The 144,179-nt window shown below is 45.3% G+C and overlaps 1 protein-coding gene across 3 annotated transcripts; it reads right to left on the bottom strand.

Moving 5' to 3' along the window:
• Positions 1-24,242: 24,242 nt before the first annotated feature.
• IGSF11 (immunoglobulin superfamily member 11) lies at positions 24,243-132,261 on the bottom strand (the record flags this gene model as incomplete). Of its 3 annotated transcripts, none has more annotated exons than XM_080349323.1 (7): positions 24,243-24,693; positions 25,394-25,544; positions 25,776-25,898; positions 26,906-27,061; positions 27,879-28,086; positions 29,270-29,433; positions 132,189-132,261. In XM_080349323.1, the coding sequence occupies 7 exons, from the start codon at positions 132,259-132,261 to the stop codon at positions 24,243-24,245; spliced, it is 1,326 nt and encodes a 441-aa protein (XP_080205449.1). The 3 variants fall into 3 exon arrangements, with proteins under 3 accessions (XP_080205449.1, XP_080205451.1, XP_080205450.1); XM_080349325.1 differs by lacking the exon at positions 132,189-132,261 and adding an exon at positions 67,710-67,824; XM_080349324.1 differs by lacking the exon at positions 132,189-132,261 and having other exon boundaries at positions 25,848-25,898; positions 29,270-29,308.
• Positions 132,262-144,179: the final 11,918 nt, after the last annotated feature.

The raw sequence follows: 144,179 nt of genomic DNA, 5'->3' as shown, positions 1-144,179 counted from the left end.
TCTGGGAGACAATCATTCTCTGGTACAGCAGTGGACTCTGGAGGTTTTTCCAGCCCTATTTACTTGGTTTCTGTGGACTAACAGAGGTTTCCTGTCTCAGTAGCCTGTCACTAGGGGTCAGGTGGGGTTTTGTTTTATAAATTCTGATGACAGCTAATGGATGCCTGGAAAACCTGTATCGCTGGAGATTCTAACCAAACATCCTCATCCAGAAACACAGAGCTATGGTAATAATATACAATGCCTCCAGCCCTTCGCTCTGGAGGAAAAGGCATTGTTATTCTTGTCAGAAAACTGAGGGAGTGAAATCTAGCATTTCTTATCATTAAGGAAATATTGCAGACGGGTATTTGCTGTAAAATATCACGATGGCAGAGCTCAGAATAATGCTATCTGAACGCAGGAAAAGGTACAGCAGTTGAGAATAGAGAGCATTGCAGTGTATAATGGAGATTTTGCTACACAGAGCTTGTGAGCTCAGGTTTAGCCCACTCCAATACATTGGAAACCACCATCTACTGCTGAATGCAGTGAAACCAAATGATCTGGGCTTGGTACGTAAGGGAGTCAAGTCCACTGCATTCATCTGCCTCAGGCAGTGGAAGGCACATTCTTAGCACATTCATTGATTTACTCAGTAAGGATGCAGAGTACTGGACAAAAACTGCTTATCTAAAATGTGAAAATAATTATCTGTAGAGAAGAGGTAGAGAGCAGAGGTCAAAGGCATTGCTGAAACCAACTTTGTGCTGTGCCTTCTTCATAGTTCTCCAGGCCTCAGAGTATCTTATACCCCACACTTACAAAGATCTGTATCTTTGTCCATTTCCCCATACTCAGGGTACTATCTGCAAACACTGACAAAGGTTATCATTATGACCTGCTGTCTCCTCTGAACTGCTCACTGTCTCCTACCAGGAGAAGTTGTTTTTCCACCTATTTCTAACCTTCAGTTTCCTCTGCCTAGCACCAAGTCAAAGGAATGCAATGGTTTTGGGAGAGAGTTGTCCATTTTCTACACCTAGTTCCCTCTCCTTTTGGGCTTGTTCTAATGCTCAGAGGAAGTCTACTCTAAGGCCATATCTACTATTTGTTGCTTTAACTAAAATATCCTGACCTGAAGTGCATGCACAATGCTTGTTGAAGCTGACTTCACTGTATATGTGGGGCTCCATGTTCACTCCCATTAACCTTCAAGCATTTTAAGGGAATACGCCACAGTACAAGATTCTACTTTGTTTTGCTTTACATTCCTTGGTCTGATATATACTGAGTTTCACACCATATAAGACAAGAAATGTGGAGCCAGAGCAGGGATTGAACTAACAAACTTCCAGTTGTCATCTCCAATGACATCATCAGTGTTTCCAGCACCATTGTCAAAATATTGTCTGATAAAATACAGGCCACACATATAGATGCTGTGATCAGAAAAGGCAAAATATGGCTGTGATGGTACACAAGTATGAGAAACCACAAAGTGAGAAGATTTGGATTTAGGTTTTCATTAGGCTTTCAATAACACAGCAGCGTGCATGAGAAGCAGGACTTACCACTTCCTTCTGCTAGACACTGACTGAGATTGGCTTTTCTTGGCAGAACACTGCTTCCCACCTGAAATAATTGTGACTGCAACAATAAGACAGCTCTACAGGTCAGGGATGTCCAGCCTTGTCTCTTCAGGGCACCAGTGGAAATTTTCCTCCAGAGCTCCCTATGGGAAGAACTGCAACATATCTCACCTAGGCTGTTGATTCTTTGCACAGAAGATGTTCCCAGACTGTGTAGAGACAGCCTAACAGTTATCTATCCTTATTTCCTGTCCCTCATACATCAGGCAAATACTTATTTTACTTATATACAGTAATATAAGGCCTTACAGCTCTCTTTGCATGGGTTTGGTGACGCATTTATAGTCACAAATATCAGAGCAAGTTGCCACATCCTCGTCCAGCTGCACCCAAGAAGACATTATTGCATGGTCAGATTTACTGACTGACATACTTCTGCAACCATTCTCTTCCTCATTTCAGGCAGAAGGGGCTGGCTTAGCTTTAACAACACATCATTGCTAACCTAGTTTGGATGGCTAAAACAAGTTGTGGAGTCCTGACAAACAAACAAATCCACAAAACAACAACAGAACACCACAGGAGGCAGGTATTAAAATAAACTTAGCCCAGGCAGGGGGCCATGCCAGAAAGCTGGGATCACTGGGCCCTTCACCTGGCACAGCAGCAGCCTGGAAAGACTGTGTGATCAGCGTGATAAGGTCTGGAAATCAAGGCTTTTGATTTCAGGAACACTGGGAACAGGGGCTGGTCTGCTGTAACAAGCTTCAGCAAACTACTTGCTTTCTTCCCCCCTTTGCAATTCTTCCTTCAAGCACAGGAAAGCCAGCCCACCTGGTTTGCAGAGCCTGTCACCGTGCCTTTAGACTGGAGGAACAAGCATTTCCTTGTAGAATGTCAGCAGCACATGTTTCTGGGAGACTGAAGGGCAGGTGGTACTGCCTTATAAATCATCTAAACATGCCTGGCGTGATAAATGTCTACTGTATTTTGCATAACATCTGGGACAGCACGGCAGAGACCTTGGGGATTGGGAAGGAGCAGAAAGTGAACATTTCTGAATGCGATGAAATGACAAAGACAGAGATGGTGTCACCATATGCTCAAAGAAACAGTCAGAGATGCCCAGTCCGCCTCCTCTGAGGGGAAAGGCAATGACTGGGGCACGAATGCACAGCAACCAAAGAGTATTTATTCTCTTTGGTTTTGTCAGGATTTGACAGCGTTAAGCATAGTCTGCTCTCTGTGTGTGGCAGGCTGAAAGGACAGAAGTGGGTGAAAGTGGAGGAGGAATGATGTGTCTTTCAGATGAACTGGTTGGTTAATTCCCCTGGGGTAAAAAGGAAGAGGAACAGCAGAAATCAGCATGGGGAAAAGGACCTCCAGGAATTGCTACCACAGTAACAGAGATCAGGACAAAAAAGCTTTTAAAGAAGAAATCTAAAAAACACTTTGAAACCTGAGCATGATTATAACACTTTAGTTTGACCAAACTATCTTCATCCATCTCTATCTATTCCTGAAAAATAAATGTGATAGGGAATCTCTTGTCACAGAGAACATCTCTTGCTTCAACTTTCCTTGCTTCCAGCCCTCTCCCTAACACCTAGCTCCCACCATAATTGGAAAAGAACCCACTCGAGCGTATTTTCAAGAGACATCTGAGAGCATTACCTGGCATAGCCCAAGGGAGAATCAATCTTCTTACCACACTTTGTATGACTGGATCATGCTTCTTGCCTTTGACACCACTGCTCCAACCCATGTATGGACCTGACTGAATCCCAGGCACATTTGGAACCACAAAGAAGAAAGGCATGGAGAAACTTCGGGAAAACATATTGCTCATCCCTTGCTACGAGGTAAGATGAACTAGAACTAAACCACACCTGGCAAATAGCCACCTAATCTGCTCTTAAAAAGCTTCCCAGTGATGGAGTCTCCACACTCTCCTCAGGCAATACATTTTGGTCCTTCTCTATCATGGCCATTTTATTTCTAGCCTGAATCTTTCTTGCTGCAATTTAGGCCCATTATTTCTTGTCCTCTCCACCATGGATGAGAAGAACAGTTTATTGTCTTCTTCCTTGCAGCAGTCTTTTATATACTGGAAGACTCTTACCACCTTCCCCCTTCAGCCTTCTTTTCTGTAGGCTAATTAACCCAAATTCACTTAATCTTTTTTCATAGGTCATATTTGTCAGAACACTGATTACTCTCATTACTGTCCTCTGGACTCTGTGTTCAGGCTCTTGCTTTCTTTAAGAGTAGTGCTGGGAAAAAAAAATAAAGGTAATAAAAAAGGCATGCTATGTACTTCTATGAATGGGTGTTTGGGTTCACTGCATTTCTACTGATCCTAAATCAGAGCCATGTTTTCACTTGATTTTCTCTTAATTTCTCTTCTATTACTCTTTTTATTTTCTTAGCAAAGACATTCATGATAATTCTTGCCCTGTCACAACACAGGAGACTGTACTGCCTTCCTAAGTCCTGCCCCTTGTAGCACAAAGGTGGGCTTCCCTGAGACTTTACAGTACCACATACTGGACAGTAGATGAAATTAGGATTTGCCAGCCCAAGCTTAAATAATGGTAAACAGCCTTAAATGATTGCAGTGTCTGAATTTGTGTCCTGTTATTCAAAAATCTTCTTTATCACCTGCTAAGATTTAAGGACAAAATAATATGTCCACTTAATAGATTTGCAATAATGAAAGTGAGTCATAAAAAGATAGAAAAATTTTATTAAGATCATGCTTAACCTAGAAGAATTGTCCAGAAGAGGGCCACAAAGTTGCTGAAGGGTTTTGGAGGGGAAGCCATATGAGGAACACCTAAAGTCACTTGGTTTGTTCAGCCTGGAGGAGACTGAGTAGAGACCTCATGGTGGCTACAGCTTCCTCACAAGGGGAGGAGGAGGGGCAGGTGCTGGTCTCTTCTCTCTGGTGACCAGTGACAGAACCCGAGGGAATGGCAGGAAGATGTGCCAGGGGAGGTTCAGGTTGGACATTAGGAAAAGGTTCTTCACCCAGAGGGTGGTGCAGCACTGGAACGGGCTGCCCAGGGAGGCAGTCGTGGCCCCAAGCCTGACAGTGTTCAAGAAGCAATGGTACGAGGCCCTTCAACACATGGTGTGAATTTTGGGATTGTCATATGCAAGGACAGAAGTTGAACTCGATGAGAGGAGACTGAGGGGTGACCTCATTAAAGTTTACAGATATATAAAGGTTGAGTGTCATGAGGATGGAGCCAGGCTCTTCTCGGTGACAACCAATGGTAGGACAAGGGGTAATGGGTACAAACTGGAACACAAGAGGTTCCACTTAAATTTGAGAAGAAACTTCTTCTCAGTGAGGGTGCCAGAGCACTGGAACAGGCTGCGCAGGGGGATTGTGGAGTCTCCTACTCTGGAGGCATTCAAGACCTGCCTGGACACATTCCTGTGCAACCTCATCTGGGCGTTCCTGCTCCAGCAGGGGGATTGGATTAGATGATCTTTCGAGGTGCCTTCCAATCCCTGACATTCTGTGATTCTGTGATCTTTGTGAGTCACTTCAAACTCAGGACACTGTATGATTCTACGAACCTAATAACTCTCCATGGTGGTTTCACAATAGTTTTCTACAGTCCCTATCCCTCTAGATGAGTCAGAATGGGAGGCAGTATGTTTGCAAGATGGGCATTTCCAGGAAAGTTGCTTTGCTATGCATTGTTTGTACCAAAATAGAGTACTATCATTGCTTTAAGCTTTTTTCTTTTTTTTTTTTTTTTTTTTAACCTCTGAAGCATGCCTCAAAATTAATAGAATTCAAGAGTAATTGTTCTAAAGTCAAGTGCCTTGTAATACTTTAAAATATTTATGCGTTTAGAAATGTCTTCATAGTCCAATCTGGGCCATTTATTTCCTGAAATATCAACATTACTAAAAGCAAAGATGAACAACAGTATGAGTCAATGTACCTTTGCTCTTCCTGTCTCTGTTTCTATTTCTGCTGCTCACAGAAACCATTCTGGTATGCAACACACTGGGTTAGTTAACCCCCCATGAGGGCAACATCTGGCACAGGCCAGGGAGGAGATGTAGCAAGTGAACCACAATGGCTGGATGAAAGGATGGAAGAGTGAGCAGGGAGAAGTACCTGAACAGGGACATGGAGACAACTGTGGCCAGTGATAATAAGGCAAGAAAAGCTGAGATCCATCTTTGATAATATTGCGAAAATCATAGAAGCAGCACAAACTAGTATCCATACAGTGTAGTTTACTCCCTGTAGACATAACTAAATGCCATGCTGTATTTATTCTTAATCCCCACCACACACACAGGCAAGCTGTTCCTATGGCTTTCCTTCACATTATGGCTGTGTGCAGCATGTGTCTCCTCCCAGCTTACATGCATTTGGGCAAAAGAGCAAATGCAGAATGGGCTTTGCAAAAACTCTTCATTGCACCACTTGAAAGCACTTCCAGAAGTGCTGTCTAAGGCTTCCAACACCGATTAGGAACATTTTCAGTTTCATTCTGGGTCATCGCTTTCTGAGTCACCTTGGATTCGATGTTGCTTCCTCTCCTTGGATTCAGAAGTCAGCTTCACTCCCAGCTTTGCCAAAGTGAAGCCAGTTCCTGCTGCTTCAAAGGACCAGTATGGAGAAGTTTCCTTTGTCTTTGTCATGTAGAAGTATTTAGCCAGTCCCGTGCCATACTCCTTGTGAGGGACAACAGGCATTCAAGGCTGCTCATAAGCATTTGGATATGTGGATAGGGACCAGAAAAAGTCACCCTGCAGTGGGAAGGGGGCAGGCACAGAAGGGGCAAGCTGGTCTTAATATGGGGCAATGCAGTGTGGAACAGCATCTAGAGGACCACCAAAGAGAGGATAGTTTGGAACACCTCCACGAGATCCTGAAAGCAATTTTCACTCAAAATGTAGTTACTGTTTTCCCAGGAGGACTTGTTAGTATAAGCACCATGTAAAGTGCTATGGAACAGAGGCACAAAGGTGTGCTGCACCTAGCTGCGAGGCACTTCCAGGCAGAAGAACATTTAGTGCCTCGAATATATAAATACCCTTGTTATATAACAAGGTTTGAGTTATGTTTCTTACAGCCTTGGTGAAAATCGATCACAGCTCAGTCTCTCAGTGAATATCACTGCAGAAGCAAAATGACTCTTTCAAATGGCTGCCAAATCTTCCCATGCATAAGCCCTTGTATTCACCTTTTTTGTCCTCAGTCAGCAAGGAGGGCTGATTTCAAGCCTCAACTTCTACTATGAAGAACCCAAGAGCACTGCTGGAATCCAACTGTCCTTTCCAAAGCACAAGCCCTTTACCAGGCTCCCTCTGCAGCAGGTGACATTAACACTTCTTCTTTTAATTGTTCAGAAAGGAGTGTTTTTTCACAGACTATTCATTGACATATAGCTCCCACAGCTAATCCTAAAGTGCTTTCTAACACCATAAACTATACACGTTATAGAAATTAGAGCTGAACAAATATTTCACTGTAAATCATTTCTTCAATAAGTTTCATATTTTTTTATCTATTTTTGAACTGTCTGTAAACTGAAAGCCAAATTCCCAAATTCATTCATTAGTCAAAATTGCCCATGAATTTCTCCTGCAGATAGTTTTTGCCCTTCAGGCCATTTATGGACAGTTTGTTATGAATAGCCTCAATTCAATGCCTGGTTGGTTTAGCTTCAGCAGTCATGTGGACGTGTCTCTGTTCTAAATGAAAATTCACTTTCAAGTACAAACCAATATTCACAGGGAATTTCTCCCTCTGTTCACTCGGCCCTGGTAAGAATCAGCATATTCAATATAACTGGGGGGGTTAGGCTATCTGCATCAGCACAATGGGCTGAAAAAGGAAGAGAGTGACGTCCAGTTGGAATTGTTCTTATAAAGGCAGGATAGGAATACTCTGCTGGATGGTTGTGAAGTGTCAGAGATGATGTCATCACTCTTTTCTGAAGAGACACCACCAGATATAACTGGGAATTTGGCTACACCTACAGTGCAGCACCTCATTATGTAGCAAGAGGATATATGTTCTACTGTAACCCAAGAAAGATGGATGCTTTGTCCTCACTCAATATTCTCGTAAAGAAGTAACGTAGGTGAGCTTCAAGTCACAGCCAGACCTAGTTCTCTCTTGCTAACCCGCTTTCCAATGAGTTAATCCATTCAGCAATTTTCCAGGGTGTTCGTAAGCATCCTTCGCCTTTCGAGAGAATAAAGTAGATGAATTAGAATATTATGTGTTGTAAACACTAGTCCGAAGTTTGAGTTACTGTTCAACAAGCCTGTGGGCTGCTCTCATCCTGTTATCTGTCTCCAGCAGATGTTCTTCACATTAGATCACTGCATTGCAGACTGCTGCTGCCACTAGTGCCAAATCCAGCTGCTACTCAAATGAGGGCTCTGAGCAGCCACCCAGCTGCAGCTGCTGGTCCTGCTTCTCTGTCATCAGCATATCAGGGCAGCAACACCCCAAAAATCTCATGGAGGTGACAACAACTGTTTGTGTCTTTCAGCACCACTGGTGTGCCCTTAGGAAGAGATTCCACAGGTTGATGCAACATTGTTAATTTTAAGGCTTCTTGTCTCATTTCTGAGGCTTGGATTGCTCTGTATAGATATTTCGTGACAGAGAAGCAATACTAAAGGCCTTCTCGGTTGAGATTTCTGGTAAATACATCAGCAGCTAAGAGAGAATAATAAATGTCCCCACCTGTGGAAAATGATAACTTTGAGTAACTCAAAGCCAGAAGAAACTAAACAGGGTGGTAAGGAGAGGGAGGAAAAAGAAAAAAGATACTCAAACCCAGTAAACAATGGCCAAACTTGAAAGCTTTTCATTTTGTCATAAAAAGTATTTCTGTTCCTTCCCATGAAAAGCAAACATTGGCTGTGAAAATGTTTCATGGAAATTTCATATGAACTTTTTACCATCTTTTTTTTTTGCTGGACAGTTTTGAAGGAGATCTAGTTACAGGGTGAATTACAGTTATATATGTCTCCAAGCCACTATTTGAGAGGTACCTTTATTATTTGGGAAAGAAAACCCCCATTACAGAACCTTTAGAACGTATAAAGGTAACAAAACCTTCTCTAGACCTGTATTACTTTGAGCTGTTACCATGAAACACATTGAGTCTCAGTCTATTCAAGACACTGCTGTCATTACTCTCTCTAACAGCTTTTGCTCAAAACACCTCCAAGATCTTTCTTCACCAGTTCTCTTTCCCCTTTGCAGCCCATTTCAAGCATTTTGCCTTCACCTTGACAACTCATCCTCCAGCTCACTTCTCTTCACCTGTTTTTTCACTCAGCTTTCTAGTACCACCTTTGCTGAAGCCTCTTGAGTAGTCACTTCCTCACCTCTTCTGAAAGGGTCCTGTGACCAAAGATACATCCCTGTTCACATCTGTGAAGTGGGTTTTTTTGCCGTTCTCCAAATCTCTCCCTCCATGAGATCTGGCTTTTCAAGATCTTCTCTCCAATGCCTTTGAGCAAATCCAGCGTACCTCTGCTCCTCCAAACACGCAGACATGACTGAATAGGAAACTACAAAGGCAAACATAACGTGTGCCTGCTCATTCATCTTACTGTCAGTCTTGCATCCTTCAGGGGAGCAGACTCTAAACTCCTTGGAACAACTGCCATGGCCTTTTTCTATCTCTAAAAATTCCTACCACTTTCATCATGATAAGAAACAAACAAACAACAAAGAAAAAAAAAATAAGGAGCACTTCACCTAGGATGGAGATGAAACCCCTTTTGGTTTGCAGCAGCAGCTGTTAGACAGTGAACAGCAAAGCTGTATCGCAGCAGGGAAGAATGAGAAAGAAAAGCCCATAGCTGATTAAAACTACTTTGGTAAGAATTTATGGAGGTGAAATGATTTACCTTTCTAACTGTAAAATTTAATCAAATTTCATGGTTTTTTACTTGCTGGGACACCTTGATGGGGGGTCATAGCTGTGAGTCTTGTCAAAAACAAACAAACCAAACTAATCTGCAAACAAACCGCATGTCATTTTTTAGTAACTTGGAAGAAATTAAATTGTGCATTCACTCAAAATCACACTACTTCCCTCTGTGTGTTGCCTGCTGTCACTCCAGCCTTGTGTCGGCTCAGAACAGCCCCTTATCCAGGCAGGCTCTTCTCCCTGTGAAAGAAGGAGGGTGATGGATCCCAGCTAGAAGCCACTCAGTCTCCTTTGCCCCTTCCCAGGAAACTCAGAGTATTTTTCCTGTCTCACATTGACCTTGGAAGACACGAAGGTTGCACCCAAGGTTATGTGAATGAAGGGTGCCAAGTCTTTCCTAGGCAGCAAACCTATTGTAGTAGAAGGGGAGGGAAAAAGGTGCGTTGGTGGCAATTCTCTTACTTGATCTTTTTTTTCCCCTCCGACCCTTTCCTTTGGAGCTGTGTAAAACGGTAAGGGTAGGGAGAAATTTAGCTTAAATTAGGTTTACAAATAGCCCAGTGAATAGGGAAATGAGATGCATATGCTGCATGTTAAAGTGTCACCGCCACGCAGCCCGATGCGACTGGGATTTGGAAAGAAGCCGGGTCCTGAAGATGAGGTGCAGAACAGTGTCAGTCAGGAGGATGCTGGAAGGTTTCTCGGAGCGCAGCTGGCGAAGCGCTTGGTGCTGCTGCCCCCCGACGGTCCCTCCCCGCCAGCCGCCTGCCTGCCCGCGGCCTCGGCGCTGGGGAGCCAGTGTCACAGCAGCCAGGCCAGGGGAGCAGGGGCTGTGCACAGGTGACCCTGAAAGAAATCGTCATTTTCAAAGGTTGTAAGTGCAATCACAGTCTGGAGGAAAAACAGTCTATTAACAAATGACGACTCTGTGCTCTCTATTTGTTTCCTGTCACTGAGATTTATTTTCTGTCCAAAGTTGCTCACCTTTTTTTCCACACACCACCCCTCCCCTCCCCCAAACTGCAGGCTCCATCTGGCAGCTGAACATCAAACTCCAATTTTGATACCTTGCAATAAGGGCCCATGTTGATAGCTGAAGCTGCTATCCAAAGCCCTCTGTCCACATGGTATCATGGTCAGCTTCTCCCAGACACTGACTCCAGCCAGCTCTTGGTCTAAGAACAACACTCGGTAGCAGCTCACAAGCACAACTAGTCTGCATGGCCAGCCTGCCTGACCTCCTTGCTAAGTCCACTGTCAGAGGAGGCCAGGAACAGGGGCTGGCTGTTTTCATTACTCCTTTTATTTACTTTCCTTAATGAATGACAGGTGGTATGAGGGGTGTTTACGTCTCGTCTGTTTACCTTTCTTTAGAGGAAAGATGAGGAAACTTGAATGCAGGTTCTCTCATCATTTGGAACATCATGGGTTGTTCTGAGCATTCATACAGAAGCTCTGCGCCTTGAAGGCAGGGCAAATACCAAGAGATAAGCAGCAGGTAAGAGATAAATAGCAGCATTTTCACTATTACATGTGCCGTCATCACCACTTATTTACAGAGGGCTGGACAAGAATAAGTTGTTCTCTGAAGAGATAGTAGAACAGAGTCATGGGGTGCTTGTTAAATCATTGAATTCACCATCTTTATAATCTGCCAGCCAGCCTCCCAAGTTCCTTCAGAGACTCACAGTGGGGCTAACTGGGACTCACCACAAAACTGAGAAAACTGGGAGAGATAGAGGTAATTGGGAGGAGGCAGAAGATGGATGAACAGAGAAGGGAAGGGTGAGGGAAAGTCAACAGAGGAGACAGCCAGCGTGAGGAAAAGGAAACTGGACAAGAGGCTTCAGCCTTATGGATTAGGGGGACAGGACTGAAGAGTGTAGGGGACAGGGAAAAGAAAGGACAAGGAAGTGGAAGAAAAGGAATGACAGAATCCACAGAGAGGTAGGAGACCTGTCAGCAGTAGGAGAAGTAAAGCAGAGCTGAGAGACAAGAGAAAAATCCTCTCTGAGAGAAACACCAAGGGAGGGAAAAGCTTGGAGAAGTTATATGGATGGATGAAGAGAAGACAAGAGAAGAAATGGAAAAATCCAGAGGGGCCTAGGTCTGAAAGCAGAGAGAATAAGGGAGTAGCATACTGTGCCTTTGGGACTTGGCTTGAAAAGATAGCTGCCTTGGGGATGAGGCATATGAGGAGGGACAGCGCAGAGTAAGAGACAGCTACCCCTGTCTGTGCTGTGGCTGTCACTGTGCAAAGGAACTGTGTTCAATGTGAAGGCTCCCAAAGACTTCTCAACAAACAGCTGTTTTCACCAGCTCACCTCTGAGCAGAGTTCCTGATCACAAGTAACCAACTTGTTGGAAAGCCACTAATGTTGCAGCCATGCCTTCTTTGTCTACACTGCCAGAGGCTGTCCTGAGGAGCCCTGTACCACTGAGGCCCCAGAGGAAGGCAGGACATCGGAGGAGTTTGCCTCAGTTGATGAGAACTGGGTTAGGGAGCAGTTAGGCAATCTGGACATCCATAAATCCATGGGTCCAGATGGGATACACTCGTGGGTGCTGAGGGAGCTGGCTGAGGTCATTACTGGATCACTCTCCATCATCTTTGCCAAGTCTTGGGAAACGGGAGAGGTGCCTGAGGACTGGAGGAAAGCAAATGTCACTCCAGGCTTCAAAAAGGGTGAGGGAGGACCTGGGTAACTATAGACCGGTCAGCTTCATCTCCATCCCTGGGAAACTGATGGAACGACTTATCCTTGGTGCCATCTCAAGGCATATCTGGGATAAGAGGGTCATTAGGGGCAGTCAACATGGCTTCACCAAGGGGAAGTCATGCTTGACCAACCTCATTGACTTTTATGAGGACATAACAAGATGGATGGATGATGGCAGAGCGGTGGACGTGATCTACCTTGACTGGAGTAAGGCATTTGACACAGACTCCCACAGCATCCTTATAGCTAAACTGAGGAAGTGTGGTCTGGATGAACGGGTAGTGAGGTGGACTGTGAACTGGCTGAAGGGAAGAAGCCAGAGAGTTGTGGTCAATGGGGCAGCATCTAGTTGGAGGCCTGTATCTAGCGGAGTGCCTCAAAAGTCAATACCGGGGCCTATATTATTCAATATATTCATCAATTATTTGGATGAGGGAATAGAGTGTACTATCAGCAAGTTTTCTGATGACATGTAGCTGGGAGGAGTGGCTGACACGCCAGAAGGCTGTGCTGCCATCCAGCGAGACCTGGACAGCCTGGAGAGTTGGGTGAGGAAAAATTTAATGAAATATAACAAGGGAAAGTGTAGGGTCTTGCATCGGGGCAGGAACAACCCCAGGTTCCAGTATAAGTTGGGAAATGACCTATTAGAGAGCAGTGTAGGGGAGAGGGGCCTGGAGGTCCTGGTGGACAGCAGGATGACCATGAGCCAGCACTGTGCCCTTGTGGCCAGGAAGGCCAATGGCATCCTGGGGTGTATTACAAGGGGGGTGGTTAGTAGATTGAGAGAGGTCCTCCTTCCCCTCTACTCTGCCCTGGTGAGAACACATCTGGAATATTGTGTCCAGTTCTGGGCCCCTCAGTTCAAGAAGGACAGGGAACTGCTGGGAAGAGTCCAGTGCACAGCAACAAAGATGATTAAGGGAGTGGAGCACCTCCCTTATGAGGAAAGGCTGAGGGAGCTGGGTCTCTTTAGCTTGGAGGAGACTGAGGGGTGACCTCATTAAAGTTTACATATATATAAAGAGTGAGTGTCACAAGGATGGAGCCAGGCTCTTCTCAGTGACAATCAGTGATAGGACAAGGGGTAATGGGTTCAAACTGGAACACAAAAGGTTCCACTTAAATTTGAGAAGAAACTTCTTCTCAGTGAGGGTGCCAGAGCACTGGAACAGGCTGCCCAGGGGGGTTGTGGAGTCTCCTACTCTGGAGACATTCAAGACCTGCCTGGACGCCTTCCTGTGTAACCTCATCTGGGTGTTCCTGCTCCGGCGGGGAGATTGGACTGGATGATCTTTCAAAGTCCTTTCCAATCCCTAACATTCTGTGATTCTGTGATTATGTGATCCTGTCAGGAGCAGCCCAGGCAACAAAGCTGAAGCTTCTACCTGGTATCCTGAAAAAAAGCTGAGCCGCCACACAGTGGGGGCCTTGAATTGACAAGGTCCTGGCACCAGTTTACAGCGAAGTCAACTGGAAGTGGCCTTTGCACCACTCTACAGAGCAGCAATGCTCCTTCAATCAGTGGGGCAAGTCTTAAAATCCCACCTGCTGCTCCCCAGTAGATGGGCTCTATTTCAAGGTCATGTGACATGACAATCATGACAATCTCCCTGTGGAGGTAATAACACAGCTCTCTTGTGCCTAGGGAACAACCCTGGGGATTGAGTTTGCTTGATGTTAGATAAAACTTGCTCCTGATGGCTTTCATGTCCACTGAAGGAAGCCACCAGGTTTGCTGAACATGACTGGAACTGAATTAAATCCCTTCTTGCATCTCTTAAGAGCTAGTTTGACTGTGGCTGTTCACCTGCTTTGAAGAATTGCAACCCCAAAAGAGAGGGGGGAAGGAACTAGGAAGTTTTGAAAACACAGGTTAGCACTAAGAAAAATCCTAGTCTCTGGTTACAAGTAAACTAATGAGAAGTAAATAGATCTGTATAGTCCTAGCATAACCTCTCTGCAGTCTAGCAAAGCTAATAGCCAGAGCTGGCAATGTGTGTATCAAAAAATATGTGGATTGTCCTTAAAAATAAAACTCTTAGAAGGCAGTCAGTCAAAGCCAATATTGGAAGCATTCCCTTTTATCCCCATGCCTAGTAATATGGGGGATTCTCTGAGCAGACATCTTTAAGAGCAGGTTAACAATCTTTCAGCAAGGGATTAAATACAGTTGAACAGGTCAGACCCTGTGTGGGAGTGTGTGCACGTGTGTGCATGTGCATGTGTGTCCAGATTAGATGATTTTTTGAAGCCATTCTCAAGCCTATTTTTTATTATTATACCAATTTTCCAAGTGGGGGACAAAAATTTTAGAGACACTAAGGGTAGCACTTAGTAGACACTTAGTGTCTCAAACTTTCACTCTTGGGCTCCTATGTTGATATTAAGCAATAGGTCCAGCTGTGGCCCCCAAGGATGGATGTCTGCATCCCTACTTTGCTCAGGTCACGCAGCAAGTCAGTGACAAGCTGAGGGTGGAACCCAGGTCTCACTAGTAGCCCAACAGCACGTCTGCTAGCACCTAATGTATTTATCTTCATTTAAAGTGCTTTTTTTCTATCCTCTTGAGTAATTTCCCTCCCTTAAAGGACATAAATCACACACCTACAAAATAGAAAATTATTTGAAGAGCACTTAAATATAAGTTCAAAAAGGAGCTTGAATTTAACTCCCTAGGGTCTGAGATGTGACTGGCTGCTGAATATAACTTGGCTAACAACTCCACTATATGAAGATGTTTTATGGCTTCAATACCAGCTGGCCTGAAAAACACTGTTCAGTACACTGGGGTGCTACTGTGGGTGAATACCCCTGCTGCAAGTTAATCGAATAGTGCCGTCATCCATTTCCCCTAAATCAAACTACACTGCTCTCAGCCTGAAATGCATGCACACACACATCAGGCTTTGCACCAAGGTAACTCAATCAGTTTAAGAACTCCATTTCATTGTATGCTACTCTCAGATGGGGACAAGGTAACAGAGGTTTCTCTTTACTTCTCTAAGCCACACCACAATTCCATTTTATGCCTGATCCTATTGCTGCTAAAGACCGGGAGAAAATTGCAGGTGGGGAGCCATTACCAGTGATTTCAATGGCCTTGACAGTACAAGTGTTAAAGGCAATCTGCTAGTATGAAAAGGGATACTCTTCCTGTTTCTTAAGCATAACTTAGCAGCAAAAACACCACCAGAAGCTTTAAATGAACAACAAAAAGCATCTTAAAAAATCATAATGACTATGTTCCAAATGACTTAGCACCTAGTAAGTGTTCTCTTCCACTACTACCTTGTGTAGCAGTTGCATTTATGTGAGGGTTGTTCCCTTCCCTCTGTGCTTCATGCTAACAAGCAACAGATTTGCAAGAGCTCTGGATGACACAAGTCTAATACTGAGATTTAAGTTTTTGAGAACTAAAATATGATGCAAAGCTGCGTGGCCATTACACCTACAAGACAGACAGTAAAAATTAACTTCCAAAAACCTTTGCTAAAAAAATAAAAAAATCTGTAGCCCAAGAATCTTTCGTGGTCAACAAAAATCATTTAAAACTAGCAGAGACTGATTTCATCAATTTTAATGCAGACCTTGCACTCCATGCTCAGAAATATGACACAGCCAGCAAGCTGCAGCTCTCTTCCAGCCAGAGAACAAGGAGCTTTGTTTCAGTTGAAAGAAAGGCTGGACCTACTGTGTACCTAGTGTGTTCTGCAGAGAGATGGAGGGCACAACATTTATACTAAAGTCCAGCTGAAAGGCTACCAGAAAAGACCCATGGGCTCTATGTTCTTGACTTGACTGGCAAGAATAGAAATGAGGGCATGGCACAGAAATCTGGATTATAAGCTGCATTTCAAAGGTAAACTGTATTTGTTGAGTAGCTGGTCTTAGAACTGTGGTTTGGACCATTTCATAGACCAGCTTTTGGTAAACACAGATCCAGAACCAAGCTCTGATTTCTAATATTCTGGGAACCCCACTGCCTGGGGCTGGAAATGGTTCTATATAGCCTGAAAAGCTTTGGAGACTTGGTCACATCCCAAATCTATTAGGGTCATGTTTTCTATTTCTTGCCCATGCATAGATGAAAAGAAAGTTACATTTGAAAAGTTTGCATATAATCACCTTACCTTTTGAACAGAAACCTCACCAGACTTGCTTGAACAAGTACTTTGCTCTCACATCTGAATTCAAACTCTAGATGTCCTTGATGTTGTAACTAATCTGGGCTCATTACTGAGCATGGACATGGGTCCTGGTTTCACAAAGTCACTGAAGCTTTGGATCCCCCAGAGCTGGCTGGCAGGTACATAAAGCAGTGACTCCTCTGCTGGGCGCTCTCCTAAGCTCTGAATCTTTGCTCCAGTGTGGAGGAGCTACAAAATTCAGCCAGACAGGCCCTCTCAACCTCAATAGCAGAGCAGAAGGACAAATTTAAGCCAGTTGTGAGCCCATAAGAAGTAAATTGCACTGATGGATACAGTTAAATAAGGAAACAGCAGCTTTTTACACTATTGTGGCCCATCGGTTCCCCAGCCGCACACACACACCAGCCCGTTTCCCATGCCTTTGAATCACAGGCCATCAGAACAAGAGGAGGAGCTGGGAAGCTGAAGGCAGGCGGTGGTGAAAAGCACTCAAGTCTCCTCACCACAGCACTGAAGGCAGCTCCTGAGTGACAATCATAGGAGAAAAGGAAAAGGTGTTCATACTCAAGGAACAGAGCACTTTATTATTTGCAGAACCACAAAGGAAAGAAACCAATCTTCGAGTCAGTGAGGAAGTGGAGCTTGGTGCAAACAGGCTGAACAAGTGGACGAGCGCAACCGATGCAGTTCTTCTTCCCTCCAGAGGATGTCATCGTAGAGCCACCAAAAAGCGAGCTTTGTGACCCAAATCTGGACAGCGAGTGAATAAATGACTGGTGTTCAGCCGCTCTTCGGACAACAGCCCCAAACCTCCCTGTTTACTCTTCTAGAAATAACCAACTTACCCAAGACCAGCGTGCAGCTTGTGGAAGGGCAAGAGGAGTGGCAAAACCCATTGTGAATTGAAAGATGTGCAACAGGTTAGCCTGGAACAAAAATGGGATGCCTGTTCCAGGTGACTAGGCTGAGCAAAGGAACGGGGGATTTACAGTCATGCCTGCTTTCAGTATTTTTTCACGTACATGCGCATGGATGGGTGTGTGGAGGATGCATTCAAACACAAGGAAGATGAGTAAAGAAAACTGAGAACATGGAGATTGCATTTACAGGCAGCAGGAACAGACTGCGTACTGCAAACATTGAGTAAGCACATCCAGGGAAGAGCTTCTGGCAGGGGGAGGTCTATGTGCTTGTTAACCCACTTCCGTTGTTTGTGTCATAAAAAGGCAGTTTTGGGGTTTGTGCATATTTGTCACAGCAGCAAAGCAGAGCCAAAAGGAAGAAGCACCAGTGATGATCATGACACATTTCTGTAATAGTTTCTAGCCCTAATTATGCATCTTAATTTTGAGAATCTAATGCCACACTGCCTTCTCTGCTGAGCTAATTCCAGCCTCTGCTGCCTTTAGTTCTTCACGTGGGACACAGGGACATATATGCCTTCACCACAAGACTCAGTTTAAGGAGATAGGAGAAGATCATGAGTGTAAAGGTTCTACAGTGATGCAGAGCACTAAAAAAGAGTAGCAACTCGCTAGGCTAGTTTGCATTCTTAGAAACTGCCACAGCTAAAAGTACTGCTGCTGCAACCCAAATCACACAGCTTTTCCCCCTCATACGTGTCCACATGGACAATGACCTGGTGACTGCTATAGTCGGCTTGCCAGAGTGCTTTGAGATCCTTCTAGAAAAAGAACTACTTCAGAGAAATTCTGTGGATATTGATAGTACCCAGGAAGCTAGAAGGGAGGCTGTGTAGCTCAGGCTCCATACCAAACATAGTGGGTTTAAACACAAGAGAGCTAAACAACAGAGCATCTGGGCTTTACTGTATCAAGCCCCTTAGCCAATGTTTCTCTGCGTGCCTGCATCACATCCATTTTCCCATTAAAGCATATCAACTAGAAGCAAGTCATCATCCCTTCCCAAATATGATTTAATAAGACCAAATCCATGACCTGACCCAGACTACATCCAATGCTAAAGAATCACTTGCCAGCCAGCTATGCAAGCTGTGTCTTAATCCCCTCTCTTCTTTGCTGCTATTTGTTTCAGGGGGTTGGTTTTGTCTGCTTGTGTTTTTTTTTTCTACACGGATAGATTAAATTTCCTGTCAACCCACTTTCTCATTCAAACATGTTACTGAGGAAGTGGGGGGAAGGAGGAAATCAGGAACAAACTACTAGCAGAAAATGGCATTAGAAGGCTTAGTGAAGGGCCTGATCCTTAGCTATGTGCACTGTCCCATTCCTGCACATCAGCACTGCTCTCTAAAGCAAAGGAGCCTCTACCACAGGGAAAGTAAAGTGCTTTTTAACTGTTGTTATCTATGGAAACTCATCAAATAAAATATTCCAGAGCTCTAGAGCTGGAAAGTCCCAATGCCACCAAATTCCTCCTCCCATCCCAAAAAAACGCATTCAGCGATCTGTGTTTGAAACTTTTGCCCTATATTATCTGCTGTTCCCCACGCCATGGCCATGTAGATGACCTAATGAAACCTTTCTCTGCACTACCCGCAGCTGGCAACAAGAGCTCTGAGCTAGTTCCCAGCTCACAACATGTCTTGTGTGTGCCTCTCCTTGCTTAGGAGGTCACAGACCTGCAATCTTTGGTAATATCCTCCCAGCATTTGCAGGATGCAGAGACAAACATGGAAAAGAGCAGTCTGAAAAAAAAGGCAAAGCCTTTCACTCTCCCTGCTTTCAAGTCTTGCTTTGTCTCTAATGTTCACCTACTCCTCACGTGAGGAGAGACATAGCTCAGGTCACACTGAATTCCCTTTCTGAGCACCCATAATCCTGATCCTTACAAGCATGTGTTGCCTTACTCACAAGAGCAGAGCTGTAACCAAGACATGGTGGGGGGAGTCCTGCTTTCCTGGCGTCAGGAGAACAAGCTGCAGGCAGGATGACCAGCAGCACTTGGAAACAACGCAGGGAAAAGGGCAGCTCAGTCATCAAGACAGCTCACAATAGCTCTGCTCCATACCTCCCTTCAATAGAGGCCATATGAGTTAATAGGAGGACATGTTATGTTTGCTCTGAAGTGAATGTGTGAGAGGGATCTGCTTCCTCAGTTTTCCCTGCCTTCTGTCTTAGAAATGTTCAAGACCCTCTTAACAGAATCTGCTGAACCATTTTGGGTGCACTTGGTGTTGGTACACACAGGCACAGACTCATCCACTTGCTCACAAAACAGCAGCACCGTGGCTGGGAAGATCATGGTTAGAGTGCAGACACAGAAAGGTTCTTGTGTGCCTAAAGCAGATGAACCTGGAATGCAAAATGTTGCTTCCAGGAGAAATCCAGTAACCTGTAAAAGCTCATCAATGTGTTTGATGAAACCAGGAATTTATCACAAAAATTCCTCCAATATCTTCCCTTTTGTTGGGGGAAAGGGGGAGTAAAAACATTTCAGCTTGATTTCCTCTGTCCAGTACCAAATCAATCACCCAGTTACCTTGGTCCTGGGTGTAATCTGAGGCTACTCTGATTTGAGATACTCTTTATGAGGACCTAAACTATGACATAAGGAGAACTGATCTCCTGAGCACCCCAGGTCTTTTTGGGAAAGCCAAGCAGTTTTGGACAGGATACCATCTGATAGAATGGCTTCTGCTGGAAACTCATCTGTGTTCTGGCAAGAAGAGTTTGTTGAAGTACATGCATCTTGGTTTTGGTGGGGTTTCTTTCATGTGTTTGGTTTGGTTTTGTTTGTTGTTTTTTCTTGGGTTTTTTTGCTGTTGTTTTTTTGTTTTGTTTTGTTTCAGATGAATCAGCAGATCCAAGTCCAAAAGCTATGTAAGTTAAAAAAAAACCAAACAACTTCTTACAGTCTACAAACCAGATTTCCCAAATGTTTTTAACTGAGCTCTCATCCATATCAACCTCTAAAATGATACCCACTTCTAAAGTGTGAAGCATCCTCTCATTGTTATTTTTCTGTCTCAGCACTCATATGTAGAGTTAATGCTTGTGCCAAAACAAGCGTCCTTCTGATATTGTTGTGTGGAAGGTGATATAGCTGATATATATTGAAATTTAAAGTAACATCTGTGGCACCCACTGTTGGACAATCCCACTACACCACTGGGGTTGAAGGCTGTCAGCAAACTCAAGAATTTCAGTAGTAACTTCCACTTAGAACCATAATAGCTTGAACCTTTGTTTGCTTTTTGATAATTGTCACTCCAGAGCACTATCAAGTCATCCAACTGGCATCATTTTTGGCTAGATATTTGTATTGAAGCAATGCCTCACCAGGTACAATTTAAATGCTAAAGCTCCAGCATTCTAGGTGCTGCACAAACCTAGTAAACTATCCTTAATCTTAGGAAATTCTGCTGTAGATCAATAGACAGAGACGTGCAAGAGAATGAGGTAAGCGGCAAGCCAGTGAGAAGGAATGGATAGTGTAACATAATACTGACAGGGCTATCATGGGAATAAAATGCAAAGGTGCTATTAATGTCACATCAAGGTTGCACAATCAAAAGATGTAAAATGCAAACTCTAAGTTTCCTATGGCAACTCTCTGAAAATGGCAATGCAGTCATCTCATTTAGTCTAAGGCCTATAGCTGAAAAAACTTTTACAGGAGTATTTTAAGCTAGGTGTTGAAAAATACCAAGGAATGAGAACACAATGCATGTGCAGCAGGGCTGAATTACCACTGCTATTGGATCTGTAGGTTTTTTGTTTTAATAATAATCTCAGAATATCTTGGGGATTTTAGAGAAGTAGGGAAAATGAAACATGGAGAGAAAAAGTGCAAAACATTGGATTGCCCGAACTAATAATAACCTTCTGCCAGAAGCTGTTGATATGGACTAAGAAGTATCTGCTTCCCAGTCCCCTTATACCCTGGAAGTGTAAATGTTCAGAAACTGAAATTTTCCATGCTCTGTCTATGCAGATCAGCACTTTCGTTAACTTCCTGGCAGTGTCCCTCACCAAGCTTATTCAAAAGCCCAATAAAGTCAGTGAGAACCATCCTTCTGACTGCCTTAGATTTTGAATCTAGGATGAACATGCTATGTTTCAGACTGGAAAACCAATACATGAGCAAAGTTAGGCAATTTTAAAAAACATTTTCCCACATCACTCAAAGCTGTAAAAGATATCCCCCGCCAAATGACAGAAAATAAAACTCACCTTTGTCTAGAGAAGTAGAGACCTTGCAAGCCTGGGAAATTGTACCTTCAAGGGCAGCATGTCAGATTATTATGAATGAGAAAAACAAAGCTATAGTACCAGGGTTCACCACGAAACTGGCTGGCCTAATAACATGCAGGTCTTGGTTGCACGGTTGCTGTTTACTGACAGTCATATCGAGGATGAGCATTAACAGCCAAATTCATTGTAGTTACAGAGTTAGGTAGGGGGCCGGAGTAAAGGAAAGCAGCAGCAGGTAGTAAGAAGTCCTGTTTTTTATATGAATAAAGTTTTATTGAATTTTAGACAATTAGAAAGAACAAAGAAAGAGGAGCAAACAGTCTTATGGAGGGTAGGAACCAGAAGAGCTTTCCCAATAGAGGAGGGGACCTGCTGAGGGCAGTGTTCCTGTAAATGTCACACAGGGGTTGTTACAAAAGCAGAGTGAGTGTGTCTGGGCTTTTCTTTGATTGTTTTCATTTTTCCTTCCACATTAGGGTTTCCAAACCACTCTTCTTCCCCATCAATCCTACCACCCAGGGGCAAAGTGAGTAGACAGGCAGGAAAGAGGACTGCTCTGGTGAAACATGTATACACACACACACAGAGCAGCTGCCTGCCTGCACCACGGCAGGGGTTTGTACCCATTCTGGATGGAGTGATGTAGAGGGGGAAGGAAGAGAGGTTAGACTTCTTTTTTCTCTTTTTCTTTTTTTTTTCTGTTTTCTTTTTCTTTTTCTTTCTTTTTCTTTTTTTCTTTCTCTTCTTCTTTCTCTTTTTTTTTTTTCTCTTTCTCTTTTTCCTTTTTTTTCAAAAAAGGCACAAAATCTGAGCCAAGCTTCAAACTTAGTGCTGCCTGAAAGCCCCCAACCTCCCAAAACATCAGTGTGCCCATGTGGGAACTCAGCCCTCACCTCTCCCTCCTCTTCCTCAGTGTCTGTGCTTACATCTGAAAGGTACTGCTCAGGCAGAAGTCCCTGCCCAAGGTTTGTACACTGCTAAGGACAGTAAAGCCGTGCCGGGACAAGGGAAGTGGGGATGAGGAAGAGTCTGTTGGATTAAACAGACTCTTTTTCCAATGTAAGAGCTGCGGAAAGTCACCTGTGACTCCCCACATTGCTTTTCCAAGAGCAGACCTGAGAGGGCTCTGGTTCTTTTGGAGGTGACCTCTGCCTTTACATGTGCCAGGGCTGGCGTTATGCAGGAGGGCCGAGGCACCCATCTAACCATGGACCCCTTGAGCCTGTGCTCTCTAGGAGGGTCCCAGACCTCATTCCAGCCCTCCAAATGGCACCAGGTTCCTTCAGCAGTTTCAGCTCTTGGCTTTGATTAAGGCTATTTAGTTGCAATAGAAAAATAAGAGGTGCCAGCCATAACCAACTCCTTGGGTGTGTGGAGATGGCAGACCCACTGGCAGATGCCACCAGTGCCCAGCCCTGGAACATTAAGGGAAGTAGAGGAGGCAGAGACATAGCACACGGGCTTTCACGGGGTCACCCCCTCTATTAAGCCCCTGATTTTACTCTAAGGAAAGCGGTTTGGAAACAAATCCTGTCAACCTCAGTGTCCGGGAAATCTGTGCGTGTGGGAAAGCAGGGATGAAAAATGTGATGCTTCCATGGATGGACCCCAAGCACAACATGTGCCATGTCAGCCAGACCTGGATAGCCTGATAAGGCAACCAACCATGCAAACACTAGTGTTGTGGGGTTTGAAGCCACCTGCCCCAAAACAGAGTAGCCTAGGGGCAGCAGACACCTCTGGACCTGCATGCTGCTGTGCCACACCACCCTGCTCTTCTCTGCCTCCTGAATAACCCCAGAAACACCCCCCCAAAAAAAAAGAGTGAGCCCTACAGCAGCAGCAGCGAGGCACCCTCACCCTGCATGGAGTCCCTCAGGAAAAGACATTCCACGCACCCTGAGCTAGCGCAGGAAAATCACCCGGTCTGACGAGGACCTGTGTGTATCTGTGTGTGCGTGTTGGGGTAGGGGAAGAATTGCAAAAAAAAAAAAAGACCAATTCACCCTGGTCCATGTCCTCACCCAGCTGCTCACTTGGGCTGGTTGGCTGCTGTGCCTCCATCTCACCCCTCCAGCCTGGCCTGGGTCTCCTCACACCCAACCTCAGCCCACCACCCTCCTCACCTGGCAGTGGGGGCAAGGCCTTGGGGAGGAGACTGGGACAACCATGTTGAGGCATATCCTGCCTCAGCACCTCTCCCCGCTCAGCCCTCCCTGCCCCAATGGAGGCTGTTGTCCTCTTGGAAATAAAACAGCAACAACAACAGAAAAAAAAAAAAAAAAAATTATATATATATATCTCCCAAAACCTCCCTGAAAGACCCAAATGGATGGAATCGACCCTCAACAAAACCAAAGGGAAACAAAAGCAAAAGTCCCCGCCAAGGTCAGGGCCAGGCGCATGTTCCAGCTGGGGACCAGCAGCCAGGGGTGCGTCCCGACCTCCCTGCTCCCATGGCCTTGGCACATCTGTGGCGTCCACCAGCACGAGGAGCCCCGACAGCTGAGGGGGGATGTGGCATAGCTGGGGCTGTCCCACCGTCCAGCAGCGGCCTCGGGAGGGGAGGGCAGGGGGGACAGGCGTGTGTGTGTCCCTCCACCACCTCACAGCCTTTCAGGAAGGAGTATGGTCTCTTCTCCCCAGCAAGAGGCCCCTTGCTCAGCTCTTGGCTGCCAGCTTGGCCTTACACAAGTGAGCCAGCCCGGCTCTGTGCGGGCACCATGACGGGGACAGCCCCGATCCGCTCCAGCGTGGCCTGGCTGACGGCATAGGAGCGCGTGTGCGGTGGCCGCTGCTTCCTGCTGACTGAGCCGTTGCTCCGGATCACCTCCTGAGGGGACGGCGCCGTGCTGGCCGTCACCACCAGCGTCTTAGGGGGAGCCGGGGACGGGTGGCCGCCGTTGGCATAGATGGGGCGGGTGCTCGTGCTCCCCGAGCGGGAGAAAGGGGGCTGCTGGGCATCATTGCTGTTGCTGAAGCGAGTGAAGGAGTCTGTGGCATGGTTGGCTTTGGGGTCGTTCCAGTAGCGGCTGTTGTAGGTGTTGGATGAGGTGAGGGTGTCATTCTCTGACGAGGATGCGTCGGCATGGAATGTCTTTGCAGCAGAGGAGCATTTGGGTGGCAGGTCATCCTCCCTAGGAAAGAGAGGGTGTGTGGGTACATGGAGGATGATGCTCCACTTGCCAGGACCCTCCCCACCACCACACCCTGCTGGGGTCAACGCCATCAATTCAAGGTGAAGAACAGCAGCAACATGAACCAGCATTCCTCCTTGGCCTATTTGCTCATGCCTCTTTGCAAGATCCAGCTCTGTGCACATTAATTGCTCTGTGTGCACATCACTGATGCTAAGAACCTGTGCTCATGTGTCTAGGGGGGCAAAACCAGGGGTTGTCACAGCCACTGGTGCTCTGGCAGTCAATACAACTGTAACCGTACAACCAAAGAAGCTGATCCTAAGGGGGGTTGCAGAAAGCTACCAGAAGGAAACACTGTGGCTTTAAAACCAGAGATTACAGTTGTATCTCCAGGGCTTTTCAGCTATCACTGTCTGGTATTGTGGGTCAGGATCCCCACCATGTGCAGAGACACTCTCCCATGGAGCTAACAACGTCAAACCAAACTTCTCAATAAAGGCAATGTTCAAAACAAAATGTGTCATTACTATTCTTCATCTGCTCTCTCCTTTTTCTGGACAGATACGGACATCTTCCCCTGGCCCAGGGCAACACACTCAGTATTAGCAAGAGTGAATTTTCTGATTGCCTTCTTACCAGCTGCTGCTTTTGCTGGGTGATCAGAGGTCCCCTGACACCAGCTTTCCCTGGCTCTTACCTTATCTCATTGGGAATCTCCTCCTCTTCCTCTTCTTTGTGTTTATTTTTCCAGTAAAACAGTGCCACGGCCACCAACACAATGCAAACAACAAGCACGACCGCACCTGTGGCCACCGCTCCTGCAATCAGGCCAATGCTCCGAGGGTGGGCTGTGGGGACGATTGAACAGAGAATGGAGAAGAAATCAGAGCTGGGCTGTGGCTGTCCATGAGCATTTGAAGCTACTGTGGCTTGGGAGCAGGGAAAGGCAACGTCCCCATTCCAGGGCACAATGATCTTCTGATAGAGAGGCACATGGTGGCTCACCGCAAACACGGTTACACAGTTTACTGTCACAAGACAGAAGCAGGTGGCCAAGCCTCCCTTGGAAAAATACTTACATGCAACGACTTGCAGGTCCAGAAGGCAAGTGCTGGTTCCAATGGCATTTGAAGCCACACATTGGTAAAGACCTGAGGACACAGTGCTGATATTTCGGAGAGTGACAGTGCCCTGGACTTGGTCTAGTCAGAGAGAAAAGAAGGATTTAAATCCCTCCCCCCCTTCACAAAAACCATGAAAAGGCAAAGCCAGCAAACAGAGAATTTTGGTGTGAGACTCTTAAGAAGAAATAAATCAAGAAATAACCTTGAGATGGAAGCATTGTGCGCACGCACACACACACACACAAGATTAGGTCTTAAGGAGCTTATACTAGATGTTTCTCTTTCTTCTTATAGGTGAATTTCTGCAAATGAAAGCTTGGGACTCTCAGCACTGTGTGAGAAAAGGCAGGAAAGAAGAGATGTGCAATTACCTATACCCAGATCCATACATTAAATTCAGTCCTGCCCTGAAAAACCCTTCATCTCCCATCCCTGGGCTCCCTGTCCCTGCTCTACCAATTTTCCTCATTCCTGAATTTTGTAAAACTTAAATGCTTGACTATTCTTAAAATACAGCAAGATAAAAGGCAAAAGTACAGCTATCACTACTTTGTCAGGACACCTATGTTAAGAAATCTTCTGGACGGTACTTGCGGCTGGGAAATACCCAGTCTGATCTGAGCCTTGCTTTTACACATATCTGAAAGGCAGTTCTGGCAGTAATTTATTGGAAAAGAGTGGCCTCAGCGTGAGAAGCTGGCAGTATTTTCCTGAGATGATTCTGTCTCCGTTCTCCCAGTTTTCAATCTATGAGTCTTTCATTTAGTTTAAAATACAGGTGAGTCGGCAGCTGAAATCTCCAGCCATATGCCAACATCTGGCAACCATGTTCTCTCTCTCCCATTCAACCAAACACTTGCTCTTCGATGGGGAACATGCTTCTGTACAAAAAAAAAGCCCTGAAAATTTAAATGACCACTGGAGGGTACCTAGTCCACCATGGGCTCTAGGAATCTTCGTTCCAATAAAGCGAACATGCAAGAGATGGCAGACACTCAATGAGCCATGCCACCTCTGGCAGCTCAGACAAAGGAAAGCCCAGGCTATCACCTGGGAAACAATAGGATAATCAACAGAATGAGCACCTTGTGTGGCAGTTGGGGGCAACTTGGGAACATTGTCCAGTTTCTCCCAGAGGTATGTTGGCCGGGGAATGCCTTCTTCTGAGCTGCAGGTCAGTGTGATATCGCTGCCCACATCCAGGGACCCCTGGATTCTGCAAAGTGGAGCAGAAGGAGGAACTGCGAGAGAAGAGGGGAAAGTGACAGCAGATCAGGAAACATGAACAAACAGTGAGGGACAGGCTCTTTCTGGACACATGCGGCTAGGGAAAGCAAGGTCACAGGTATGAGCTGGACCTTGCTAGGGAAAGCAAGGTCACTGGCATGAGTTGACAAGGGGACAAGAGGGAGGCAGCAGACAAAAACCCATTGAGGTTTGGGGGATGATAATTCACAAAGATTCCTGACCCGCTAGCCCATCAAGGTTACAGACTACTGCTGATTTTCACAGGACCCAGTACTCCTAGGTCCCCTCCTAGAGAAAAAGAGGGTGAACATTTCTGTGTTTGAGACAGCAGTTGTGGTGGGAGCTAACAGAGCTTCAGAAAGAATTTGCTGTGGTTGAGTTTTGTTTCATATCCCTTTAATGGCACGTACTCTGGAGTATTTAACATCCTAGGGAGTATCCAGTATTAATTAATTTAATGAAAATGAAGCAAAGATATAAAGTCCTTCTCTTCTCCTGTTGCTATGTACAAAATTCTCATGGTCCCTTCAGCTCTCCAGGATGCCCTTGTACTTTGTTCATGTTTCTTTGCAACTTCACATCACAATGCTGCCACAAAAGCTTTCTCTCCACTGTATTTTAAAACTGCATTATATATTACCTGCATATGAAGACTATGGGCCCAACAAACTCCCACAATACCCACAAGGCAGCCCATCCCTCACCATAGGATCTCCTTGAGCTCCAATGCCTACCCTACCATATTACTCTGCTATGATGCACTGTCATGCACAGAGGATCCCCTCTCCCTCATAATCCAAATAAACACACCCAAGACAGTAAGTCCAATGACTCCAATATTCCTGACGCCTCGATCGGGAAGATTGTTGACCAAACATTGGTATGTGCCAGTATCAGATAGCTGAGTGTTGTTGATGAAGATGGAGGCACTGGTGGTTGGCATTGTCACAGCAAACCCCACTCGCCCATAGAACTGGGGTGCACCACCAAAGATCTGACCCCCTTGGTAGAGAATAACCTGGAAAAGAAAGGAAAGCTCAAACAACAGTCTGCAGGAGCTGTGCAAGGAGGAAGAACAGCAAGCAAAACATGGGCTTCCAAAGATGAAAGAAGCAATTCCTAAAGAATTTCTAAATAACCACACCTCAATATACAGTTGCCCCAGGCAGAACCATTATGTCAATAAAAATGTTTGCAGAGGTAATAGATCAGATATATACCCAAATCTTCTGGCACAGCTGAATTGGCAATAACAGCCTACTTCATACAATAGTCACTACCCATCTGGACAGGTTTGATGTAGAGAAGCAGAGACTCTCTGCAGGTCAGTGAGTACTTTGCTGGAAAGCATCCACCCAGTGGACAGTATCATTTCGAGTCTCAGTCAGTAAGATCCTGTCACAATTTGACAATGCTTACTGGAGATCATTGGGATGAACTGAATGACAGGCAATGCAACCCTTGAATCTGCTCAGCCTCCACAATCAGAAAGCTTACGTAGCAGTGTGAACTCAGACCAAGTCCTTGAGGAGCAAGTACTCTTCTGCACAGGTTCTCACAACTGAATACTGAATGTGATAGGGGCAGTGTGACCAAAGACATATGCATTTCAGAGCAATGGCATTCTTCTGTTGTCAGAGTGTGTAGGCAAAAACAAAGCCAGCAGATCTTAGTTTTATGATTCTTGTGTCCACCATGATAGACTCTTTTTTGATAATGTTCGTAAGAATGGACTTGCATAAGGAACAATGAAAAGGTAAGGAGAGAAGTAAAAAGGGAGATGAGTCTATGAGAGGCCGTGTGTTACAGCACATTTTACATAGATTTCACAGGTTTAAGCCCGTAGCTGTCTCCAGGTCCTCCAAAGCCCATATCCAGCATACCACAGCCTGGATTACAGCTCCTGTGCTCTTTTGAACACACAAACCACCATAGATCCAAGGCAGCTCTATAATACCACATACATGTGCCTCAGTTGCACATCCTGCCAAGGCAGCCAAGGACACAATGTGCATCAACAAAGCATTGAAGAAATCAGATTCATGTAAGATCATAGGTCATCTTCAGCAATGAAGGGGCAATGGAGTTCTGGAACAACCGAAGACTAAGGATTGTAAAGGGTCTACATCCAAATCAGCATGAAAAGAGTGGGGAAAAGGGAAGCCCTGAAGAAATACACACTCCAGTAAGAAAATACCTACCTGTTGAGGCTGGTTGGCATTAGAAAGAGGAATGACCATCCAGATGACATTAAGGTTAGTGAGAGCAGCGTTAGTGGTGAAGGTGCAGGGCAATACCGCTGTCTGGCCTCGGGCAACCTGGATACTCCCTGAACTGACTGACACCTCCAGAGGACACACCAGACCTGAAAAGAAAAGGACACCCAGTTCAAGCATTGCAGGAGAAGGATAGCCAGTTCAAGCATTGCAGGTGGCCCCATACACATGCAGGTCCTGACAGCTGCATCCTGTTACAGAACTGTCCCTTACAAATTATTTCAGGCTAAAAAGAATTTTATTCCTCCCTTAACAGATAAGGCTGCTCTCATGCAGACATTTCTCACAGGCAAATGCAGATAGGAAGCCCTTTTAAGTGCGAGCACTCTAGTTTCAGAGCCTCTGAAAACAACAGGTTTTGTTTTGGTGATGAGAAAAAAGCCGGAAGAGCAGCCAAGCTGTGTCTAGGAGATAATGAAATATGTTTTCAAACCCATCAATCTTAATGATACCCAACATCACTGAAACAGAAAAGACAACTGCATTCCAAAAGTCTTCACCAAGGGGTAAGCAGAGAGCACGCATATTGCTAAGGAAGAAACACAGCTCTCCCCCTACTTCTGCCCCTCATAAAGACCTGCATGAGCAGAAATGTTTTAGTGCTATTTTTAATTTAAAGGGTTAAAAATCTAAATATTTTCCAGTCCAGGTATTTCTATCTAGCCGGTGAAAAATGACTACTGATAATGGAGGGTGTCATAAAATCTCATTTATTTTCCAACATTTCCACAATTCACTTCTTTGCATTCCACATAGGCTGGACAGGGCTCAAAGCCTGATAAGCCCCAGCTTCCCAGTGCTGAAGCTCAAGGCTGCAGCTTTTAGATTGCAAGTCACACCGGGAAATATCTCTGTTCCTGCTGCCAAAATCTTGTCAAATGAAACTAACCAAGGAGTCACCACCACCATTTTGAGTAGCACGAAAATTCTTTAAACCATTTTCCCCCACAAAATCAGAATATTGACTACAAAAACATTTCTGTATATGATAACTCACTATCTTCTTGTTTAGGACATGTGGGAGGCTGCTGGAGGAGAAGGGAGAGAGTTTTCAAGCTCCAGTGCAATATCAGAATATTGCTAGCACCCAGGTGTATTCTGTGGACTGCCCTATTCTCTTCTTGACTCCAGAAAGGGTTGCCAGCAAAGTTTCTATTTTCTGCCTAGAGACATCAGTTTGCTGAAGGTGAAATGCTCCATGTCAGTAGGTTTCTGTCTGAAATACAAATAAATTGAACAGGCTAATTTCTGAGAAAAAATGCTGAGTGGTCTCCCACACGCTTGTCTTCTGGGATCTTTCCCAGCCTACCTAATGGAGAGATGGGATGCTCAGAGCCTGGAACCACTGAGCTTCACATGCTACAGATTCAAAGTTTCTATCACCTGAACAGCCTATGATGAGTTCCTGGGTTTGAACTGATTGCTCTGGAGCTGTGATACCCCAGGATCTTGCAAATCCTGAGCAACCTCCTCCAGACTTCTGTTCCCTCCTCCATATCTCCCACCTCCAGTGCCCCAGGTAGTTTGGGGAGACTCAGAAACACTTCAGAACAGAGCCAGACAAAATGTCATTTTAATCTCTCTAAGAGAAACTAATGAGTTTCTTACTTTGCAGAGAAAACAAAACAAAACAAAACAAAACAAAAAACACAACAACAAAAAGCCTGACTTTCTGACTTCCCTCACAGGCTTGGAATATATTTTAAAATATGAAACATTTTGGAAATTCCTAGGGAAACAGTTAATCTCTGGTGCTAACACCTCAGGGAATTAGGTGCCCGGATGAGGAACAGCTGGTGAAAACTTAATCCATCAATCTCCTATGCAGGGCTGTCAGCAGCAAGCAGAAGTAAATAATTTGAAGAGCTAGTAATAAGCATCACCTTTATTACAAGACATCTGCTTCCAGTTGCATGTGTGGTGAAGAGACCGTGAGTAGTTTTGGATTCTTCAGTTGTTTATGGCTAGCCAGGCAGTGGCATTAGCCCAAAAACCAGAAGTGATCCATGTCCACTTCAGAGATGTTTCTTACTGAATATGATCCTGGCGAGGGATTGTCTTTTCTATAGGCCTAAATTTGAAGCCTATCCTGCCATGACTACTCATCCAATCTAGCATCATGCTAAAAAGTGTGAAGGGAGTCACAATAATTTGGACATTTGTTGAATTAACCTCTCACTCTAACATGGTACAGAAAGCTCCTCTGCCATGTTCAATGTAGATCTAATGAGAGACTTTCCATGAGAAGAAAACAAACTACTCTTCTGGTTTGGAATAGCAACAAGTGTTCTTCAGCTCTATCCATTATCCCCTCCACTTTCCCCTCCAAGAAAAACCCACACAGCCAAATTTTTGTTATTCAGGAAAAGTAATACTTACGTGTGAGTTTTCACTAATAGCAAATTTACTGGAAAAGTTTACAGTTTGCATTGCAGGATTAGTTACATCAATCACTCAGTAATTAAGATGATGTGATTTTCATACCTAACCACCCTCTTGCTAATCCTAATATTTACTATTAATTGATTGTAAACATCCTGCAGAATAATAAAAACATTAAAACAGAACATGCATAATTTATTCACTGTAAAAATATTTTTCAGTACATTTGCAGATTTCCCAATCTACTTATGAACAATTCAAAAAAGGAAAGAAAACACGTAATATTCTCTTTGCTATGCCACTACCCCACTCTCACTCTGCAGCACCCCACAGCCCCCATAACCTCCTCCCCCTTTCAAGGCACCATAGCACCCCTTTTAATTTGGATGCCGTGGAGTGGTTTCTGTGAGGGGGGTGGGTGGGCACTAAGGAAGACCTGATTTCCCCGTCCATTTCTCTTGTCAAGGGAAGCTGCTTTGAACCTGGGCATGGAAGACGAGCACCCCTCCACCACCACACTGTCCTATCATCTCTGTCTTGTTAAACCACCAGGCAAGTCAGCTCCTCAGACTTGCTTTTGCCTCATGCATTCCAGGGCCTGTCAGCTGCTCTTTGGCCCAGGATGCATACAAGGCAGGCGGCACTTAAGGACTAATTTGTTAAGCTAAGTGGCACCTGCAGGGCTACATCTGGGGAAAACACAGACAACCGCTTCTGACAAGTAAGCTGAAACAAGGCGACAGGAGAGTCAGGAGACCAAATGTAGGCAAAGTCCTCTTCTACCAGCACAAGCAAGGAGGGAGGCTGGTGTGTTAACACAGCACTGGGAGGGCACTACTACAGTGTGACCGCTCTCCCAGGGAGACAGCTGAAAGAGCAAAGATAAAATCCTCTGCAGAAGCTACAGTGTCTTTCATTATATCTCAGACTACTAGAAAATGTAACACGCTTACACATGCCCTTGTCCATCTATGCAAGGATCTATGTGACTGCATCCTTCCACACCAATACTCATGCCCAAAACACAGGTGGATGCACATTTATAAACATGTGTCCAGGAAGACATCTAGTAGGAAAACTCAACCAAATGTTACATGTTTAAACCTCTCAAAATTAGCAGTTGTAAAAATGTGGCTTTTCATTAATGCAAAAGGAGGGAGACAGGGGAGAGAGGGAGGAAGAAATTTCAAATTTAGCATATCCATTGGGATAAGGCTTTTTCAATGCAGCCTAAGGAACAAGGACTTGAATTCCCTTTGGTAGATATAAATGCAAATATAGATATACGCATACACATACAGCCCAATCTACTAAGTCAAATTACACATAAAAGGTCAGAAAAATCAAGCAAAGGATTTTGAAAAGGGTCTTCTTTTTGCAAAGGTACACAATCTAGACCTTTTGTAAGTATTCAGAGAAGTTTAATGACTTCTGAAAGACATCAAGAATTGATCACTACCAAATCATCTCTTAGAATTGGATTACAATGGCCCACTCTTGTATGTGCAGTCTCCTCCTTACTTAGTAACGAAGCATTCCTGTAAGCAGCATGCCTGAAGGAAGAGCAGGGTACACCACTGTCAGCAGAAAGAGGAATGGGCCCTTCCTTTATGTAGGACACTTTGATCTTAGGTTGATTCTGCAAACGGCTTTCTCCTTTGATCCCAATGCATCGAGCTTTCGTCACTAATTAGAGCAGATGCTCCATTTTTTTTTGTCCCCTACCACAGAACTAGCCAGCAGAACTATGTTTCAGCTACAGAGGCTCTTCTAGAATTTCTTCATATTTCCAGGACCAAGTAATTATTCTGGCAACAGATCACAGTGAGTTCATTTTTGATGGGTCATTACTGATTTTCCAAGTAGCACACTCAGGTCCCTCCCCTGCATCCATGAAGGAGTCCATGTAGATAGTTCATAGGTCATGATACAAGCATGTAGAGCCCAGTCTGGCAATCAGCATTTGCCTCCCTGCTGGGTATGAGGAAGAGATGGATGTTGCCACATGTTTGCTAGCTGTCCTACAAGGGCTGCAAGCCTAAGAAGCTTCAGAATACATCAGATGCAGTAAAGTTGAAAGACGTGGGCACATCTTAGAATTTTGATTCATACTATGTTGTCGGAAAATGTTTCCAGCTCCTGCCTACTGCCACACCTGTGTGCCAGACATCACCAGCAAGACTAACAAATCACCTTGGCTGACAGCCGCATGAGTGAAATGAGGACTTCCACCAGCATCACATCAAATCAATAGACCAGATTACAACATGAACAGCTAATGCACAATCACCAGTCCATATTACCATGATGACAGATGGTCACATACCACGGGGGCCTCAGAGACTGCAGAGACTGTCCCTTTCAGGAAGCACTGTGGTCATCCTAAGGGCACATCCTCCTCTGCTTCTGGATCATCCCCAGCACCTGGTTTTTAGAGGTGATCATGCTCAGCAACATATCTGGGTGTCATTGGCTGGCTTGCAGTACAGGGCACAGAGAGAGTCTTTCCCTTGCCCCGTATTTAGCTTAGGAGTGTTGATCTCCCAGGGTCAAAGAAAAATAGGAGTTTCTTTGGAAGGTCAGTCATACCATAAAAGCTCCTGCCATGCCTCACCTTCTCGAGGGCACTCTCTACTTTGCAAGTACCGCCAAGAACTGTGGGCAAATCAGCAGAACTTGGCATCTGCTAGCAGCAGCCTCCTGATGCTCAATGGTGTGGGAGGCTGAGTCAAACCATCACACTGGGCTAGCATGACTTTGCATCCATGGAGACCAGGGTGCAGGTTCACTCTGCAGTGCTGGCAAGCCAGGGAAGCAAATGGTCAGGGGAGAAAGGAGAGAGGGAAGTGTGAAAGGGAAAAAGAAAAACTCAGCTGCTTGAATTCTGCATCTCCAGACCTCCAGGGACAACATGCAGAAATGTGTGTGGCTGGGGAAAAATGAGAATAAACCTTCCAGCTGTATCATCTTGCATTCAAGACCCAGGGAATGGCTCCCCCCTATCCCAGTGCAATTAGCAATCCTATTGCCATGTGCTGGGGAAGATGCCTTTGGCAGCATGACATTTTGGGTCCCTCATTAGAGAGGCGAAGATGAGTTCATTCAAAAGTTTCAAGAACAGAGTAGGAACACAACGTTCAATCTGGCAACCGCAGGCAACAGAGGGGGAAACTGCAGAGTAGTCATTTTCCTGAGATGAAAGGAAAACACAAGTCACTGTGCCTTTGGCCTGCCTCGCATCTCTGAGTCTGGGACCAAAGCTGCCTTCTGTGCTAAAGAAGAGAAATGTCTCCCACCCCAAATGAGCTGAGGTGCATTGCCAACTCAACACGCTGAGCAGCAGCAAAACCTACGGCCCAGGAAGGCGTGACTCACAGCTGGAGGAGAAAGTAACAGATGCAGGGAGTACTTCTCCTCCAGGACCTGCTAACACAGCAACCATCCAAAAGCCCCTGAAGGAGCCTGACTTGCAGTTGCAAGCACTGATAACATTGAAGTTGTCCAGCATCCAGACAGACTGCTCAACAAGCTGTCTGAATATTTGTCTTGCCCATTCTCACCAGAGACCATCATTCTAGATGTGATATACTTGCTAGTTCAGAATCTATCTAACTAAAAGCAGTATTCACCCAGTCAGGAGGCAGCTTGTGGTAGACTTCACTCTGCTTCTGGAACCAGCATCACCAAGAACTCCAAAGGAACACAGACACGAGTTACTGCCCAGCTAGGCTGAATTATGCTTGGTAGAGACCCCCTTGAAACAGTTATACTGGGAGCTAGGAGAAATGGTAAGAAGAAGGGAGGGATCCACCACACTATAGCCTTTCTGCCAGCTCACAGCAAGGAGAAGGCAAACTTTTGTCTAGAGACATCCTCAGGGTGATTGCCTCTGTGCCCCAGTTTGTAGGCACATAGAATCACAGAATCAAAGAACGATTAGGGTTGGAAGGGACATCTGGAGCCTCTGGAGATCATCTAGTTCAACCCACCTGCTAAAGCACGTTCATCCAGAGCAGACTGCATAGGAATGTGTCCAGGTGGGTTTTTAATGTCTCCAGAGAAGAAGACCCCACAATCTCTCTGGGCAGCCTGTTCCAGTGTTCTGGCAACCTCAAAGTGAGGAAGTTTCTCCTCATGTTTAGGTGGAACCTCCTGTGCTTCAGTCTGTGAAGAGACAGATGCTCTGTACAGGTGCTGCAGGGAGCCTTCCCAGAGGGCCTACAAGGCATATTGAGGACAGCCAAGAAAATTTCATGCTTCTGTCAGAAAAGAAGGATAGAAACTTTCTCAGATAGCTCCTCCTCAAGACACAATCAGCACTGCCTAGGCCACTTTCAACAGAAGTTTGTCTAATTTAGTCTTTAAAGGCCAAGAAAATGTCTGTATGGTGCAGCACAGCTTAGCAGTCTTGTTAAGTACTCAGTACCCCTTCTTTCTTGTAATTCCCAGAGGTCTCATCAGTGGTGCTTCTGGGCCCCTGCCCTTCCCTCTCTGCAACCCAGCCATGCAAGTCACACTTGCCAATCTTAACTCTTCTCCTCACCTTGTCCAGCTCTTTCTACACTACACTCATCAAAATGATTGGCAAATACATAGCTCAGATCTAAAAAGAGAAACTGCAACTGGACGGAGTTTGACCATTTCATTCTCTGAAGCAGCTGCATTGAACTTTGAATATCTCAGACACCAGACTGAGAATTTATTGTGAGTAAGTTCTTTGCTTTTTTTTTTGAACACAGACAATATCCCAAAACAAGGCTCATGCTGGCTCTTTCTGGCTCACAGGTCCAGCAATGAGATAGTACCCTGACAGTGCATAAGGCAAAATAACTTCCAACTCTTTCCTTCCTATCTTCACTGTCTCTGCAGGACAGACTGGAACAAAGAGCAGGAAAACTACCACATCTGGCATGGTTTTAGGGCAAGATCTTTGTTACAGACATGTTAAACCTACAATAATGCTAACTTTTCCTCTGAGGTCTATACAATGTTACTCTCTCTGTTAAATGCAGGTCAAAACCCAAGCTATTCTCTGAGCACCTTTGCCCCTGCAGAAATCATCAGACACAACTGGTGGTATCTAGTCATCCCTGCAGCATGGAGCATCCCAAGTAAATAGCTCCATTTTACCACAGTAAGAGCAATCCCAGGATTGCTGCCCAGCCTGTAGGATATGCAGGCTAGCAGACACTAATCCACAGAGAAAACACAATGTCAGGGTCTTGGAATTGAGCCCTGTAGCATTTCTTGCTGAGCACTCCACCAGCTGATCATGGACACTGGCTACCCGTAAATCTGTGCTGGTCATTCTGACTCTTCTCCCTTACCATTTATAATCTCATCTGAACTAGACAGAAAGATAACAGTGAAACTTCCTGCTTACCCACTCTGCTCTGGCCTCAGCTGTTGGCCTGGTGAAGAGCAGCCACTACCACCCCTGCCACTCTCCCTTTTAGAAATAGGTCTTTCTCTGCAGGCCAGCTCAGAGGGGGATTACAAACAACTGTCTTATGGAGATGACATGGAGCACATCTCCCTGCCCCTGACCTCCCCAATGCGCAGCTGTAGGGAGGATGAAAACTGGGCTTTAAGACCAAAATAAGGCAGGAAAGCTTTCAGCTATATGTATTTCAAGAATGGTGTCAGTTCCCTCCCATGTCCTGGTCAGAGGAGCTGGACTATCTCTTGCAGGGGTAGAAAATGCACTCCCATAACACCCTGAGGAATTTTATTCCTTCCCCATTTCTGCCACAGATTCCCTGTGTCCTGCTGAGCAAGATACTCAGCTCCAGGTATCATCAGAAGGTCCCTATTAGTGTGAGATCCTAATTTGCTCAAGTTTAGACCTCAAGAGTTTGATCTACTGAACTGCTGAGCATTCAAACCTGCTAGGGAAACTGAGAGGGGCTGTTTTCTCCATGTAGCAGGGATCACATAACATCAAGCTCTCTGTGTAACCTGAACAGTGCTCTTCTAACAGATCTTAATGATTGTGTTTAATTAGACACAGTCTTGAAATGTAAAAGACATCTTTGAACTGTGAGAAGAGTATAGTGCTAGAGCAGCTTGCTAACATGTACAAAGTGGGAACAAGCACCCAAATCTGTTTTACAGATGCCCTAGTGATAGCAGAGTTGGAGGCCAAATGATCCAATGACTCCTGCTATGCCTCCAGTGCTGGCTTCTCTTTTGTGCCTCTATCCAGCCTGGCTGGAGCTGCCAGGAGAGCCACCTTCACAGCTCCTGCTAGCTGGGATGGTTGCCTTGCATCTCTGCTGCCTCGAGTGCAGTATGCATGCAAGTTAGAGATTAAAAACAACAACAACAACACAACTGCATTGTATTAGAGCAAGATCATAAAATCAGGAAGGGACATCGACAGGAACAAAAAATAGCATCTGCAATGACATTAGCTAGGATAAAACTAATCAATCGCTGTGCTCTGGATCATGCATCAATCCGCTCTCCACGGTATAGTGTTGCACAATTAGGTACATTATGGAAAGTTTAACACTTCCCTCCGATGCATGCGGTATTGGCTGGAAACAGGCTGCTGTGATCTGAACTGGCAAGTCCTTGAATTCACAGCATTTGCAGAAGACTCAAGTAGCAGCTGTACTACTGAGGTTGGGAATTTTTTGCTTTAACAGATAAGCAAGACCAGGGGGGATCCAGGGGGGATCAGGAGCTCACTCAAGTGCTTATTCATTGCTCCATTGAACTGAAAGAGTGGAGGGGTGGGAAAGCCTATTTTAGAACACTCTGTAGGACCATTTGGTGCCAACTTTGCCCATCCCTGGCTGTGCCCAGCATCAGAATCATCAATGATTCATCCCTCCAGGACTCAAGTGGGCAGATCAGAAGCATGCATGAGGCAGCGTAACCAAGGTACAAAGAAGATGGTGGGTCCTTGCAACACGGTGCTACTCATTTCTTTCCCTCCTAAGGTCCTCCAGAGGTGCCTGGAGCACCATTTTCCAAAACATAGGCAAGGAGGAAAGTGAAAGTTCAGTTGGGCACAGAATGATATCTTATATTCCTTGTCTTCTACAAAGCTGAGAGTGGCAAACACAGCCCCTCCTCCTTCACCCCTAGTCCTGTATAGATCAGCTTTGGGGAGTCCTGCTGCAGTAACTGAAGATGTTGTCATCTGTCTGCTATTTGCCTTGTCGCTCAGCACAAGGTTATTGCCGCAAAAACAGCAAAAGCAGAAAGGAACCTGTGCCGCCACCTTACAGTCAGGCATTAATTAGTGTAACCTGCTGAGGAAGGTGTAAGGACAGGCTAACTTGCTTTGCTGCAAAAGGGAAAAGCTGCATTGCAGATGCGCTGCCCTGTTCTGCTCACTGCTAGAGTGGAGGCATTCTCCAATATTAGTCAATGTTTAGGGGTGGGAACATTTTAAATGACCACAGACAGTTGCATTAGCTGAAGTGACTTGGGAATGAAAGCTTATCAAATGTTCATGCAAACACTTTTAAGGTGAGAAGCTCTGCTTCAGTTTGCAGAGAGCCTGCAACAACAGCTCAGAGCTGCAGACTTTCCCATTCAACTACCTCACATGCCAACACAAACCTGCCACATCCCACACTCTTAAACATCACACTGCTTGTCACAGCACATCAGAAAGGAAAATGCACCTTTTACAGCAGATATTTGTATCTGTGTTTCCTGAAAGAAGGAAAAGGCACAGAGATGCAAAGGCATACATTGTCTTCATTTTCTTGAAGCAAGCTGCAAAACCTCACAGAAGCCAGCTCTTAACAGTTGAGAAAAACCACCGTGGCCAGTCACTGTCTCTGAAAGCATCATCAAGCATCCCCATGGTTATGTATAACCACACCTGAGGCCAGCTGAGCCCACAACATGCAATGTACAGAATGAGGCTGCATGGGATGAGATGAGAGCTGTATGTAACTGGCTTACCTCAGAGCGGGAGTCTAATTAGAGCTCTACCCAGGATCTAAAAGCAAAAATAACCTTGAGTTCCCCCCATCCACACCATTTCCCTGCTAATATTCTCCCAGTACAGCTGAAATGTGTCGTGCTGTGAATCAGTGCCAAGTGCTGGCAACAGCACGTGACATTGCTGACACAGCAAAGCAGCCTCCTTCGGGAGAAGGTATCCACTGGTGCCTCTGTGAAAGAAATGTCTCTGCACCCAAGACTGGGGCACAAAGAGTCAGGGTTAGGAAGCCAAATTAAAACAGGTCGGCTAAACTCTACCAAGACACTCACTCCTATTTTCTGTTTGCCGAGCCATAAAAAATACATTAACGGCCCAGCAGCTCTGTAAATGATTTATGGTCAAAAGAATAAATTTCTTCCTTCTCTCCTGTTCTTTTTTTTTTTTTTTTTTTAAAAAAAAAAGCAAAGCACAACATAGTGATAAACTGCTTAACAAGGGAAAACAACTCGAGTTTTAAATACATTCAATGGTATATTGAGTGGGAAGGACAGAGCCCATAAGCAATAAGATTAAGGCCCAGTAAGGGGAGCTGGCTCAGGGGAAGGCTGGAATATTCGACTTGTGTGTGGTAGGGAGAGGCAGAAGCACAAGGTGCAGTTGTAGACAAAAAGAGGTGGGGATGGGAGAGGGAGAACCGGCTCATCAGTGAGTTCAACACTGCTCGTAAATGCCTCCCAGAATGCATGTAGAGATATGCATTCTGCAAATCCCTGTACCTCCTGCCTCCATTATGGAAAAAAAAAGTCACTGAAATACAGACTGCAAACTCATACCTGAGCAGCTTCTTCTCCTGCCCTGACACAACCATGATTAAGCCAGTGCAAATAGTCCCAACTTACTGTTCAACTACTTTTATCCAATGCACCAAAAGCCATGTCCATCCTTCCCAAAAAGGAGGAAAGACAGAGGGTGATGGACAGAAACGGGGCAGCGCCTGTCTAATAGGACAGTACAGTCTGGATGAAGATGCCGGCACATGATGCTGCATGGCTTCCTCCCTACAGACACCACTGACATCCTCTGGAAGCCCTCCGGGAACCTTGGATGGCCACATGAAACCTAGGCCTTGGTGCTGCTGCATCTTCCAGAAATGATAAGGCAGCAAGACAAGAGGAACATGATGCATCCAGCCACCCAGATGTTGAGGGGCTTGACCACAAACAGGAGTGCATCCATGCTTGTATAACACAAAGCCACTGTGGGCACAGCAGGGCTTGGGGCAGCAGTGAGGGCTCCAAGGAGCTGGCTTTTCCTATGTGAGTAAGCTTCCCTGCAAGAGAGCAAAGGCTGGGCCAGACTGGAATCAGGCTGGAGAGGGGCTGAGGGCAGTCCCAGGAGGGAGAGGTTAGGGAGAGGAATGTGGGGCTACAGTAGAGTGTGGGAGCTGGGATCAGGGTTAAGGAAGTACAGGGGACCATGAACAGCAAGGCCTGGGGTAAGAAATTACTCCCCAAGAAATGGCCCCACATCTCCAAGCCAAATGAAGGGGAGACCCCACAATGCTTCCTGGGGTACCCACTTTACCTGTCTTTCCTCATTACCAGGATATTCCAGCATCATCATCACCCCATGGCTAGTTATGATGGCCTGTGGGGTGTTATGATGGGCTGGTCCCTCAAGGGGTGCTTAAGAAAAAACAAAATAAAATTAGGAATTAGGAAAAAAAATAGGAAATTAGGAAAAAATTCTTCATGGAAAAGGTTTTCAGGCATTGGAACAGGCTGCCCAGGGAAGTGGTTGAGTTACCACCCCTGGAGGTGTTTAAAAGGCATTTAGATGAGGTTCTTAGGGACATGGGTTAGTGCTAGAGTTAGGTTATGGTTGGACTTGATGATCCTGAGGGTCTCTTCCAACCAAAATGATTGTATGATTCTAAATAATTTAAAATAAAGCAACCCCTGAGAAGACAGAAACTAGCCACTTCTGAGAATAAAACTTTTCATTTATAGACTGATCCCATTCTCCTTGAAGTCAGAAAGGGCTGTCACCAAGACAGTATCAGATTCTTAAACGATCTAGTCCAGCAACCTACAATTTTTGGCTGAGGCAATGCCAGCAAGTCAGCTATTTGCTTTCCATCCCAGTTTTGTGTCTCATGTATGAAATGCTTTCACACTGTGGAACACATGAGCTTTGCATGCGAAAGGATATTTGGCAGATGTTCTTTGGTGTTCACCGTGCTTTTGAGCCCTCCTAAAACTTTTCGTGCTCTATGACTCAGCTCTGAGTCCTGCTTCACCTATGCTGCCGCCTGCATGGTGAGCTGAGTGCCCACACAGAGCTGGGGCCGCTCAGCCAGACACGGATGCACGAACTGATTTGATATGTCCTAGCAATTCCACTAAAGGCAGTTAAGTCACTGGAAATACTTTGGATGTTTAAAAATGAAGCACATGTTTAAGTATCTTGCCAAATCGGGGCTTAAAGGTCTAATCACATTTGCATCCATTTTGATAACAAAACTCCTGTGGCTCACTGGTATGAGAGAGAGCCTTTAAGCGAGAACAAGCACAACCGCAGTGAAACTTCCTCATCTCATACATGATGCTCAAAATAAGCCTGATAAAAGCATAAAAGCATAATTTTCAATCTCCAAAAGAAATCAGATTGAAACTAGCTTTCATGGGGATGTTCAAAGATATTAGACTTCCACATTGCTAATCCCAAACTACTTTGGATGTAAAATTATTAACATTATTAAACACAAGCAAACAGAAAAGAAACTAAAAAGGCAGGCTCTTTTTCATTTAAATTGAAAAGAAAGGAAAACTCAAATTTGTCTTCTGATCTGGCAAATGTCAGGTCAGTAATTGAATGTTTCAGATTACGAGTTGAGCTGTCAGAAAGAGGTTGTAAAAGGACAATTTTCCACTGGGAAAAAAAAAGAAACGAGTTTTCATTAAAATCAAAATAGGTTGTAAGAATATCAACTTTGATGACATTTTCAGTAAGTGAAGAAAAAATGAATTGCTTTGACTTTCCCATTTAATTATGGCAATATTGGCACACTTCAGTTCAATAAGGTAAAACCACTTTATTTCAATCAATTTAAACTTTTGTCATATATTTAGATATTACATAAATTCTAACTTAGCATAATTTTATTCAGTAATAGTACAGTGTTATATACACACACATACTTAATATGCTATGACCTTTCAGCTTCATGTGAATCTTTTCCCATTGGAAATGTCTCCTGATTTTTGTTCCATCCACTAAAAGATCCAGACTCTCACTGTGAGGGGATACAAACTAGAGAGGATGTATTAGGACTTCCTTGGAATGCACGACCAGTTCATTGCCAGCTTTAGCTACAAACACCTCCAGCCCAGTCTTCTCATGGCAACACCCAGAGATCAAGAGCTGTAGGTGTTGCCACATGAAGTTTGGTCCTGATGTGCTCAAGTGGCCAGTGTCAGGCACAGACATTCCCACACGAGCCACAGGAACACATTTATTTAAGCACTTTGTTGTCCTTTCCCTGAATGAGACTTGCTCCCTAGCTCTCTGTCCTCGGGAATACCATCTTTCCTACCTCCCTGCTCCAAAACCCAAAGCTTCGGTGTGAGTGTTGCTAACTATAAATCAATTTCCCACTCTCCAGTCATTTGGGCTTATAATTCCCACACTGCATGGTGGAAGCAGAACCAATATATAAAATGTGCACAGTCAGATTAATGCAAATCTGCTGTTGGTTTGCTCTGTGCCCTCTCACCGCGTGGGCATGTGCCAGCACAGGGCGCAAAGGGAAAGGAGTCCTAATGCTGAGAGGTTCTCCTGTTCACAGTATACCCAGGCTTGAGGTATCCACAGCTATAAGTGGCCAGAATAAAGTCATTGAGCCTGTTTATTCACAAATGCTCAGCATTCTCACCTCCAGCCAGTGCCTGCCCTCATGCACGCGACTTAGGTGCCCAGCACCATGTAGAAAAAACTCAAGTGCAGAAAGTTGCACTGGCAGCTCTAAAATATGCTAGCAGGCAAGGCATTGGGGCAATGCAGAGTCTCCATCTTGCAGTGAAGAGAACCGAGATGGAGGGAGGGTATAACTCACCTCAACACCATGCAGCAGGTCAATGGTGAGACAACAACAGAACTTTCAGCACCTGATTCATGGGCCTTGCTCTGGCTATTAATCACCCTTTCCACCACTTTGCCAAGTATTGTATTGATTTCAAATTAGCACACACATTTCTTATCAAGGAGGAAAAAAATAACCAGGAAGGTTCACTATGTTCAGCTCTGTTGGAGGCCAACATGACTGCACTTTCTGCAAGAATCCCTGCCCCAAAGCAAAGTGTCAGATGCTCACTAAATGCTCCGAACCTCTTAAGGAGGTTTTAAAAAAACATACAGTATTGTCATAACATGGTGAAATGCAGGAAAGAGGTTTTGTGAATGCAGCTGCTGCTGTTATTGTACAGGACAACGTAGCTCCCTCCTTACCATCTTCTTTTCTGATGTCAAGTCCTGAGAGTTAACCCTGGCTGACCAAACCTCACAGTCCTGTCTGATTTTATGCTTGCCCTCTCTTCTCCCCTTCCCCTGATGTCCTAAATTCCCTTTTACAAGAGCTGCAAACTTTTGCAAACATAAAGCTGCTACAGTCTTCCCTTGTCTTTTGGAGTTAGTCTCAGGAAAACACTTTGCAAATTTTCCCTCTGTAACAGATGCAAGAAGATGCTTATGCCCAAGCAGCAAAGTAGACAACTGCTCTGAACTGAGAAAGATTTTTTTCGGCACAGCTGGCTCAGTTTTTCAGACAGATGTTGTCACTCCTGCCAAGTCTAAGAGCCCACAGAGCAGCATTAATATGAAAAAGCCCAATCAGACACTGGTTTAACAACAAGTTGAAAACTCCCCAAGCACAGCCTGGATGCTGGGTTTTCCTTTGTTTTTTTACTTTAATGAAGCCAGGGAGGTTAAAAAAAAAAAAAAAAAAAAAAGTAAAATAGAACAAAACCATAAGAAGCCACTGGAGGAGGTCTTAGCCATTCAGGGGGAAATTCTCTTCTTGAAATCCAAAACACATATGTTAATCTTTAATGTTAAACCCTGGATTAAAAATTCATTCAAAAATATCACAGTTTGGAACACTTACAAGTCCATTGCATTATTAAAAGCTCAGATCAGTGCTACTCTGCGTAAAGAAGTCTCTCCAAACTCTTTCCTTTCTCTTGAAGCCAAGAGCAGGTACTCACTGCTCTCCCATTTATCCTTTCAGCTCAGAGAAAGCTTTGTTGTGGTTCCCAAGAGCTGGGAAAGGCTCACACCAGGGATCTCCAGGTCCTGCTTCAGAGTACTGCCACTCACCCTGTGGTCCTGGGGAGCAAACACAGAGCTGGTGGGAACAAGCAGGACGCTTCTAAACAGCACTCCCCTGTGTAGCAGGGGTTAGCAGAGGAGCCAGGTCACAGCTTGACTCAACCTGCCCAGTTGGTGCCTTTTTGAAACCAGATTCTATCCACAGGCATCAAAAACATCACTGGCCTCAACCTTTGAGTGCCTTGGCAATGCTGGGGAGGACTCACACCAAATTCTGTGGGTCAGCCCCAGTGCTGAGTTTCTGGTACCCGCAAACACCTCCAGTTTTAACAAAGTGATGTGGGATGTACAGCCAGTATCACACCCAAGGAAAGAACCACTGTGTCCTACATGGTCTGGCCTGCCGCAACTCACTGTGGCAGAGGACCTGTTCTGGAGCACTCAGAAATATGTTGCTTAATGGAAGAAAGAATTGTTCCCAAACTACCATGTGCCATCTTGCTACAAGGGTTCTCATTTAGGAGCATGGGGCATGAGGCTGAGCACTAAATTTCACTTACTTTTTCATGCTTTCTTTCTGTGTGCTTGGGGTGGGAGGGACGAAGGGACCAGGCAGCACATACAGAGGTGATGCATTTTTTGGCAAGTGTTTTTATAACAGCCAACTCAGCACAGTTGTGCTAGCAGTTACCATCACAAAGCAGCCTCTGCATTCACTGCATTCGAAGGCCTGTTTCCTTCCAAATCCTCAACCTGAGATTGGCCCAAGGAGGCTGCCCTCACCTGCCACCAGCTGGATCTGCACCAAATAAAGCCCCATGCCAGCCAAGGGGAGCACCTCCTGGGTGAAGAAGGTGCACAGGCATGAAGCACAACTATTGGAGGTGGGATTGCCCCCCCCAAAGGAGGTGACAATGCTTTTCTGACCCTCCAGATGCCATAAAAGGAGAGGACCTGACAGGAACAGACTTTTTAGTGGTGCCTGTTATGATATGATGAGGGGTAATAGTTTTAAACTAAAGGAAGAGAGATCCAGGCTAGACATGAGGAAGAAATATTTCACAATGAGGAGCGTAAAACACAGGCACAGGTTGCCTAGAGAGGTGGTAGATGCTCCATCCCTGGAGACATTCAAGGCCAGGCTGGACGGGGCTCTGAGCAACCTGACCTAGTTGCACATGTCCCTACTCATTGCAGGGGGTTGGACTGGATGACCTTCGAAGGTCTCTTCCAACCCAAACTATTCTATGATTCTATGACTCATTTGCAGTGGAGATTGCTGCCTGCTGAGCGAAAGGTATTGTCTGAGACTGAATACCCTGTGCTGCACCATGCAGTGAGCAACCCCAGTGTCACCAGACTCGAGGTAAAAACTATGCAATCTGTCCCTATCTTTGAAGTAGTACTTGTCATCAGGGAGGAAAAGAAAGAAAAGAAAAACAAAACAAAACAAACAAACCAAAACAAACACACAAAAACCACACACAGAGAAAATATGAAATGTATACAAATCGCACTTATCTCTCCCATGTTTATCGTAACTTTTCCTGCTGCATTTGCTAATGGCAATAATAATAATCACTGTAGTAGAATCATGCTTTGGCTTCTTTCCCAGATGCTCCTCTTGTTCACCAGGCAGTAAAGCCACTGTATCACCAAAACTTCACAGAGACCTGGCTTTGCAGGAGGGGCCCCAACCATGAAAGCTGAGAAAACAGAAGAGGGGTGGAGGAAACCCCTTGTCTCAGGGACAGAGTAGTGACAGGCAGGAGGGAAAAAAGGTGGCAAATCTCCATTATATTCACTAACAGTGGAAAGCAAAGCAAACAACAATTATGAGCGAACATGCAATCCAACACACAAACCATGCTGGTCAGGATGCAGATGTGTTCCCCCAGCAGGGTCTGAGCACCCTTGGGACCCAGGAAAGGCAAGGAGCAATAAGCCCAAGTGACCTTCCCATGCTTGCACAGAGCTAGAAGTGAATCCTCACCCTCCAGAGCCCAGCTTGGTAGTTCATCTCCCAGATTGTATCTCCTTCAATAAATTCTGTCTCCTACTTTCAAACTTGTGTGCCCATCAAGTCAGATTACAATTAAGACTCTGCAAATATGCCAAAATATATTCATGAACATCTGTTTGAATAATAAGCCTGAATTTCACTCGACCTGGTTTCCTTGCCTTCTGTGAATGCTCACACCAGCTCTCCCCTGTTCAAAGATGACGGCATGAGGGAAAGGCTGGTGCACGCACTCGTGTAAACACAAAGATGGTTTCAGCTGGTGGAGGAGGGATTTCAAGCCTCTGGTGTGCAGACATTTCACAGTTACTTCTCGGACTTCCGAAAAACCAGCTAAGATAAACAAGCCTAAAGTCAGAAGGCTAAAACTTACTGCAACAAGGTCTACCACTGAAAAAAATCTGTACAAGGGTTTGAAAGCTGGTCTCTGCAGTTCAGGCTTGCTGGAGAAGGAGGGCTAGTCATAGAACCATAGAATCATTTTGGTTAGAAGAGACCCTCAGGATCAAGTCCAACCATTAACCTAACTCTGGCACTAAACCATGTCCCTAAGAACCTCATCTACACGTCTTTTAAACACCTCCAGGGATGATGACTGCATCACTTCCCTGAGCAGCCTGTTCCAAGGCCTGACAACCCTTTCTATAATTTTTTTTTCCTAATATCCAGTCTAAACCTCCCTTGGCACAACTCGAGACCATTTCCTCTAGTCCTATCATTTCTTATTTGGGAGAAGAGACCAACACCCTCCATGCTACAACTTCTTTTCAGGTAGTTGTAGAGAGCAAGAAAGTCTCACCTCAGCCTCCTTTTCTCCAAACTAAATAGCCCCAGTTCCCTCAGTTGCTTATACTGAGGCTATGCTTGCTCCTCTGGCTGGTTTTCCCTAGGGGTACAGGTAAGCATCTCTCCCACTCCTCATCCCACTGTCTCCCCGTCAGATCTGCCAGCATAACTGCTGGTGGAATAGCTTTCCACACAGCTCTGGCAAAAAGATCCTCGTTAGTGGGTAGGAGCAAATTGTTTTCTACCATAAGTCACGATGAAAGGATCAGGTTAAAGAACAAGAAAGCAAGCAGCTGTGCTGGCAACCTGAGCTGATGGCAACCTCTGGCAAGGGAGCAGGGACAGACTCTGACCTCCCCATACATCTTAGCAACAGCCAGGGCCGTACATCTGACTGCAGCCTCTCTCCCTGCCTCCATTTGTCTGACTGTAGACTGGGGCATGTCCCCTCACCCCATCTGTGCTTCTGTGCTCCTTGGGCATGTGGTATTAAGGGAAGGCAGGCAAACAAGCAGAGAGACTGGTGGAAGGAGCAGAAACCATACCCCAAGGTCTACATGCATGTTGAAAGTAATAAATACTCAAAGCAATAGATCGCAAGCTAGAATATGACCCCAGGAGAAACACCAATCAAAACACAAACAAACACTGACCAAAAAAAAGGCAAAACAACAACCAAACAAACACCACAACATGTTGATGGCCAGACAAAGGGAGATCGTGGAGTTAAATCAGCATGGCTTAAAATACACACTCCACAGAAACAGATGGAAAAGTTGCCCACTGGATGCCTCTGCAAGAGCCCTGTATCTCCATAGACATTTTGGCTATCTCTAAGCAGGATGTGGAATGGCTAAAGAACAATACAGCAAGACAAGAGTAGTCTCTAAGCAGAAGAAACCAAGAGTTTGAGGAAGACCAACACTACACTGAGTAAATTCCAGGACAATAGAAGCTCAGACGGAATTGTCTTTTGAAGCTGCCACAGGGATGCTGTTTATATTCCCAGTAAGCACATGCCACAGGGAAAGACCTCATTTCTAATGACAAGGTGATATTGTGGGAAGCTGAGCTGTACTGGGACTGGAACAAGGCTGTTGCCCATCCAGGGATGACTTTCACCAAAAGAACAACCTTTTGCTGATCTCTCATTATCGCAGGACCTACTGAGGTATTTCTACACTCATGCCACAAAATGTTGAAGTCTTTTCCAAGCTTGAGGAAGCAAGAAGATAGAGCAGTGGAAGAAAGTACTTCTGCTGGGATGGAAGATAACATTGTTTCAGAGAGCACATGAAGTAACAATCCATAATCACAGAGGACAGATGAAGAAAATACAGCTGCCTTTGGAGAGTAGAAGTCTAACAGATGAAAACAAGCTTCCATTAGTCTTTTGGCAGGAAGATCCCTGGCTCGAAGTAATTAAATGGCTTCGGTTCTTACTTTTCATCTTAATTGATCAAGAATAATGATGTTGCTGCCTCCACACCTCCATTACCTCTAAAATCATATAATAGTTTGGGCTGGAAGGGACCTTTGAAGGTCATCTAGTCCACCCCCTCTGCAATAAGCAGGGACATCTTGTGCTAGATCAGGTTCCTCAGAGCCCCATCCAGCCTGGCCTTGAATGTTTCCGAGGATGAATGATGACAAGCAGCTCAGCACTTCCCTAGCAGAGAGTGAAGAGTCTTGGGCATCAACTCACCCACCCTCTTTCCTGCAGCCCTTTCAGTGACCCTCACAAATCTCCTCTCCAACGCCAATACTGACCCCCACCAACAAGACCCAAGACATTGCTTGAAGTAGTGTGATTGTGCCCACCACTGCAACGGTGCAGCTGGTTACGGCTGTGAGAAGCACAGGAATAGGCTGAAAGGGAAAAAATCATGCCCCCAAGTTGAAGGGCATCATATTGATCCTCACTCCTCAGAACCTGTGCTTGCTTTGCAGGCCACACCTCCAGCCCTTTGCCAGCAAGATGGCAAAGGCAAGGGTGTGGAAAGGGGGGTGACAGCATGCAAGCTCCCTGCCATGACAGTGCCTTCCTGCCCAGGGCAATGGAATCGGGGTGCTCGCTGGAGCTGACAAGGCCATGCAGCACAAATTCACCATTTTCCGTCCTCTGAGAAGCGAAAAACAGGAGGTGGCAGGGTAGTTTTCCCACTGCTTTCTGGATGCTTGCGTTTCTGACAGATTTCTCTGCAAGGAGTTACCCAAAAGCTCCATGGAGCTGGAGTGTCAAACGTTAACGCTCAGCACTTAATTTGTGGTGCAAATCCTGTCAAACCCAATTGCGTCTCTTTGCCCCTCCGAGGCATCCCAGGCCCTCTCGACTTCTGCAGGGGGCTGAGGCTTTAAGGAATGACCAACTGTTAAAGTGAGCCTGCGATCCAGCAGGATGCAGAGCGTATGCTCCAGTGCCAGGCATGCCCTCTCCTCTCTCCTCCCCTCCACTGGCTCCATGTACATATACAGAATGGTCAGCAGGGAACACACCCCAGGAGGCTCAATTAATGAACATATTTGAAAGCTCCAGGCATCATCAGACTAGAAGAAAAGAGTGATAACGTTAGCATCTGAACATGAGTTGTTTGGGTTAAGAGAGGAGGGAGATGTGGCTGGAGGTACTGGCTGGCTGAGAAGCATCCTAAGAGTGCAGGAGTCTCCGCAGGGATCTGCTGTACTCATCTGTACCAGACACAAAGGTACCAGAGGGGAAGGAGCTTTCTAATAATGAGGGATCAGGCAGTATTAAGTGGGAATCCATAAAACATGGCAAATGTTTCTTTCTGCCCCCTGTGAAAGGAGAAAGCGATCATCGTGAAGGAAGGAAGGTAGGAAATGAGATAGAGATAGGGAGATGCATCAAAGGGACAGAAAAGAAACAGAAGAAAAATAGATAGAAAAATGCCAAAAGATAAATGTAGTATGTTTATAATTTGCATGAGAAAAATAGTTCTCTTTTTCCCACCGATCATCTTTATTAGCAACAAAATTTGCAGCGAGATCTCAGACTAGCTATCTAGCTATGACAACAGCAAAGCTCTGAAACAAACTGCTCCAGGGAGGCTGTGAAAACTCCAGCTCAGGCAGCTTTTACAGGCAGGGTATAGAGTTGACTGAGAATTAACCAGGTTTTTGCCTGAGTAGCACACAGAACAAATCAGTGGTACCTGAACTTTTGGCCCAGGTTCCACTGTCTGATTTTCGGAGTGCAGCTACATGAAATCACTGAGTTTCTAAAACCTACTTTTTAATACAGTTTACCTGCATAGTGCTCACCTCAATCTCCCAGACCACAGTCCACTAGCCTAAAAAGGTGCCCCAAGATCTTCTCAAGCTTTTGCAGCTCTACCTTCAACTGCAGGAACAGGCTCCAGTAGATGTGAAGGAGATCACAGAAGAAAAAGGATGTATAAGAAGCCCACTTCACCCCAGGGACCTACGCTTGCTCAGCAATAGTGCATGTGTTCTATGTAGACACACTGGGTGGTGCAACCTCCCCAGCGCTTGCAATCCCCCTTCTCAATGCAACAACTTGCTGTCCACCAGCCACGCCAACACTGAGCCTGGAGATGGAGCACATCAGTCTTGAACTGTGTCCTTTTAGGCCTTGGCTACAAGCAAAGAAGCCAATGGCAACACCCTGGGCAGGGTAAGAGGTCTTCATGAAGCAACTCTCCCTTGATCCCTCTCTTCATGACACCCCAGAGAGAAAGTACATGGGAAAAGGTGCCTCCCTGAGCATCTTCTTTCTCTGAGTATCTATTGCAATCCAAATTCCAATCAGTAGCCAAGTTATGAGGCTAGATGGGCCTGAGGCAAGACCCAGTAAAGCCACTGCTCTTGAGACAATGGAAAAAGCAGTAGCTAATCTCAGACAGAGAACAATCATGGATTAAAAACCTCCTGTTAAAAGTACTGGATCATGATGAGAGGTCTTAAATCTCCTTGTCTGGCACCATTCTCATTTAAAATCCTCTTCACTTCTCAAGCCAGCAGACTTGATAGGAGAAGGCCACCTTCCTTCACATCCAGTGAAGAAGAGAAAGGGGAAAATCTCCTTCTTCCAAGAGAGGAGGGGCAGCTCTGCTTGCTCAAGCTTCTCCACTTACACCAAGCCTGAGCAGCTGGGAAGTGACATTGTCTCCAGTTTTCGCTTACCAGGCTGACACCAGCACAAAGCCCATTCACCAGCTCCTGGCTCAGCATCCTGCCAGACTGGTGACCAGCCTCAGAGCTCAGGAAGAGCTCACCAGCTTAATTTGCAGGGCTGATACCAAGACACATTTCTACTTGAGTCATTGTGTTTTCCTGCAAGTTTCCCTTCCAATCTTCCATGCAAATATCAGCATTTGTGGCTATTTATGTTCTCGGGAAAGTGACTGCCCAGGATGAGGGAAATTATGAGAAAGGAACACAAGAAATAAAGCGATGACAAGGAAAATGAGGAAGGTAGATATTTCCAGCACCAAACTTTGTTGGAAAAGCAATAAAAAGGGTTTATTTTCCTTTCCTTTTCTCCCTTGACTGCTTTCCAGTCCTCTTTTCCTTCCCCTTTCCTCTCAGAGAAAACTGAAAGCTGTGTCAGAAAAAAATTTAAACCTACCTGTCCTACTTCCTTCTCCTACCCTGACCATTTTCCATAGAAAAACTGATATGGAGACAATAATATAACAGAAGCTTCTGTGAAAAATAGTCTTTGATTAAAAGACGTTTTTCATTGACACATACAGATGAAGGAAAAATCTGGACCAGGCCCATACAACCTTTTGGAGGTAAGGGCTAGCTCCAAACCCACAAGCACTTGTCCTCAGCAAAAGGAAAAGTCAGACACAGCATGAGTACATGTGTCTATGCTAGTTTTAATCTGGCTAGCATGCTAAAACTGGCAGGGCCACCATGCTGGAAAGGATATTGTGTACTTTCCTGATAGCAGCTCACAGTGAGACCTGTGCTGCTACATCCTCCAACTCTCACTCATGCTGAATGGAACGGATGCAGCAAGGCCATCACACACTGTTTTCCCAGGCAGATCAGATTCCTAAATGTGTTGCTTCAGTGCAATAATGTCGTCCAGTGGGTATCGGAGCCCCAGCTCCTGGCCGGGGGCAATAGAACAGTTAATGCACGTGGGTCTGCTGTCAGAGGCACACGGCTCTGTGAGGTTTATCGGCTCTCTACTTCCCACTTGCTGGGAAGAAGCCAAGATGCATGAATTTGTGAACTTGCTAACTCAGCATTTCTGCCTTGCTGGCACAACGTGTCAACACAGCCCTCTGGGAGGTCTTATTACCCCTTGTTGGTTGCAGGGCCAATGCTCAAGCCCAGGTCTTTTGAAGCTGTTGCCCCAGCACATCAAATCTTTACGCTATAGTATGGGCCACAGCTTCCGCACTACAAATACATTACGGAAAGGAGGCCTGCGGACGACCCTCAGGGCACAGCCAGCAGGAACTGCTACCTACCCTGGTAGCCATGCTCGGACACTGGGCAGCTGGGTCACAGTGCACTAGCGTGGCTGGGGGAATACAGGAGGCGTGCCAAGCAGGGATGGGGTGCACCAACATTAAAGGGGTCCACATGTCCTCAAACAGCTGAGTGTATCTGCTCATGTATATGCAGAAACGGGTGAATGACACTATTTCCTCTGGATCTTCCTCTAAAGCATATTGAGGAGAAGCAGAGGTGGGTTCTCACTTCAGTGCTGTGTGGCCCAGCAGGAAGAAGCAGAGGAAGGAAATGGGCACAATGGCACATCTTCCCATGGAAGCAATGATGCACTGAGAAGTCTCTGGAGAGAGCACTCTGTTTTTCCCATTTGGGATAAGTATTGCTGCACCCTTAGGGAGTGGCCTTCTATTCCCCTCATTTTTCCTGTTCCCTCACAAAAAAGCAAACAAACAAACAAAAAATAAAACCTCCTCTAAAAACATTTACCCACCTCAATTTCTTTCTTAGCCAGCCTTTACTTAACTCATGAAAGAACAAAAAGAAACTGAGCTCTGATATACCACTGCATGTTCTCTTTTATCCACATCCTTTCCTCAGAAGAATTTGAAGAGCAATGACCTGAACCAACCCCAGCTAAAGACAATGGGTGTCTGTGTACTGACTTCAATGGAATTTGGATTAACATAGGATTGCAAAATCTCCGAAATTAATACAACTGTAATGCTGTTAAAACAACAGCTCAATGGTCAGGAGATCCCTGAAGTTAAAGGTTTCCCTTGAAATTAAGTAAGTGAGCCAGACTGTACAGCCTGCATTGCCTATGATTATAACTTCATACAGAGAATTAAATCGATTGCTGCACATCTGAGAACAAAACCCAGGAATATAAAACACCATGCATGCAAACATTGAGTGGATAACAGTAGCTATCTACTCCTTTCTTTATGTCCCAGTTGGTGCTGATATCTTGTTCACTGCAACGCTTTTTTGTTCTTGTGCTTTTCTTGCAAAATTAATAAAACAAAAATGTTAGAAGAAGACAGTGCATGTAGAACAAATAGTCCTCTGACAAAAGTTATTCTACAGCAACAGAGCACAGAGAGCAGCCAACTACCTCAACCTCAGCTCCATGTCACCACAGGATGCTACCTTTGAGTCCCCTGTCCAATTCACCAGAGGCCAGGCAGGGAAGCAACAAGATATTGAGGAATATGCCACTAACAGCAACACCTTTCTTCAGAGCTTCTCTCCCCATACAGGTGAGGTCCTTGCAAGTATTATTATCCCAGCTGCACAAAAGAGAAACTGTACTGCCTGGCTCCAGTTTTAATCAGCGCACCCACTAAATTGTGACGGCTGACAACTACAAATGCCCACCTTTAGACAAGAGATGTTAGCCAGAAGCCAAGTACTGGCAGTTCCTGCTAAAGGCAATGAGTGCTGGCAGTTTGGAGTAGTCCTTTCTCCAGTTGCAGTCATAATGCAATGTCCCAGTGTGGCCCCACAGCTTCTCCTGTGGGCTCCAGTGGAAGTGGGGGGAGATGGACCGAGTCTGAGGGGAAGCAGGCAGCCACTGTTTCCACTATTTGCTCACCATTTGGGAGCTGCCCATTTTGCGCAGAACTTTCCAGGGAAATTCTGGCTATGTTGGGCTTGGCTGGGGTACAAGGCTATTTTTAGGGAAGCAAACAGCCGAAGATCCATTTTTAATTTTCATTTAGATAGAATATTTATATTTTATTTGTTAATTTTGCTTTAATCTCCTTGTCCTTCATCACTGACTTTCACAGCAGGGAAGAGGAGGGTCACATGGAGGAGGGTGAGGAGTAAGATCCAGTGAGAGCAGTAATGAGCAACGTACTGGAAGAGGGAAGAGAGTGAGGGGGTAAGAGTATTGTTGACAGCATTTGATCCTCTGATTAATGTATTTCTAAGCAGATTAACTGAATCCCAACTGCTCTGTGCCAGGTTTCTTCTCTAAGCTTCTCTCTCCCCCATGTAAACAAAAGACATTTCCTCTGAGCAAATATTCAATGAACTGACCAGAGCTCTGGCAGATTCCCTGCTCTCATGTAGCACAACCCTATGGGGCACAGAAGAATGGGAGAAGGATGGGTCTATGGAGGTAACCTCTGTTTTTAAGGCTATTTTGTGTTCTTTCTTTCATCTCCTCAGGACTTTGCATGACTCCTGACTTGTCCATCTTCACCAAGTGTGGAAGGATGCCAAGAGTAATGTGGGAAGATGCAGAAGCAATAGCCAGTACTATTCTGGTCCCAGAGGCACATGAGAACTCATTATCTCATTATGCTTTGCTTATCCATGGCTGCTCTCCATGGCACCCACACAGGGAGAAACAAAAGGCGAAAGGTGGGTAAAAGCATCCCCAAAAGAAGTGATGGGAACCACTAAAAACAACCTACTTCTTCCTGCCCTGCCCCACCAAGACCTTCATGCTGACTTCCAACAAGAAAGAAACAAATATTGCCATTTCAACCCAGGTTCTTGGAGCATTTTGCAGTCAGTAGTTGACCAAACCCCTACAATCCTATATCGTTGTCCCCATTTTAAAGATGGAGAAACTGAACATAGGAAAGTCACAGTCTCAAAAGTCACAGGGCAGGTAAGTGGCACAGCCCCATTCACATGAGCTGAGTTACAGGCATTTTTCAAGTCCACATCAGCCTTGACTGAATAGGTCTTCTGTAATGACCCTTCAAGTTTATTGGTTTCCAGACCTTGTGAAGCAACCCCTCTGCCAGTCGGTCTCCAGCCTTGCTCCCCAAGGGCACGTTTTCCATCACTGCTAGCAACAGCCACCGTAGGCATGGGACATTTTTCCTGCATAACACACTGATGGAGCTCAAAGACCATATCTGCTTTCAAGTGTGGCAGTGTTGCCAACCCAGCTTGAACTGGAGCTTGGAAGGATGGAAAGACCCACTGTCTTCTCTTTCCTCTTACACCAGCTTATTTTTTTTATCTGGGTTTCCTTCTGGTGCTCTGCCTTCTCCTGAGCAACAAGTGGCTGAAATACACACAGACACACAGATACACCCCCCCACACACACACTTTCTAGGTTAGAATTCCCCTTAAAAAGGGAGCTTTTTCTATTAATATGCCTTCTACCAGGGAAGGAGAACAGCTCTTGCAATGAACAGCCAACACAGCACAGTGGATGAAACCACTCAGAAAGAAAAGGAATTCCCATTGGCTCAGCTGCCCATCTTACCCTGCTCAAGTCATGGTGAGAGCTTTTAAAATCAAGCCAAAGACATACTAAAACTAAAATACTGGCTTTGCCACACAGTGACTGTTCCTAACATAAATTGTCCCTGAGAAGGCTCCACCACACACAACTTTTAAATGGAGCACTTCAGATCTTATTGCACTGTACAATACAATGCTTCCTTACTGATTCCTTTTCATTATGAAAATCACAAGAAAAGTCCTTTGCTGCAAATAGAACTGGAGATTGTGACTAAACAAGAATATACAGAGTCAGTCAAGGCTGTAGGGAAGAGATAAGGGCAAGGGGAAAAAAGCAGATGAATTTATATTGCCTAAGGCACTGAGGGGAATAAGAAGGGATTTACAAATTTATCAGGAGGAGAAGAAGCACCAGAAAGAAGGTAAGTTCGTTAATAAATGAGGATGAGGATGAAATTAATGGTTCAGAAATTGCTGAGCAGCTTTTTAAAATCTGTCCTTAGCCAGAAGAATAAAGAGAGGAAGTTTAGAGAAAGGAGGGAAAAAAAAGGGTCATTAAAAAAAAAAAAAAAAGCAGAAGCAAAAAGAACTTGAAGAATGATATGTCCACAAACCATAATAAAGTAAGCAATGTCCTAAAACTTAATCCAGAAAAGACAGAAATATTTTTTTAAACTATTTTTCACTTCAACAGAATTAATATAGGGCTGAATGTTAAGCAATCTATACATATAAGCACCTGCGTAAATGTATGCAGGATCAGGAGCCTAATTTGTAATGGCTAGGCATTGACAAACGTATTATCCCAGTGACAAATAATCTGACAATTTACATGGAGCTAGGGAGGCTCCACAAAATCAACCAAAAAGCAAACACAGTAAAGATTTTCAATAAGGAATAGAACTGGCAATGTTTAATTCCAAGTCAATATCTGTCCTTAGTAAAAAAAATGAAACAAATATGAAGGGTCATTAAGAATCTAAATAATAAAATCACATGAAATACATAAGCTAAAGTCTTTTGCTTTTTAATACACATGCACAACTAGCACCTAGAGGAAAGGCAGTAAATGGAATTTGAAGCTTTAGGAATTTGAAGGATTTGACATTGCCCCACTGCATCCGTTTGACCAGAATCAACAGCCCATGGATCAAAAAACTGTCCAGAGGTACCAAAAGAAAATAGACTTTGTTGGACTGGGAAATGACAAATGATGTGCCAAAGGGTTTGCATCCATGTTGGTCTTATTAAACCAGTGTCACAGGAAAACAACACTAACTGTCCATGAAATTTGCAGCTGACACCCTACAGAAAAATTGCAAATACAATGGAAGACAAAGAAATGGGCCCTCGATGAACACAGAGCTCCTTAAAATTAAGCATGTGTGGGCAATGGTCCGAAAGTTAAAGCAGAGAGTAGCATGAGCAGGACAGAGGATGATTGAATCTAGACTCATCAGAGCCACAAGCTGAACCCAACAAAATAGAAAAATGCAGGTAATGTCCCTGGAGAGAAATAATCCAAAAGATGGATACTCAGCAGGAGGGAGAAAGCACAGAAGCTGTTTTGTTCTCTGAGACTCGAAGTTACAGAAAACAGCAAATAAAAAATCTTGATGTGCTATATTAGCAAAACAACCTCTTGCAATTTTGGGTGGTGAACAGAGGGGCATCCCATCACAGCAAAGGGATGAAGGGAGACAGCGAGGAGTTTCTGCACCATTTCAATGCAACCAGCCCAAAGATACCATTTTGTTCATTCCATGAATTTTTTCTTTGTCAGCAATAAATGAGCAGCAAACTAAGGAAAAAACAAAAAACCAAAAACCAGAAATTATTGATAAACAGACCTTGGAGAATTTATGAAGACAACTAAGAAGGGTTAAATGTATACAGCTTATTAAAGAACAACTCCAAGGAAGTAAACTGTAAAATATACTTGATGCATGTAAATATTGCAGAGTGGGAGGAGGTAATAACTAGGAGTTATGAGATTAAACTAGAAAGAAACGAAAAAAAAAGAGTAGATTTTATCAGGAAACAAGGTGGCCTTCTGCTTCTGCATAAGTGAAAATTAAAAGTAACTCAACAGAAAGGAAAGAAGTGGCACACAAAACAGGTACTGTGAGCACATCCAGAGAGAACATTTTGGAGATCTTTTCCCTCTCTCTCAGTCTTTACACTGTCTGAGATCTCAGCTTTCTGGTTCCAGCAATGCTCTTAGTTGCACTGATTTGTTCCTTCATTTTAGGAAAAGCAGACACTTTTCTCAGTATATGAGCACTGGGCAGAATTCAAACCACTGCTAGGGTAAAACAGCTTTGCCGGGTGTTTCAGCAGCTCTGGCTGAGCTTATGCCCATTAGCAACATGCAGTTATGTAAGAGAGATACTAAGGCTCTAATTCCACTATTCATTACCATTATTAATACAGTGGCATACAAATACATAATGAAGACCTCCTGTCCCTAGGGAGGTCATGTTTCCAGATGCCTGCCAACCACAAGAAGGGCTGGGAGAAGGGCACAATTTCTGAATTCCTCTAAGCACTACCATGCACTGCATAAACAGACCTGACCTCTTCTCCTGGACAATGACGAAAATTAACATTCTTATCTCCAAGTACAATTCAAGTCAGCCCAAACTGCAGGTAGGCCCACAGAGCACTAAATCCAGGGAGAAACATCCTTGATGTCCTACATATTTTTGAAAAGACAAATCCAGCCCCCAAGTCAGGAGATGTCCGTGCCTGTTACTTAAAGAGCCAATGAAGGAGAAAACCAGAGCAATAGTGCTCAGCAGCCCCAAGCGCCTTCACCTGAGCTGCTGCGAAAGGTCTGAGCTACTGCAGGCACAGGGAAGGACGGCGCACACCGGAGTGGAAAGCACTGGAAAGCAACACTACTTGATGGTAATTCATGTGACAAATTTGGCCACCCAGTAATGCCTATCACCACAGTATGAAGGAGTGCTGTCACAGGGGCTTTCGAAGTCTTTGTCCGCTTACTTAAATAAATAGGCATGGCTTGCCTAAGAGGTGTCTTCCGGAGGTTAAAACATTTAGTATCCTTATTATATCCATTATGCATTTTCTGATGGCTAAATCCTGACTTGCGCTGCCTTCATACGCTGTGGACTCAAGCAGAGGAAGTGCATATGTGTATTCCCCACCATGTATTTTTAGCAGGGCCAGATGCAGCACAGCATTAAGTTTTCCCCGGTCACTCATGGGCAACAATACTCAGCTGCACCTCATGGGCCCAGAGAAGCAAGCGCAGCTGTCTTTGGGCTCAGACTGGAGACTCAACTTCCTCTTAAAGTCTGGCAGAAGCATTTCAGTTACTGCAATGCTTTTATCCAGCAAGCTTAAAAACTTCTGTACGGCTCACTTGCCCCACCCAGAGGTACTTTGCTCTGTGTCATGCAAATACCGAAGTTCTGCAAGCTCCAAATTCCACAGGAGAGGGGCAGATAACAGCCATATCACTGAATTAAACCCAAGAAGTGGCAATGACGGTAGTGAGGGAATCCTGCAGACCTTGACAGTTATCAAGTTCAGGCCCTCTGGAGCCTCTCTTCAGTCTCTCAGACTTGTGGAATTGATCTGGAAATGACTTTATTAATGTTCTTTCTTTTCCTCCCCTTCTCCATAAGCAGCAGCATCATTTATTAATTTATGATTAAATGAATTATTGATTCTCACTGTACCTGCAGTATTCGCTATTGTCCTTCTTCCCCAGAGACATCTTTGATGCGAGAATGGTAAGATGTCAGAGAGACAAAAACAGGGCGAAAAGAAACTTGCTGCGTATGGGACCTCAGAAAAATGTGCTCCCCACTGAAGTGCTGAGCTGCAGAGGGTGGACACAATGCACCAGGGCACAGCAATGGTGCCATCTTCTCAGACAGCAATGAAAGACAAAAATAAAGTGCAAAGCCAAATTGCTTCTGATAAGGAGGGAATGAATAGCAGAGCTATTCATAGACATTCAGCATGTGGGGAAGTATTAAAAAAAAAAAAAAGGTCTGACCCAAAGCAGAAGCTTTTGTTTTTATTCAGAAAAGTCAAGCTGCACTTCTTTGAATACACCACTGAAAAAACCTTCCAGGCTTTTGGCTTTTGCCTTGTGATTACAATCAACAGATGGTGATTATTTCACAGGCTGGGGCATCTGGTCAGCTCCTAGCCAAACATAAATAAAAGACCTTTGCGTGATTTTATTGGGCATTCTGGTCCACAAACAAAAACAAGGTTGTGAGCGAAAGAAAAAAGGCAAAAGAGGAGATATGTTTAAAGACCCCTGGTTTTGGAGATAATTCAGTTCCAAGAGAAAAGCCTTGGGGAGCTGGGGAATAAATACAGTCTCTTTACTGAAATGTGCCCCTTGCACTAATGATCAGAGCTCAGCACTCATGAAACTGATGGAAATTTCTGAGCCAGAAACTCCCTTGTCATGAATTAAACTTAAACCTTTCACCTTTATCTGGGCTTTTCAGGCCAAATGAACCTTCAGGCTTTTTTATAGCATCTTTCACCCAAGCATTGTAAAGTGCCTCCCCTTAAATTCCAGGCAAGTTTTAGTCCATCTGAGAATGGAAGGAATACATCGAAGGTACTGCTCCTGCTTTTCATCATGGAAAAATGACAACCAAGCCACTGCATGCTCTCCCCATATGCATATTTCCCAGCCATAAGAGCCTCAATATTCTTGAACTAACCACAAGAAAAACTCACCTCCCAATTTTTGTGCTTCCTGCAGCCCTCACCTCCCCATGAAGCACTGCTCACCTCAACACCGCGTGGTGTACGCTGGCTGTGTGCCTAACCACTGCCCACTGAGTGGCTGAACTCACAACAGAAAAGGGAAGACCTAATTGCAGCAGACTAATTACCCTCTTAGATGGGAGGTATGGGGCTGTGTTTCAGGAAGACGAATTCCTGGATGACAGAGGCTTTGGGCATGCATGTGTGCAAACACCTCCAGAAGAAATGCAGTGACCACATCTGTTGTTCCTGTGCTTCGGTTTTGTCACGCTCTGTTAGCACACAACTCTGTTTCATCCCAAGCACACATGAAAGGATGACAGGTTTTACCTCTGAGCAGCACAGAGACTACAAACCTCAGTGAAGTAAGGTGAGGTTATTACTTAGTGCCTGCATCTCGCCCAGCACCCCAACAAGTGCCCCCACTGCCTTGCTGCATATGAAAGCAGCTTTTACCACCTCACTGCTCTCCCCTTTGCTATTCATGGCACTGCAGTCCTCCCTCGCCTGATCTGCAGAAAAGCTTCAGAGACTTCATTGGTATTTTGTACTTTAGGACAATGGCTGAAAATTTGGAAAGCACTCATCCAGAGAGCAATTTTGTTAGGAAAACAAGGCAAACACCTTTTGTTCCTGCCTTACACATGCCTCTGGGTTACTCAGCCACTATCTGCTAAATTAAGGCCAGCAGCTGTGCTGGCCTTAAGAGCTTGTCTTGTACCAAAGCCACAGCCAGCCATGACTTCGTAGCCATTGCCGTGAGGCACACATGGCTGTCTTGAACTCTCCGGCAGCTTGTGCAGAATCCTCACCCGCCAATTGTGAACACGCAAGCTCTGCTCCATGGGCAGCACAAGGAAAGGGATGAGGATCTCCTCCAGGTTCCCCATCATCACAGCTCGCATTACGACATACCGCTGAACAGTTTCAGCCTCCCTCCCAGGTAGAATCATCGGAATTTGGCCATTTCATTACGTGCCCGGCAGGACTACAGACGAGAGTGGAATTAGATACTTGCTGTCTAGCTGAGGAGGAGAGAGAGAGGGACACCCTCCGGCCCAATTTATGCAGCGGCATCAGAAGGCAATAGCAAAACAGGGCACATGGACACGTAGTAAAGAGTGAAATCTCTGCAGAAAACACACGTACGTCATGGAGTAAGGGAAGGAAATTACATTACACTCTGCCTGCACAGGGAACAAGCTTGGCTCTGAAATAAAAGAGCAGCACACTACCCCACCATCTCCTATTAAACTGATGGACTACGTAGCTGTGCCCAGGGCTTCTCAAGATAAAAAGGTTCATTTCCTTAGAGAGCAAGATTTCAACCTTCCCGACCTTACTGGGCCTGTGCATGTTTACCCATTTTAATTTCAGATTAGCATCTCGCATTTTCAGTACCTAGGGGATTACTGTTTTCTCCTGTGCAGCAACGGCAGTTCATAAAAGTATCAGTTACCCTCCCCCTTGTTCGCAAAATCAAGGCAGATTTGACCAGATGGCACATGCTCCTGCGCTCTGTGTCAGGCTGCATTAATTCAGGGGAAATGAACTCTCCTCCAAAACTATATTTATTTCAGACACCGCCATGCCCAGTTGCTGGGCTGTCCTCAGGAAAACCTTGAGCCAGCTCTTTTCCATGAACTTAGCACAGGAAAAAGGATGGCAAAGGACTTGCTGGAAGTCTCAGATGCCAGAAAAGAGGAGTACCCATGGGTTCCCAGGCTGCTGGAAGTATTTCAGTTCCCCTTCCTCGGGGCTTTGAGGAAGTAGCTGTTTCCCTAATGCTCAAAGTATCACAAAACAGAAGGTTCTCCCACACCTAGCTGGACCAGCCCAGTCACATCTTAAGGAAGTGCTGCTGAAACAGCTCAGCCTTTTTTGGGAAGGTTGCATTACACTGCCTTGCTAGGGTCAGGAATTGGATTCCTCCCAACAATGGAGAAAGGTGAAAGCTGTTCTGGTATGGTGGAAGGTACACAACTTGAGTTACTATCTAAATCCAGCTCTTCAACAGACCCACTTCTGCGGGGTTTAGGTAAGACATTACACCTATTTATAGCTCTGGCCACGCTGCCCGTTGATGATCCATTTCCTCCACCTTCTGCTGGAATAATTCTCACCATTGCTGAAGACAGTACAGTGTGAGTGCTGGAAAGGATATGGTTGGGTAAGAAATGCCCTTTGTTCCTCTCTGTAAAATGTTATTTACCATCTTGTGTAGCACACGTAACAACACCTAAGTGCTATACTATAATTAGTAAAATCATGCAGAGAAACTGTTCATGTGGATAATGATACTTTGCGTCCTCCCATGTGGGTAGTTTAAGGTTGAATTAATTCATGTTTGCCCAGCTTTGCGAGATCTATGGAAGAAAGGCTACTGTTATGCAAATAATTATTAAAAATGACTCCTCCTATGCTGCTCCCTATTAAATGTGTGCAATTTATAAGTCGAATGGTGTTTTTCTCCTTGCTGCAAGACAAACTGGGTTCCACAAATGGAAACATTGGTGTCAGTGTACCTAGCAAGGGAGAACGGCTCTAAAATGAGGGTATTTTTCTGAGATGGAAGGCTCAGGTTCTGGATCCTCCTTTCTATGCCACAAGCAATATAAGTGACCATGGAAGTCACTTGGAAGAGCAGTCACACTGCCTACTCAAGGCATCAAACTCAGGCACAGTTCAGAGGATCTCAGCACAGAGGTAAGCCCATGCAGAGGGAAATTCAGACCACCAAATACCATATAATGTGCCCAGAAGCGAATAATTATCTTCACTTCACAGACTGAAGCACAAACACTTTTGATAATAAAGCAACTCTTAGAGGTATTGTGAGCATAAATACACCACCCATGTAATACTCAAATCCTACAGGAAATAAGGACAGGTGTCTAACAAAGACAACTTTTAAGGACACTAGGGTCTCAATACAATGCAAGCATGAGGGGTTTGGTATCACAGACACAGTCTTTTGGAACAGATGTGCAAAACTGACCCACAGCTGACTGCTAAGGTCCCTGAGAGGTTTCCCACTGTGGGTGAAGGCAGGACCACACAGAGTAAGTAGGTAAGGAATTCCATATTGGACAAGGCTTCTCTCAGGTTGCAAGGTATATCATGAGCCACACAGGGGTCACGCCAACACAATACCCACAGGACTGTTGTATGACTGGCTGCCCAACAACAAATTATCTTTTTTTCATCTCGTAAAACCATGAGGACAGAAAAAGAGAAATTTGGCTATTACCATAGTCTTTTTAGAGCTTAATCAGCACTGTACAGGAATAGTCTGATGACTTATAAAAAAGAACAATTTTGTCCACATGCTGTGCAAGGCTGCTTGCAGATAGGACAGGGAACAACCATCAGCACAGCTGGTCTGATGTGACCCAAGCCCACATGCACACCTAGTTTGGTGAGGGACTTCTCAAACAGAAACACAGAGCGGTAGGAATTCAGTTACGCCTTTGGCTCCGAAGGCAGCAGCTTGTGTACACAGGGCTCCCGGGCTCTGACAGAGGTTTAACTGGGACCACCTCCACTGACAGATATTTTTGCAGATTTCCCACTGCACAGAAGTTTTCAGATGCCTTAGGCAAGACACAAGGTAGAAAGGTTTGAGATGGATGTCTTCCTGCATCTTCAACAGCTGCAGACACTAGAGAATATACAGTCAGAACTTTGCTCAAGGCAGGCTTTGAGGACCACAGGAGACAGAAATGATGCCTGCTCATCTTCCTGTAGTTCTGCAGATGCAATCCAGCTAAGCATCAAGGAAAACTGATTTGTGCCACATGAATGAGCAAGCATGAGGTGAAGGCACTCCTGGAACTGAAGTGGTAGAAAGAAGGTCCTTTTCCATTTTATTTTTCTTCTATCCTGTTTTCACAGTAGCTGTGATAAATAGATACTAATCATAACCACAGACGGTCCAGTATTTAGATGTGTGCCCTTCCCTGAGGCCTCTGGAAAAATGCATATTGTGTGTATTTGGATGAGAAATACAGTCAGCTCCATTGCTTGCATAGGCCTGCAGATTTGCTCATTCAGTCATCAGTCCAAGGCACAAACACTTGCAGCCCACTCACAATTACACAAAATCTTCAAGAAACAAACCAAGATGTTGTAGTGTATGTATGGATGCTGGTGTAGCTGCCAGGAAGAAAAATGTGTGCCCTAAGCCCTGTAGAGCGGTGTATCTAGTGATTTCATCAAGCTGATACGAAACATTCTAGAACACAACCTTTTTGAACTGTGGCAAATTTAACCTAAGAAAGATCTTCCTTGCTTGTCTTGTTTTCAGCTAAGGGAAAGTCAGATCCCTGGGTAAGGTTTCCAGCCACCAGGCTGACACACATGAATCCCTTCAATGTTAACTCCACAAGCAGCAGTAAATAGAGTGGGCAGGAAGGACATATATTGCTGACATTTTAGATAGATCTTAGTAGTTCAATCACATATAGATTTTTATTCCAGCCCAAACAGCTTTTCCTTAGGCTGTTTCCCACAAACAGGTTTGTGTCACTGGAGTCTTCTGTAGTAGCCCACTTTGGCTAGGATAAGACATCTCTGATTTGGGAGGATTTCTGCAAATGGACTTCTCTAAGGACTGAGACCAGTTTTAAAATATCATACCTAGTCTCCCCTATAGAAAGTAAAGATCATAAGATACTTTCTGTTAGCCAACAAGTGTCCAAGGACCAGACGAGGAATCCAGCCAAAAACCTTTAAAGATCCAAACCCATTAGACATGTGAGTAAAGTATTGTGTTACCTACACAGCCACAAGTCTTTAGCTAGAAACTTGCATCTCTCAGGGGCTTTCAAGGCTTTTAGGTCTTTTTGGCAAGAAGAAAACATGAGACTGGCACAGGAGAGAACACAAGGGTGGTAAGTCCACGTAGGTCACAAAGATGAGAACTTCACTTTTTTTTTCCTCTCTTGTCTAAAGCAGCAAAGAGAATATTCACGGGCAAGAAATATATTTAATTTTTTGAAATTACAGCAAAGATGTCAAAACTGAGGTGCAACTAGCCTATTGCTAAAGCTCAAGTTTTTCAGTTCACCATCCCAGGTAAAGATGCCATTAGTGATCATGCATTGTGCTGGTAAACCACAGAAACCATGCAATTGCCAGGATCACAACAGGACAGTTACTTTCTCAGCGTTCTGGTTAAACTTATTCTTTCAAAGAGGAATAAAAAGCTTCTTGAGCAGCAGAATACCTGAAGCCTGATTTCCTACAGCTGTCTGGTATGTGGCTTCTTAGGTGTCCAGTAACCCATCTGAATTCCCACTGCAGCTGCTGCAGCACTGAATAGTACCTTCCCACCCCTCTTCAACAACCATGAATTCCCTGCCTTTCGTCAACAGGTTATTCATGAATGACTGATCCTCAGTGAGTTTTTGGTTAGCTCTTGCTCTTCCTGTATGAAGTGTCTTTTCTGTAGAAGACTGTTCTGTCACTAGATTATACTTGCTACATAGAGCCCCTGGGTTTCACTGATAGGGAGATGCATTCACTTGCAGCTCTCATCAGGACAGAGGCCCAAACAGAAGCGTTCAAGAAACAAAGTGACAGGTTCTTTCTTGGATGCGGTTAGCTGTCTGATTGTTCTCTTGTAAGACTGGCCCTGGGGGATAGTTGTGACATACGACTAGTGTTATTCAGGATCTAGTACAGCTTTCGCATTACAGGTAACATATGACCAGCATCAGGAGAAGAAACACTAATCAGATGACTTATGAGCCCTGAAAAGACCAGGCAAGGTGTGAAATAAAAGACTCCCTTCCAGACCTGAAGACTCATCACTGACCAGCGAACCGGCATTGGCCTTGGCAGTCGTGTCTATGAACTCCACTCTCAGCTCTACATGATGAAGCTTGAGACTCACAATGAACCACTTCATGTAACTGACACCCCCAGCACAGATGAAGGCCAAAAATTTATTGTACCATGTCTGCCAGGCCATGAGAAATGCCAACACTTTGTGCTGTAGCAGAGGCACAGCCAAGAGGAGGAGACCAGTTTCCACATTTTACAGTTCAGCAATCCCCCAGACCTGCTGATGAAGAACACTGCTCTTTTGATGGAAAGGGTGAAAGGCCTAAAATATCCCCTATTAGTCCCACTACAGCCTGGCTACAGCACACATAAAAAATGCAGGAGTTGGTGTATGGCAAGATGCTTTTCCAAGGGAGGAATGTGCAATTTAATTTATTTACAACAATTTATTTACACTCCTTTCTTACTTCACCGGCAGCTCAAAAGATGCACAGCCAGCATGACACAGATGTTTCAGGATCAGCTTTTGTAATGGAAAAGATGCTGGGAATAAATCATACATTCGTGAATTACTCTTGGCCAATGGGATACCCCAGTGTAATTAAACTCCCCATTTTAAAGACTAGTAAATTGAGACACGAAGCATCAACCTGATCTATCATGATCCCACAGGCAATGAATGACCAAGGCAGGAACAGCAGCTCTCCCTAGCCTCCCAAGAAGGCACACACATCAGCAGGAATAAAGAAGGCACATCTGCTTTCTTGATGCCCTGCATCCTCTTTTCAAAATCCCTCCTTCTATCTGCAGGCTTGTGATGCGCTCTTAGCACTAGTGTCAGCCCTCCATGTACACCACTCATCATAGACCAGGCTTCACAGGACACTTCCCACTTGCTTGTTTGCTAATGGATATTATTTTTAAAAAGTAAGAGGTGGGGAGGAGGGGGAGGATGAGGGAGCCCAGAGTGAAGGTTGCCACTGTGCTCAGTCTCTATGGAAATAATCCACAATGCTAATACGTCCTAAAATGATAATAAAGCCTGTGTTCTCTTATGTAATCCCATAGTAAGAAAGAGCTCTGTCGGCTTGCCTGACAAATGATATCTCTGTAACCTTGAAGGGGATTATTTCTAAAATACACAGGGCAGAAAAACAAAGCAACACACATACACACAGGCACACACAAATCCATCGGATGCAGCAAAAGGACAAACAGCTCCAGCCGAGCTTCTGCATGTTGGCCCCATGATATTGTGTCTCTGCCATCAAATGGGGAAAGGATCCCCTGGCAATGCAGCAGCTCTGAGCCAGCTCTTCCTCTGCTCACAGTCCCCTCTTCCTCGCCAGGCACCTGAGCACCAGGAGCAGACAAAGGGCAGGTTTTTCCCCTCTTGTGTCCTCCTTCCCTCCCTCCCCCAAAATGAACATTCAAAGCCCCGGCAGCTGGCCAAATCCAGTTTGCCTGCGTCACCGATGCACGTGGACTCACATCTGTCCTGCCCAGTGGTGATGAGCCAGGGCTACGTGCATCCCTGAGGAGGATTCATGCCCCCAAATCCATCAAGTTGTGTGCCAGCAAGGAGGGAATCACACTTTTTCTGGGCACAACCGAATGGCACTGTAAGGTTGCTCAGTTTGTCTTAAACATACAGGAAGGCAGGTTTAGAGGCTGGGGTATGAACGTTTCGGATCTCTCTCTAAGTTTGGCTGATGAACCATAAACCAAAGCCAGGCAGCTCTTTGCTCTTGTGCCTCAGGTGCAGATCAGAAATAAGGCACTGCCAGATTAAAGTCATGCTACACAAACAAATTGCAGTATACACCCACGCAGGTAGTCTTTTGACCACCTTCCTTCTCTCCCCGCAGATGGTGTCCCTCTGCGAACACAGAAGGGGTTACACTAGGTCACCCTGGAAACCCATCAGAGGCGCTGGTCTAATGCAGTAATTGCTTGAGCAAACAATCCTGTCCTCACATGGACCAAACAGCCGCGAGACCCCTCTTCAAGGACCTGCGAACCAGACAGTCAGGAGGCTGACCCTAGGAGACTAGTCACATGCAACAATATTAGCACCAAGCTCTTATCTTGGTGCCAGCAAAAGATGGTGACTACTCCAGTATCTCTTTCCCACAGATGAAAGAAAGCATGGGAATATTTAGTGAAGTGCCAGAAAACTTTCTTGGGAATGAAAGATGACATCAGGCGGGTTTCCATGCCTGATTGAACATTCACCCTTTCATGATGGGCTGCATTTAAGAGACTTTTAATATTTTCTCGGTCAGCAGGAGATGAATGAATAGGGAGTGTCAAGTCAGAGAAAATTTCTGAAGGCAGGAGAAAGGAAATTCTGAAGAAAAATGAGTCCTAACACTTAAAAATATGTTAAAAAAAAAAAAAAAAAAAGATGTTAAAAGACATGTTTAAGGGACCATAGCCTTTACCAGTCAGTACACGCAGAGAGCTCTAATTCATACTAGATGTATGCAATGTGACTAATTAAATAAAGGGTTACAATCATTATTCACAGCAGTCACATTTTTTAATTAATAACCTTGTAATTGGTATCGACTTAAACCAACTGATGACAGTCTTATGACAAGCCATTCCCAGCCAAGCTTCCTACCCTATTGCCCTCAGGTCAGGAAAACAGTGAACTCCATTATCGGGCAGAAGCTTTCCGCCCAGCACCGGTCTCCTGCCTGGGCCACAGAGAGGTCATCCCATGCACGAGACGCAGCAGCCACCCACCTCCGCAGTCTTGCCTTGCCTTTCCTTTCTGCTTGGCTCCCACAGGTCAGCATCTAAAACACCAGCCCTTTCTGGTGCAGGGATTTCCTTATAGGGAACTACAATTAGGAAAGCTGATCTCACAATCAGGGCTGTCAGAACCTCTTCCCAATGCCACCCTGGTGAAGAAAGCAAAGGCTTATTCACCTCCAGGCATTCATTTCCAGGAAGCAGACAGAGCAAATCTTGCCCCTGTGTTCAGACATGGGCTCAAGAAATTGAAGTCCCTCACCTCCAGATGTGCAAGATATGGTAATTTTAGACATCTCTGACGTAACTGCAATACGCAGCTTGGACATGCGTCTCTGAAGCACAAGGGAAGGGAAAAAGGGAAGCGTTGTCTCTGCAGCAGCTCAAGCCAGGGCCTCACCTAAGACAAGTCACAGCTAAAAAGAAAGCCCTGGGACAACATTTCTGTCCTGAAGCTCATTTACAGAAAATTTTGGGATAAGTTTACTTCCAAAAAGAAAAGCATAAGCCACCTGGGTACAGAAGTTGTCACAGCAGCACCTCTATAAGGCTCTCCCTGGCTGCAGCACCAGGGGGATGAAGAAGCGAAACTACGGGTCTGGCACCAGGGTTGGGCTCGGGGCGTCCCCAGACACGGTGCACTGCTTCTCCCGCTCACCGGAGAGACTTGAAAAAGTCCTTTTTCTCCCTTTCACTTCGACAGGGCACCCACAGGGTCTCCCTTCAGCCGGCTTGCCCCGGAGGGCTTCCCCCCTCCACTACCAGGGAGCAGCGTTAGAGGGCAGTGCGCTGCCTTGGAAGGGGGTTCTTGTCCCCAAACCCTCGGGACACGGGCAGGGTGTCCCCCGGCTGTCCCTCAGCATCGCCACCGAAGGAGGAGGACACCCCCCCACCCCCCCGTCCAGGTTCCCCTCGCCCCCCTGCGGTGGCCGCTGCAGTGAACTCAGCCCGACGCCTCCCCCCCACCTCGTAGGCGGCAACGGGGAAATTCTGCAGGGGCTGCGTTTTAATTAGAAAATGCCGGGCTTTAATTAAATAAATGTGCAGCTGAATAATGCGATCAGGAGAATTGCCTGTGCTCTTTCATTTTGCAATTCAATTTATTTTGTGCTGTCCCCACATTTTTAGTTTTCGTATGCCAAAGACTTTTGCATTGATCACTTGGAGCTGCATTGCAGAATTTGCCAGGGACAAAGCTGGAAGTGCTGGCTGTTGAATAAAGGGCAGTTGGAACTTTTCACAGCTGGGGATGCATTGGAGGCAGCCTGTGTCTGCAGCAGAGGAACTGATTTTTCCATATTTTTGAGCACCAAAAGTTCCCACTGACCTTAAGAGGAGTTCAGCAACACTCCTGAAAATCAGGTGCAAAAGAGAAGGACAAAAAAATAAGCTGTCCCATCTGTAACTAGGGAGAGCAAGTGAGTAAGCATGCATATAGACACGCATGCAAGTGAGCACATAAACCGACAGGGAATCTTCGTTCCACAACTCTGCAAACCCTTCACTGATTTTCTGAGCACACAATTGTTAATTTTAAGGTCCTAGAAACCAAAATTACAAAACAAAACCAAGATTTTTGCTTTCAAAAGCCAGTTCTGGTTGCTAAGTGACTACAATATAGTTCTCTATCACATCATTTGAAAAACCCACGCACTAAGAGCAAGGAAATTGCTAGGTTAGGACATCAGGAATGTGCCCTAGCAAGATGATGAATTTTAGATATGTATTTGTATAACAGTAGCACTTAGACACCCCAGGGAGCCATTGTCTTTGGTGATGTTAAGAATAAAAGATGGTTCCAAAGAGGTCTTAAACAAGCTAAAACAGGGCACAACGAGTTGGTGTAAGAAACTGGAGCACAGACCTGGAAAGAAAGGAGGGCAAGGAAGCAGCTCTTTCAAGACTGAAAAGAAAATCCACCACAAATGGAAAAAAAAAAAATGTAAAGGAAGATTTCTACCAGCAGAACTGGTGACTGAGGTGGTATTAAACTATGTTTGGATGGAGAACCATGTGGGGGGTCTTTGGGGAAAGAACACAGAAATGTAAATGCATTGAATGAGGGGCTAAAATAGGAAAGTTTTAAAAATAAGGACAGAAGTTTGAGAGAACAAGGGACATCAGAGGAGCATCCTGCAGGAGAAAAAGCTCACAGTGAGGGTACAGACATATAGGTGAAAATCTGGTGGTAAAAATATGAAACTTTGATAGACTGCAGGTAAAGATGTAGTGAGAGCTGAACCTATCAGTTGAAGCAGCACAATCACTAATAGCTGCAAGCCAGCAGGCACTAGTTCAGGTTACTGTAGCAATATATGTAAAAGTGCTTAAACTGAGATAATATGATTCCTCTGTGCTTTATCAAGCATCACATAATGAAAAGTATGAAGCGACTTTACTTCCCTTCCCTAATAGCTCTGGAATTCTTAAGAAGGACTATTGATTTTATTTCCTAAATACTATTTTGCAGAATGCTTGTCCGTAAGAATAATTGTCAGTGAATAAATTAATCGGCTGACTATGCCTGTGAATAGTCTTTCTGCTTGCTGATTCTTAGGAATGCTGGCATCATTGTCTGGTATAAAGTCTGCATGTAGCTATAACAAACCCTGTTGTTTTGTAAATACCCCTTTATTCATGGAACAGTGCTACACTTTCCCATACAGCTCGCCTACATCCCTCTCAAACAGGAATTCCACATGCAGTGCCAAGCAGAGAACAAAAGACATATTTTGCCATGGACTTCAGAGTATCCACACACAGGGTACGTGCCTGGGAAATGGGTAGGGGACTGGCCCATTGGGACTCCAGCTACATGCAGACATGGTGCCTGGGGTCTTCTCCAAGCCTGAGGATCATAGCAGCACTGAGACCTGGGACACTGACCCAAGCATAATTGCCCACTAAATACTCACCACAAAGAAGCTCAGAAAAAGCAAGGGATTTTGCACAGATAATTCAGAAGGAAAAAAGACGAAACTTGATTGGTAATGAAATTAGAGAGGAGGACTTGCTTTTAAGCTTAAGTGCTATTATTACTGTCTATACATACAACACTGACATCTTTTATTGAGATCACACTGTGAGTTTGTGTGGGTGTACGTCAGTATTTTGTCACCCACACAGTTTTCAAACCTGCTGGTCAAAAAATTTAACAAAGCAGTAGACACCTCCAAGATTTATGTTCCTGTAAGTTTTGTGACATTGAGGGGATGAGTAAATTTGTGTTGTGACAAACTGTTGTAACAACTCAACAGCCAGCTGCCTAGTTTTGCCTGCCAGGCAATCAATCACCACACAGATTCCAAAGCCAAGTACTTGCCAGACCAGTATCTGGTCAAGAAAATAGGAAGGAGAGGAGAAAGTAAAGGGTATTTCCAAAGGTCACAAGAGATGTAGGAATGAGCTGAGTGTTACCATCTTGGGGGGGAGAGATGGAAAGCTTTGGCAGGGCACGGGGTGCCTCAAGATGCATGGACCCTGCAAATGCTGTGATGTTTGACCCTGGGGATGTCAGCAGAAGAAAACAGCATTGCAGGAGTGCTGGAGATGTAGGATAGGAACCTGCAGGCAGCCAAGATCCCAAATGAGCTCTTCTTTTTGTGTCACCAGCTGAAAACCTCATTTTCTTTAAAGCTCTATAAAAGGGGTAAGCACAGGTACCAGGCAGGTACAGATGCAAACTGGTATAAGCAAGCTCCTTGTAGGCATGACCACAGACTGCACAGCGATGTTAGCTACACATGCATGAGCAGCACTGTCCCCATTCACCTAAATGTTGTCAGCAAGCACAGAGAAATCAGAGCAAGCCCAAGCTGCATACCCTTGCTCATCACATCCCTACCTCACGCTCTGTCTGTCCCTGAGGTCACAAAGTCTGTTGTCTCTATTTCCAAACTGAGCTTCTGTACCTCAGAGGCTTATAAAGTGTGTTGAACGTCACTTTACATCTGAATGATGCCTGATCACTATCTGTAGAGACATTCAGAACAACTGAGTACCTACAAGCAACCTCTGCAACAAGCATTATCATCTAGCAGATAAGTTACAGAACTACCAGACCATCTGTGACCCAGGCTTTGGTCATCCTTGTGCCACAAAGCCCCATATCTTCAGACAAGTCACTTTGCCATGGCTATCCATGCAAAAAAAACCAACCAACCAAACAGGTCTGTATCCTTTCCCTCACTGCCTAGGAGGCACAGCAGTGGGGAGTTCAGGAGGAGGAATAATTTAAGGTTAATAGATTAACTGCTCTGGGATCTCCCAGTGACACTGCTTCCTGGTCTTGAACCAACAAATTTTATCTCTGTAATCATCCGAGTGAAAAAACAGTTCATGCAGCCCTGCAGGTCCTTGGCCATCCTCTCCTGCTTCCATCTTGTAGCCCCTTATCGCTGCAGTTCCCTGCCAGTGATACACAAGCATCTCTAGCGTGCCACAGGTTCGGAGCGGTAACCGAACACGGCTCCTCAGAATAGACATGTTCCCCCTCAGGGCTTCCACCCTCTGCATCTTCGGTAATCCTACCCCACCGGGGCAGGGGCTGGAGGCAGGAAACCAGCTAGCAAAACAGGAGATGCTCAAGACTCCAGGGATTAACTCTATCCACCAGGCGCAACTGCTGCCCGAGTCCTTCTCCCCACCCCATCCTCAAGTCTTCGTAACAGGTGGAGGAGGGGGTGGCCACCACCCTCGTAAGAATCCCCACACACATGCCCAAGGGCTGGATATAACCAGGTACAGCCAGAGGCACCCTGGCAGAGGGATGAAGACGGCAAACCAAATAAAGACATGGAATTCGGCGCCCAAGTGGAGATAAAAATACATGGACTTCGCCTCTGCCCTAAGCAGAAGGAAGGGCTGAGAGAGTTCACTGCCAAACCAAACAAATTTCATTCTGCTCTTCCCGAAAGCTCTTAAAAGACACCACAAATATGGACTCAACTACAACATGGAAGCCAGGCCAAGCATGCCAGGAGCCCTTCAGCAGCGCTGGCAGACACTACTCACAGGCATCACATGTGTTGTCAGCTGTGTACTCACGCGGTGGGTGACCCGGACCTGTTGCAGGGGTTTCTCTCAGGCCCTGGGCCAGCAGAGTCAGCGTTACTCCTGGAAGAGGGCTCCCATAGGACCCATAAGATTGGTGCCACCTCACAGGTAAAGTGAAACTGGGTGTACAAGCTCTGCCAGGTCCATGCAGGCTTGGAGACTGGGGATCTACATGGCACCCCAGGAGACACTGCCAAGAAGGAAGAGCTGTCCAGGGCTCAGAGGAAACAAGGAGGCAAGGGCAGCCAGAGGCTGGCAGATAAACGTGATGAAGCAGGGAGACAGTTAGGCTTCTTGGACAGGTATGGCTGGAAAAGGAGCCACTGTCCTCAAGCATCCTGCCCTGGACACTGGGCAAAGTCCCATGACCAAGTGACTGGTGTAAGCATGTAAGACAAGGAGAAGCAAGGAGGGAAGCTGTTGGAGAAATGCAGGAGCAAGGGTAAGAGCCCCTGGTTGTGCACAGCTTTGAGTGAGAGGAATTGGGAGACTAGGGGAGACACAAAGGAGGAATGAGTCTCAGAGAAAAGTAAAAAGAAGCAACAGCCACTAGACTGAAAACACAGACTCCATTTTTCCTGCACCACTGAACTGAGTCACTTAGCCCTTTATGAGACCAATGATGTACTAGAAAGAAACCCACCCTCTACCTGAGCAGATGAGGCATTTCTAGTGCAGGGCACATGAGAAAAGGTCAGAGAGCTGCCCTGAGTCCACCTCTGGCAGCACAGAGCAGCACCGTGGTGAGCAAGGCACACAGCACGGGCAGGATGGCAGCACAGTGTGCAAGGCAGCAGGACTGCAGCGGTGAGGAGACCAATCAGACTTGACACACTGGGGGGGACTGATGAAGGGGACAGTTTGGTGGGCTGGAGCCCTCAATCTGAAGGTACTTCACCTTTCACAGAGGGCTTTGAGTTTGGTGCCATCATGTTTCAGAGGAGAATCTTGTGTTTCATCCACTCTGTGAGACACAGCTCACCTGTAGTTGCAGCCCTTTTGATCTAGCTGCTCTCCATTAACACAGGACAGACCACTGATGCAGAAACCCAATGAGAATGTGAACAGCGGGAAAAAAAAACCAAAAAGCTATAGAGCTATAAAGAGGTAAATCTCAATATAGTTTGTGTGTGATGTACCAGACTCAGCAGAGCAATGGATCTGCTCCACTACCCAGTGGCTAGTGCAAGTCTAACACAATGGAAGACATTTTCACCTGTGTAACAGAGCAACCAAGGAACACAGGATAACAGGAAAAGGACAAAGCCTGCCAGTAATCTGGAAGCCTACAATGAAGGTGTCACTTGTGCTGTGCATCTCTTGAGACACAGAGAATGACACGTGCATCATTTGGAAAAGAAGATATACATTTAGGTAGAGCAATTCAGAGGAAAACAAACAAACAAGCAAGCAAGCAAAAAAAACACAGATTTTGCTAATGTAGCAATAAATGCAATCAATACAGATTGCTGGAGCAATCATTTTGTCTGAAGAAAATGATATCTACAGATATCATGATCAATAATGCAGGATTCTTTAAATATCTCAAGAACAAGAAATTTTAGCGCCTAGACTGAGTACCTTGGTTTGCTGGTACTGCCTTACTTCAGAGAAACACAGCCCTTTTAATAGATAGATTTACTGGAATTAGGATTATGTCTATATTTCACCAGCCACCTTCCACAGGCAGTTTCCTTCCTGCTCCCCAGATGACTTCCAAGCTTCACCAATCTTACGGCTTGGAGGTGCCAAACTGGATGAGGCAGACCCAGCGTGCTCTGCAGCATTGAGAGCCAGATACTGACATGCTGATAGGGGCAGCGAACTTCTCACCTATATGCAAGTTTTTAGCAAATTGAATGCAATGTGAATCACACACTTGGGGATGCGGTATCTATGTTAACTGCTTTTACATAAAATGCACTTTAATTCAGCTCCTTCCTATATTCCTCCCCACCCTGTAACTATTAAGGACTTTACAAGAAGTCTCTGAAGCAGAGGAGCTGTCAGGAGGCTGAGCATGAGACAACAGGACTCTTCACACTTCAGCAATACAATGAAGGCTGTTAAGAGCTGCTGTATTCACACTTTTTCTGGATATTATTGCTCTAGTGATTCAGAAATTAACTATGCCAGTGGTTACACTTTTGGGTTTAGGTCACCCATCTCTGGACCTAGCTGACTCACCTCTCTGAGAGCAACTATTGCAAATGCCTTTTGCAATTGATGGCAGAAAACCTGCTCCAAACTTGGGAGCCCCCCACCACATTCTCAAACACCCAGCTCTATCTCTGAGGTATGTTTGAAAGGAAGGGGAAAAAAACTAACAGAAGCTGAGATTTGTCAGTATTGCTGAAATTCTGTGAGCCTGGCAGCAGATAGGATCGTAAGGATGGCAGCTGTAGTTTGAGAGAGATCAGGTAATGGCTTAATGGGAAGGGAAGAAGGAAGAAGACAGTTGATCTGACAGGAGATAGAGAGGGGCAAAATGGAGCACAAAGCAGAATGTAGTGACAGAACTTGTCTGGAAATATCTGCACAGGTGATGGTAAACCCTCACAGGAGACAAAAAAAAACATGTCCTGGAAAAGTTGTGGGAAAATGCTGTATTTGGTAAAGGGGATTCTCTAGATAAAATAATTTCCACCTTCAGCCCATTCTGACCACATAATAATTACCCAGTTCCAGCAACAAACTGGGGCAGCAACCCACTGGGAGGACTGATAATCAAAAACAGATGACATGAACAAATCAACGCATACATATATGCACACACACAAATGTATGGAGGAAATTCCTTAGTAATTTACTGTTGTGTACCTTAGGCTGCTTCAAAACGCTCTCCAAGGCAGACAAAGAAGGCTTTGCCCTCCTGTGTCTATCCTGTGACATGTAGGCAAATGAGGCTGGCAGAGAAGCCTTCCTACGGAGTATTAGGCGCCAGCTATTTTGCTGGAGGCAGGACACCCAGTGCTCTCACATAAAGGAGAAAAAGGTCCTGTTTTCACCAAATTCTGATGGTGAACTCTCCCTGGACCGGGGACAGTCATACCCCCTCAGGCATATCTCTTGGGAGTGAAATATTGAGTGTCTTCGTGTGAACAGCCCAAAGATACAAAGTGCTAGAAAGAAACCCTATAAAGCAACAGTAGCACAGGACAAAGAGCTCTTCCCAACATGCAAGGCTGCAGTGTTGGACTACTCAGCTCCCTATTTCAGTGCCTCAACTCAGTAGGCCCATCTGCTTAGGAGAGCCCAGTGCTCCTGACTTTCCCCAGACAAGTATCTTTGCTGCAGGGTTATCCTCAGCTCTTCCGTGGCTGTTGTCCCAGTTCACTCACACACATTTCGGACGTGGCATGTGAGCTCAGTCCTTGCTAGAGTCCCAGGTTAAATCCCAAGTGCTGGTTCCACTCCTGCAGATAACTCCTTCCTACTCAGCAGTGTGGGCAAGGAGTCCTCCTGGTCCTGCACATAAGTCTACGAAGATAGCACCTCTGTGCCTCACCTACACACTCATAACCATTAAAGCCTATCTTCCCTTTAAAGACCACATTTTGCCATGCTGTCCCCTGCATCAGCACTTCCAGAGCAGCAGGCAAAGGAAGCTGATGGGAAATCATGCACTTCCTCCACCACAACCTTACCATGTGTCAAGGTCAGGGACCGGTTGGAAACCCAGCTTATGGCCAGGGGGACCCTGAGTTTGGAGATTTGCACTCACATCTGCCACCATATGATGATCCTGCACAACCCAGGTTTGTAGTAGGATTTCAGGCCAGGAAAAATTCAAAGCCCTCAAGCTATATATCAGAAAGACGAAAAATCATATCCTTCATCCTCGGCATTTACAAAAATGTGTAGCAGACTCAGCAGCAACTTCCAGCTGAGAGACTGACTGATGACCTGTAATGAGAACAAAGGCACCTGAGAAATCACCCAGAGCACGAGCTGCAACACTCAGCCATCTCTCAACTGCCGTTGATTCAGGAAAACCATCATTTGAGGTAAGTAAGATTCACTTAAGAAAACTTGCCTCTACTATGGGAAATCTCCATAGCAGGACTTTGGCAGATGCTGATTCGCACAAGTTTTCACTGAAGCTTTCTGCGCTGAAATCTGGGTCTGCCATTCAGATCAACTGTCCATGTGGCTCTTCAGGACTATTTGCATTGCACTGTGTGTGTAGGGAGGTCTGGGAAGGTAACCTCTTCTGCTGTTCACACCTCTCCCACTACAATACACAGCTTCCCTGCTGCACAGGCACTGGCAAAAACAGTTGGCTAGTGGTCTTCCAAAGCCCACATTCCCAACTGAGCAGCTCTACACCCTGCAGCACAGAGTGCAATAAGAAATGCCACACTGAGGGAGAGGATATGAGGTCACCTAATACAGCTGGGAAAAGGCACACTTCCCCTCACAAAGCAGGAGTAGTAAGCTGCAAGGTAGGTGCAGGCTGAAAGCCATGCTGCCAAGGCTCAGCCTCCACCAGAGCACCAGTCCCTGCAGCACACGGCCACTGGGTTCGGGTTGTGCAGGTGCTTTCCTCCCATGATGGCTTTGAAGTCTGCCCATTCATCTGATCTGCGAGTTATGTAATCGCCAGAGGAAAATAGGGTTTGTTTGCTTGCTTTTTGCTTTAATAGAAGTCATGTAATCACTTTAGATTTAAGCTCCAGTCCAAATCGGACTATTTTTACATTTCAGGCTTGATCTCTCTGGAAAGAGGATGAGTCCTTTTGCCCAGCTTACACAGAATGAGTTGTGATAACACAGTGACTGCTGGAAGACTACATGGAGAGCAGCGTGTCCTCGCTCATCCCGAGCCCTGGGGTGCACTCACTGGCTGTTCAACCCATAGATCGCTGGGAGATGGTGGAGTAACCTGAACTGCGTGGCCTGGGCAAACCTTGAATACTCTTTCATTTCCCAATTCTTGCTCCAGCTTTCTTGCAGCTGTACATCCCACTGCCACCTACCCAGAAGTAATTAATTCTCTATTTCATCCCAGGTTTTGAGCTTAGCACTTTCTTCAGCTTTTCTGTCTAGTAACCAGCAGCCTTTGCATTTATGATACTTTGCTTGACATTAGCTGTCACTGTGCATGTTACTTACCACCTAAACACTGAGGTGCTAACTTTCAACCAAAGGAACCGACAAAAGATTTGCACATTTTAACAAACCATACCTTTCATTACATGGGTGCTCCCCTGCACACTGAGAAAGCCTTAATAATTTGGAATAAAACACGCTTCTCCGCTATGTTATGCCCGTTCCCCACTACCACCCCATTTCTCCCCATTTGCAGCAGACACTGCCCTCTCCTGCAGACAGTCCACACTTCAGAGGTGCTTAGAACTTGGCCCAAGCCATCATAGAAACAAAATCTGTGGGTAGACCTTCCTCAAAGTGCAGAGTGTTTACAAACGGATTTATTGCCCCAGGCCCCATCAGTAGCTGGTTTTGCTCCTTGTCAAACGATTTGGATTTCACTCAACACTTTTACTCAGGCAGAAACGCCCATCATGTTGGCAGCAGGATTAAAATGGCATGTGAGCAAGCCAGGGTGAAAATGTCCCCATTAATTTTTCATCTTTCCTCAGGCAACTCTGCCTATAGATCTACACAGGTATTAAGACAGCCTTGTCAACTAAAACTGTTATCTCGTCTTCCTCCTGTGTCCCCAGTGCACAGCCAGCAGAGCTGTTGGCACAGCAGTGGAAGGCAGCGACCCTTTTGAGGAGAGTGACTGTGCCCCTGCCATACCGGGGGATCTGGAGCACCTCCTGAGGCTGAGGGCAAGTCCCCATGGACCGAACACATGACTTCAGTCACCCTTCTTCCACAGGACCCCCGGGGACAGCTGTGGCCAGAGAGTGTTTTCCATGGGGAGTTTGATGCCAGGTAGTCCTTTGTGCTAGCTACCACTGGGCAACCATCACTTTGAATCAAAAGTGCTTACACAGCCTAGAGCATCCCTCCGCTGCACACCCTCAGCCCTCTTCAGCGGGGCACACAGAGGTCAGACCATGCTGGGGAATCGCGTCACTGCGAATGGACGTCTCACTGGGAGATACCGAGATGCTGCAATTGAAATCCTCCCGTCATCTGCCCCAAAGCTCTTAACAACAGCAGCAAGGGTGATCCCACCTCCAAGTTCACAGAGCTGCTTTGTTCCAACCCATACTCAGTGCCCTCTTCCCTGGCATCGTGTCTCCCTTCAGCCCTCCCCAAAGAGAGAGGCACTGAAAGAGATGTCAAAAGCAATCATCCCTGTAAAACACAAGAAACTTGTAGCCACCCTTCCTTAACAGCCCCGATACAGCCAGGCCTCCCACTGGCTCTACTCCCACAGTCACTGAACCTGAACAGGCAAAAGTCTATAGCAGAGCAAGGAGACCTTCATGGGAAAAAATGAAATGTTGCCCAAGGTGAGTTTTCAGAAGGTTGTTCTCTCCATCAAGCCCAGGCTGGGAGAGCAACCTCTCCCACAAGAGAGCCATGCTGTTGGAGAACCAGGCTTTCAGGCCAGAGGTGAAGCTGAGGACCAAACCACTTCTAGCCATTAGAGATCCTGTGGTCTTCTTGTGTTCTTTTTTTTTTTTTCATGAGATTAAATGTGATAAGCCCAGTATCATGGCTAAATTTCAGCTCAGGTGATTACATGCTCCCTATCTTATTCCCACCCTCTGTCCCTCCACAGGTCTGACTAGATGGAGTAATGGCAAGCCAATAATTGCACAATAACTTACACTCATTTTACAAAGGAGACACAGCAAACTCAGCAAACCAAGCTCAGAGAAGACTCTGTTCAGAGGTATTTGAAGCCAAAGAGACTTTGACAAGTGCAGATAAGCAAAGTATTTTAACTGTCTACCAGGCAGGATGCTTTCTTAAAAAGCTGATGAGAAATTTGAACATTTCTGTGCATTTGATTGCATGCCTGATCATACATCCTATTGCTACAGATCCAGCCTTAAAATATAGCTAAGTATGCAGCCTTACAATGCATTCTTGATGAAAGGACAATTAACAATGAGAACTATGTAAGTACTAGACTTGACCAGATGGTAGAAAGATTTTTGCATTTTCTCATCATACAGTTACCGATGGCTCTGCACCATCATCATAATAGCTTTGTTCTCCAGCTGTATAGTCATAATTGCATTTTATTTTTGTGTTTCTTTGCAAATTAGTGCTAAGCATGGCTCTCAAAATGGCTGCTTTTGTTCCATATAGGACCCTTCCCTCTCCATGCTGGTTGGCTCTAACTTCTGTTGTGACAATATGTTTATCTTCTCTAATATTTGTTTACCCTTTTTTTATTCCATCTATTTTCTTTGAAATACGTTTTTAATTAGATGCACTCTTTTCATTGCCTGCTAACACATTCATTTAGAATGTGCAGTGCTCACTACTGCTGTAAATCTTTCTTGGATGCTTAAAAGGTTAAGTCTATTTCTTGCAATAACCTTTGTCTGGCCAAGTTATCAGTCATACACCACAGATAAGATAATCCCTAAGGAGACCAGTGATATTCAAAATGTATTCAAATCTTTTTCCTTTGGCAACGAGGATTTGTGAACATTAGGGCTAACAGTATCACATCACCACAGTAATAATTATTTTTTACTTCTAGAGAGAATATACCTTGCACAAGGGACACAGGACACTCCTCCTTCTAGACTCATGGTATACTTGAAATTTCTGGAGATATTGTTCAACACGATGCCGTTCTCTTTGAAATCGCACCCGCTGCTGAACCCCTGAGCCTCCAAGCCTCCTGTGGGGAGCAAATTCATTTGCCCTCTGTGTATTTCTCTGAAATTTCTCAGAAAACTAGGAAGCACTAGGTCCGCCTCGTTCAACGCTACACCAGGGATACTAACCTCCCATTTGTTTTCCCCAAGCTGGTTCCCAGGAAGAGGTGCAGGAGATGAAGTGACAGTGCTAAGAAATGAGCGCTCCTTCTGTTCCTCCAGCAGCACGAGTGGGACAGAGGCCAACCAGGCTAGGACACTCCAGAGACAGCTTCAGCTTTGCTAAACAAGGCAGGTACCAGGTTTGCGCAGATAATTGGGAAGCATCTGGGGACACTGACTGCAACTGGCAATACTGCCCACAACAGCAGTTTGCCCTTTTTCCTCTCCCCAGGACGGTCACAAGGAGCCCTGGTCCCCCCACAAGCTGTACAAATAAGGCAGCACTTCTGGACTAAGGAGACCATGCTGAGGCACAGCGAGGTGACCTACCTTCACCCAAGTCAGTGACAGAGCTAGAAACAGGGTTTGAACCAGGAAAAGGAATCAAAAAAACCTGAAATAATGCTTTGCTGACCTCTCAATTTAGCCCGCACCTTGCTACCGCTTCCTTCACGTCAGGCTTAGGGACTGTGCAGCTATCTAATGAGTCAGTCCTGGGTGCAATTGCAAATTCCAGGACACGGGAGGTAGTGGAAAGTCATGGACGGGCAGGCAAAGGGTTGCAGCATGGTCTCCAAACAGCTTACACTAACCAGACCCACGCATTAGCAGCCCTGACTCTCAACCATTTGTTACCTCCTCAGGTGTACAACAGTTGGACACCTATCTCAAGCCAAGTAACTGAACCACTTCCAAGATAAGCCAGGCTCTCCTCAGCACTGCTTCAGTGCTGTAATTAATTCACCAGTCTTTCTTTTTCCCCTCCTGGTGCCAGGTCAGCAAATTCACTGTTATGCCAGTTACTAAAACTGTATCTCTCTCTCTGGCAGTTTATCAATTTTATTGGTGTGAATATGTCTTCCCCAGACAGCCTTCTGAAGTAAACATACAGTAGAACAAACAGCTGAAAGTGTGCAGGACAGATAGAGCAAGAAGCTTGCATGATACATTGGGCAGGAGACTGGGAGACTGAGATGTAGCCTGTGCACAAGGTGGAGAAGAAAGCATGCATGAACAGAAGAGAGAAATCACCCGTACCCAAAGAGGCTGTGGGACTGTTCCTCTAGGACCAGGGGTGGGCAACACTGGCATTGCTTGTGCTCATAACCACCCAGTGGTTCACAGGAGCCAGGGCAAGATGTGCAGCCCTGGGATGGCTTTCAGCTAGCCTCTGCAATGCCTCTCCAAGCATTTGCTTTTGCAGCAAGACATGTCTGGTTTCTGGGATGCTGTGGGAAGCCTGCTGTGAAACACTGAGAAATAAGATGCATCCAGGCTGCCTGTGAGTTATCAGGTACAAGAAGCACTCCTATGTGATGGAAAACAAGTTGCTAAAATAAAGATATCAGCTCTCCAGCTGTGTAACCAGGGGTCTTCACTGTAGAGGCACATGTATACCAGCCTTCTCGGCTTTCAAAATGCTCCTCAGAATTCATTGCCATCTCAAAGCTGATTATATTTACCCTCCAGGTATTGTCTGCATTGTATTTTAATAATCTTCCCACCTGTTATTATTTTCTCTCCCAAATCTGTCACTCTTCAGCAGGGCTGTAATTTAACTCCAGCTGAAGGCAGCTCGGGTTTGGATGACAACGTTTTCTCTATTAGTACCTGCCAGAGACAAAGCTGAAGCTCATCAAATGATAAATTATCATAACTACCTTTCACTCTCCGAGATTTATTTAGATCGTGACACAGAGAAAAAGGCTGAAATAAGCTTGGTCGTCACAGCTCCCATGCAGACAAGTGTCTGTCCCTAATCATGATGTGACCCACCAGCCAGGGACGTCCACTGGCCTCAGAGTTTTCTAATGACAGTTGTGGCACCACGACACACATCCAGTGTGCTATTTTCTCCCATCTCTTCTCTTCCAGGGGAAGGTAAAAATCAAGACCAAATGCTGTTGTTCTGGCAGCATGTTAAAAGGAGAAGAAAGAGACGGGCACCGCACCATCTACCACATCTTCATGATGTTCAGGATGTATTAAAAGAGAGGGCAACATCCTCCCCTATTACACCGAAGTAAATCTGGTCCTGGTGAAAATACAACACACAAATACATACACATCACCCTCAGTATCAAATACAAATATACATGGCAGAACAGGGTAGAGAAAACTCCTTCCTGAACTTTGTGGGTAACAAGCAGAAGCCCACAGAGAACTTTGGCTTTTCTTGCAGAATTAAGAGAAGTCTAAAACAGGCTGACTCCAGAAAGCCAAGACTCTGCTATCCTGAAAATGCACATTCGAGCTAGCTCTTCTATGCTGGCCTCATATTTCCCTTGGCCAGCATATCTTTCAGCTGTGCAACATGACATTTTACATACCTAGCAGTACCAGTCAAGATTTGTAGCATCTCCTCCTTGAGAGGAAAGCGGGGGAAAAAAAATAATGTATCATTGCACTAAAGTAATTCTGATCTGGCCTGGGGGTATATTATGACGAGGCTTCACTCCCTGGTATGTTTCTAGACATTTCCATTTCCTCACTGTCACTTCCTCTCGGATAAGTTTGCCTGCACTATTTGCACAGTTGACAAGTCAACTGGAGATGCCAGGAGACTGACAGCTGCTTGCACAACTGCACCATCCTGCAACACAGCTTTCCTGCCCAGCACTGCCAGCGCCCCCAGGCATGACACCAGCCACCAACCTGCTCCCTATATCTGAAGGTCCTGGCCAAGGAGTTGTTCCATCCCTTGGCAGTGAGCAGGCAGGAAGAAGAGCAGGACCATGCACAGGTTTGTTCCTGAATGCAGAGTCAGTCCAGGGTTGCTCCCTGCTGGCACACACATCGTCACCACCATGCAGTTGCCCTGACTAGCCTCAGCAAAGGCTGATGGCTCCCTCAGTTGACATGGCCTTGGAAACAGAGGGCAAGGACTATTCTTGTTTTGTACCATCTACCAGTCAACAAGCTGCTGTCTCACACTGTCCTGCAAGATCTTGTGAGTTTGGGATGTCTTCAAGGAAAGTTATTGACTTATGCCTGGACAAGCATTATAGACTTTTGTCAGGTGCCAGGATCCGTTGCTCTTCAGACAGCCATATGCCTTCTCTCACAGACACATGATGACCATGACATGACAAAAAGCAAGCTGCTTTTCACTAGACCTTGTCAGACAAAGGAGGCAAGACCCAGTAATGAGACTCACCCAAATTTTATCCAGGCCAGTTGACTGAGAGGTCCATTGAGCATTGCTGGAGCCATGACCAGCAGCTCAATGGCATGTCCTGAAGCATGCTAAGACCAGCCTCCACCAGAAGCCATAACGCAGAGAGATGGAGCCACTCAGCCCACCAGGCCAGCTGCAAGTCAGCAAACAATACAGTGTGTATTGGCTGTGAAATAGTCGATATAACTCTACTTGAGAGAAAGATGCCTTCAATTCCTCAAGACACCAGATCTCAAAACCTGAATGCCTGAGTCAGCATCATGTTACAAACTCTAATTTTCTGCATTCTGTTGTTGACTGCAGTTACTCAGGGTTGCCTGCCTGTGAGAAGGAGGCAAAGGATCAATCCTACAGTTGCTGGTGGTTGCACTATTTGGTTCTATGGTCAGTGTCTGTTAGTGGCAGGATTTTCCTCTCTAGAGGTATCTGGAAGTTTTCCAGGATGAAAGCTGCTATCATTTAGCTGGTGCTGTTACCTCCCTGGAAAGACAAGGATGTACCTTTCACTGGTGATTTCTGAGGTGACAGCAGCTGTCAGACCTCAGCAGAGAAGGCGAATATAACAGTAGAAAGAAACTTGCTATTATTCTGTCAGGTAAAATATCTATGTGGATGCTGGAACATCCCAGGCAAGTGCAGCTTCACTGCTCTCCCATCAGTCTTGTTAGGAGCTCAGTTTATTACATGTGTTGTTATTGCTAGGCTGAATTCGTTTTGGGGCCTCTTAATTACAATGCAGTCTGCTTCGGAAATAAGACCCACAATGGTGTCTGCAAGCACTCGCAGAACAGAGAATTACACTGTGCAAGCTAAAAAAAAAAAAACAAAACACAAAAAAAGTTAGAGGCAAACCTTCAGCTGTAAAGTCTCCAATTTACAGCCAGGCAGGTTACTGCAGGGGTATTCGAGCCAAGTCAGTCTGTGTTAGGATGAAGATGGGAGCAGTCGCCCTGGGGGTAGGAGCAGCAGCAGAGCACCAGCACCCCGTCACAGCGTTTGCCATGCTAGTACCTGGTGCCACAGCCTTCAGACAGCTGGTGCGCAAAACAGGAACACATTTAGGGGAGCATCACTCGGGTTTGGGGAGAAAGGCAGAATGAAGCAGCAGAACAGATGAGGCACAAGGTGAGGAATTCGTGTGCATTACAGATAGGTTCCCACAGGCAGCTGTAAAACTTGGTAAACACATTATGTTTTGGAGATTAATGAGGTGAGATGCTTGTAGTGGGAACCCACTCTAGGTAATGTTTTCTGCCAGCAAAAACTCTGCAGGCTCTCTGGAAAACATGCAGGCAGCTGGTGGGGGGTGGACACATGGGTGTGTGTAAGCATATGGAGAGGATCAACTGCATACAAGGGGCAGGCTTAATACTGGGAGGGGTGGTGGGGTATAATTTTAACTAGTAAGAAGGCTGCAGCACAGCCATCACTAGAAGCAGTTAAGAAGACACTTTATCTGTCCGGTGTGAGCAATGCTGTCTCTTCTGCACAGGTACAACGATGGGACAACAGAAGATTAACACGTTAGGTGGCTGTCACTGTGCTCCAGCCATGGTCCCTCTGAGTGCCTCCAAGACACAGACTGGATGTACAAACCTCCTCATAAGAAAACTCAGATCCCTCCTGCCCGAGATAAGGGAGAACCTCCCTACACTGAAACTAGGGCTCTGCCATCCAAAAGGACAGGTTGGCAATTTTTAAGCCTTATTGAAAGGCAGAGTGCAAGACCAACTGCATGACGGGCACACCAACCTGGCAGTGCAAACCAAGCAGCACGAGCAAGATCAACATAGGCACGCTCAGAGGCTTTTCTATCTCCAGACAACCTGACACCACCAGGGCTCGTCCCATTTCACCGAGGACAGCTGCTCTCAGAAGAGTCTGGGGAGTTGTGTTGTGTCAGCGACATCCACCAAATCCTTTCCAGATCTTACCAAAGAGACATAAGGACTGACATGCCACTACAGTTTGACACCAGACAGATTTAACAGCAACTGTGGGGTAAAGTGTTATTGGTAAATGTAACATTTGCAATGTGTCTCCACTGTAAATCACAAGAAGTGCTGAGGCTGTTTGTTTCTTCATGTAAAAAAATGATGTAGAGAAGTGGAGAAAACATGTGCTTCGGCCCAGGCAGTCTGTGCAGAATAATTTACTACTATGGGGTCTCTCCTTCAGCATTTTTCTGTCTGTATATATGTGCCCCAAACAGTGATGTTCTTACCATTTTTACTCATAAGCCAGACCAAAAAATATCTATTAGGAGCTTTTCTTGATACCCCACCCACATCTCTTTCCCTGTGCTTTATCACATCACTCCTACTTGTATACCACCTGCTAGCCTCCAGAGCAGCTCCTCTCTCTGAGGTTCACACCCTTCAAATTACAGGAAGACAGTTAGGCTTCCCCTTTTAATCACCAATTACCCAAGACAAATGCATTTAGTAACTCTAATCTTTACTCATACCTCAGCTCCCTTACAGCACCCTAATCATTGTTGTACTTCTTTGAATTCCTTTTGACTTGTCTACCCCTCTGACAATGAGGTGTCTGGGGCTGAGCACTGAGGTTTGGGTGGGATCTGACCAAAGCTGTACACTAATTTCCTCATTAGTAAGATTAGGTGTCTCTGGCAGAATGCGGGTGTTTGTTCATTTGCACTTCTCCCTGCTCGTGGTGCGGCTGTCCTCCAGCCGCCTGCAGATTCCTACTCCCACTATCATTTGTTGGTTTTATTTAACCAAGGGATTAAAAGCTTTCAGGACAGTAATTACAATGATCTTTTGAGTGCCGGCTCTGAAGCCCGACAGCATGCCAGACATCCTCTGGCTCTGTGTGGCACATCCTCTGGCATGAGAAGTGCCCGCAGGGATGAGTCAGACAGTGCTCCCACTCTCACAGCCTCCACGAGCCATTTCCACTCATGGCAAGCTCAGCCCAGAGCAAATGTGCATGGCTGGAATGCTGTGGCCACAGGCAGGAGAGCATCACAGGGTGCATACAGGAACTTGATGCCTTCTGAAACTTCGGGCACTGTCTTACCATCACCAGCCCTGCCAACAAAGACTGCCTGTGCCCAGGTCTGATAGAGCTATCTATACACGCAGACTGAATCTAGGGCAAGAAAGTCAGCTAGGGATGCTCTCAAGTGGCAACTGCAGTCTTTTACCATCAAGGGAAAAAGTAGCACAAAAGCCACTCATCTATGGTTGTAGAGTGACATTAGCTTTGTATACTAACGCAAAATGAAGAGAGTACCCAGTGATATATGACCAGATTATCAAACGATAGCCTGTCACTGAACCACTTGCACCCAGAGCACAGGCTGAAAAGTGTTCTACAGGTGAGTGTGACCTATGATGGTCTTCTGCATTATGGCCACTGGGCAGAAACACAGGGATGTAATATATTTTTGATATGCTAGCTTTCTGCATATGTTCCAGTAACAAATTTTCATAAAATGGAGCTAATGAGTCTTGCCTGGTTTGAGACACAGACCTGAAAACCCTCCACATAAGGAACCAGCAGTATTAATAATATATTAGACTTCTCTGCAATACCATTCTCATAGCTGACAACATATATGACCCTGTGCAAGCTTCATAATCTCTCGTCTCTGTGCCTTGGGGGCTTCAGGGTAATTTCAAACTTTGAAAGTCTTCCCCTCCGCTTTCTCCAGTTTCTGTGGTTCCTAGACAGCCATCCAAATTTCACAACATCACCTGAGCAGTAGATAAGTAAAAATTGCTTCAGCCGTAGAGGAGAAATCTAGGTTAATTATGTTGATAACTTAACCCCCCAGGCTAATCTCTAGTGCATTAAGGTAAGCAGATGGTCAGCTCACTGCAGGGAAGAGGAAGAGAGGATGGAGTAGCAGCTTCTCATTCACAACATGCAGGACCAGACATGGCCTTGAAAGGGTGGGCATTCCCAACCTGCTCCCTTCCCCCACAGACGGGTTTTCTCTGCACCCATGGCTGGGAAGGCAATCCAGAAAGGGAAGCACAGAGCCACGGCGAGATAAATAAAAGCCCTCACAAGGTGATTGTTGTTGTTTGGTTGGTTTGTTTTTATTATTCAAGTAATCAATGCACTGGCATAGACTGAAAGCAGGGAGGGATGGGGAACAGAAGGCACATAGAGGTGGGTCTTGCAGGATGGCATACCTGGAATGGGTTAATATATCCATAAGAAAAAAAACGTGAGACAGAATGTGTCATTGCATGAATAGAGAAGGAGCATTTGCAAAGTAGTCTCCTGACTAAAGCAGACACTGAAAACCCTCCCAGGAGCACTGCTGTGTGGGCTATGTCCCCCGCAAGGTCCCAAGGTGACAGGGAGGGAGGACCCTGTGGTCAGTGCACAGGGTTATGAATAGGTGACCCAGCTCCTGTCCCCAATTCTTTCCATGAATAATGGACCAAGCAGGAGCAAGGCATTTTGTCTTGGCTTCTCCATCTGCAAATAATTCCTTCTACACCTTGCAGGAGGATTTTGTAAAGTTTAAATGCCTGCAAAGTTCTTTTCAGCCCTTGGATAAACAGGGACAGTGGCACCTCATGTCTCTGTTAGCAGTCATCCTCTTTCTTCAGCGGAGTGACAGGGATGCCAAGAACTGCTCTGCCTGCTTAAGAGCTCGCTGCCTTCCACTGAAATTGCAGAAGTCTTCAATTGCTCTACTCCATAGAAATAGCGAATTCCAGGAGGATAATAGATGTGTGTAATTTGTGTGCAAACAACTGTGCTGTATAGAAAGGATGCATTTAGGGGCTCATTTCTCAGGGCAAAACAGCCCCATCCCAACATAATCCTCCAACCACTGTAGCAAGTGACTTCCCAAATACTGGCACTCCACAGACCATCTGCTAGTACACCAAAGATGTCCACAGCATGGGAATATTCCACCTTATAGGGAAAGAGAAATTGGGAGTTTCAGACTATTTCTAAAGGTACAGTTCAAGACTAATGGTCATATTGTAACGTTGCATTGTGATGTTTGAGATCCCTATGTGAACTCATCACAAGATCAAACCACAGCATAATGGTCAAGTTGCCAAGCTGAGACTAATGTACAAAGTGTACACTGAACTATTATATCTGAAGGAGATGGGACCCACTGCTGTACATTAAAGCCAGTTTACTTATTCAGAGGATGGCCTGAGCAGCCTTCCCTTAAAGATGCATGTGAAAGCAAGCTGTACTTTGAGATAAGCAAGGGTTACAACAAAAAGATAGCATTAATGAAGCCATGGGTACATTTACCTGGGGTATTGCAGGCAGAGACAAGCCTGACCATCCTTCGAGCAGAAAAAGCTGTATGGATGCAGTTAGCATGCTGAGATGCAAGATGCATTGAGTCATACTGAGTGTTGCACTGAAGCAGTCTTACGGCTTTCAGATCACCATTGGCTTGCATCCACCGGCTTGGATGAAAGTTCAAGGGAGTTTACTTCTGCCTGCAATATATTACGTAGGCGTTGCTGACGTCACCTCCCTGTAAGCCTATAAATCCACTGCACCTTATCTTTATTTTTGCCTCCCTCTGCTTTCTGTCTGTAGTGCAGGTTCTTTTGGGAGGCAGGAATGGATGACACTGAGTGGCACCTCATCACCACCACTGTGCACACATGGGATGGTTCACAAAAGAAACTGCTCCTTCCTTGAGAAAACCGCAAATGGCTTCACCTCCCAGAAGCACCCTCTGGGAAGTTGTTCTTTCCGTGCTGCACCTCACGGGAGCAGCAACAGAAGTGCTGCTTCTGTCAGAAAACTAACTGTTACCAAAGGACTCCTCTCTGCTGAGACCTCCTGATTCTGTGTGTGCCCACAAGCCCAGCTCTGCTCACCCAGATACATCTTAATGGCTTCTTATTTCTGCTGGTACTGCACAACCAACTGAGCTGTTCCTCTTCTGGTTTAAATTTCCACATTAATAAAACACATCCTAAAATAATGCCTACAATCAGCAGCACCAGCCCCTTATATAATACTGCTGGCTCATGCCCTAGCACAAGAAACCAGGCATTTCCTCAGGTCCTCTCACTGAGATGGCTCACCATCTCCTTCACCACCATCCCAGCCAGCACACTTCTCCAGCCTGAGAGACCCCAGGCACATGCTTTTCCTCTTGGCTTGGCAGACCTTCTGTAAGTGGTCAGGTGTCACAACCTCAGTGCCGCTGACAGATGCTTAAGTTATAGGCCCCTAAATCCTTTTCTAGATGCAGCTGGGAAATATGAAGAAAAAGATAGTAGCACTCACGCTACTAAAACTGTCATTGCCAGCGGTGGAGTGAGAGCAGGAAACACACCACCTTGCATCTCAGAGCTCTGCATGTGTTGGTGGCACAAAGGCACTAAGTCTGATCCAGCAGCTGGGCAACACCAGCTGCACCATGCACCAGACACTCTGCTTGGAGGCTCATTGCCCTGTTTTGCATCGCCTGTGAAAAGACTGCCATCAGCACTGGAAAAAGAGGGGAGATGTTTTATGTAGCAAGGAAACATCTGACAATGGTAGGCATATCACAGTGATAACATGGATGTTGGAAACAGTGTGTGGGAAAGTAACAATTAGTCTCCCTCCTCATAATATTTAGTCTTGCACAAAGGCACAGGAAAGATCAAATTCTCCTTTGATTCCAGAGTGCCAGACTGATAATGAGCAAGTGCAAGACCCAGAACTTTTCTCCTCCCTACACACACCAGCACTGAGCATGTTGTTTAGCAAGCTAAGGTCAGAGGAGAAACAAGCAGTTGTGCTCCCTCCCTGCACTGGTCCTGCTCAGCCTCCAGTGCCATCCCCTCTACACCTTAACACTGCATGAGAAAAAGATGCAAAGATGCAAAGCAGAAATCCAGCTCTACCACTCCAGGATGACCCAAGCTGGCCAAGTGGTGACACTGTAGGGCCCTGTGGAGGAGCGGAAAGACGTAAGGTTTTAGCAAGGCTTTCCTCTCCAGAGTCACTTGAAGGAGGAACCCAGCTCTTGCTTCAGTCCAGCCCTGCCCAGTGATAATTTCTAATCCAGCAGCTGAAGGATTACAGAAAGTTAGAGACAGATGGTGTTGCAAAGACAGAGAAGTCCTATTGCTAGGCTGCAGCCTGTACTTCCCAAGGTTACAGCCAGGATTTCAGAAAGCTCCACCCTCCACGTAAACCACCTCTCATCCAGGGCCAGACAACCCTGTCTCAGTGCAGGAACAGAGGCTGCTGGCAGGAAGGTTTGCAGATGGGCTGTAAGGAAGAGGGATCCCTCCTCTGCACAGATTCGGAGAGCTTTTGGATTGGGACCTGACAGGGAATAGGGGTATTTTACATCCATCCAGCACTTTGCAGAGGCACGAGCATAAGCCCCCTTAGTTTGCAAGCTGCCTCTCCACACCACAAGTGACTGTCACTCATCCCAGTTTTACCTGCTGGAAAATGAAGCACTGAAGTTTTGCAGGAAACCAGTGGGATAAAGCAATGGGGTCTGCCCCAGCTCCCTGCAGCCTGCTCTACTTCTCTCCAGAAGCACACACACACCTGTCTTGCTCTGCGCCTACCCTCAGCCCAGCTGGGGCACAGTGGTCCCCTGGAGAAAGGTCCTGTGCCAGCTAGCACCAGCCTTCCTCCCAGCGGGTTTGCAAGAGAAGGATGCTTCAGCCTTCGGATTTTTGTTTTTATGAGTTTGCAATAGTCTGGGGCATAGGTGAAAATTTATGTATGGATGGGATTTTTTTTTTACATCTGCTTTTTTTGTTCTTTTTAGGACACATTTGAAATATTAGGTCTCAGCTTCCTCATTTTTGCCAAAGACATCTCCAGTGAGCTAATGAAATAGTCACATCACAAGAAACAGAACTGAAGCCTGAGCCAGGAAACTGGAAGAACCGTTGAAAACTTACCCTCTGCTTTATGTTAACACTTATTTAAAACAATTGTCTGACAAATGTTTGTAAGAAAAACCTCTTTTCCTGAAAGCCAATGCAATTTTCAGATGAGGATTAAGAAACTTGATGATATACCTTTCCCAGTCGTCCCAGAAGCCCTCCAGGAAAACCTGGGAGACAGCTTCCTGATATTTCTCATGTGAATAACAAGTAGAGAAAAGAACCAAAACATACTCCAGGGGATTTCAATCACCTCTGGATAACAGCATAGTCATCAGCAGCACTGCAGTAACCTCCACAAACCAGCAATGGATCAGTGAAACGTGCAGAAGTCTGACAAAAGAAACATCTCTGCATCTAATGGCAGTATATTTTTTCTTTTTATGGGACACCTTCAAAACAAGGCAAAGTGAACAAACCTGAGTCATGGCACTTGGTTCTTCTCTTGGCTCTCTCCAGGCTGCACAGACTTCAGAAAAATCTCTTCCTTTCCTACTCCCTAATCTTGACTGCTGCCAAACAAGGATTTCCCCCTCTTGGGGACATTTTTAGCCCTGCAGATGAACATATATTTTGACAGGTGCAGGAGGAATAGGTGGCAACCGCTTATTTTGAACTGGTGTAGCCAGGACACAGGTTCCACTTTCTGTCCACTCCCTGATGTTGCCAGTCACATTGAGGACAGGGGTGGTACAGGCTTTTTGCACAACTCCAAGCAGCTGCAAACTAAACACGCACCCATGCCCTTGATTTAATTAATAAATAAAACTCTAGAAAGCCCATGCAGTGCCCAGTCCCCCTCTCTTTCAAAAAAACACCTAAAGCTCAGTGGACCAAAATCCAAATAGTGAATTTGAGAGTGGTCTGAGGGCAGACAGTGCTTTATACTTCTGTCTTCTGCATCAGTGGAATGTGCTGAGGGCGTTATTTACAGCAGAGGCATTGTTGCACACCAGTTACTCTTTCTTTGGGAGACGTGGAGGCTGCAGGAATAACGAGACAATTATCCCCATTATTCCCAGCCCAGCAATGGTGGGAATGAGACCGCTTTTGTCCTGTGTTCCAGACCGCAACAGCTCGGGCAGTTTTGTTATATCAGCAGACCCATCTTTGCGGAGGCTCCCAGGGCATTTCGGCTAGGGCAGCACCTGGTGACACATGTGGGGGAACAATGTCTGTGGCAGAGGGCAGAGAGTAGAGTGAGAGGAGAGAAACAAGTAGAAAATCCCTCTGGTAATGCTCACATAGCAGAAATCCTATCCCTGCGACGTTTCAGCCTACCAAGAGCCCAGTGTGTCCCCAGTCGCCTCAAAACACCCTAGTTGGGCAAGCATCGTCGGGAAATGCAGACAGCAGATGGGAAGGAATTGAACTCAGATTGAGGAGAGACCCTCTTCCCCTAGAATGAATCTTATTCCTGGCAACACACAGCTGAAAAGCACTTAGATATCGGCAGCCCTTGTTAATTCACCAGAGGATATTATCCAAGCTTGTTACAAGATTGATGTTCACTGTGGTACAGTTGTTAATAGTTACCCACAACACTTGGCCTGGATAGGGATGCAAAACCTAGTAGCCAGAAGTTGTTTCTCTTCCTCTCTTGATCATTTTGCTGATCCCTTGGCCTGAGCATAATGATCAGATTAGAAGGCTTGCTTGGTTTTTTTTGTTTTGTTTTTTTTCCTCTTCCCCTTCTTAGGCTCCTTAAACTAGATTCACACTTCTCTGAGCCACTTGTCATCACTGCCAGGAGCAGTAATTAGACCTGATGAGAACCTGCACAACCTTCTGTGGCCCAGAAAATGCATCATGGAGGAGCAGTGACTCCAGCAGAAAGCAAGCTTGAGCCCAACAAAGCAGCCACCTTGCTCTGATGGCCCAATAGATGCAATGGCTCCACACACATTCAGCCAGTCAAGGGACTGCTGGAAAATGGGAGAAAGGTGGTGTAGTTGCTTTGCCTGACAGTAAAAATGCAGCTGAAAGCCCTTAATGCAAAGTTACTTGCTATGCTGCTCCAACTGCGGGTAGCCTAAATGGGTCCTTCCGCCCTAATCCTTTTCATCATTCTGTATTTCAGGGAAGACACAGGACTGTAGGCTTCATAGACAGCAATGCAACCATCATGCAGTAACACCTTTCTGTAATATTCCTTTTATTACAGCAAGCGCTGCAAACACGACAGCTCGCTGCTCTCATAGAGCTGAAAAAGCTCTGCAGCAGCAGCTACACTGTGCTCAGCAACCCTTGCGTCTGAAGAGGTTATTTGCAAAGGATCTCCATCCTTTGCCTGTTCTCTTCCACCGTGTCTTCTGGCTTTCACCAGCCCCCAGCTCAGAGGAGGCCCTGTGGGCCTGTCAGCCATGTGGAGACGAGCACAACAGAGCCAGTTATTGCAGGGACGCACACAACAGTTGCATTTACAGAGGTGGTGCCTGTGACTTGTCGAAGCTATTTCAGTCAGAAAACAAAAAGCCATTTTTTCCCTTCCCCCCCGCCCTGCCTGGTTTTTAAATGGGCACCAAGCACGCAAGAATGACGCTGGCTTTGCACGCAGCTGTAGTACCCGTGCTGGTACCACCAGCAGCAGGAAAAACGCTTGCTGCACGACTCAGTGCATTGGGCACTTAGCTACGGAGACACAAACCCCATTTACACCAGCAGTTGGGCAGAAAAGGGCAAATATCCTCAAGAGTTTCTGCCTGCCCACTGGGGATAGCTCCTGGTTCTGGAGCAGCAGAGGATGGGAGGTGAGGAGGGACTCTGCCTGGCAGAGGAGGGGAAACAGAAGCCAGCTGTTTTCGGTAAATACAAAACACAAGCAGAAAAACTGGACAAGTTCCAAAGATGACGAAAAGGAAATGAATTTAAGAAGAAAAGGCAAAATTACTAGCACCAAGTTATTCCCTCCTGGCCTACCCAGGCTCCTCTGTTCCTCTCTTCCAAAATAACTTGGGAAGAAAAAAAAATCAGTACCTTATGATATCCAGATGGTAATTACTTCATGAAGGAAAGAGAAAGAGAGGTTATGTATCCCAGAGACAAAGCAGGAGTTGAAACTCAGAGCTTTGTTTCCACCTCACTTTTTCCCGCCATCTCTGCCAGCATTCAGTGCCCAGGTAAAGTCACAGCCCACACATCCCCTTCCCAGCCTGTCTATATTTTTTTTTCCTCTCTCTTTCAAGTTAGGTGAGAGTTATCAACCTTCCAGCTTGATCCCAGCAGGAAAATCCAGCCACTGTGCCAGTAAAGAGTTTGCCAGCATTCGCCTCTTCCCCTACAAACCTCTCTGCCACCCCAGCCCATGTCTGCACTAGACACACAAAGCTGGGCTGCTGACCTTTTCCTGGCACAACGCTCTCTGCACAGCTCATAAGGGGACTGTTGTTTTCTTGTGGGTTACACATTTAAGAATATTATGTTTGGAGCACAAATAGAAAGGATCTATTTAACCAGATCTTTCATTCCCTCTCTCACCCACACGTACACACTTGACCAGTCCCCTTGCTGCTTCACCACAGCCAGCTGTCTGTGCACAAATACACCATGCAGGCCTTTTGGCTGCCTCCATCACACTGAGTTTAATTAAACACCCCAGAGGCTTGTTTCTAAACCCAGATTATTGATTGATTTATATATATATGTGTATATATATACACACACACATATATACCCTGACTGCTGCAATTCAGAACTAAATGAGGTAAACAAAAAATTCAAACAGGAGAGGAGGAGGGAGGGGGAGCGCAGCAACACCCAGATCTGAGCAGCACAAGGACAAAGGGTGCAGGAAAACATAGTGGCAAACTCCAGCAAATTCTGATCCCCACCATGGACCACAAACATCCTGCCAGTCCTCGAATGAGTCGCATCCCAGTCACCAGAAAGGAAGGACTGGAAGGGACCATCACAGTCACCAAATGCAGCACAGCACAATTACTGGCTGTCTGGCAATGAACATTTTGATACAGAAAGGTTCCCCAAAGAGTAACTTCACCCTTCTTCCACTGCCCTGTGCTCCTTAGAGCAGAAGACCCAGAGCTGTAACTACAGAGCACCCAGGAGAGATGAGGTGCTCTCCACTAACACCCTACAAGGCTGTGCTGTGTGCCTTCACCACTGGCAGGAATTTATTGCGCAGAAATGCCCAGAAATATGAAAGAGTGGAGCATGCTCCAAAGTACAGAGAAAAGGAAATCAACCACCCAGATTACAGCAGATCCTGCCATGCTGATCAGAGGGATAAATGCCCTCCTGACCCTACAGCAGTCTGAAACATGAGATTAAAGCATGTGCAAGAAAGGCTAAGGTTATAAGTATTGTCCAGGTAAACTGAGAAAGCCTAGAAGGAAATCCCTCCAGGGATGCCAGCACTCAGACTGGAAAGATCCTTTCATCATTCAGTTGGCGCAGGCTTTCCTGCCTATCTGATGCTCTGGTTTCCAAAACACCTAGTGCAAATGACAGTGAGATGAATTGGGTGTATTATTCACTCTAAAAACCCACCCAGGATTTATGCTGGCTGCTCATCTTCATGCTGGATCCAAATTCAATGCCCCTACTATTGCCAACACTGAAACAAGAAAAAGGTTTTACTACTTTGTGAGAAGGCAGGAAAAAGAAAATATGATAAATCACATGCCACTGTTGAATATTTCTGGGAGAGCTCACACCATCCCTGCAGAGACACAGCGGAACAAGATACTGGGGTGGGGGAGAAAGAGAGAAACTCCAGCCTAATTTTGCTGCACTGGATATTAGAGTAGCAGGAAAATCATTTCATTCCCATGCAGCAGCTGCTGCTGCTGCATGGGAATGAAATGCTGCTGCATGAGGCAGAAGGGCAGCTGAGGAGGAAACTGCAGCTTGAAATGGCCAAACCAACACGCAGTGAACTCCGGTAGTCGGAATACTGCAAAGAGAGGGAGACTTCCAGGAACCTGTCCCTGCTCTGGCCACCTTATGACTCCACAAGTGTGACTACATATGCTCCCCCAGCTTGCTCGAGCTTGTAACATATTTGACCTACCTCCCTAGGTTTCTTGCCAGGCTTAACTCAGCATTTACATGGCCCATGATGAAAAGCGCTGTCTAAAGCAGTGAAAAGTAAAACATGCACTGTTTTCTGACAACACTTGCCAACTGTTTTACTGCATCACAAGGCAGACAAATGATCACCACACACAGCATCAAGACTCAGGCTCAGCCTAGTCTAGCACTCATGGCAACAAAAGTCCTGTGCCTGAGTTGACACTGGTTTTAGTGACACAGCACAAAGTCCAGTTTATGCGTTAGCTAGAGAAATGCAAAAGTCTCTCATAGCAGACAGCACCTTATCCTCAGACAGTCATCTTGTTCCTCCCATTCCTCCAGAGTATATATCTGTACCGTGCAAAGTTTTATGCAATGAAACAAATGGGATGTCTTCATTAAGGACAGGTACAAATCAGAAGCAGCATCAATCCATGGTACGGGCTGAGCAGCACCTGCAGAACCTGTGCTGGGGTCAGAGAGAGGATCTCATCTTACCCCTCAAAGGGGAGCAGAGGATCTCTCAACGCTGTCAGGAATGGAGAGAAGAGGATCTCTCATTGCTGTCAGGGTAGCCCAGAGGATTAGCCCACAGTTGTCTTTGATGGGAGAGAATGCAGGCATGTGAGCCCAGCTCAGCATGCAGGGTACTCTCTGTCAATCAAAGGACTGAAATTTGCAGCAATCAAGGCCAGAAAGAGACTCAGCTGAGCTATAACTGGTAACTACAAAACACAGCAACATTCCTGCTTTGTAGTCTGGTACAAGCTCAGAGACCTTAAGCTTTACATACCACTACCACCACTCCCAAATACTTAAGGAAACCGTGAGTAGCAGGACTGAAGCCTAGATTCCTGCAGCCTGCTGCCTTGGAGTTTTTTTATGCCTAATGGTCTACCTAAGCTCACATTACAAACATCCATTCCCAAAGTGAGGTTGTTGATTTGCTTTCCTTGCAATTTGGTTGTATGCTTTGACGAATTCTGACGAATTTTGGAGACTCCCTGTCGAACTGGGCTGAAAGAGGCCTATGAGGTACAAAGCTATAAGGGTGAAGCAGACAGTACGGCTTCACAGTCCTTCCCTCCCAGTGAGATCGAGATAAAAATGGATCCTGGAAGTGCACTGCTTAGTTACTGCACCAAGAAGAACCTGAAGCCTCAAATCCTGTCTGAAATGCACTCTTTGGGCTAAGCAGCCATTTCCATTCTTGGCTTCATTCAGGCCATAGATTTTTCAGGACTCTTAAACACTTTAAACATTTGAAATGAACTGTATAAGAGGTTGTCAATGGCCCTTTCCTTACCTGACTTAACTCCTGAACCCTTCCTGACCACCCCAGGTTACACATGACCATCAGGAGGTGGAAGCACAGGCAAGAATGGAAGCACTGCAGTGGTATGCTGAGGTACCACTACTCACCAAAATCCTAGGTGCAAGCCCGGGTTTAGGCTGAGGCTGGTGCCTGGGCCGTAATGCTGGCTACTTTGTTGAGTAAGCCCACACCATCAGACTCATTCTGGCCATGGCTTTCATCCTATTGCCCCTCCCAATCACAATAGGGTTGTGCCAGATCACCCCTGCAACCACCAAGCAGCCAGGAATCAGTCCCATGATGGCTACACAGAGCGTACACCCTTAAGCTTCTATCCACTGCAGTTCTGAGGCCTGCACAGGATGAGCTGAGATTCAGGGTCACAGTGTCAGTAATTCCTTGGTAAGCACCCTAGTTCTCCAGGAGGGTCAATAACCCAACCTGTGGAGCCTGATGCCACTCCTCCACACTGCCCAGTGGCCACTCCTCAATGTCCACTCACTTCGCAAGCCCCACCAATTTTCAACAAGACAAAAACCTGAAGGACAGAGGCTTAGAGAGCTAAAGGCCAGAGCTAGACAAGCCTGTGCCTGACTCCACAGGGCAGAAAGCGACCTCACATTGTGGCATAAGGACATTGCTCCATGGGGCATCAGCAGAGAGAAAGGGGCAACCTCCTGGCAGTAAGCAGGAGCTTCAGCCCAAAACCTCATACTGCCCTTCTCCCTTCCAGAGGTCAGGTATTAAAGCACAGACACCACAACCCAGTCACACTGAAGGCACAAGAGCTGGAGGTGAAAGCAAAGAGCAGGAACTATTTCAGGTTATGTGACCCCATCTCCAACAAATAGGATTAACAGACACAATCCAATTGGCCAAGGTGGGTCATGGTGCTGAAAATAGTTTCATACTCTTGCCCTCTTAGCTGGTAAACAGCTTTCAGCCCCCAAAAGTGCTGAGCTGCGCTACACATTGGCAGAAATAGCTTGCACAAAAGTGAGACGTCTCAAGGAGGGGGAAAGGGAAACCTGGGCACTGGTTGAAATGCTGCTGTGGCATATTCAGGTCAAAAGGACACCCTGAAAGGAACAATTTAAAAAACAAAACAACAACAAAAAAAACCCTACACACACTCAAACCCACCCCCCCCCCCCCCAAACCAACAAAGAAAAACAAAGAAACAAAAAACCCAAACAAACAAACAAAAGAAACAAAATCACAAGAAATTAGTTTGAAGTTGCAAATCACTATTTGATTTATGATTTCTATTTAGGTATATCTTGTACATAAAGCCCATATTGTTAATGCGAGACTAGGAACATAGGAAGCAGCATAAAACAGGATCTACTAGCACACAGAGCCTGGGCCCCATCATATAATCCCTTTCAGAGACAGATTAAGACTCATCTTAAAGACTGTATGGGTGTTCTGCTCCTTTTATTCTGCTTGGAAGCTCCATCACACTAATGGTTCAAAATATTTCTTTAACTCCCACACTATATTACCCCAACCAAGGTATAGGAGCCTGTACTGTTGCCCGCATGTTCCTGTAGTATTAAAAATCTCTTCCCCATCACACTGTTTACCTGCTGACATATTTGCAGAGTACTCTTTAATTTCTGCTCTCTGGCACAGGAGATTCAAACAGAAATGCCATTCCTTGCTGTCAGCGCAAGGCAAAAGAAAAGTGTGCCCATGACGATACAAAACAAGAGCCTTTATCTGACCAAACGCAGCAGGATGGAGATGTGAGTGAGGCTCAGCAAGGCTGTCTCCTCCTGCCCCTGCTCTGCCTAGCACTTACACACATGGCTTTTGCTCCCTCCTGCTCCGTTTCCATTAGCATGGGATGATGCAACTAGACTTTTACTGCAATTCGCTGAGGAATGCTGCTGTCCAAACTGATGAAACAGCGATTCAGCAGAGGATGCAGGAGGCACTTTAGAGAGGTGGCAGTGACACTAGACAAGCTTTCACTACATTTATCAAAGTGTCTGCAAATTCCATTTCAAGGCGGTAGTGACACTTATAAATAATGAGCACAGCTCCTCTGCAACTAGAGCATTTTAATAAATAAAAATGTAAAAAAGAAGCCTAAACAGCACAGTTACTTCTGCTTCTGCAACCTTTTTGGTCTTCCAGCAATACATATCAATGATTTTCTCCTTTGCAGTCCCCAAAAGCACAGCTCTCCCTGGGTAATGCCCCTTTAGCACAGACATGATCTTTCATATGTGGAGGCCATGCTACTACACTGTTACTGAGAAATGTAGAGCTCTGTGTTTGTGTGTGCGCATGTGTATGAGATTTCACTTACCAGCTGCTTGCTTAGGCTTCAGGCACAAAATAAACCAGCCCAGCTCCTTCCATGCACTCTAACTTTATGCATATTTTCTTTCTTCCGATCACTACTGTTTTTGAGGATGGCATTTTGTTCAGGGATCTACTTTCTATTTCATCATCCAATTTTAAGTCCTCATGAAAAATGACAAAGAGAAGGAAAGTACTTCCAGAGACTCAGCTTGGCCTATGTCCCCACTTACTGACCTGCAGCATCCCCGCTGCCCTGCCCATGAGCCAATATAAAGCACAGATGACAAAACGTTTACAAGTCTTCCGACATGGGCTCAGAGGGCAATGTGGAGCCCGCTCACAGCACCAAAGCCACCTTTGCAATACCACATTTCCTTACACATCATTAAAACACAGCCTGACAGAGTAGGACAGCAGGATCACAACACAGCAACAACAGACATCCTACTCTAGAAGGATGCTCTGCCAGAGCACTTGCATCTCTGGAGGTCCTGCAAAGTCAGTCTCTGCTGCTCACCATGCGGTGCCTGCCCCTTCACACCCAGCTTGAGTGATGTCCACCGTATGGCACAGTAAGTATGCCCTCTCTGCTAATGTGATTCACAGCCTAATTAAACCCCTGCAGAAAGAAGACATTTTCTCTGCAATTTGCTGCAAGTTATCTGCACAGACTTGCAGAGCTGCAGCAGTGGCGGCTGCTGTCACAGCATTCTTTCTGCAAAAGAGACAGGAAGGTGCCGTGGGGAGGGAAATAGGTTCTACTGGAATAATTTACTCCACTGATATATACTGGGAAGTGCCAGTCCACCAGAGATACGCAGTCCCTTCCTCAGCGTGGCAGGCAGCATGACCCAGCAGCCAGCCCACTGCAACTGCTGCCAGTGTCCTGCATTTGCTGGATTGATACACCTGCTGTGCCAGCAGGAACCCATCTCTCCTATCAGGCTGTTCTGACAAGCATATCTGAATCTAAAACAAGGGGCATACTGTTACCAAAACCACAAAACCCTAATGAGCATAAGCATTTTGTTCTCTCCTCGTCACCCATTCACAATGGTAGTCACTGTAGGTCCTGCGGGAAAGTGAAAGAGGGCAAGCTAACTGTTCCCAGGACACTTGATCTTTATAGGTCCAAAAGGGACCAAAGAAACCCAGCCAACCAACACACAAAACAAAACAAACAAAAAAAAAAACCCAGAGATCGAAACAGATACAAATATCACAAAAATAAATTAAACAAAAAAAGTTTGACTGCCCAAGTATCATTGTGCAGATGAAGATTCTACTCCTCTTGGGAAGGGTTTCCTTTCTTATTGAATGTGTCCTGCTGAATTACGCAGAGATGCTAGTGAAGGGAGGCTCCCTTCCCAGAAGGGGAAGTGCAAATTCAAAGCCCTAAAAATTCAGAATGAAGCTGTCAGAGAAAACACTGACCTGTTTCCAGAATCATATTAATGGCTGGATTTAGATGGTTTTATAGAATATTTAGACCTACTGTTGGGTTTGGCAGGTTTTGGGGGGTGACCTCCACACTTCCTTTTACTTAATTGTGAGCCATTCAGGTGATAACCATGTGCAAGTTAATAAAAATGAAATGCAATTAGCTGAACTATCATCACAGCTCATAGCTAAACACTCTCAATCTGGAAAAGAAATGCTGAAGGTTCTCATAGTAACCTTATCTCAGCATTTTACATACTCATCATCCAGCAAAACAGTCTTTGGAAAAAAACACAAAGAAATATTCAAACTGAAAATACAATCATCTCGAGGTGCAATAAAGACAAGATAACATTTCCCAAATGTCACAATTTAGAAACCTATTCATCCGAGACATTAATGTTACAGTAACACAAGCATCTGTATTTTTCTCTTCCTGAATTCCCTACAATCTCCACTATTAAAAAAAAAATACAGGGTCGGCTCAGTTACGTATTACCGTCTATGTGTAACTGGAGCTGCTCAGCTTGAACAAGTCCCACAGGATTCACTAGCGTAAAATCTGTAAGAGGGAGTGCAGCATTTATAAGCTATCTGGTAAGAAGGTCCCCTCCTACAGAGTTTATACACCCCATAGAAGTACAAAAATTTCAACAATCTGCTAGTTATGTTAAAACCTGCCTAAAGTTTCCATCCTGAAAATTGTCACAGGAGCCCAAGAATTCCAGTGGGATTCACAAACTTATATTCTTCTATGTCCTATGTTCTTCATCACTTGGTAATGTTAATAAAAGGTCTGACCCTACTGGGCTCTGAGCACCCACAGCACCCTTTGGGCACATCCACAGGGGCTGCAAGATATCACAGCTCCACTGAAGTACTGAGCATAACAGTGCACCAGCCCCTATAGCCTCAAATAACAAGTGTTTAGCTTCCTTGAAAGAAGCTGCTACTAACGATAGTTCGTAAACACTTTTTATTGAGTTTTTCTATTCCTCTTTTCTTCCTCTTGGCAAAGAGCAAGTGTTCTTCTAATCGAAAAAAAAAAAAAGTGATTGTGAGTTACTACATGCTTTAAATTTGACCCTTTCACATTACAAATAATCCCTTCCAAAATATCAAAATAAAGCCACAATCCTTCACAACACCATACCACCTTCTTCTTTTCAGAGTATAGTGATACCACTCCATCGTAAGGACACAGGCACACACAAAACATTGCCCAATCAAAAACTGGACATCCTCTTCTCCAGGCTAAGACCAAACTGGGAGATTCCATCCCAATAAGAAAGCCCTTCTTACTAGTTGTGGATGCAGAGGTTGAGAGAGCAGTGAGATTTCCAGCACTGATACAGGCAGCCAGGGGACAGCTCGCAGGAGGAGGAATCATCCTGCAGTTATGCCAACCAGCTGGGAAGGTGACTTGGTACCTCTCCTAGCCACTGCCATCAATTTGTTCACATTGTAATTCCTTTATGTCCAGGAGTCAGGAATATTTTAGTGCCTATCTCCCAATGAAGTCAGTAGACAACAGGATAGCAGCCAGGAGCCAGGTGCCTCCACACCTCTGCAGGTCTGTCACTTACTCTCCCTTCTGCCCCTTTCCCCACAGGCACAGGCATGCAGCCACAACCGCCTGTCCTTTGCACAGGGCTGGCTGCACAGCACAAATATTGGGGTAACCACAGAGAATCCCTCAGGGCACTGACCCCCCGAGCCTGGGGAATACGAAACGCAGGATTTCTAATGCTCCTGTCAGCAGTAGAGAAGTAGCTGCCCATCTGCTCTAAGCCTCCACCATGGACCTGAATGAGCCTCACGCTGCTTGCAGGCTTCAGGGCCACCCTCTCACCGCTAGCCCGTACCTTGCTGCCAGAGCTGGGAGGGAAGCAGAAAGGGCAAATGCAAGACATACAGGCCCCTGCACACTCTCCACCACTTGCTTGCTACAAAGGCATGTAGCTAATTTGAATTAATGTCTCCATTAGCAAAGGGAACATGTGGCTGCAAGAGCTCAGCACATGAGAAGCCATCGGTAAAGGACAAATGAAAAGTACTCAGTGAAAAAACCAAGAGAGAGAGAAAAAGAGCTAAATTAAAACTTTAAGAAGTGATCAGAGTCAAGCATTACCTTCCCTTATCAGCAGTTTACCCATACTGACAGAAGAGAAAGGTTTCTCATTCTGGTCTGCTGTGAACTGGCGATTTAACACATTGCAACCAGTTTAGTGGGCTTTGTTTGCTGCCAGCCTTGGCAGAGGTCTGCCTGGCCTCATCACAGTCCCCATGCTCCAGCTGGCTCTTCCTATAGCAGCAGAGAGGGAAGCCTGCTCTGCTGCTGCCCCTTCTGTGCCTGCTCTGTAGAATTTAAATGTCATTGGTGTGACACTATTTGAGGAACAACACAAACAAACCTGGCATCCCTTACCTCTACCCACATGGGGGCAGGGAAGGGGGAAAGAAAACAGCTCAGAAAAGCAATTCCTACCATTACCATGCTGGGAACTCCTTTGTGGCTTTGCAATTGGGATTCCTTGTGCCACCAAAAGCTCCTGGAAGCTGAAGGCAGCAGGAGAAGCAGCCAAGTTCTCCCACACCTCTCTAGGGAGAGGGACTTCCCCATGGCAGAGGCCAGTCTGTTGTGACACCTGCACTAGCATCATCTGGAGGGAAAACTCCAAAAAAATTTACCAGAGGAGGCTGTCAGCCCTGATCTGCATCTGGCTGCAGTAATGAGACACCAGTGCTTCAAACCCAGCCAGCTCACTCAGGGTCCTGCCTGGTGACATGCTCAGCATGGTGGGATGGGGCAGGAAGGTTTAGTTTGCCCAGGTTCATAGATCCCAGGGCAGGGGGTTAGACGATGCTCCTCCGTCCTACCTTTATACTGAAATATTGGAGATCGGAAGTCAACAGCTGTGTGTCTGAAGCAAACACCAATACAGAAAGCTACCTGCGTGGCAGGATATATTTTTTAGAAGAAAACAACCAGGGATGAGGCACAGATCTGCCTCTGACCTGAAGCATCAGTGTGAACTCACGAGGCAGGCAGGGCACGATGCACACTTGCTCCTATACAAGCACCAATGCATGATTCAAGACTTTGGCAAAGCACCCTATCTCACCTCCCACCCCTTGCTGCCTCTTCAGTTTGACTTATCCCTCCCTTTTTTATTACCCCAGTGCCGCACGAAAACCAGCTGCGAGTCAAACAAGCCTCTGATAGATCATAAAGCCCTAAGTGGAGACAGGCTGGGGCTGCTTAAAATAAGTGGCATGTTGCCCGGGGCTGGGAGCCTGTCCCCCACCAGCCCGGTGCCCTGGGCTTCGGCAGAGGGGCTGAAAAGCCCCATTGAGGATGGCAGGGACGTCAGGGCTGGCTGAACATCCCGTCTGGGAACAGTGGGCTCCTTGTCCACCAGCCTGGGTGGTGGGGAAGCCTCAGCAGAAAACTTGCTATTGAAATGGAAATTAGGGCCTTGCACCCAGCCAGCAGGAGGAGGATTGGTGGCTCCTCCAGAACAACAGCAACAACAAGGTCACTGGGAGACTTCAGATGGGGGAAAGTATAGACAGGGTAGGGGATGGAGGAGGGGGAGACATGCTCCAGCATACACACTGTACAAGCTGATGCTGCAAGTGGAGAGAACAAAACGCCTTTGGGGAAATAAAGGGAATCCAGTCTCCCCAGTGAGGGAGGCGCTGGGTGTAACTGCTTGGCTGTCTTGCTCTGCGAGAAGCAAATTCAGTGAGGCTGGTTATCCACCCTGCCTGTGATCCCAAAAGCACATCTAAAATGCAAATGACCCACATTACACATGGAGAAATGACAGTCCCAAGGAGCAAGGCCACCTACCTATGGACTAGTAGCAGGCTCAGGGCAGAGATGAGCTGATAACCCCCTGCAAAAATTATCAAGTCCCAAGAAATTTCTCTCTCTTCTTCAAATAGCAGAACCTGTGAACCCCTGCCTTCTCACCTTTTTTTTTTTTTTTTCTTTCTTCTGGTGGAGGGGTGAAACAAGGCAAGAGGATGGGTGTAGCATCATCAGTAATTTAATGCTGGATCATGACATGATCCCACACCTTTCCAGGCTGCAAGAAAATGCCATGGCTCTTCACACAAGCCGTCTGAGCAAGCAATTCAGCAATGGAATAAATCAAGGCAAACCCTCAATAAATTAAACCTGAATTAAATTAATTAAGAGGAGACATTATGACTTCAATCACAGGAAATTCTACAAGCCGACCTGTGGCTTTAATTTCACAGCTGTGCTTGTGCTACCCTGTGGTGCTATCAGTCTAAATTAATTCTAGGTACTCGTCCAACAAGAGCCTGGGAAAGTATCTGTACCCTAGAGAGCCCAACAACTGAGGCCCAGATCTCTCTCCTCATCCCAGTCTTCATCCTAGATCAGACAGGGAAACACCTCTTCCCCCAGTATCGATGGCATCTCTTTCTCATGCACTGTTTCTCTGTGCAGGACACCAGGAGAAGACAGAGCCTAACAATTACCTTAAGTTGGCACATATCTTTCTTCGGCAGGAACAAAACCAAAAAGTTGGGGTTTTCATTTCTGTCTTCAGTGTTGGTAATGGGGTAACCAGGAGGCAGTTTCAAAGTAATTCGCTGGGATTTATTCCAAAGTTTAATAATTACAGGACATGATCACAGGCCACAAGAAAAAACAAATTACCCACTGAATTCTGGTCTTTAATTGGGCTTGCTAGGAACTCCTGTGTCATCCACAGGAAAGATATTCTGGAAAACCAGAAAGCATAAATCAAACAAATGAAACGTGTATCCATCCCCTACCCACCTTCACCCTTCACTTTAGAAAGTAATTGCTCCCAATATTTCTCATTTGCTCTGTTTCCTAACTACCTACTAGACAACAGGAAAATATTTGGAAATAAAACTAGAGAAAAGCATGGGGAAGGCTTCATCCATCCAGAAACCTGACAGTCTCCAAACTCCCCCAGCAGGCAAGAAATCCTTTCTTCAAACCATTAAGATAAAGCACAAAGTGTCACAGACAGACACAACAGAAATAGGTCTTTTCAAGACTCATCAAGGTGGGAGGGTGATTGCTTTGATTAAAAAGCTACACATGCACATTGGGAAAGACTAATATGTTCTGCAGAGCAATGAAACTTCTTCTCCAGAAGTGTGTTGCCCCCAGGAATTAAGAGCCTCTATCTGTGGGTCTCTCACAGCACCAGTCCCCCCTCATACTTTCAATAGGAACTCAAGCACAGATAGAACATCTGGAGACCAGAGAGCAAGGAAGAGAAGGATGCTCTCTTGTTGTTGTAGGAGAAAGTGGTTCAGTTATTTTCCAGGTAATGCCTGGTGCCCATTTTAGCTCTCTTACTATCTGCAATTCCTTCAGAACACACAGTCTAAAAAATTATTTACTTCCAATTCACAATTGGTTTGAAAATCACAGTATCACAGTATGTTTGGGATTGGAAGGGACCTCAAAAGATCATCTAGTCCAATCCCCGTGCTGGAGAAGGAATGCCTAGGTGAGGTAGCACAGGAACATGTCCAGCTGGGTTTTGAATGCCTCCAGAGAAGGAGACTCCACAACCTCCCTGGGCAGCCTGTTCCAGTGCTCTGGCACCCTTACTGAGAAGAAGTTTTTTCTCAAATTTAAGTGGAACCTCTTGTGTTCCAGCTTGATCCCATTACCCCTTGTCCTACCATTGTTTGCCACTGAGAAGAGCCTGGCTCCATCCTCCTGGCACTCACCCTTTATATATTTATAAGCATTAATAAGGTCACCCCTCAGTCTCCTCCAAACTAAAGAGATCCAGCTCCCTCAGCCTTTCTTCATAAGGGAGGTGCTCTCAATTTACTCTCAATTAGCAATCACTTGATGAATGACTTAAGAAAAAAGAAAACTTTGCATCCACAGTTTGCTTGCTCCAGCTATTTGTGTTACTGGTAACTTTGATCACAGGGCACTGGGTCTTGACATGATCAGAGAGCAACAGACTAGGAAAGTTAAATAAAGTTTTCTTGCTTGTTTCCAGGACTGTCCATGCAGTCAACAGCCACCTCCCAAACACTCATGCAACTGATCCTGCCTGTAGGAAGACTTAGGAGCACCAAAGTGTGCTTTGTGTAACAGACTTGATGATCTTGAAGGTCTTTTCCAACTAAAATGATTCTATGATTTTATGATTCTAAGGCAGCTGAGGATAGCCAAACACCACAACTCCCCCATATGATAAGCAGTGTTTACAAACCACACTCAACAGCAGGAGGTCAGCTCATTGGAGCTGATAAGGTGTGGTGACCTCAGCATACGTTTTACAGGCCTTAGTGCCTTTTCTCCATGATGGAAAAGTGCGAGCAAGGGGGGAGGGAGAACACAACCCCAGCAACCTTATCAGTGCTGTGTTTGATCAGCTTCCCCTCTCACTTCCAATTGACCCACTGCAGCCCAGGTACCACACAAGGCAGGAGGAAGGTGCTCTGGGAACTCCAGGCTCCTTCATGCTCTAATTACTCTCTGCACAAGCCCTGAAAAACACCACCATCTATCTTGTTTCTGAACAAGGGATTCTGTGCAAAAGCCTGCTAAATTAGAGTAGGTCAGGGAGTGGAAGTCATTTCCACATGAATCGGACCAACCTTTTCATGGTTTTGAGAGCATAAAGGAAGGGATCACCATCCACTTAGGGGCTCCCAGTCTAGTCTTCACCAGGACCAAATATCTTCAGCACTTGCTTTAAGATTAAACCTGGGAGCTTTGTTCAGCCTCCCAAGAAAGCAACTCACTGCTTTGAAGAGGAGGTGACTACTCCTGATGTGTCTCAAGAAAAACAAATGAGTCCAGCTTCAAGCATCAATGTTTGGCCTAATTGAATGGGCAGGAGTCTCACTGTCCACCTTTGCCAAAGGGTGGGTGAGACAGGGTCCACAAAACACACACATCACATCCAGCCAAGAGACCATTTTGTCCTTAACTTCCACTCTTCTGAATAAAAACAAAAATAGGGAAGAGCACTAATGCCCAAAGAGTCTCTTTTGGCTGCTGCCAGGGAAAGAGGCTTCCCCACCTTGTTCAGTGGCTCCTCTTCCCCAGACGCTGCAATACTGGGGCAGAGACTAGAAGTGCAGGTAACACGGCATATGTGAGCTCACCCACTGCATTTGGCAGTCCTTGCTGCCGGAGATCCCAGGCGCAATTCCTCCACTTAGGTAACAAACATGTGCTGCCCACCATGTGCTGCTCCTGGGGAAATTCAGTGCTTATGCTCTTCCCATCCATCAGCCTCCCCACATTTTCTGTCATCAGCTGAAGACATTTACTTCATACTAGAGTCATCTCTCTCCTTTTCCTTGCCATTTTTCTTCCTGAAGGAAGAAACAGACTCTGCCTATACTATCAGCATCAATGATGAAATACTTGTACTGCAGAAGTCCCACAACATGTTTTGCTAGATGATCCTTGCACCAAAACTCTTCTCCTGTTAAATAGGTCAGCAGCAAACCCCAAGCAGGCAGTGAATGACCACCACACCAGTGAGTTCTCAGCATAGAAGTGACAGGAGATATTTCAGGAATATGATATACCTAACAGGGAAAGGGCAGAAAGGGGCAGTTGTCTTTGCAGTTACTTAAACACTCTCGATTTTTAAAAATTCATTGCTGTTTGTTGTCACCAATATAACAATTATTAATAGTCGTTACCTTTTTTTGTTAATTCATCTCCCTTTTAACCCTTGTTGTGTGAGTACCAGCCTTCACCAAAATAATTTATAAGCAACCTGTTCAATCACTCAAATATCAACACAGCTCAGATATTCAGCCCAGATGCTACCAAAAAAGCAACTGCATCAGACACCACATCTACTGGCACTGCTAAAATGTAGCTGACCATGTGCTAAAACAAAGAAATAAATAAAAAAGATCATATACTTTTCTTTGTTCCTGTTTCTTCCAACCTCCAGGACAGACAGAAACGGAGGACAGATTTAATCCTGTACTTTTTTATTAACCTTATACTAAACGTGGAACTGCAGCTTTTATTTATGGTATACCTGCAAGTCTCACCCAGAAGCCAGAATCATTGAGTCCCTGTGGGTCTTTTTTTGGGGGGTATTTGGCTGCGTAGCATCCTGCATCCTTCACGAGCAAATTCTTCTAGCTTTTCAATTCTTCTCAGCTGGGATGCTGGTCTGCTTGTCCAGCTAGTCCCAGACTCATCCTGCCTTCCTCTGAATTTCCTCAGGCCACAGGGTCCCTGGAAAAGCACAGCCCCATTCCTAATCTTAACACCCCTGTGCAAACATCATCTCCCACAGGAGAGGATGAGAGAGCTGGGACTTCTCAGTCTGGAACAGAGAAGGTTTAGGGGAGGCCCCACCAATGTGACTCGCCCCCAGTGAGTCCCCATGTCCATCCAGTCCCATTTGGCTCCACTTCCTCCCGTCTCCCCAACCTCATCCCTTGGTGCACTCCTACTCTCACCATGTTCCTTCGTCCCCAGGCACTTGCTGCATTGGTCACCTCCCTCACCAACTCTCTCCCACCTTGAACATGAGCAGGATGGCTTGCTCTTCCATCACCTCCAAGCATGACTAAGGAAGTCCCGTGAGCAGGTGAGGAAGACATGCATCTGTACCCACTCCCACTGCCAGATACCAGCCCTTGCTCAGCTCATAGCATCTGCAGGGGAGGTCTTGGTTTGTCCCAGTACCTGCTCAGCATGGTCTGCATGCTGGGGGGGGCAGCACAAGGCACAGCCCCATCAGACACAGCAGCTGCAAGGGATGAAAACTCCAGGGTTTTTTCTTCACTAAATTCTGAGGTGCCTCTGCTGAGCACATGGACAATCAGATTTGAATTTTCAAAGGCTCTTTACCTGGACAAATTCAGGCAGATTTCCTCAAAGGTGGCAGAAAGCACACCTGCATCACACAAACCATCCTTCTGCTGCTTTTCAAGGTCTGGCTGCACAACACAGAGGAAAGGCAGCATCAAAAAAAAAAAAAAATCCTTTTCAAACACACACAGAAACTCATTTCCCCCTCAATCTTATTCTCAAAAATGTGAGAGAGGTGGCTAAATTGTTCCATACAAATTCAATGTGAGCTGGAACTTGGGGATGGGAGAGTTTCAGCCCAACTTTTTAAAATCTGGCAAGATTATTAAGTGTCTCAAAGCAAAGACAGGATAACAATAAAGACCATCACAGTTACTCAGGGGACAACACTTGTAATCAGAGAGATTGTTAACCCTGTTTACCGAGAGTTAAACTCAGGCAAGAAAACGTGAAAAGTATAAGTGAAAATACCAGGCATCTTTAAACACAAGCAGCACAACCAGTCTCCTTGATAGCAGTAATTTTTTTTTTTAATCCTAAAATACTGTTATCTTCTCCAGAGACGATCTAACCAGGCTGCAGATTAACCGTGCCATTGTGCAGACATACGGTGGTGGCTCCCGTCGGGGTTACCGCGGGTTCGGCTGGCTGACTAGCCCTGGCTCTGTGCAGCATGAACGAGGTGAAGCTGCTGCGAGAGACAGATCGAGTGCACGGTGGCTGGAAGGCTGAGCGAGGCAGCCCTGCCAAGCAGGCAGCACACGGAGCCAGCACGGGTGTGCCTGCACCCCTGAGATGCTGCTCATCAGGAGTACTCAAGTGCACAGCGCAAGAGATGCTCGAGTGACCCCACGCTGTGCCAGCCAGGTTTGATACAGCCACTCGTGAATCAGGGTGAACAAACTGTGCCAAAGCTCCTCTCCTGCAAAGCCAATTAGGTATCTCTCCGCTGTGATCCCTCATACGCAGTATCTGGGAGAGCTTATATTGAGTCCTAAGCAAACACATGGAAGTCAGATCAGGTCTGGCACTGCATCCAGGCTGCAAAGCCCTCTCCTGACCCAGGCTCTAGGGAACACAGTGCAAATATGAGCATAGCTCCTGTAAGGCTTATTATCAGTGGAACAACCACCACTGTGCCAAACATACATTGTTTCCAGAGGCAGCTTCCAGATGCATTTGCTTTTGCTGTGCTACCCAGTATTTATAACATCTGGTTGCTTTATGGTCCAGACAATGTTGCTCTGCATGACCTCAGGGTAACAAGAGAATGCACTTTACCCTGAAAAGACCAGGGGTTACAATTCCCTGCACAGCAACCCCCAGGAAATCACCAGCTTCATCCTTCTGCCTCCAGGCAGGATTTCCTACAGCTCTTGTCACACTGCCAGCTGCTGGCTAAGCCTATTCTTAGAGGCCTTCTTCCATGTTGGAAACTCCACACCTTTCCCAGACAGTCTCCTCCAACCTCTCCTGCACATAGGAGACCTCCAAGGAAGATGCAGATGCTATACATGCCAACAGTACACACAACACTCTGGCACCTGGGATTAAGGTTGCAACTGTGTGGGTTTCTGCAGGAGAACATGAGTACAGAAGCAAAATGAGCCCTGGGAGTTTTAACAAAGCACGTGCAATCCTTACATGAGAGCAGCCCGTAAGATAAAGAATCTCTACTCAGTGTCTCTGAAGTCTTATTCATGGTCTATTTGTATATCTACACTGATACTAGTATAGATACATTCACAGAGCACAACACGTCCTTGTACATAATGACAAAGAAAAAAACATTGCAGTTCTGCTTGGCTGAGCCCCACATCTGCACAGTTTTGCTGCAAAACTTCATCCTCACTGCAAGTCTTAGGTCATGCTTATGGCAGTAATAGCAATATAACACCAACATAATGGTTTTCCCTATCAGCATCCTCAGAAACAAGCCCCTGTCATTCCCTTCCTTGAGGCGGGGGGAGCAAGGCCCACAAGTGTGCCCATCATGGTTCAAGTAACCAACAGTGCAGGGACAAGACATGTGGCCTCACACTTGCTCCACACTCCTCTAACACATTCTCTACACAGCACCTCCTCCTGCCTCTCTCCCTGCCTCCTGCTCCCATGGCTGGTCAGGGAACACAGCACCTCCTCCTGCCTCTCCCTGCCTCCTGCTTCCATGGCTGGTCAGGGAACAAAAGCCAGAGAACAGGTATGAAATTCAGCCCCAGGACAAGAAAAATAACTGTAATCTGGAAGATGAATGAAAAACACAACATTGGTGAGGTGCTCTGTATACCCACTGGAAAAGAGAAAAAACCCAAACAACACAACTCAAAAGAGTTTCCTTACCCAAGGGCTTGGTACAGCAAAAGAAGTAAAAAAAAAAAAAGAAAATATATACAAAACACTGCCTTGCTGCTGCTTTACTGGTGTCAACCACTACAGAAAAAGGACAAGGGTGCTCAAGCACAGCCAGCCAGCCCACTGCCAGCAATCATAGAATCATAAAACAGCTTGGGTTGGAAGGGACCTTCAAAGGTCACCTAGTCCAACCCAACTGCAATGAGCAGGGACATCTTCAGCTAGACTAGGTTGCTCAGCCTCTCTGCACACTGCATAAAATTGCAGAGTGGGGAGAGGATAACAGCAGACTCCACATCTTTCTACCCTATACTTATCAGTGTGCTTGTGCAACAATAACCAGAATAGCTGCAAACCCCTCCAGTGACTTGAAATGCAGCTGCCCCATCTACTTACCAAACCATCTGCAGGAGGTAGTGAGGATATACAGTTCTTAACTATTTTCTTTGATACTTATTTACTCTGCGTATCTGCATAAACACAGACAGGATCTGAAATAAAAGTCTGCACACATATGTATCCCCTCGCCTCCCCAGAGAGAGCAGTTTCAGCTGCTATCAGTCCTCACCCTTCCAATGGAAAATGTGTGTGTGGGCAGGGTGGGGGGAAGAGTCATGAGCAGAAGCCGTGATCTGACTCTGTCAGCAGATGACTTCTATTTGCACTCGTTAGCACTGCCCTAGCATGAGCTAACACCACCCCCTCGGGTAATTTAAATTTATAAAAAAAAAATAGAGGAGAAGAAGAGAGAGAGAGAAAAAAATCCTGTATTTCTATATTTAGGAGGTTAGGATAATCGGGGTGGAAGAGCCCATCTGTTTGACGTTCACTCCAGCTGCTGTGGATGCAGAAATTTGTCTATTTTCTTTCCTTTTGCCTGTTTCGACTTGTCCTGGCTGACTGTGACACACACACAGAGCCTGATGTATGGCCACAACCATTTAGGTCTGAAACTGTACAACATCCCATAGGAGTCACTGCAGAACCTGTTGGCACAGCAAGGATCTTTCTCAAAGGAGTGTAAAACATTTAATAATTATTATTCTGTTGCTACTATTGACAAATCTATATTCAGAACACTTAAGAGGGAGCAATACAGAGAGGCAAAAGACAAGACACATCTTAGACCTCAGTAAAAGTTGGTTTTAGGAAGGCAGACTCCATTCTGCCACATCCTCCTTTTCGGAGTTCTCCAAATATAGAGCTGAATTTCTGTGGGATGCCAACTCGTCATCAGTGGCACTAGCCACTGGATGGAGACATAGCCACATTTCTTTTCAAACTAACCTGTTCTGCCATTTTAATCCCAAGGCTCTATTGAAAGTGAGCCTAAGACAAATTCAGAAGTGGCCTTTGATCTCCCACCTTCCTGAGCTGACCAGGCTCTGGTCCCAAAACAAAAAAGATGCAATTGCCTCAAGCAGCCTCTTGATGTTCCTGTCATAGATCCAAGTGCCCACAGCCCTTGCAGGATATAGCATCATTGCCCCTGTAAAGCCAATGCAGTGCTACTTATTTGGCTGCTAAAGGCATCCATGTAGTGTGTAAGAGCACATGGCAGACCACTGCAGCCATTGGTTGCTTATCTCATTTGGGATAGGTGATTGCATTTTAATTTCACAATGTTCATTGCTGGGGTCATTAAAGGTGCTGGGGATGAGCAGTAAGCCTGAATAAGTTTTATGTGATTAATGTGCTGAAAGCCCTAAAAAGATGAGAAAAGACTGCCAATGCAAAATCCCACTGCCAGCTTTTCCTTGCAGGATCTTCTCCAGCCCTGGAGCTGGGATCACATGACAGGACATGGAAGAAGACAAGCAGGCAAGGAATGCAGACTGATAAACAGTAATAATAGATGGAGAAAATGCACAAGCCCAGTCCTCCCTGCAGCACGCATTGCTAGTCCAGCTCCAGCACTCCTTTCTTTTGCCCTACAAATGTTCTCCCATCTTCCCAACCACACAGACCTGAAACTGCCCTGTTGATCTCCATACGTGCAAGATCAGGATCTAGGCCATGACCTAAGCGGCAATAAATGAGTGCAGAGATCCAAAAACTTCCCTTTGCAAAAAGCCTTCCTCCCAGGTAAGTCGCTTAAATCAACAAGGAGTTGATGGACACTGATGACCACATTTTGCAGTGTTGTCCTTGTGATGTATCTGGTCTGTGTTTTGGTACAGAGCATGGCTTGGACACATTTCTGAACTCCATAGCTTAAGAAACAACACCTTTCTCCTTTGAATCTCTACTCCAAAGAGGTCATTTTAGCTCTTTTAAGTCAACTGCAACAGTCACTTTTCTTTACCCAGAAGTCACTGCCTACTTCTACAGCTACCTCCCACACGCCATCCATCATTCACAGACAGCTTTTTCTCTTCCCAGCTTCCCAGACCACAGTTGCCTGATCTTCTGTTAGCTACTCCACTCAATATGCCCATAGGCATCGTGGCCTCCAAACAGTTGTTGCCTTGGCACACAAGGCCCCTGTATCTATCCTTCCTCTGACAGAGGAGTAAAGGTCTCAAAGCTACTAATTTTCTTTCCATAAGGTTCATGAAATTAGGTGGGCAGGTATAGGTGAGGTATTCACTGCTAGGAGGAAAGACCAGGCTACCCTCAGCCCTCTACTAGGCATAAGAGACTCCACACTGGTCAACCTGAAGGCACAAATGGGAAGGAGATGTTTCACTGGCTGACAGACCCATAAAACGAATTATTTAACTGTGATTTTCAGGCAGACCAACAAAACATTACCTGCATTACAGAGCTGAAAGATACATTACATTAACTTCAGAAGCTGCCTTCCCCAATGTGTAGCCTCTAAAACATGCACAGAAAAGTACAATTTATATTGCTGTGACAGGTCTTTAAGGTGCTAAAGTAACTCACAGTTATTCCTCACAGACCCAGAGAAAGTTGTCCTTTATGTGAGGGTCACTTTTGTCAAGCATTATTTAATGTTTCTGAATTAATATTTCTTTAGAGAGACAAGCCAATAAAAGTAAATGGAAAACATTCTGAAATCTGAGCAATCTTGAAAGATGAAGATATAAATAAAATAATAAGTAAAACCAACAGCTGTTTTCTTTTTAGTTCTTCATGTTATTTACCCCAGTATTTAAGGGAAAAGAGCACAGGATGACATGTGTGGGAATTTCAGGTGATCTGTCTTGTATTTGATGAAATCAGAAATATTGCAAGCTAATACAATATTTATATCATCGCTTCCCCCCACTATCTGAAAGACACACTGCTCGATAATGGAAGATGAGGGAAAAAAAATTCTCTCATATGTTCACTTTCATGAAAGATAAATTTGCTTTGTTCTATATTTTTGAGCCCCAATTCAGCAAACCACTTAAACATATGCTGAAGTTCATCATTTGCCACTCTGCCACTTATGCATCTACTCAAGAATATGCCTGAAGTCAAGCATATGCACAGCACTCTGCTGACTGTGGGCCTTACATCTTTTTGTTCATTTCTGCTACTATTCTAATTTAGTGACATGAATATACAAGGAAGTAACACATTAAGTAACTTTAGCATGCACTAGAAAAAGTGAAATTTGAACCTGCCTATCCACACCAATAATCCGAATAATTATTAAAAAATAATAGCTAATTCTTTATACCTTTCAGAAACAGCTTAATTCTAACAACTACTTTAAGCTGTCAGGACAGTGAAATACTGTGGTGTGAACTTTTGTTCTGTATCAGTGTTGAGCAACCAAAACTGGAGCTGAAATACAGCTCCCCCGCAAAGGAAACAGAAAAAAACCCTGCTCATAAGCATGTGGTATGTCAAATATTATTTGTAGAATCTATTCAGTAAGTAATTTAAAATAAGTAAAATGCAAAGAAACCACAGGATGTTCGCAAACAATTTGCAAATAGAAATGGAAGAGGAATTCATTAAATAAATTATTTGCTATAAATTATTCACCTACCTCTAATCTTACTACCACTTAGACTATAAAATTCATGCCATAAAAGATACAGGATACATAACAAGGCATTATTAACTTATGCATTTCCCAGTGCTGCTTTATTTTGACTGTCTAGTTATATTATTGCATTAAGACAGCCTTTTGCCTTTAATGTACTTTGAGTGTAATGCATTTTTGTTTTAAAAGCTGAGCTAAGGAGACTTGGTCTGATTTTAGACTGTGATTTGACTTTGAGATCCAAATCTGAATAACTTTTCAAATCTGAGAGAAAAATCCAAGCTGTTCTCTGAGCAAAACCAAAAAGAATAGAAATCTTACAGAGTTGCCTAATCTCATGAGACTTTCACAATTTGGCTCCATTTCACATAAATTCACAGTGGGGAGGGGGCATTTTTTGTGTCCATCAAACCACATAGTGAACATTTTCATAATGGTGAGAGATGCAGGTATGTGTCAGGTAGCCAAGGGAGAAGGGTGAGCTAGCAGCAGATCACAGACAAAGGACAGCAGTGGCTCTCTGGGATCCACTGGCTCTACACCAGGTCACAGGGTCAGCAGCATCCCCACCTGAGTCACTTTTCCCCTCCTACAGCTGCAAGATGAGCTGTCAGCTGTCTGGCTATACAGGCAATATGGCCAGAGGAAGGAATTCCAGAAAGAAGCTTACAGTGCAGTATATAATTCTTTTTAGCCATGAAAACAAAATCCCAGAAAGGGTTCTTATTCATAACCAAGGATGAAGGCAGCTTTTTCATCATTCATGTCCAGACTTGTTCTAAGTGACAGCTATATTTTGCTAATTGTTCGGTCTCTCAGCAATTGTCGTTTTGATTTGAGGGGCTTTTGTTTTTTGTTCTGCTTTGGTTGTTTGGTTTTTTTTGTTTGTTTTCCTTTTTTTTTTTGGGGGGGGGGGTGGTTGGGTTTGTTTGTTTGTTTGACATATACCATTTATGTTTACTTTTAATTAAAATGATGATTATCACTGAATTTCTCTGTGGAAAACCAATGTAAACTATTTTATTGTGGAGGAGGAGAGTGAAAAAAAGGTTCTTGTAGTTGTCAAAATAACCTCCCAATTGTCTCCAGACCGAGTGCTATTACTACTGTTGGCAACAGGTTGCAATTAAACACTATACCTCATCATCCGTATGCATTTTTACTCCTTAGAAACAGAAGAAAAGTTGGTTTTGCAGAGCTTTGTCACCCTTGATGGACTTGTAGCAGGGTTAGTCCTTGGCCCAGTGGATGTCAAGTGCTTTGATTAAGCCACAGCACAGTCAGTACATACAGTGCTATTATACACTAGTATTTCCACACTACTTATGAGTGTTTTAAAAGACCAGGGCCAAAAAGCACAGGGCCAGAGGAGGCAAGGACACAGCATCCGCTCACAGCAGAGACCTCTTGAAGACTCCAGTCCTAGCTCCTGACCCACAGACCTTAAAATCTAAAGAAGCTTTACCACAGCAGCAGTTCCTGCATTAAACACATGGATAATAGTTATGGCACTGCTGACAGGACTGCTTTCTCTCTTTACTTATTTCAAACATAAATTCACATCAGCTAGGCTTTTTAAAAGGAACCTGAGGGAATTGCGTGCTTAATTCCCAGAGGTACCCTATAAAATCCCAACTGTAACAGGCATTGCTCTATTTTTTTTCAATTTCCAGAGTGATGCCACAGCACGGGTAGAGCGAGGAGAAGGAAGGGCCTGCATTTGGCCAGATGGAGACTAGGGTTCCCTTGAGTAATAAAGACAATCCTTCAAAATGCAGCAGAACCAGGTCCACTTTAGCACATCTCCACCACCCACGGTAAAACTCACACAGAAACACAACATGAAGGAATACTGATCATGCAGCAGATGATCCTGAGCCAAGCCTGAGCACTAAGCTATCCCCAGCTGATCTCACAGCACAACCCAGGAGGGGAAAGCTTCCTCCAAAACATCCCCAAGCCACAGATGGCTTTAGATTGCCACCAGCATCACAGACTGCACACAGTATGGGAAGAGCCAGGAAGCTGGAGGCAAGGATGGCAGGCATCAGACACACACACTCTCCTCCCCAGTGCCCTCAGGGCCACCTCTCCGGGAGTCCCATGCGTGACTCATTGTGGAGGCAGCCAAGGCAATGATGAGAGAAGAACCACATTCAGTTTGGTTACTGCAGGTTTTCTTAAAGAGGCTCAAAATCTATAACCACGCAGGAGCCACTCCCATGAAAACTCAGGAGAGATGGTATTCAACAGGTCATTGACTAAATCAGCAGGAAGACAGCGTGCTCCCATGGGGAAGGCACAGGGCCGGCATCCAGGAGATAGACGCTCCAACCCCAGGTTGGCCATGGGAATCCCGCATAACTATGGGCAATATACTTCCCGTCTCTGGGCTTCAGTTTTCCCCATCAGCTCCATGGTGATCTAGATAACATGGCTGTTAACCTTAGTCAGTGGAGAGAAATATTATATGAAGTTTAGCATTAGAAACATGAGCTGGTGGAGCTCAGCATAGATAAGCATGGTTCTGAAAAACATGGGCCTCTGTCTTCATGCTCATCTCCTTCTACAAAGTGGTTACTCGAAACAAAAATAATATACCCTTCTTACAAAGGCAGCATGCAGACACATATACTTAGATCACTGTGCAAACAATTACAGACTTTTTTTCCAAGGCAGGAGAATGGTACCCTGTGCTATAGACAGAGAGAAAGACAAAGACATCTGATGTGAGCCTGGAGCAAGGAAAAAGAAAGGATCCAGATCTCTGGGCTGAATGCAGCTGTAGTATAAACACGGATGCTAGCCACACTCAAGAAGGTCAGGAGTAAATGGCAAAGCTCTCACAAGCCTGACCTGGAGGTCCACCAGGTGCCAGATGTATAGAGGACAAGCACTCATCTTCCTGCACGTCAAACAACTCATTTCAAATCCCTAAACAAATGGTAGGACACTGCAGCAGAAGCAACCCTGAGGAAGGACAAGACAAAACACATTTTCACTCATTTTGTTTTGCAGCTTTTTTGACTTGCTAAGCTATCCCCATTGCCCAGCTGAGGGTGCCACATGATCCTCTTCCTCACCCAGAAGACATCAATCTGTCACTAGGGCCACTCAATTATCCCTGCCCCCCATCATGTGTTTTCTAATACTTCTACTTGCTCAGAGTATGGAATGACATCAGAGAGACCCAATGGAAGTAGGTGGGAATGAAGCCTCCATCTCCTAATCCCCAGTGCTCTCAGCCAAAAAAAAAAAACAACAACAGAAAAAGAAAAAAAGGCTTCCCCCCAACCCCAGTGCCTGGTTTCTCCCTTACATGCATAGCATCTCTGCTGCTGAATTTCAGCCTCAGAAAAAGGAAAGAAAGAGGCCCAAAAGGCAGCTAGGAAACCCACCGTCCATTGGCTTCCCTCCACGCGAGGCGAGCAGGCTCCTTCTGCTGCAGTGACTTGGCAAGCACACCTCGCTCTGACTCAGCACCTCGCCGGCACCTCCTGTCAATTATTCCCAGAAACTGCTGATGCCGGAAGGGCTATTTGCAATTAGGATGCAACACAAGCTGGTGGGAGTGGGATGCTTCAGCTCCCCACCCCCTGCCCCGACCTCCTTCACCTGCAGCGGTCCCCTCCACTTCAGCTTCTGGTTCAGGGTTGGGGGTCCCAAGAGGGTGAAAGGGGGGAGTTAGTGTAAGAGGGCTAGAAGATGGGGACGAGGGTGGGTGGGGGAAGCATGCCCGTTTTGTGCCTATTCTGTGAATAAACAGACAGCTGCTATCAATGTTGCAGCTGAAATACAATCTTAAGGGGAAAAAAAAAAGTAGCCACTGGGAATAGGCACGACAGCGGCAAGAACAGGTGAGACTATGCAAAAAAGCTACTGAAGAACTAACACGGAGCATTCCCCAAAGAACATGCAAAACACAGCCTTGCTGCAACTCCATGCAGCTGAGAAACACAAGCCTACGCTGTGTCTGAGGCATTTTCAGTGGAGGAGAGGGAGGCAATGATTGCAGATGAGTCCTGTAATAGGGGCCCAGGGCACACCAGCTGTTTCAGGGGCAAAAGGAAGGGCTGCCCTTGACAAGCCAAGGACATGATGATTCTGCAGACAGACTGAGGCTATTCTGTCCCTCTGCCAAGTAGCCAAGGTCCCCTCAACCTCCCCAAGCCACTAGCTCCCAAAACACAGCCAGAAAGCCAAGCAGGCTCGCAGCCTAGTAGCTCCACAACCAACAAAGCCCCATCAGACAGAGAAATTCCAACACATGCTCAGTTATGGAAGCAGCCTATAACCACACAAGCCCGGTAGCACCCTGCAGAAGCCCTACAGCACCTTCTCTCACAGGGCTTCACTAAAACAGGGTCTGCCACATGCTCCTTTCTCCTTCCCCAAGGGCCATGAGGGGCTTCAGGCTCCCCTCACTGGCACAAGTGGTGAGAGGCAGAATCACACAATAGTTTGGGTTGGGAGGGACCTTCAAAAGCCACCTAGTCATACCCCCCTGCAATGAGCAGGGACATCTCCAACTAGATCAGGTTGCTCAGAGCCCCATCCAGCCTGGCCTTGAATATCTCCAGGGATGGGTCATCTACCACTTCTCTGGGCAACCTGTGTCAGCTTCACCATCCTCACTGTAAAAAATTTCTTTCTCATGTCCAGCCTGAATCTCCCCTCCTTTAGTTTAAAATCATTACCCCTTGTCCTATCATGGATGTATAGGAGCCAGAGGCGACCCAGAGTATTCCCTGAAGGAGCACTCAGGGACCTTTTAACCAAGAAGCAAGATTGTATTTTCTGAGATATCACTTCAAAACCAAACGCTTCGTGGAGTGCAGCTGATGCTGATAGATCACACAAGAACACAAGTCAGAGCAGGTGGGTGTGAAACTGCAGGAAAAGGCTTCAAGGAACACTTGGGTTTTGATGCTGAGGCCTGCAGTGAACCATTACCTACAACATGATGTTATGATCGCTTTATACAGTGCAGGAAAGGAATGCAATAGTCATGTTAACTAACAGTTGAAGTGTCCACATGTCTCATAGTCCATTGGCCCACAGCTGCAGAATTCATCAATGAGTAATGCCCTACCTGGAAACCCAGTGTGGGCAAAAGGAGAGAGACATCAAACTGTAAGATGAGTAATGCACAGATCCCATGTAGACAGCTGAGGCTGAAGAGGGAGAAACGATAACAAAAAAACAAATCTCACTACAGCAAGCTGGATTTACCAATGGCCTCCTGATCAGGAAGGGGATATCTACTGCGCAGTGTGGAAGTAAAGGAACAAAAAAGTCAAAGAAAATGGCAAAAAATGGTGAATTCAGCAACATGTGCAGGGGTTAGCCAAGTGTCACAGCAGGCTACAATTTTGCAGCATCTTAAAGAGCACAGGTAGCGCTTGGAACAGCCAGTCCCCAGGGTACTCAGAAGCTAAAAAACTGCAATTAATGCAAAGAGCAACCTGAGTCACAAAGTAACGCTACATACTCAAATTTAACATCCTTGTGAGAAAAAACAGTACCAGAACTTTGCATCACACCTCTTAAACATTAAAAAAAATTATTACAAGAAAAATGGTCAAAACAATCTAACTCCAAAAGCAGGGGAATTGAAGTTGTTGCGCTTTGTATGGTGGTTCATTGAAGCAATCTCAGCATCCTCAATGAAAAGGTACTCAGTGTCCCTGAACAAAAAACCTGCTGAGAATCATGAAAACACATTGTAAGATCAAACAAAAAGAACAAGAAGTCATTCAGTCTCAGCAGCTGCTTCATAAGATGGTAGCTAGGAGGGCTGAGAACAAAACTGAAAGCCAAATTGCAAAAGTCAAAAAACAAACAATCATTTCAGTATATTCAAAGGACAAGTCCAGAACTGCTGAACAGTGGGAGAATGACATTTCTCAAGTGGCTGTGCTGCTAGCAAAGACATGCAAGCTCTTGCTAAGTCAGGTGTTTCTTGAAGTTAGCAATGCTTTCCTTAAGCAAGGGCACAGGCTAACCTGGGAGCTGCAGCAGGGATTGGTTAAACCAAACTCCCTAAGACACTAAAAGTACATATCAGGAGACAAAACAGCTTGATCTCTGCTCAGGGGAACTTGTGCCACTTCAATCCACTCAAATTTTGGAAGGAAAAGGACAGGAATAAGTGACTGATTTTCAGTAATTTCAAAGCGTACCCGCTAAACTGTTCTCTGGGCAGGACACCAGTTCAGTGCCAGCCCCATCCCCTGTTCACCTGGGATGTAAGATCCCTTCTCCCATGTCTCCCTCGGTTGGGTTTCATGCCACATCCTGAATTGCTACCCCACCATTCAGCATTCACCATTCACCTCTCACCCTGCCCTTGCTCTGTCCCTGATTACAAGGGATTACCCCCAGGTTTCATACCAGCTCCAGGGTGATTTAATCTATTCCTTAATATCTGGAAGAGAGACAGGGAGCTGGCAAAGTGATTTGGGCTGGCTGAGACAAAAGAAGATTGAGAGAGACTTCCAAGGGATCTGACAAAGCTCAGCAAGTGGGCAGCAAGCATAATGCAAGATGAAATTCCACGTTACCAAACAGTAATAAGAACTTGAGAGAATAATCTGAACTACTCACATACCATAGGGCTCTAATTCAAATGTAATCACTTGAGGAAAGTATCTTTGTATCACTGTGAACGGCTCAATGAAAACATCTGTTCAGCATAAAACGATGGTCAAAAAAGCAAGCAAGCTGTTAGGATGTCTAAAGACGGAAGCTGAAAAGGATTCTGGAAGTATTAAAATACCGCTATGAACACCCACAGCAGCATCCTTAGCTGGAATTGCTGCGGTTACTTCTGGATGGCACACTTGAAAATACAGAAGGCATAGAAAGGTTTCATCATTCACTTGTCCATGACACTGGTCAAGCACAGCTAAAATTGATATAGTTTAATCTGGAGAAGAGCTACATAGAAAGAAATTATCAAACAGGTATGAAGATGTGAACCAGGTGCTTCTATGTATATTTTTTTAAAAGAAAAACAAAAGGTTATTGAGTACAACCGAAGAGCAAGAAATGTGACCAGACGTAAGGCAACCACTGTGATTTTCCTTTCCTTTTCTGTATTTACTTTTTCTGCTTATTCTAAATACAGACTATAATTAACCACCAGGAATGATTAGCCCACATTATCATAAAGTCAAGAGCTCAGCAGAAATCACAGAGGCCCATGAATTTGTAAGGATACTGGGAACATCCACAGATACATCAGGTAGAATGAAGAAAAAAGAAAAAAAAAAAGAAGAAAAGAAAAAACATAGCAGCACTACACCCTCATGCTTTCATGCATTAGCCAACTTCTAATTAACAGGGATTAGGAAGTAATCTCCCCAGTGGGCATGCAGAGAGGGCAAACCAACCCACTTGCTCCTGATAAATGCTGCTTATATGCCAGGCAGGGGAAGAGCTGAGCCCTCCAGCCCAGCTGCAGCCCATGCTGTTTGGGAGGCTGAGGTCTGGGCCCCAGGTGGGACTCCACACCCACCCTCTCTGATAACTGAAGAGGCTGCAAGAGGGGGCTTGGATACCTCACACCAACCTCACTCCTAGCAAGGGGGGGAAGTTTTGAGTCTGTTGCTTTGCAAGCAGGGCAGCCCTCCCTGAGGATAGGATTTGGGATAGACATTTTATTTGTTCTGCATTGGCAGGAGGAATACATAAGACTTAGTTCATTTTATTGCATGGACACCCCCTGAAATTAAAAGAAAATTGGCCTGAGTACTGACCTCCTCCTAGGGCAACATGTAGCACTGGCATGGGACCAGACTCGTCTTTGCTAAATGTTTGGTACCAATTGTTCACTGTGGGGTTTCAGCACCCCCCGTTGAAACATCCAGCGATGGCCACATCACCACAGACCAGCAGTCTGACCTGACCTAGCAGTGCTTTGACAGGCATCTGCAGAAATGCACCACGCATCATAAACAGTGTATCGTGTCCTCCCAAAAATGACATTCCTGGCTTTGACATTTTTGGTAAAACCAAAGCCCAGATGTAACCAAGTAGAGTTCACAATCTAGCTCACGTTCTTGTAGCTATGTTGACTTGTGAGAATGCAAGAAAAAAAAATGCTCAAGTGTTTATCCTTAAGTAAGAGATCTGATTAACCTAATGTCAAAATAGCACTTGAAATTAACTTCATGCAGATATGCAAATGCACAAGTACTGCTGTGCTGTCAGGAGGAGAGATGTGCCTCTGCACATGCAGAAGTAATAGGAGTCTGAACTTGATCTGCTAGTCCTGTCCTGACTTTTCCAGCAACTGCTCCAGAAGGGTAAACAAAGATTAACAAGTGAGCTGTATTTCTTAAAAAGAAACTTGTCTTATTTCATAGGCCATATTGTGTTTCTTTTGGTGCAAAGTGTTCTACAGCACGAACAATGAAAATACACAAGCAATGCCTCGTGCATGTACATGGCGTTTGCATACATGTGTCAAAGTGGTAAATATAGTGCACAGAGATGGCACATAGATGTCACCAATTGCAGCAAGTTGGTTTTTATCAGTTGTTTTTAAACAACATAGAAATAAAAACCAGCAACCACTGAGGCCCACTAAACCAAACCTTGTCAAAACTGGGATCTTTTGTAAAATCGTAACTGTGTTTCAGAAGAAAAACGGGGGGAAAATGTCAGAAATACAGAAACATCCAACTTAAGCATCTTTAGGATGAAAAGTTTTTTAATTTTGGCATCCAAATATCTTTTTATTTAGGGTAGTTTTTTGTATTATAATAATACAGTTCCACAAAGGAACACAATATTGGTTGTCCTAAGATGGAATTTCTTTAAAAAATTTCCCTTCAAAGCCATCAAAGCATTCAACTACTATTTCCATTCAGAATGAAGTCAAATTCCTCAATTCTGATGAAAGAGGCCATTTGTCTTTAGCCCAGCCCAAGCAATGAAAAAAAAGGCAGAAGTCCACATGGACATAAGTGACCTCTAAAACCAAAGATTAAAATGTATAAGGAAAACTAAACCCACAACAGTTCACTGTGCATACTTAATAGTAATGTGCTTTCTCCCCAATGCATAAGACATGAAACATTTGTGAGAAAAAAAGTGAGGTGGTATGCAACCGGGAGCCCTGTTATTGTGACTTCTCTAAAGGAGAGGCTGAGGAGATGTCTAGCCTGACAGCAAGCAAGCAATTCCATCCCTGTACGCTTCAGTTTCTATGCTATGAATCAAAGGGACTGCCCTCACAAAGTAAGTTTGGAGACTCTCAATTAATGTTCCTAAATGACTGTGCAAACACAAGGTAGTATTAACCAGGGAACTGTCTTTGTTACACTATTGTCTGTTAAACAACCAGGAGCTAAATTTCTCTCTGAACATTTACAAAAGGGAAGGCACCATTAATGCTCCACAAGGAGAAAACTACAAAGGACAGATTTTCAGTGCATGCACTTCTCCTTGAAATAAACTGTGTTAAAAGCACTTTACTTAAAAAGCACAATGATAGTGGCATCCTGCTAAATATAGATGACTCACCACAATTTAGTAGTGAACATCCCCAAAGAGCACCATTACAGTATTGCTTAACCTGCTGCATAAATTTAAGCATTTTCCTGTGGTTACAGTTTGGAGCAAGACACTCAGGACTGTTATCAGCATCTGCTGACCTTCAGTGGGTCATGAAGCCTCTCTGAGCATCACTTTCTCCATCTGTACTGTTGGTATAATAATAAAAGCTCATCTCCCAAATAGGGGCAGGAAAAATGTTTTCTGAGTTCCTTAGTGAGTTGTTTGTACCATACTTTGTATATCCATATCACTACTGAGCAGCTAAATATAGCTGTTCTCAAGGCACTTCGAGATCTTTTGGAGAAGGGAATCTTATGAAAGAAAATTGGGTTTTAGGCAAGATTGAAGAAACACAGATAAAGTATCCGTTTCCAAAATAAGGGAAGGATGCCCACTTCAGAGACACAAGCAGTTAATGCATCTGTGCCTACCACTGGGGACCAAGGTCAGGTCATGAGCAGAATGATTTATCTACATGTCACAAAACCACACAGCTTGACACAAATAGCAATCTGTTCCAAAACCAAATGCATAAGCATGGAAGAGCAAGGGACTGCCACAGTCCTCTCTTGCGACGGCTGAGAACCTGGTACAAGGCTGGGAAGGAGGTGAGGGCTAGCACAAGGGTGCTGCAAGGCCAAAACATTCAGTTTCATCTGTGATAACCTCAGACTGGCAGGAGGGTGAATTCAGGTGACGACTATAAGACCAATCTGTGTTGGCTGGAAATTGCAGACCAGCCGTTGCATCGATGCATTAATGCCAGGCACACACACACATCACACACCCTCACCCTGATCTTGCAAGATCCAGCTGCAACAGCCTGTAACATGCCAATATCTCACCTGTTGCTATACTCTGTCACAGGATCCAAACACCATGCAGTTAAAAAGTTGGTTCTGCAGTTCAGCTGTACTCGATGTGTGATTTCTAACACATTTGACAATTTGCAGTGTGCTATTTCTGCCTGGTAGCAGGACTGATTTGCAATCACAGGTTTGGTTTCAAAGCTCTAAACAGAATTCCCTCCTATCTTTCCCTAAAATTCTCTAGAGAGACTGAAAAAATATTATTTCTGCAGAAGTTATTACTCTCACAGTGCTTCAGAGGGAAAACATAGATGTTGCCCCCTGTCCCAGGAGAATTAAACATGGGTGTTATAGGCCCAAAGAAAGCAGTCATCTAGCTCTGGTTAAAAAGAATTATTGCTGTCCTACAAATTGCAAAACAATGTAAGAAAATGGGACTATAATGTTTGACTGACATTTCACTACAAAATCTGCCTGTATTTTATACAGGCATAAACTGTGAGAATGATAAAATGACCTCCAGGATCCTTTTTTTTTCCCCCATCACTTTTCATTTGTTTGGCATCTAGTATTTCTTCTGATTATATATTATTACAGTTTCTGATCCTTTAACTTTAAAATCTTTCACCTTTCATTTAGGTATCACTTTGCACAGGACCCTGTCATTTTTCTTCTCTATCCTCTAAACCAACCTAAAGCCTCAAAAAGGAAAAACTCATTCTTCCTAACCAGACATAGCAACTCAGAGCGGAATTACTATTACTGATCTTTTGAAAATGTTGGTTAGAAAAAACTCTTTGAATTTTATTTCAGCTTTCATGAGATTGTCTGTTCCTTATGCCTTATTAGTATTTTATTTTCGAATTCAAGAACCACCAGAAATATGACCATACTGTGTAACACAGAAGTAACTCAGTACCACAGTTATTTTTGTCTACCACCATCTTCTAAAGACTTTTCCTAAGACCAAAAAAACCAAAAAGTTTGAGACACAGGTGGTTCATTCAGGTAATTTTTAAACTTTGAAGGAAAGTGTGAGAAAAAACCTTACACTATCGCAGGTAAACATTTCATGGAAAGGTGTGTTTCTGTGCCTGGTTGACTCCATTGTCATTGTCCCCACATGCCCTCAACCAAAAAAAAGAAAATTAAATATTGAGTCAGTCTTTTTGCCTAAAGACATAATTAAACACCCCTTTAATTTTAACCTTAAATGTGGCTACTGATGGTTTTGCAGGGATATCACATCAACAGAAATGCTTTGTCACTTATATGCCTCTAACTGCAGTAGGCACAGTAACTTTCTAGACAGTTACACCTTTGCAATGTCTGCAGACAAAAAAACGTGGCATTGAGAACCTCAAAGTCATTGAACTCACTTTCCAAACAGGGAGAAGTACAAAAAGTAAACAAACAGCGTGACACTTGAAACAGCTGAAGTTATTTCTTTCAAATAAATGCTAAGAACTCATTTTTTTCCCCCATAATTCATCAGCAGGTGCAATTTCCAGTTAATGTATACAACTCAGACTCCCAAATGTTTCCTGAGGATGCGGCTCAGGGTGCTTTTGGGGCTAAGGCATTTGTGAAAAGTTCATCTTGTCTATCATAAGACTTGTTTCTCAGAGGGGAGGGAGGACTGGCCTCCTGCACCTGGCAGGGCGGTCAGAGCCAGGCACAGCTACTCAAGCAGCAGACTCCATCCAGATGCAGACTGTGAGGAAGTTTCATCCGGACCTTGCTGAGATGTTTCTGGTATTCTTGTGGGAGAGCCCATCATTTCTTACTGTCCTCCCGCTCTCTCAGGGATCACTTGCAGTAGGTTTCCCAGACGCAAAGGTGGCCAGCAGTAGCACCCAGCTGGCTCAGCAGAGATGTGCACTACTCACTGCTGAGCAGACCTCCAAAAAACCACTCAGTGGACCTCTGCACATATGAGCAGACTCTAAGAAAATTACCTCATAAAGCTCAGTAAGACGCAACTGAACAGGCCTGCTCTAAAGTTTGGCATTACTTTAAAGAAGGCATCATCACCTGATCAACAGATGGGTCTGAACATTTTGCACTTTGTAGTTTCTTCTGTTGCCCTTGTCACAGCATCTCCTGGTAGTCTCCAGCAATGCAATAAGAGATGTGAGTAGCATCTGTCACATACAATTCCTTTCCTGTCCACACAGAGGACCGGAGCACACACCTTATTTCAGAAGGGCTTCTAGGGGTGGGAGGTGATGGAGTCATTTGTGTCTCTCCACATGCCCAGGGACAGGCACTTAGAGCTGAAGGAACCTGCCACGCATCTGGGAGGAGGAGGCCTGAGGAGGACCCCCGGGGGACACAGAGGACTCTGGGCAGCCTGTCACCGTCTCTGCAGAAACTTCCCTGCTACCTCAGGGCCTGAAGGACGGACCAGAGTTTTCCACCCAGGTGAGCTTATCAATGGGCTAGGCCCAGGCAACTAAGCATGACATGAAGCCCAGTTTAAAGCAAGTTTTACAGCACCGTAAGAAAAAAAAATAATAAAAGAGAAGAAGGATGGTGCAGGGGAGGCAGCAAAAGGAGACGAGTGGAGCACAGCGCTCCTTCCCCACGCCTGTCTGCAAAACCGCTCACCCGCCGCCGCATTTCCAAGCATCACCGGCGGGACCGCAACCAAAACTTCCCCACCGGCTCGGCAGACGGGGCATCGCCTTGGGGTCGGCGCCGGGGATGGGGCGGGCGGGTTCCCCGCCCGCCCCATCCCCGGCGCCGACCCCAAGGCGATGCCCCGTCCGTGGGTACCGCGCCCCGCTCCACCCGCGCAGCACTCACCTCGCAGGGCCAGGAGAACGGCCAGGGCTACCGGTACCCACCTCCCGCCGCCGCCGGGGCGCCGCCGCGTCATGCCGGGCCGGGCGAGGGGTGCAGAGCGGGCCCACCGAGCCCTGCCTTTCCCCCGCAGCCGCCGCCGGTGTCGGTGCCGCCACCGCCGTCCCGGGACCGCCTGCTCCCGGCGAGGCTCCGCCGTGCCCCAAGCCCCGGTAGCCCGGGGAGGGCGGCAGGCGCGGCGGCCGGCCCGAGAGCGCAGCCTGGCGGCCCCGAGCCGCCCCCGCAACCCGCCGGGCTGCGGTTGTCACCCCCCCTACACCCCTCCACCGCACGGTACTGCACGTCCCGTCCCAGCATACAGTGGCACATCCCACCACCTTCCTTCTCTGCGCGGGCCACCCACAAATTGGGGGTTCCCCGCCCCGCTCCCTCCCTCCAACCCGGTGCCGCTGCATCTGTAGGGATGCTACACGGACCAGGGTGAGGAGTCGTGGTCCGGCACAGGCTGCAGATTGCATCCCCACAGCTTCTCCGTGTCATCGCGGCAACGTGGGGGCTTCTTTTCTCCAGGACCTGACTACAGTTACATGGAAGCAGAGGGTGGTAGCACACAGCACACAGCAAATTATTTGGGACAGGCTGCATAGGAGCAGGCACTGCTGCAGCACAGGGTATAAACATTGTCGGTTTGTTGTTCAAAGGTATGGGCCGCCCTAACTATGCTATTCAAGAAAGTGAGAGATGTGTGTTCAGCATCCCCAAAAATGAGACCAAGATATCTCAGAAGTTAGTAAGGCAGTTCTTGGAGTTGGAGCCCCACAATACTACATAGCACAAAGAATCACCAAGAAGTTGTGTCATTTAGGGCCATGAGCTTAAGGAATTGCACTCCTTAAGGCTAAACAGAAAAAACAATCAATCAAAATCCAGCACACTAGACATTAAGTGTGCATGTAAATGGTGGGAATGGAGCAAAAGAGCCCTTTACAAATTGAAGGTGGTCATCCGGGGAAAGGATCAAAGCAGAGATCTCACGCAAATCACCTCCTTCCACATGCCCAGCTCCCTGCCCAAGTCTGACCACATTCATTTTGCTTTGTGAAAATAAGCAGTTTGGTTAGGAAAAATCCTCTAACAATTCTGTAAAATGTACAATTGCTTCATTCCTCTACCAAAAGTTCCCTCCTCACTGAAGCATAGCCATGCAACCTTGGCATCCTGCAGGAAGCCAATATACTTTATGAAGCTTTTCCCTACTTTCTTCTCAGCCAGACACCCTGCAAGCATCCCCAGGCCCAGCATCCATCATGTTTCTGCCTCCTCAGTTGCCTCAAAAGCTACATTGACCCTTTATGTGTCTGTACTCCACTAAAAAGAAGGGAGCAGCACCTGGGAGTGAGAAAGACAAGGAAAAGTGTCTGGGGTAGCAGAGCAGAAGCAACTGAGCAACAGGAAAAAAGTTAAGTTGGTGCCTGTGGAAACAGTAAGTGGAAAACTGGCTACCATCTGACTAGTTCAGGTTAAACTCTGTCTTGCCCAGCATCAAGCTTTGGCATCCTTCTAGCAAAGGACTAGGTAATAATGTCACCCCAGCAGTTCAGGTTCATTGATTTTCTTGGCTCTTGGTAAAAAAATATAATAAAAAAAAAATAAATAAAAAAGCAAGCATAACCACATACAACACTAACACTAACTCTATTTATGAGGAGCAATGGCTGATCTGAACTTATCAGGCAGCAAAACTTCTGCTGACTCCCACGTGGGATGGGATTTCATTCAGTGAGAGGTTATATAATGAAGGGAAAGGCACCATGTGTGCATTCAGGGGGTGTAGCCCCACTCTCTTTCCAGGCCTGCTGTGTGTCCTCAGGCATCAAACCTGGTACTGTGGATGGTCTCATAGGTCTGGTGCTCTCACAGAACACCCTTCACTGCAGCCCTGCCATGGGCAGGCAGGCTAAGAGATAGTTTTGCTCCATTAAGGAGCCATCTCTTGGCAAAAGTTCAAGCAGCTGAAGCATGCCACTTCAGAAGAGCACTGAAGGGAGAGTCATAGGCCAGCTGTTTCCCTCATTCTCCAGCAACATGGGAACCAAAGTTCACTCGGGCTCCCTCAGACCACTCCTCTTCCCTTCAGCTGACTTGCTGTATTTTTCATCTGGACCAGGGGTGTCAAACTCATTTTTCACTGGAGGCCACATCAGCCTTGCAGTTGCCTTCAAAGAGACTAATGTAATTTTAGGACTGTATGTCGAATTACATTCGGCCTTTTGAAGGCAACCATGAGGCTGATGTGGCCCCTGGAAAAAATGCATTTGACGCCTCTGACCTAGGCCAAAGGGTAGAGGAATATGATGTTCTTATTGATCAGCAGCAGCTCCAGGAGATCCTCATCCTTGTGGGTATCTGTAGTAACCACCATGAGGAACAGAATGGGTATGTCCATGCTCCTAACTATAATACAACAAAAGCCCATGAATGTTTCTTGCCAAACATAGCCTCCTTCACCAAAGTCAAGGACAGACAGTAGACACCACATTGGGCACAGTGGCCTCCCACTACCCTTACTCCTTCATATAACTTTCTGGGGTTAAAAGATACAAAGAAGAATCAAGTAAAAACAAGAAAAATAACATATTCTCCCAAGGACTGCCGCACTGCTTTCCTGATCTGCCAAGACTTGGAAGCTCTCTTGACCTAATGGAAATAAGTGTGTTTTTTAGGATAAGGACACACTGCATTTGGCAAATGCCATCTCAGCTCGCCTTGGACTGTTCCTTGCATCCTGCTGTGCATCAGCTGGCAGGTAAACAGCAAAGATCAGTTTGCCCTGTACGGTGGCTGAATTAATGGGCTTCCTAAAGAGTGCAGCGAGCCTAACATGGATCAAGAGCCTGGTGGTCAGAGAAAGTATTTCTGCCCAGAATGGACCCAGATGACTCCTTTCTGACCCAAGCTGGTAGGGGCAGGGAGCATTTTAATCACCCTTGGGATCTAGTCACCACAGTGGATACTATGTCATATCTGTATAACACAGTGACACAGCAAGAGGCTTTAGCTGCTTCTTGCAGCAATTGCAAGAACAATGTGTGGCCCCGCTCCAGAAGGATGGAGCAGCCACAGGGAATAATAATCTTCAGATGTACCAGTCAGTCCTCTCACCCTGGCTCCCTCTCCACCTTACCACCACTTCCAAAAATAGCTTGCAGATTGTACAGAAAGGACGTGGCCGAGGAGATATTGTTCCTGAAACTCTGAATTTCTACTTGAGTTGCCCTTGAGCCTTCTGCAAAATATTAGACTTTTGCCAACCATTTTATTCAGTGAGTGCAACACACTCCAGCTGGTTGGATGCTAGAGCTATGAGCAGACATATATTTGCTGTTCCAGCAGTCTGTTTTCCCACCTGTGAGTGTCTATACCTCTTCCTAGGCACTGATGGAATAGCATGTCATGGACAGATGGGATACGTTTGCAATATCCCAAGCATCAGATGCTGGCAGGTGACCACTGCAGGACTCAGTTGTGTAGCATTGCACACAAGAACAGACATGGGATCCTTAAACTGAATGGCCAAGATATTTGCCAGGCCTTTACATGCTAGGCTGGGTAAGGACAGAAAGAGAAAAATCAAACCACTCCCATCTGCTTTTTCTTTTGAAAGAATTATGATAAGTAATGCAATTTTCATGTCTCAGGGAAAAACATCTTTCTGAATCAAATTTGAAAAGGTGGCTTTTTTCCAGGGTGCATTTTTTGTCCTTTTCCTTAACATGGCTCTAAAAAAAAAAAAAAAAAAAAAGTGGTGATGCAGTTGGGTTCAAGAGCTGCAATAAATGCCAAGTCTTACATCACCTTTGCTGTCTCCCAGCTTGTTACTGGGTTATCTATTGTCAGATAGGAATTTATTAAAGGTGACATTGCTTACAAATTGATCAAAATCAGCTTCAGTGAAGTGTCCTTCCAAAATATAAAGAGATGGATAAAATTTACTCAGTTGATCATTAATAACTTCGGTCTGTGGAATTGGTTATCTCTTTTTGACAGAGGAAATAGGATGAAAACAGTTCAATCTGCAAGCCCCATCTCAGAAGAATTATGATAGACCTTTGGAGATACACCCAATTAACTATCTCCGTACCTTTTCAATAAAAAAAAAAAATAAAACAAAACCTTAGATTTATTTTGCTAAACATCTGTGTATACAAAACAGATGCCACTAACCAGAAGAAGAAACAGCAATACTCCTGTAAACTCAGCTATCCTAGATTTCTTTCTTTCTCCTGGCCACAGGAATGGTTATGTGGGAATTCTGCTCTAAGTACGGAGGTTTGTGGTTTCAAAAGCCTGCGTACTGGAATTAGCAGAAGCCTTAGGTCTGGGAGAGGTGGGTATTTACTAGTTCGCTCTCATCTGCCTGCTCTGTTTAGAGTCAGGTGCAGTCCAACACAGGCACCATGACTCCAATCCATTGCCAATGTAGGCTTTTGGGCAAGCACCCTGTTAAGGAATAGACTGCCTTAGCTTATTGAGAAACCTAGGGAAAATTCCCTAACATGCACCCACGCACCAGTCAGACAACCTCATTCCTGCCAAGCAATGACCCGTGCTTGCATGTCGGCCACATAGGGAGACCTCAGGAATATCTGAGCAAAACCAGCCTTGAAACAACAGGCAAATTTCCGCACTCCTTCAATGCCAGATGGTAGGAGCGGATGTGTCCATGGAAACCCGGGTGGATTAGGCGTATTTTCAAACTTCTCCGGGCTGAAGTAGGCCACAGTGTTGTTTCTTTCTCCAAGGCCACTTTGACCCACACCTCAAGCTGCCTCTCTCCGCCTGTCCCCACTTCATGGGAAAGGAGCCGTGCAACCAAGCTGTACAAACGCCCAGATGCTGGGCTGTGACACTGCTTCCTCTAGACCTTTCCACCCTAGAGGACACGGTGGTTTGTCTGGTTTCTTCATCACAGACACCTGCAACATAACAGCTTTGCTTAGTGTAATGCAAGGTGCTCTTTTCCTCAGTAGCATGGGGAATAAATGCATTTCTGTGCCCCCAGTTCCTGACTGTCTGGGAGCGTCTCAATGTGCTCTGAGCTAATCCACAATCTTGCCAAGTCTTTCTATCTTTTTTAAGTCTTCTGAGTTTTCCCTGATGGCTCCCACAGTAAAAATAAACCTCCTCAGCTACAAAACCTCTACTCTCTCCCTTCCTCCTGCCCAAAGACCCCCTGTGTTTCAGTGTACATATAAAAAAATCAAAGCTTTTTATCAATCATTTTGAAATCCTTCATCTCTTTCGTACTCCACTCCCACAAACTTAGTCCACACAGAAATGTTTTGAACAAATTTCCCCCCTCAAGGTTTCAACTAAATTTTTTCTTTGGATATGTTGTTCTTGCTGTGGTTAACAACTGTCCATTGTACCCTGTCAGATGCATGCTGCCACCTCTGTTAGCAAACTGTGGATGTTGCATCCACATAAAAGCATTTCATAATACTGCCATTTACATAATAACTTTCTAAATTGTACATCGACAGATTTCTCCAAATCATTACAGTAGGTGAATTAAATCTTCCACTAAACACCAGCAAATGGTGGTAATGACAAGTCTTCTAAGTAGCACACCCCATAAAGCTCAGAAAACGGAAATCAATCACTCTTCCATTTTTTTCCAGAACTGCTGAAAGAATATATTACACACAGCTGTGACAGAAAATAAATAGATGACAAAACTGAGAAGAAATACACTAAAGTTAGGACTCATGTGGACATACTACCGCAGTTGTGATACAAAATGAGTCTTCGAGAATCTTGTTTAGTAGCAGTGTTGCTGTGGCTATGATGGTCTAAAGATATGTGAGGTGCAATAACTTCTACAGAGAAGCAATAACTTTCACTAGACCAGCTGATGCAAAATATCAACACACTTTTGGGCACATTGACCTGGAGAAGGGCTTCCATGCCTGAAAACTCATCTGTTTTTTCCCTATAACATCTGCTGGTCTAATAAGATATATTGCAGCTTTCTATATTTCTTAACTGGTTTATGTTCTTTGGCAACTAGAAGCTATACATAACGTTTTTCAGACACTGACTTGCTTTTTCCTATGAGGAATAAAAACAAAGAGGAAAACAAGAAGCTAAAACGCTTGTGCCAGTGGACATACAGCCACTTTTCTTAATCTTGGTATCACTAATGGTGCCCGTATCAGTAACTTCCTGGATTAAAGGTTGTTTTGCAAGCTATCTAGAAAGGCCAAAGATATCCCAGGTAATGAGGAAAACCCCAGGGATACACAGGGCAGTCTGGAGAGCACAGGGCAGAGACTTCCACATTCAGCAAACACCAACTCTGCCAAGCCCATAGAACAATACAGGTATCTCTGTAGCACCGTCATGGCTGCCCCCAATTCAGGAGGGTTGCTTGGCTCAGGAACTACAGTTGTCTACATTGTCTATATTAGTCTGCAGCTGAGCAAAGCTTCTCTGTTGGACTAAGGCAGGAGAGAGCTCAGATCTTTGGTATCCACAGTGCAATGTATCCATAGATGAGACAGGTGGCCCATGCAGTGATGGGGAGGGTTAAGTATTACTGGCCTAAAGGTTTCCCACCTATAAAGCATGATGCTATTTATTACTACCACACCAAACTGACTGAATTTTGGAGACCATGCACCTCACCCATGTCTGTCACTGCTTTCATGGGACAAGTGCACAGCATCTTCTGGGTCTCACTTGATCATAGAATAGTATGGGTTGGTAGGGACCTTCAAATGTCACCTAGTCCAACCACCCCACAATAAGCAGGGATATCTTCAACTAAATCAAGTTGCTCAGAGCCCCATCCAGCCTGGCCTTGAGTGTGTCCAGGGATGTGGCATCTACCACCACCACCACCTGTTCCAGTATTTAACCACCCTCATTGTAAAAAATTTCTTCTTCATGTCTAGCCTGGATCTCCCCTCCTTTAGTTTAAAACCATTACCCATTGCCATGTCACAGGGACAAGGGTGTTGAACCTTCAGTACAGGGAGCCAAGGGTGATTGATTTCTCTAAAACCTAGGCAGCCATGTGGCAACAAATGAAGTCTGCTGTTTAGAAGCAACATAAGGATAAAATAATACAATAGAATATGATATAAGAACAAAACATAAGCTTGCACTTTGACGCAACCTGCTGGGTTAACATTTCTAGTTGCCCGTTCTCTTCGGACTCAACCTCTTGTAGCAGCATTTGCTGTGCTATTGGGAAGCTGCCCTGAGCCCATGCCAGCTGATCTTCCTTTCACCTGTTCTGGAAGGAGTCTAAACCTCCCTGTAAATCACTGTTGACAGGAATGCAAGTTTCCAAGCTATTATTGACAGTATTGCCTGCTGTTGCTTGGTGTTAGCCACAGGTCACATGGTATTTGTAAGAGCAAATGGCGCCTGAGGAGCTAACAGTATCATGGATGCTCACAAATTTAGCACTGCCAAACATACTGGTTTCCCATAATATGCCATGGCTTTCAAGGCAAAGCAAGGTGTGCGTAATTCACATTAGCCTGGACCAGAAACAGTTCGTGTCACAGCAAAGAGAACAGAACTATCTTTTTTTTTCTAGAGACCTTACCACACACACTACATAATGAAACAGTCATCAGATGCATCCATCAGGGCCAGGATTTAAGCTAGAAGAAGTCTTCAGGGCTGACTTAGAGACAGCAGGAAGGATTAAACTCTGTCCTCACCAGACTCCAGAGCCAGGAGGTCCCAATAGCCTGAACCAGCAGCTACTGTGGTAGAGGAAAGGAATAGCTCCACATATAATACACAGCAGATTTGCATCTCCCACCACAGTCACACAGTGACAAAAGGTGTATTTTCCATACATTTTCTCAAATGGCATTTCAAATGCCTATTTAGGGAATTATAATTCCAGGGTCCATGTCAACTAACAAACATGGGGACTCTCTCCATTTTGCACTAGGGCTTTTAAATAAGTTGGCAAGTTAGATTTGTGAGCACCCTTGTGATACAGAGATAGCCCAGATACTAGTCCAAGCAAAGACAATGCTAACTGCCATAAGGTTTTGATGCTGAATCTACTCCCAACCAATTTTTGCTTCTCTTTATGTATAAAGAAAATGTCTTTCTTCTCCCTTCATTGCACAAAAGTGCCATCATAGCTGGCAATTACTGCAGCAACACTAAAAACTCAACAGAAGGTAGTGTCCTCTCAGTCCAAATCGTGTTTTCTCCAGGTCACCACAGGAATGCAGCTATAGTCCCACTATTTGCCTTTATCTATAAACATAGAACTTCAGTCTCCAGGGCAGAGTTGTCAGCCTTGTGCCTTCCCTCACCCCTGCCTTCATTTAGCGCTGCTTAAAAAATTTATGCTTAAAAAGTAAAGTTGAGTTGTCTAAGTGCAAATAAGGCCTCTTAATTAGCACTCAAATCAAAAGACATGGGAAAATGAAGAAAAAGTGTAAAGTGATTTAACATTTTCAAGTTAATTTCCTGGACCTTCCCCCACCTCTCTCTCCACCTCCCACCCTTTGGGCCAGCTGGACTGAAGAGCACTGTCTGTAAAGCACCACATTGGGACTGCCAGTTCATTTCACCCTGATGGCACTGATTTATACCAGTGCTTGGTCAAGGATTAAACTCTCCATCAAATTTTAACAGCCCCTTGTCCCTTTAACAGTCCGATTTCAAGCAGGAACCCTTCTTAGACCCTGAATGTCTCTATGGTAACACAACAAGATCGTTTTGTTCTCTCTCACAGCATTGTGTGCATATTGAAAAGCACAGTTAAGATATTTGAAGTGGAGAGTCCAGATCAGCCAATTCTGAAGCCTTGCAAGAAAAATGATTATGCAAATTAAACTCCTAAAGGTGAATGGCAATGAATGCTTTGAACAACAATACGGTTACAGTATGAGAAATGAGAGCAGCGGTCTCAGCAAGGTGCCTTGCTCAGCAGTGCAAAACCCACTACACCGGTTGCCTTACTTTTTGCTTATTTTAGCAAAATGGCCTGGGATGGAACAGGTCACATTGGCAAAAGCATTTCTGGGTTTTGTAGCTGTTGCTGCAGCACAGCCAAGAGCAAGCTTAGCCACTGCATGCAGAAATCAGCTCTCCAGGAATCTTAACAGACTCCCTCTCACATTAAGAGAAAGGAAGAAGATGCAGCAAGTAGAGCCCTGAGTTCAGGACATGACTAGCAGAGGCAGTAATTTAAATGTCTCTTTCCCCAACCCTTAGAGGAGAACTGCATCTCACCCATTTCCCCAGTGCCAGTGGACTTGCATTTTGCAGCAGACTGTGCTCTCTCTCACTTGCTGGTTTCTTCCGAAAAGCTTGGTCTTGTGGAGTACCCTAGTCTGGGAGGGCAGGAGTCCATCTCATGCCAGAGGGCCCAAAGCTGAACCCTCTTATGGTCATTGTTTCTTCATTTGTGGGGGGGTGGTGGTTGTTTTTTTTTCTTCTCTCACTTGCTGAGTGCTGCTGTGGTACTCCAATTCTTGCTATAGACAATGCAGAAACAGACTCTATATGCAAATGTAAGAATTTATTGTCAGTGTAACTGAAATCTTAACAGCCTAATCAAATAAATATTATTTGCCTAGATCTAATTTAATTATTAGAGGAAAAAATACAGAAAGAATATTACCTGGAAAATGTCTGAGTGATAATAGAGTTGAAATTGTTTTTACATGCTTCCTGGCAAACATCCCATCTTTCTCTTCACAGAGAGGAGCACAATGCTGATGTAGTCTTCCTCCTCCATCTAAGGTCCATATGGAGAGAAGTTTATTCATTTTCTAGGAACATCTTACTTCTCCTTCCTTGGTCTATAAGCCCACACTGCATCTAGATTTACTACATATGGAGAACTTTCACATATGTTGGATTTCACTCTTTCGCTTTAATACTAGTTTTGCCCAGCTCTCATATTGACACTTCTTTATCTGATCACCGGAGAGACATTTATAGATATACAGTGGTATCCTGCACCTCTTTTCTCATCACCCCATGCCTGTTCTCCTCTGCAGAGTATTCTCTGTTATCACACTGTGCCTGCATTTCTCTATACTGTATCAGGATGAGGAGCAGGGAGTGTGTGACCTCCAGTGAGGCTGTCCTTTTGAAAAAGAGGGGGCTCACAAAAAAAGATATGAGACAGTAGCAGCTGGGTGTTGATCAGCCAGAGAGAGCATGTTCTGCTGGGGGAACATTTAGTCCTTTAAACACAGCTGGAGAACTATGGAGGATCAGACTTCTAGGAAAACAACTAGAGCTTTCAGTTTGGTAGCACAGATCCAACTCAATTTAGCTAAATTAAGCCTTTAATAATAAATTCACTTTTTTCTCCATCTGCATTTTCTTCAAAGGGATGTGCTAAACCAAGCTATGAGGGTGTTTCATTACCAGTGGGCCCTTGGGTGCAACTGGAATATGAAATAATTCTGAGAAGTGCTAGTTACCGCCCTCAGTGTTATTCACTCTGTCTTGACACATCAAAAAGTGAGCATAGAACAGGTCCAAGTTTTTCAACTGAATTTTTATCAAAAGTGTTTTTCTTCACATTACATCTTCTTGTGGAGATACTCTGATCCTAGTGCTCCTCAAACACAGAAAGGGTTTGAAAGTTGTTTGTTTTGTTTTTCTTCAAGCTTTAAATTAAAAATGTTGCATATGAGGCAAGTAAGTTGAGGGAAAAAAATATTCAAAACCAAAATTAGCAAACTAACGATTTCAGCAAGGTCAACATTTGATTCAGACTAGGTTGCTCGGGGCTTTGACCAGTCAATTCTTCAAAACCTCCAAGGACACAGACTGCACCACCTCTCTGAGCTACCTGTTCCAGTGATCAATCATCCTCAGTATAGAGCCTCCCTCCATCTTCTTGATGACCTCCATGTATGTTTTGGGAGACAGGTGTTTGTTCCCCTGATCCTGCTCTTCTCCAGGCTGAAGCAATCCAGCTCCCTCAACTTCTCCTTGTCTTCACATGTGGTAGTGAATCAAAGCCTCTACAACACCACAGCAGTACTTAATCTCAATCCAGTTTGATCAACAGAGAAATTATATTAAGCTCATATTGATACAGGGCATGCTAACCAACTCAGTTTTTCCCAGAGTGGTATCACTCTGGTGTTACTCTGGTAACAATGTAAAATATATTTAGGACAGGTGAGGTCTACATGACTTTCCTGGACATACCACTGTTTGAAAGATGAAGCAGGTACCACAGAGTTTGGGACACCTTGCATGGACTCCTGATACTACCTTCAGCAGCTCAGAGTGGGGTTTTTTTTCCTCAAGTTATCCTCCCCCACCCATTCAAGTCTCAGTTTAATATGGCACAGATTTCTTCTGAGTATAGAAATTTCAGCTCCAGTTACCAGGGATACTATGTTCTGTAATGGTTTCCAGGAGGTGTCATCTCCAAGGATGAATCCTTCTCTCAAAAGGAAAAAAAGCAGCTGGCTTTCTCTAGGAAGGCAAAGGCAAGCAGCTACAAACCAGATTTTTCAGTCACGTCTCATAAAATGGATCTTGATGTTGTGAAAAGAGCACAGTACTTATCTATACCAGAAGGAGCGCAGATCCACAGAGCAGATCTTGATCCTTCTCAGATGAACACTGGTGATTCTTTCTTCCTAGCCCCATTCCTCGTTACTCACATGTTGCTAGTAAGAAAACCAGAGGACTGTGCAATGATGCATTCCTGTTGTTGGATTGAAAATTTAAAACCTTCACTGTTGGATTAACTAAAAGCAGCATGTAAAATGCAATCAAGGGACAGAATATGCCTTGGCCTGCAGCCCAATAAATGAATCCTTAAGGAGCTGGCATCTCACTTCCACATAAATATAGCTATCTGCTCATTACCGATCCAGTCTGAAATACTGGGGAAGACTACAGGAAAACAGACACATGGCAGAGACACCAAGTTATTTCCCTGCATACTAATTTATGCAGCGACACTTCCTA

This window comes from Nesoenas mayeri, assembly GCF_963082525.1.
Source record: "Nesoenas mayeri genome assembly, chromosome: 1".
In the NCBI taxonomy this organism is placed as follows: Eukaryota; Metazoa; Chordata; class Aves; order Columbiformes; family Columbidae; genus Nesoenas; species Nesoenas mayeri.
Note: the sequence above shows the minus strand (reverse complement) of the source record. Positions and strands in the feature narration are given on the sequence as shown.